The 104,079-nt window shown below is 48.6% G+C and overlaps 7 protein-coding genes and 1 pseudogene across 29 annotated transcripts; 3 read left to right on the top strand and 5 right to left on the bottom strand.

Moving 5' to 3' along the window:
• Positions 1–17,108: 17,108 nt before the first annotated feature.
• LOC147341609 (cytochrome c oxidase subunit 8B, mitochondrial) lies at positions 17,109–18,677 on the top strand. The gene is made up of 2 exons (XM_086383346.1): positions 17,109–17,279; positions 18,511–18,677. The coding sequence occupies exons 1-2, from the start codon at positions 17,169–17,171 to the stop codon at positions 18,610–18,612; spliced, it is 213 nt and encodes a 70-aa protein (XP_086239472.1). The 5' UTR covers positions 17,109–17,168; the 3' UTR covers positions 18,613–18,677.
• Positions 18,678–19,076: 399 nt separating this feature from the next.
• PSMD13 (proteasome 26S subunit, non-ATPase 13) lies at positions 19,077–30,251 on the bottom strand. The gene is made up of 13 exons (XM_086383323.1): positions 30,069–30,251; positions 28,747–28,825; positions 24,159–24,193; positions 24,022–24,077; positions 23,755–23,798; positions 23,485–23,571; positions 22,824–22,995; positions 21,761–21,840; positions 21,559–21,684; positions 21,123–21,185; positions 20,442–20,522; positions 20,134–20,250; positions 19,077–19,566 (listed from the first exon to the last, which is right to left on the bottom strand). Exons 1-13 carry the CDS (start codon positions 30,161–30,163, stop codon positions 19,471–19,473), a joined length of 1,131 nt encoding a protein of 376 aa, XP_086239449.1. The 5' UTR covers positions 30,164–30,251; the 3' UTR covers positions 19,077–19,470.
• On the top strand, positions 30,240–53,834 carry SIRT3 (sirtuin 3). 10 transcript variants are annotated; one of them, XM_086383329.1, is made up of 7 exons: positions 30,240–30,577; positions 37,861–38,049; positions 38,139–38,371; positions 40,879–40,979; positions 50,310–50,471; positions 51,632–51,841; positions 53,336–53,834. In XM_086383329.1, the coding sequence occupies exons 2-7, from the start codon at positions 38,003–38,005 to the stop codon at positions 53,357–53,359; spliced, it is 777 nt and encodes a 258-aa protein (XP_086239455.1). In that variant the 5' UTR covers positions 30,240–30,577; positions 37,861–38,002; the 3' UTR covers positions 53,360–53,834. The 10 variants fall into 10 exon arrangements, with proteins under 10 accessions (XP_086239455.1, XP_086239458.1, XP_086239451.1 ...); XM_086383325.1 differs by lacking the exon at positions 30,240–30,577 and adding an exon at positions 31,135–31,192; XM_086383328.1 differs by lacking the exon at positions 30,240–30,577 and adding an exon at positions 31,135–31,209.
• Positions 53,835–54,351: 517 nt separating this feature from the next.
• RIC8A (RIC8 guanine nucleotide exchange factor A) lies at positions 54,352–59,827 on the bottom strand. Of its 4 annotated transcripts, none has more exons than XR_015157432.1 (10): positions 59,658–59,827; positions 59,316–59,363; positions 58,640–59,230; positions 58,067–58,158; positions 57,447–57,597; positions 56,542–56,782; positions 56,312–56,456; positions 56,094–56,238; positions 55,608–55,727; positions 54,352–55,198 (listed from the first exon to the last, which is right to left on the bottom strand). XR_015157432.1 is itself a non-coding variant. In XM_086383322.1 (10 exons), the coding sequence occupies exons 3-10, from the start codon at positions 58,642–58,644 to the stop codon at positions 55,078–55,080; spliced, it is 897 nt and encodes a 298-aa protein (XP_086239448.1). In that variant the 5' UTR covers positions 58,645–59,230; positions 59,316–59,363; positions 59,658–59,827; the 3' UTR covers positions 54,352–55,077. The 4 variants fall into 4 exon arrangements, 2 of the variants coding, with proteins under 2 accessions (XP_086239448.1, XP_086239447.1); XM_086383322.1 differs by having other exon boundaries at positions 56,542–56,637; positions 58,067–58,180; XM_086383321.1 differs by having other exon boundaries at positions 56,542–56,637.
• Positions 59,828–60,005: 178 nt separating this feature from the next.
• On the top strand, positions 60,006–65,828 carry BET1L (Bet1 golgi vesicular membrane trafficking protein like). Of its 5 annotated transcripts, none has more exons than XM_086383340.1 (4): positions 60,006–60,202; positions 62,729–62,820; positions 63,060–63,116; positions 63,245–65,828. In XM_086383340.1, exons 1-4 carry the CDS (start codon positions 60,175–60,177, stop codon positions 63,410–63,412), a joined length of 345 nt encoding a protein of 114 aa, XP_086239466.1. In that variant the 5' UTR covers positions 60,006–60,174; the 3' UTR covers positions 63,413–65,828. The 5 variants fall into 5 exon arrangements, with proteins under 5 accessions (XP_086239466.1, XP_086239468.1, XP_086239467.1 ...); XM_086383342.1 differs by having other exon boundaries at positions 60,010–60,890; XM_086383341.1 differs by lacking the exon at positions 60,006–60,202 and adding an exon at positions 61,478–61,574.
• Positions 65,829–66,924: 1,096 nt separating this feature from the next.
• Positions 66,925–70,521, bottom strand: CIMAP1A (ciliary microtubule associated protein 1A). Of its 5 annotated transcripts, none has more exons than XR_015157433.1 (6): positions 69,806–70,516; positions 69,425–69,625; positions 68,853–68,954; positions 67,920–68,675; positions 67,630–67,770; positions 66,925–67,244 (listed from the first exon to the last, which is right to left on the bottom strand). XR_015157433.1 is itself a non-coding variant. In XM_086383336.1 (6 exons), exons 1-6 carry the CDS (start codon positions 69,912–69,914, stop codon positions 67,155–67,157), a joined length of 765 nt encoding a protein of 254 aa, XP_086239462.1. In that variant the 5' UTR covers positions 69,915–70,521; the 3' UTR covers positions 66,925–67,154. The 5 variants fall into 5 exon arrangements, 2 of the variants coding, with proteins under 2 accessions (XP_086239462.1, XP_086239460.1); XM_086383336.1 differs by having other exon boundaries at positions 68,554–68,675; positions 69,806–70,521; XM_086383334.1 differs by having other exon boundaries at positions 66,925–67,466; positions 68,554–68,675.
• An 836-nt stretch (positions 70,522–71,357) lies between these two features.
• Positions 71,358–73,546, bottom strand: SCGB1C1 (secretoglobin family 1C member 1). 3 transcript variants are annotated; one of them, XM_086383338.1, is made up of 3 exons: positions 73,401–73,546; positions 72,588–72,787; positions 71,358–71,522 (listed from the first exon to the last, which is right to left on the bottom strand). In XM_086383338.1, the coding sequence occupies exons 1-3, from the start codon at positions 73,453–73,455 to the stop codon at positions 71,490–71,492; spliced, it is 288 nt and encodes a 95-aa protein (XP_086239464.1). In that variant the 5' UTR covers positions 73,456–73,546; the 3' UTR covers positions 71,358–71,489. The 3 variants fall into 3 exon arrangements, with proteins under 3 accessions (XP_086239464.1, XP_086239465.1, XP_086239463.1); XM_086383339.1 differs by having other exon boundaries at positions 72,688–72,787; positions 73,401–73,509; XM_086383337.1 differs by lacking the exon at positions 71,358–71,522 and having other exon boundaries at positions 72,342–72,787.
• A 28,902-nt stretch (positions 73,547–102,448) lies between these two features.
• The window catches only part of LOC147341602 (small ribosomal subunit protein uS2 pseudogene), a 4,386-nt pseudogene continuing 2,755 nt past the window's right edge, over positions 102,449–104,079 (bottom strand).

The following is a 104,079-nucleotide window of genomic DNA, read 5'->3' as shown; positions in this document are numbered from 1 at the left end:
TCATCTGGTTCATCTGAACTTCTTGGGATTGTGAGCTTAAAGGGAGGAAATACAAGTAGAAATAGTTTAAAGCCCCTAGCTCCCATCACACACAGTACCTAACTCAAAGTGAACCAAACAGCTAAATTCAAGAGCTAAAACGGTAGAACATAGGAGAAAATCTTCATGGTCTTGAATTTGGCAATGAATTCTTTTATTTTTTTATTTTTTATTTTTATTTTTATTTTTTTGGCAATGAATTCTTAGATAATGACAGCAAAACCATGAGCAATAAAAAAATTTTTTTTTACTTCATCAAAATTAAAAACTTCTGTGCACCAAAGGATACTATCAAGAAAGTGAAAAGACACCCACAGAATGGGAGAAAGTATTTGCAAATCATATATCTGATAAGAGATTAATACTTAGGATATATAAAGAGTTCCTATTGCTCTTTAAGTTAAAAAACCCCAAAAAAGTCCAAATAAAAAATGGGCAAGGATTTGAATAAACATTTCTCCAAAGAAGGTGTACCAATGATCAATAATCACATGAAAAGATGCCCCAAATCATTAGTCATTGGAAAAATGCAATTGAAAACCACAATTAGATATCACTTCACATCTACTAGGATGACTTCTAGTTTTAAAAAAAAGAAAATGGAAAAAACCCCAAGTGTTGGCGAGGATGTGGACAAATTCGAATCCTTGTGCATTGCTGGTGGGACTTTAAAATAGCACAGCCACTGTGGGAAATGGTTTGGTTGTTTCTCCAAAGACTCAAAAGAATTGAAAATAAGGACTTGTATGGATACTTGTACACAAATGTTCTTAACGGCATTATTCACAATTGCCAAAAGATAGAAAGAAACCAAGTGTCCATTGATAGATGGATAGATAAAATGTGACGTGTAATACAGTGGAATCTTATTCAGCCACACAGTGGAATGGAATTCTGACCTAGGCTACGACAGGGTAAACCTTGAAAACATGCTCAGTGCAATAAGCCAGACACGGAGGGCAAATACTACACCATTCCACTTACATGAAGTAAACAGAACAGGTGCCTCCCTAGAAAATAGACTAGAGAAGTTACAGGGGCTGGTGGGGGGAGGGAAAGGGGATGGTGATGAACGGGTTTTGGAACAGTGGTGGCTGTAACACAATGTCGTGAATGTAATCAATGCCACTGAATCTTACACTTCACAGTGGTTAAAATGAAACATTTTGCATTAGGTATACTTTAACACAATAAACAGAAGGACCTGCCCCACAGCCCCTGAACATGTGGTGTGGAGCGACGGGAACAAAATCTCCTGCCTGGAAGGAGCGTGTGCCCTTGCTGGGGAGACAGAAAATAAACAGGATAAATCAGTAAACTACACACGAATTAAACAGTGCCAAGGACAGAGCGGAGCAGAGAGAGGAGACGGGAAGTGGGTGCACAGGTGGGCGTGGGGGACGTCACAGGGCCGTGCGGGGAGCACCCTGGCCCGGGGACAGCTGTGTTGAGGTCTGGCGGGCGCCAGCCTCTTCAGGACTCAGGCGGCTGTGCAGGGAGAGGAGGTCTGAGGCCTGCTGCCGGGGAGGGGCTGCTGCTGGGACTGGGGACCAGGAGGGCGGGCGGTGGGGGGGGGCACTTTCCGCACAGCTGACGGAGCCGCAGGGGGAGCACCGAGGCAAGGGGAGGGCGGAGGTGGGGAGGCCCCCTCAGCCCCCGGACCCCACCCACCAGGACTGCCAGTCGCGAATCCCAGTCTTCCAGCGTCCTTATCCCTAGTGTCCACTGGCTCACAGGCCACGGCAGCCACTGTGGTCACTACGAACGCCCTGGACCTCCCCTCTCCATGGTTCTCACTTGGATAAAGTCTAACTGACCCTGTCTGACCTGTGGCACTGAGGGCAGCTGGAGAAAGACTGGAGAGGTCACTGTACCCCTGCCAGCTGGGGTGGCCAGACACTCACTGCCTCTGCACCCACGGGCCTCACCCCCACCCCCACCGCGGGCTCCTGCCGTGCTCTGGGCCCACCCTGTCCCTGCCTCCTTTCCTGTCGGCCATCTGTATGTCTTCGTACACTTAAACAACTGTACTGGAGTGGAGTTGCTTTACAATGTTGTGTTACCTTCTGCCGTGTGTGCTCAGTACTCAGTCGTGTCTGATTCTCTGAGACCACACAGACTGTAGCCCGCCAGGCTCCTCTGTCCACGGGATTCTCCAGCAAGAATCCTAGAGCAGGTTGCCATTTTCTCCTCCAGGGGATCCTCCCAACCCAGGAATCGAACCTGTCTCTTGCATCTCCGACCTTGGCAGGCAGGTTCTTTATCACTGTGCCACCTGGGAAGTGCTGTACGGCTATGCATCATCTGTATCTCTTCTTTGGGAAAATGTTTCTTCAGAACCTCTGCCCATTTTTAATTGGATTATTTGTTTTTTCACTATTGAGTTGTATGCGTTCTTCATGTATTTTGGATATTAACCCCTTATCAGATATATGATTTACGCATATTTTCTTTCATTCAGTAGGTTGCCTTTTCATTTTGTTGATGGCTTTCTTTGCTGTGCAAAAGCCCCCACTTGTTTATTTTTGCTTTTGCTGCCTTTGCTTTTGGTGTCAAATCCAAAAAAATCATCACCAGATGTCAAGGAGCTTACCATGGTCTGTTTTTTCTTCTAGGAGTTTTATGGCTTCAAGTGTTCCGTTCATGTTTTAAATACATTCTGTGTTAATTTTTGCACACGGTGTAAGATGGTGGTTCACTTTCACTTTTTTGCATCTGTTCCGTTTTACCAACACCTTTCATTGGAGAGACTGTCATCTTTCTTCATTGTTATTCTTGGCTCTTTTATCATAAATTAATTGACCATTTATGTGTGGGCTTTCTATTCTTATTGGAAACAGGCTGGATTTGACACACAGGCCGCAGTTTGTCAGCACCTGAGACTGTGTGTTGTTTGGGCCCGGGCCTGAGTTCTGTCACGTGGAGTAACACGGGTGGATGCTTCCATGTGGCTGTGCATCTTGGTTCCTTTTCGTTGCCGAGTGGTAGCTCATGTGTGGATATTATAGGACACTTTTTAACTTAGTTTGTTCATTTAATAACCGTTATGCTTTGGACATCTTTTCATGCTGGTGAAAGTGAAGTCACTCAGTCGTGTCCGACTCTGCAATCCCATGGACTGTAGCCCACCAGGCTTCTCTTTCCATGGGATTTTCCAGGCAAGAGTACTGGAGTGGGGTGCCATTTCCTTCTCCAGGGGGTCTTCCTGACTCTGGGATTCAAGCCCAGGTTTCCCGCTTGCAGGCAGACGCTTTACCCTCTGAGCATATACCTCATTCTCTGTAGCTTCATCATACTTGCCTGCGGTGTGTGACCAGGGCCCTGATAATAAACACTGGATTAGTCCACTTCCCCTGCTCTAGAGTGCTGACGCGTGACGTGCAGATCAGGAGGCTGTGTATGTCTCTTCCACTCAGAATCGTGGCGCCAATCCTGATGGCAGGCCAGGGTGGGAGATGCTGTCTCGCCTCCTGTCAGGAGGGCAGGAGCACTGTCAGGAAGCATTTAACAGGAGGCTTCCTGTGTGCTGTTTTGGATCTGTCAGGAATTCTCTGCTCCTTGTTAATTCCTGAATATTCAGGAATTAAGAGGAGAGGCAAGCCTCTCCCAGGACTGAGGAATCCAGGCATTTCCTTCATTAGCGTTTCTATATGGTGATAAGTACCCTCTTCCTTCTTGTGAACCATACGGTAAAAGTGATTGTTTACAAATCTCTCTCTTTAATATGGATTGCCTATGTTTTGTAAGTCTGGAATTTTAATCTTTATCTTTGCTGAGAATAACTACTTTGTAAGATGGTATATATGCCCCCACCATGTTGATTAAAACACCTTTGCTGCATCAGAGCTCTGGTCCCCTGTCTCTCTCTCTCTCTCTCTCTCTCTCTCTTTTTTCAGGCTGACCCCCTGGAGCGCAGAGGCCCTCTGAGTTCACTTTCCTGCCCGGGCTTCTAAGACCCTCTTGAGAAGGCGCTCTGCGTCTTCACCCCATTGAGAGGGTGAGGCCTGAGGCCTCCTGAACAGAGCAAGTCCCGTGTTAGGGGCTTTATTGGCTTTCTGTGTAAACCAAGGAATATCACCCTCTTTCTCTCCTTTACTTTCTTATCATCGACTCTGGACCACCAAGTTCTGGTCCATTAAAGGATCTGAACAAGTGGTGCCCAGAACAGGGACTTGGTACACGTAGGCAGATTCTCAGACGGAGTGACCCCAGGGCCAATTGAGGCCGGTAAGTACTAAGACATGGGTAATACGGCTGGAAAGCCCCATCACTTTTCTACTTTACTTCATCACTTATTTAAAGTTCTGGGATCTAATGAAACGTATGCTGATTTTTTAGCTAGATTAAAAACTGCTATTTCCCGTACTGTAATTGGAGAAGAAGCCAAAAGGCAACTAGAGAAATTAGTTGTTTATGAAAATGCAAATCAGGAATGTCAAAAAGCTATAGCTCCAATTCGTGAGACAGGGACTATTATTGATTATTTGAAGGCTTGTCGCAATCTAGGATTAGAAACTCAAAAGATGCAAATGGTAGCTGAAATAATAGCTGCTGCCTTAAGAAAGGGAAATAAAGGATGCTTTACATGTGGAAATAAGAAGCATTTAAAAAGGGACGGCCCTAAGAAAGCTAAAAAAAGGAAAGAAAAGAAAAGAAAAAATATATAAAAATAAAAAACCTCCAAAAATCTGCCCTCGCTACCGTAAAGGAATGCATTGGGCCAAAGATTGTAAGTCTAAATCCGACATTGAAAGAAAACCTATTCCAGAAAACTCCAAGCAGGGACCCCCCAGGTCCCCTTCAGCAAAAACTTGAGACAAATTCCATCTTTTACCTGAAACCCTCAACGTCTGGCAGTGCTGCCATCGACATACCAGCTTTGTTTTTAGATACTATGAAGTTAATGAGCTCTATTTAAATTCAAATTCACGTGAACTGAAAAAGATTAAATATATATAATTATTTACATATGAATATCATTTAAATATAATTGTTTGCTAATCTAATTAAGACATGTCTTAAGTCATCAACATTATATAATATTTTTATTATGCCTAGGTTTAAGATAAACTAAATTTGTCAACAAAAAGGTAACTCTTTATACATATATATAAATATATAAATGAGATAAAACCTTTTAGATAAACTCTATTAAAAATAATTGTATTTTCAATAGAATAATCTATTATTATAATCTGTTATAATCTAAAATAATCTCTTAAGACTGGGATAACTTAAATTTCTAGAGTTGTACTAAACTAAATAATAAAAGTTTATTAAATAGCTAGGTCATTTCCAAATAAAATAAGATTTTAAAACATTCATTAGTAAACATTAACTTCCTCTTACAAAAAGTTTTTCTTACATAAAAACTAAAGAGATTTTAAACTATTAATAAATATGTAATGTATAATATATTCATATATAAATATAAACATATATTTATATATATAATAAATATATATTATAATATGATATAAAAATATATTCACCAATCTATAAAATGCTAATATACAAGACACTTCATAGTTGCTAAGGAAAAGTAAGATATATGATTTTAATAAAAAGATATAAGATATGACAAACTCAGATATACATTCCACATTTTTCCTAAGGGCCACTGCTCATTTAACAAACAATAAAATTATTAAAATAACCTGGAAATATGACAAGCCTATTTGGACAGAGCAGTGGCCCCTCACGAAAAAGAAATTATAGGCGGCTAAAGAACTTATAGATACACAACTAAAATTAAAGCGTATTGAGGAATCTTGTTCTCCTTAGAACTCTCCTATTTAAATCTAACAAATGGCGTCTCCTAACAGACCTTAGAAAAGTTAATGCATCTATGAAACCTATGGGTGCGTTACAACCAGAAATCCCATCACCTACCACTATTTCTCAAAATTGGCATATTATTATTATTGATTTACAAGATTGCTTTTTAAACATACCTTCACACCCTTTAGACCGAGAGAGGTTCGTGTTCTCCCTCCCTTATCCTGATCATATTGGGCCTCGTAAACGGTGCCAGTGGACTGTACTGCCACAAGGGACGATGAATCCTCCCACCAGGTGTCAGTACTACGTAGCCAAAGTCCTGGAGCCCGTGAGAAAGCAATTTCCTAATTTTCTTGTTATTAACTATATGGATGATATATTGTTTTCGGCTCCATCTATCTTAGAAACTCAACACATGTTTGATATAGCTCAAATATGCTTTAAAAACTCTGGATTAATCATTGCCCCTGAAAAAATTCAAACCTCTACACCTTACCATTACTTGGGGTTCGTTGTTAATAGGCAACGCATTACTCCCCAACTAACTCAGATCCGTACTGATAAATTATCAACCTTAAATGGTTTTCAAAAGCTCTTAGGTGATATTAATTGGATTAGACCTTCTTTAGGCATTGCTAATTATTAACTGAATAACCTATTTAATACTTTAAAAGGAGATCCTGATTTAAATAGCCCTCATTCACTTTCTCAAGAGGCATGAGAGGAAATCTGTTTTGTGCAAAATAAATTACAAAAACAATTTCTTACTCACATCAAACTAGATTTACCTCTAGAATTGTTTATACTCCCCTCTCCTATGTTTCTAGACACTTTAAACAATTTTTACAATCTCTTTCTATTAAACATATTACAGGCATTCCTTAGAGTCCACAGGCACAAGGCATAGTCGGACGAGCACATCACACACTGAAGTTACAAATAAAGAAATTAAAAAGGGGGGATACACAGGAACACTACTGTCTTCCTTATCTAAAGCAGACTTTACTAGATTCCAACATATTTTCTAAACCTGTAACTATTGTTAATACAGCTTTATTTGTTTTAAATTTTTTAACCTCTTCTTAAGATTCAACCCAAGGGGGCCCCCGGCATTCAAAATGGAGATGAAACAAGAACCCCAGGAGGAAGAAATTCCAATACGGGCCACGTCTGCTCCAAAGATCTCCAGAAAGCACCACCCTTGGGGGCATCACCCCGATGATCTCCCCACTTGGAGTCAAATAAAAACCCTACTAATCAAGCTGAAAATTTGGTCTCTCAACAGGGATTGCCTCCGAGTCCTGAATACATTCTCCTGGCAATGCTCAGTCTTTTGGCCTGTACCTCCCCCCTCACACCCCCGCTTGAGCTTGGACTAATACCCAACCCCCCTCTATTACAGGTGGTCGAATGGATGAGAGAGGACCAATCATTTCAACTAATGACTCTATACATATGCCTTCTCCCTAGTACATGAAAGGGCCCTCACACCCTGGGCAGGAAAGAAAACTAATAAACATTTCTTTAGGCCATGAAGTCCTTCCTTTGTGCATGGGCGCAGCAGAATTGTGCATAACCGTCAGCCCACAAACTTGGGCTTTCGTCCTGCCTCCAAAAGAAGACTTTCAGACATAGCTTGGATTATTTACTGCCCTTTCTTTGTCTGTAAACCATGTTTATACTACTGAGACTTTAGAGAAAGAGTTAGGGAAAGAACAAAGAACATTAAGCAAAGGGTTTACTTATAAAAACTTTACTTATACTCCCGTTCGTTGGGACAAATGTCAAACCAAATCAAGAAAATCAGTGTTTGTTGCTAATCACACAATTGTTGACTGGGGACCCCTTGGTATGCGGTTATCTGACTGCTCAGAGGATATTCACAACACTGTGTGTGATGTGGAAGGTCACTGACACCACGATGGAACATTGCTGTGACAAAGGACTTCTTGAGTGGCCTGACGGTGGATTAACCCCACCTCGCCCTAGGATCGTCCTTGATAAACAGAGTGGGCCCGAACAATGGGACATCTGGAAACTTGCTGTGAGCACCAGAGCACGGAAAAACTTGGGACTTGGACTGGACATTTCATAGGGACCAGTCGTGGTCATGGTAACTCTTCCTTTTGCTATGATCAGTCATATTTTATACAGGCCTGTGTCCCACTTCCTTTTGTTATAGCCATAGAAAATTTACAATTTAATAAGACTTTTACAGTCTGTAACTTGTATTAATTGCAAACTATACACTTGTCTTAACTCCTCTATGTCTTTAAGCTACTCAATTTTGTGTTACTCCTGCTCAATTCAATCATAGTGCCTACAACTGGGAACAAATTTCATTTACATTTACATCAAATTTCATTTACAAAATATACATGATAATGCCTCTCTGAATGTACAATTACTGCAAAAGAAAACCTTTAAAACTTTTTCTAAAAATCTGCCCTCTTCCCCTAATTTGGAAACTTTAGCTGAACAAATTATCTGGGCTAGACCCTCGAGGATGGTTTCAAAGTATTACTCACAGTATCAGGTCTGGAAATGTAACTCGTGATTGTCTTGATAATTATATTTGTTGTTTACTGTCACCTTTCTATAAAGTTGGTTAATACTGACCAAACTCATTTGGTCAAGACTTTTTTTACAAATATAATAAAATAGGGGAATTGTCAGGAAGCATTTAACAGGAGGCTTCCTGTGTGCTGTTTTGGATCTGTCAGGAATTCTCTGCTCCTTATTAATTCCTGAATATTCAGGAATTAAGAGGAGAGGCAAGCCTCTCCCAGGACTGAGGAATCCAGGCATTTCCTTCATTAGCGTTTCTATATGGTGATAAGTACCCTCTTCCTTCTTGTAAACCATATGGTAAAAGTGTTTACAAGTCTCTCTCTTTAATATGGATTGCCTATGTTTTGTAAGTCTGGAATTTTAATCTTTATCTTTGCTGAGAATAACTACTTTGTAAGACGGTATATATGCCCCCACCATGTTGATTAAAACACCTTTGCTGCATCAGAGCTCTGGTCCCGTCTTTCTCTCTTTCTCTCTCTCTCTCTCTCTCTTTTCAGGCTGATCCCCTGGAGCACAGAGGCCCTCTGAGTTCACTTTCCTGCCTGGGCTTCTAAGACCCTCTCCAGAAGGCGATCTGTGTCTTCACCCCATCGAGAGGGCGCCTGAGGCCTCCGTGAACAGAGCAAGTCCTGTGTCAGGGGCTTTATTGGCTTTCTGTGTAAACCAAGGAATATCAGCCTCTTTCTCTCCTTTACTTTCTTATCTTCAACTCCGGACCACCAAGTTCCGGTCCATTAAAGGACCTCAACAGAGCTTGACTAGCAGTCTCAGCTGTGCTGCTCAGCCCTGAATTCTGCGGAGCTGTCTCTCTAGTACCACGCACAGGGTTACACACATATACACATGCACACACAGACATGTATACGTTCGTATGTATACACTGTGTGTGGAAATTATGTATGCGTTTGTACAGAATTACATAAACGTATGTGTATAAACACACACACACGCCATGGGGAGCCACATTATGACTGGAGGACAGAGCTTACTTATTGGCAGTTTCTTTTGCCTTTATTCTTACAGAGTCCACTCATTTCCGGAGTTTACTTAGATCACAACTTTCCCCACTCTCTTCCTTAAGATTCTTTTAAAAATTGATTTATTTTTAATTGGAGAATAATTACTTTACAGTATTGGGCTGGTTTCTGCCATACATCAACATGAATCAGCCAAAGGTATACATATGTCCCCTTCCTTAGGACCTTCCTCCCACCTCCCATTCCTTTCCCTGAGATTCTTGCATACATCTGTGTTATGGTTAGAATCTTTTGTGACATACACTGTATTAGTCCCGGAGTACAGGACTGGATTAGTGTATTAGTCCTGGATTCCCTGACATCTCGAGTGATATTTTTAATTTGCAGACATTAATGTTCACTCTTTGTGCTGTAAAGTTCTGTGAATTTTGACTGATACATATTGTCACATTCACCTGTTACCCAGATCCTGGTTTCTGATGCCATTCACCAATAAAAAGATCAAGGTTCCTTGGTTTATTCTAGGACTGGGTCAGAATATATACAGGGTGAGTGTGGAGCATTTTATAGTGCAAGTAAGTAAGAAAATGTTCAAGACAAATTAAAAAAGATGAGAAAACTCCATAATGAAAACAGTTTGCCAAGGGGGCACAACAGTCAAAAGAAAGAACTCCCAACACCGAACCCAGAAACATTCAAGCAACAAAATGAAATACAATCAGATCAGATCAGATCAGATCAGTCGCTCAGTCGTGTCCGACTCTTTGCGACCCCATGAATCACAGCACGCCAGGCCTCCCTGTCCATCACCAACTCCCGGAGTTCACTCAGACTCATGTCCATTGAGTCAGTGATGCCATCCAGCCATCTCATCCTCTGTCGTCCCCTTCTCCTCTTGCCCCCAATCCCTCCCAGCATCAGAGTCTTTTCCAATGAGTCAACTCTTCGCATGAGGTGGCCAAAGTACTGGAGTTTCAGCTTTAGCATCATTCCTTCCAAAGAAATCCCAGGGCTGATCTCCTTTAGAATGGACTAGTTGGATCTCCTTGCAGTCCAAGGGACTCTCAAGAGTCTTCTCCAACACCACAGTTCAAAAGCATCAATTCTTCAGCGCTCAGCCTTCTTCACAGTCCAACTCTCACATCCATACATGACCACAGGAAAAACCATAGCCTTGACTAGATGAACCTTCGTGGGCAAAGTAATGTCTCTGCTTTTGAATATGCTATCTAGGTTGGTCATAACTTTCCTTCCAAGGAGTAAGCGTCTTTTAATTTCATGGCTGCAGTCACCATCTGCAGTGATTTTGGAGCCCAGAAAAATAAAGTCTGACACTGTTTCCACTGTTTCCCCATCTATTTCCCATGAAATGATGGGACCGGATGCCATGATCTTTGTTTTCTGAATGTTGAGCTTTAAGCCAACTTTTTCACTCTCAACTTTCACCTTCATCAAGAGGCTTTTTAGTTCCTCTTCACTTTCTGCCATAAGGGTGGTGCATATCTGAGGTTATTGATATTTCTCCCGGCAATCTTGATTCCAGTTTGTGTTTCTTCCAGTCCAGCGTTTCTCATGATGTACTGTGCATAGAAGTTAAATAAACAGGGTGACAATATACAGCCTTGACGAACTCCTTTTCCTATTTGGAACCAGTCTGTTGTTCCATGTCCAGTTCTAACTGTTGCTTCCTGACCTGCATATAAATTACTCAAGAGGCAGATCAGGTGATCTGGTGTTCCCATCTCTTTCAGAATTTTCCACAGTTGATTGTGATCCACACAGTCAAAGGCTTTGGCATAGTCAATAAAGCAGAAATAGATGTTTTTCTGGAACTCTCTTGCTTTTTCCATGATCCAGCGGATGTTGGCAATTGGATCTGTGGTTCCTTGGCCTTTTCTAAAACCAGATTGAACATCAGGAAGTTCACAGTTCACATATTGCTGAAGCCTGGCTTGGAGAATTTTAAGCATTACTTTACTAGTGTGTGAGATGAGTGCAATCGTGTGGTAGTTTGAGCATTCTTTGGCATTGCCTTTCTTTGGGATTGGAGTGAAAACTGACCTTTTCCAGTCTTGTGGCCACTGCTGAGTTTTCCAAATTTGCTGGCATATTGAGTGCAGCACTTTCACAGCATCATCTTTCAGGATTTGGAATAGCTCAACTGGAATTCTATCACCTCCACTAGCTTTGTTCGTAGTGATGCTTTCTAAGGCCCACTTGACTTCACATTCCAGGATGTCTGGCTCTAGGTCAGTGATCACACCATCGTGATTATCTGAGTCATGAAGATCTTTTTTGTACAGTTCTTCTGTGTATTCCTGCCATCTCTTCTTAATATCTTCCGCTTCTGTTAGGTCCGTACCATTTCTGTCCTTTATTGAGCCCATCTTTGCATGAAATGTTCCTTTGGTATCTGTGATTTTCTTGAAGAGATCTCTAGTCTTTCCCATTCTGTTGTTTTCCTCTATTTCTTTGCATTGATTGCTGAAGAAGGCTTTCTTATCTCTTGTTGCTATTCTTTGGAACTCTGCATTCAGATGTTTATATCTTTCCTTTTCTCCTTTGCTTTTCACTTCTTTTCACAGCTATTTGTAAGGCCTCCCCAGACAGCCATTTTGCTTTTTTGCATTTCTTTTCCACGGGGATGGTCTTGATCCCTGTCTCCTGTACAATGTCACGAACCTCATTCCATAGCTCATCAGGCACTCTATCTATCAGATCTAGGCCCTTAAATCTATTTCTCACTTCCACTGTATAATCATAAGGGATTTGATTTAGGTCATACCTGAATGGTCTAGTGGTTTTCCCTACTTTCTTCAATTTAAGTCTGAATTTGGCAATAAGGAGTTCATGGTCTGAGCCACAGTCAGCTCCTGGTCTTGTTTTTGCTGACTGTATAGAGCTTCTCCATCTTTGGCTGCAAAGAATATAATCAATCTGATTTCGGTGTTGACCATCTGGTGATGTACAATAGTATTGATTAAAACCCAAAGTATAAGACAAACATGCATGAGCCCACACTGATCTGGACTGTGCCCTCGATATGGTGTGACGAGAAGGGCGCTCTACCTCTGTCGTCATGCTCCCAAACCTCATAACCCCGATAATCCTGAAGAGCGGGAGACAAATGCTAACAGAGGGGCTCCCAAAGACATACCCAAACAGTTCTCAAAACCTGTCCATTTCATCAAAGTCAAGGAAAGTCAGACTGGTCACAGCCCAGAGGAGACTACAGAGATGAGAGGACTGTCATGTGGGCCCTGGATGGGGCCCTGGGACATCAGAGAGAAAGTGAGAAATATGAAGAAACTACGGAATTTATTTAATAATGGTGTATCAATACTGGGGGTTCCCAGGAGGCTCATGGGTGAAGAATCCACCTGCAGGCAGGACACCAGCTTTGATTCTTGGGTGGAAAGATCCCCTGGAGGGCGTGGCAACCCACTCCAGGATTCTTGCCTGGAGAATCCTGTGGACAGAGGAGCCTGGCGGGCTACAGTCCATGTGGTCGCAGAGAATCAGACACGACTGAGACAACTGAGTGCTTATCAATGTTGGTTCACTGACTGCAGCAAAACATGGCACGCAACTGTATCAGCTGAAATTCTCCAGAGAAACAGAACTAACAGGATATAGATACAGATGTAGATTTATTATAAGGAGTGGCTCACGTGACCAGAGAGGCTGAGAAGTCCCAAGACCTGTAGCTGGCGAGCTGGACTCAGGACGCCCGACAGTCAGCTCCGTCCTGAGAAACGCAGGCTTGAAACCCTGCAAGAGGTGAGAGCTAACGTTTCAGCTGAGTCTGAAGGCAAGAAGAGACCATGTCCCAGATGAAGCAGTCGGGCAGGAGGAGTCCTCTCACTCGCGGTAGGGCCAACTTTTTGTTCTATTCAGTCCTCTGATTGGGCGAGGCCCACCCACATTTTGGAGGGCAAACTGCTTTACCTAGTCCCCCACTGTGAATGTTAATCTCCCCCAGAAACACCTTTACAGATGCACCCAGAACAATGTTGGACCAAATGTTGCGCATCATGGCCCAGCCGAGCTGAAACATGAAACTAACCACCAAACCAACAGAACTGTGAAAATGCCCTGGTCCTGGGTACCAGCACTTGTCTGTGAGCACGTCCTGTGTGAAGAGGGTAGAAGCTGAGTTTCAGAGGAGGGGTGTGCAAAGTGGGGGCTGGGGGCAGAAATCGGGCAGCAGGCCTCTCACAGAATCTCTGCTGGTGACCCTCAGTTTCAGTACATTTTGCTAAACCTAAAAAATACTTAGTGGAGGTGCATATTTGTAGGTTAAGGGAGTGCGAGGTGAGTTTTGCAGCCTGGGTGAGATTTTTAACCTCTCTGAAAGTGGTCATTTAGTTTTCAGTGGTTATGAAGCATAAAGCTTTCATATGACATGAATATAGTTCTCAAACTTGACTGCGCATCAGAAAGCCTTGGGCCAGGGACGTCTTGTAACAGATGACTGGAACCATCCGGAGCTCCTGGTAGTTCTAACAACGTCCCAGGTGATGCTGTTGCTCTGGTCTACACAGCATACTTTGAGAAGCTATATTTTATGTGTTGAAAACAGATTTCCAATGCAATAAAAATAAGATGCAAATGTTTGCATCCGTGTGCATTCTGTCTGGGTCCTTGATGTCTAGAATGCTGCTACAGAGTAGGGCTGTGCCCCATGGTCTGTGCTTCTCTTCCTCAAGAGCTTCTGTGGTTCCGAATGTGGACACAGGGTGGTGCCACGTGTCCACAGAGTCTGCCCCAGAACTTCCGGGTGGCCTCTGGGAAGGATGGTGTGCACGGTGGCTGATCTCCCTGCCCTGGGGGGCAGTAGGGACAGGTCTAGGGCCTAGATCCAGCTCAGACCCGGATCCACAGACATGTGCTGAGGGTGAAGAAGGGGTACCTCTGTCCATACAGCCCTGCGAGGCTTTCCTGATGTTCCCCAGGACAGGCCAGAACGGGTCTGGCCGGCCCCAGCCTTTGGCTGTGCTCCCTCTGCGGCTCGGTTTGTCCAGCTGTTGCAGGGGGTCCTTGTCCCCACCCTGCCCACCTCAGGGCCCTTTACTTCCTTGTTCAAAGTGACCCCCACTTGGCCACCACTGCTTTCTCCACAGGGCACATTGTTTTCTTTCCAGAAAAGGCAGACTCCAGTGGAGCAAGGGAGTCGAGGACTTAGGGCTGCACTGTGTGTGGGGCGGGGGCAGCCTGACCTCGGGCGATGGAGAGAGAGGCTGTGCCGGGCTTCCCACCTCTGGCAGCCTCAGTGTGGGTGGGGGAGCAGGGATTGGCATAGAGTTTGGTTTGAATGACTGGTTCTGGGGGCTGAAATCCCGGTTCGGGTGCAGCCTGAAGCTGAGCCCCAGAAGCTGCGTGAACAGAGGGCGAGGTGGGCCGGCTTATGCTTGGAACGGTTGGGAAGGTCAAAAGGGCTGGGGAAGGTGGATAGGCAGGCTGGAGTGTCCATCCAGGCTTGAGCACAGGCTTGGAATCTCTTTCCCCTGGAGAGTGGCCTCCAGTTCCCCTGTCCTGCTCCTCAATTGGGCTCCACCCACTCGCGCTGGGCTGGCCAGGGTCTTTCTTGGGAGCCTGGGGCTCATGCCCCAGAGCACAACGGGCACTCTACTGCCCCCCACCCCCCACCTACACCTCGAGCTCCTCAAGCCGGGATGGGTGGAGAAGGAGGCCTCCCTCAGAGCCAGGCCTGCACGATGGGGGCAGGAGGTCTTATCTGTGAGAGAAGAAATGCCACGGGCAGGATGACTGAGCCTCTGATCCACAGCTTTATCTCCAACTGAACCCCAAAGCTATAATTAAAGGTTCAGGCGGAAGGGATTATTCTAGGGGAGGGGCAGTGCCCCCCACAGCCTGAGGCTGGAGATAATGTTCAGGACACACTTCCTCCTCTGGCCTCCCAGGACTTGGCTCCTTCCTGGGAAACCAAGTTACAGGACGGTCAGACTGGGGCCCGGGAAGGCGGGGCTGGGAGCCCAGAAGCGAGTCCCACATTTAGAACAGGTGTAGCCCCCAGGGAAGAACAGGTAGACTGATGTTCCTTGGGGAATGCAGTCACATCATCAGTCACCATCGGGGTGTAATCGTTCATGAGGACGGAGGCCAACGCTAAGTCTGGGGCTTAGGACCAACGTGGTGAGACGTCCTGCTGCTTGGCCCCTGGGCTCACACCCACACTGCCTGGTCTGGAGACAGATGAGGCCTTGATCACTGTCACCAACAACCTTTTAGTCATTCTGACGGTGGGTCGTGACCCCGCAGTTTCCTATCATCTCGGACTCTGCACTCCTCCAGCTTAACCCTCAGCGGCGCAGAACTGAGGCTCCGCCCAGCCTCCTAGCTGCCCACTCGTCCACCCATCCCTTCCTTCCCCACCCTCCATCCATTTAACATTGACCGAAAACCTTCTCTGGCCCCCAAAGTGGTGAACGCACTAGTCCCTGCCCTTGTGGGCCCGACAAGATACGTCCGAGGAGACGTCACTTGCTAAGGGCCTGCATGCCCTGAAGACACACGAGAGGCTGAGGGGAAGGTCCCTAGACTGAGGCACCGGCGTGGGTCAGGTTGTGGCACGTCCAGGACAAGACGGGAGGCCAGTGCTGGGTGCAAGGGGAGCAGGGAGGGCCAGGTGGCAGCGGCCAGACCACTCAGGCCTCTGGGCCCTGCTGGAGGGTTCTGGGCAGAGCTGTGCGGAGACCTGAGTACTCTGGAAGGCGCGTCCTGGCTGCTTTGGGGAGCACCTGTGGAGGCTGGGTGGGGAGGGCAGGCGTGGGTTCAGTGGGTTAGGCACTCAGAGCCCCAGGCCAGGACAGATGACACCTTTGGCCTCTGGCAGAAGGCAGTCTGAGGGCACAGGCTAACTGGGCCCCACAGATGGCTCTCTGCTCTCCAGAGGACACTGATGGGCCAGGCAGCGGTCTCCTCTGGCCACTTCCATTCTCTCAGGGAAATTAGCACAGGGTTTTCACTGCAGCGGGTGAGGGGTTGTTGCACAGAAGGAATGTGGAAGACTCTCAGCGTGAAAACAAACTCACTAAGCAGCGTTTGGTGTGGGAGGGGATGAATAGCTCATCGCCTGCAGAAGAGAAAGAGGCTTCAGCTCACACGCAGTGACCGGCAGCGCTACAGCGACCTCCCGGGGCCAGCAGGTGGTGCCGACCCAGGGCATTCAGCCCTGAGCACCTGTCCCCGCACGTGGGCCTGGAGGCAGATCCTCGAAGTGTCTCGTCTGCTCAACTTCCCCTCTGCTCCCCCGCAGCCCAGCCGCTGACGAACAGCGGCCTCTGGGCTAGACCCGGGCTGTGCCCAGGGTAGAGCGGGGCTGCCCAATATGTTCAGGTAGAGAAGGCCTGACCATTCAACCAGAATTCCAGCGTCAGAGAACTTCATAGTAGCTCCACAGCGCACTGCCTGCTGACTTCCCAGATATTTAGGGTTAACTCTTAAATTATGTCACTTTTCCCTCTTGCCTTCTCAAACCAACTTCTCTGGTCCTGCTCTTTTGTTGAGCTCCTTCCCCACAAAGAAGTGAACGTCCTTTCCAGAGGGGCTAAGGCCCCCTCGGGAGCCATAGCAGGGGCTGGGCCTGGAGTTGCTGGTCTGAGGCCCTTTCTCTCACAGTTCCAAGCAGGCTTCCCTCTGCCAAGCCCTGTGACAGGAGGGGACAGCTGCAGCTGCTTCCGTGAGCTATAAAAAGCTCCAGCAACCAAGTGAGCAGAGGGCACACCGCGTGCACACCCGGAACTTCACTAGACTAAGGAGCTCAGCCCTACAACTATGCTGAGGTTGGCCCCCACCGTCAGGCTGCTGCAAGCCCCGCTGAGGGGCTGGGCGATCCCTAAGGCACACATCACTGCCAAGCCAGCCAAAACACCCACTTCTCCGAAGGTAGGTCCCACCAAGGCAGTGGGGAGTGGGGGGTGAGGGGTGGGGACCCCTACCCCAGGCAGGGCGAGTGGGTGGTCCTGAGATGTTTTCAGGATGAGGTGGGTTTGGGGCAGGAGGCAGAGGGGAGAGGGGCTTCCTTCAGGCCTGCTTACAGAGGGGATCCTGGTGCTCAGTCTCAGGAGCACCAGGCTGGAAGTGTCCCAAGTTTCCAAATGGGGTCCCTGCAGCCATCACCCGCAGGCCAGGCTCCCAAAGCTGCAGTCAGTCGGTGGGCAGGGGCCCTCTGCTCTCAGGCCCCGCTTGTAAACAACACTGCTGCCGGCCGAGGTCGGGGGGTGCCCAGGGCACCTCGCTTTACCACCTATTAAAAGCAGAGTGGGCTGCTTTGAGGGTCTGTGAGAGCCCAGGTGAAAATGCAAACCTGCGACCCTGGGGCTCCAGGACAGTCAACAACCTATCTCTATTTTAAGCATAAATAAGCCAAGGTCACTGCCCAAGGTCATAGGACTAGATCTGAACCCAGCCTTCAGTCCCTATTCTGGGCCAACATTGCTTAAATCTCTGGGGGTGAAAAGTCAGTAAGGAAGGATTGGTCTCAAACCTGGCGTCGTGATTCACTCTGGGGAGGGGTGGGGCGACTAGTCTGGGCTGTCTCAGGAGGAAACAATGAAGGTGAAATATAGCTGGTGCTTTGGAACTGGGCTCCAAGGGTGCAGCCGCTGAGAACACAGGGTGCCAGGTGGCGTGGCCTCTACGTATGTGTATGCATGCGCGTGCGCACACACGTATAGGGAATCCCACCCAGGCTTCTGAACAGGACCACCACTCAGAGAAAGGGCCCTGGACTTGTTCCAGGCAACCTGACAGCACACCTGACGTGCACAAGTCCGCAGGTAACCAGGAGGGAGGGCGCACATCACGCTCGGTGGGAAGCAGTTCAAGGTCAAGGACATGCCAGGCTCTCAGGCAGAGGGTGGGGCTGTGATAGAAGGCCCCACCCAGAGAACAGAGGCCAGTAGGCTGTCCTCCGTTACCATGGCAGTGCTCACTGCTCACATCTTGCAGATAAGGCTATCTGGGGCAGATGGAGCGAACACTGCTGGGCCCAGGGTCCAGTGGGAGCCAAGGGGCAGGGCCGCGTGTCTAGCTCTTCACCCTGCTCTGGTTAAGCCCCAGGGGCAGAGGCAGTGGGCCTGGGCCAAGTGGGCTCATGTGTGTCTTCTCGACCCAGGAGCAGGCCATTGGGCTCTCTGTGACGTTCCTCAGCTTCCTGCTTCCTGCCGGCTGGGTCCTGTACCACCTGGATAACTACAAGAAGAGCTCAGCAGCATGAAGGCTCTGCGGGCCCCACACCTGGCACAGACAGGAAGATCAGATTAAAGCCCTCCTCTTTCCTCACGTCTCTGGTGATTCTCTGTATGTGCATCAGGCACCTCCCCCACTCCCCCTGGATGCCCAGGACTGGGCTGTCGGAAAGCTGGTTCCTATCAGCATCGGGGTACTCGGGCCACAGAAGCTGCTGGCTCAGTGGCAATGGGAAGACACATATTAGAAGGAAACAGACACCACGTCTCCCTGAGCAACAATACAGGCAGGACTTGCTTCCTTGGCTGCTGTGCCCACCACCCTCTGTTCTGGCTCTGCCCCATGGCCAGTGTGGTCAGGGATGCCTTCTTCTCAGAGTAGACAGTGAGAACCAAAGCCAAATTTCCACCAGGTTCAGTCTCCTGCTTTTTAACCACTTCAGGCATAGGCTTGACCTGGGAGCTAAGCCTAAGGAAACAGAACCATAAAAAGGACAGAGCAAGGCATTTATTACAGAAACGTCCTCAAGCCGCATTGGAGAAGCCATTCACACATGTGGGTGCAGTGGAGGCCAGTGCGGGAATGGGTGCCCTCCACCTGTGAGGGGTTTTCTTCCCCATTCCTGGAGGTACCCACACATTCCCGCTGCCTCACCTGAGCCCCAGTGACCCTTCTCCACTGAGGGCTACAGCAGCATCCACAAAGGAGGCTTTTGCCTATGGCTGGCTCCGTCGTCAATGACAGTCCTCCGTGGCAATTGGCCCAGGAAGAACAGTCCATACTCCAAACTGACTCCCACCCCCACCCCCGATTAAATGCAGGTCTTCCTGCTGCCTGGGCCACCCGCCACGCAACACCTCTCCACGGACGGGCTGAGGCCCGGGGCCTAGGTGAGGATGTCGTGGGCCTGGTGCTCCACCAGCATCTCCATGCTCTTCACGTCGGTGCACCAGAACTCCAGGCGGTCCTTCATCCCCTTGATCTGTGTGCAAGCCAGGACACACGCGTGTTAAGGCACTTGGGAATCATAGCAGCTGATGGGGCAGTCCTAAATGCCCATCTAATTCTTTAGGGCAGCATTATTAAAAAGGACATCAGAGCTGGGGGAGCTGGGTGTGTGAGATGGGATTGTCCCAGTCAATTTTTACCAGAAGGACATTAAGAAAAACTTGCATGAAAGAAAACAGGCGAGAATGGAGGAAATCCAGAGGATTAAATTTCCAGAAAATATAAATAAGACAGATTTTAGCTCAAATCACAGATCCAGAAGAATATTTAATCAGAGTACCAATTTTAAGATTAAAAGCCATCATCAGGCACAACTAGCACCGCTATCACAGTAAGCTTTGAACACAGGGTTCAGATCTCAAGCTGGCATTCAATTATTCTTTGAAAAGCCCTTAGTCCATAGAGCAGTAATTCATTCTCTGAAATCTCTCATCTAACCATGCTTTATTCCTAAATGGCTTCCATCCAAATGAAACTAAAGACAGCACAGACACAACCCCAAACACCCAGGAAGGTGAACTCTGTATTTCAAGCACATTACCTGCTGCAAATCCAGCACGCGGGGCTGCACCCAGGTCATGTGAACCCGCTTATCCACCTCGTCAATACTGCCTTTCACCAGCCCCACCGAGAGGGCCTTCATCACCAGCAACTCCACCTGCGCATAGAGGGGCTTGTGTAAGACACTCTGGCGCCAACACGCACATCCCCGTGGACCCCGCCAGCTGTGAAACACGAGGGGAGCCCGGCTCAGTGTCTCTGTGACCTGAGCCTAGGGGCGGCGAGCTCACACCGCAGTCCGGAGCCCAGGAAGCAGCTCTGCTGCAGCCCCGAGTCTAAGCCACAAACCTCGTTCACGGTGATTTTAGCGCTTCTGGCAATTTCTTCAAAAGTGAGTTGCCTATGATTGGCAGGTCGTGTAAAAGTCATCTGAAAAAAGTTTTTCGTACGTCAGAGAACTGATAAAGATATTTTTGTCAATACTTGCTCTGAAAACATAGACCTTATCAGTACTCCAGATACTAAAATTTTCTTAGTATTAGTCACATATCTTATCTTCACTCAGACTAAGCTTCCCATTCTTAGACAAGAAGGTGCAATAGGCTTTATGGTCACTTTCTGGAACAGTCATTGCTCATTTCCTGCACGAGTACTTGAGGCTGCCACGTGCCAGGGCTGGATGTGGAGCGGGCAACCCCGCGACGAGCCAGAAACACCAAGGGCCTGTGGTCCAGAAGCTTACGTTCCAGGGCAGGACAGAGGGCGGGCAGGCCAGCAAAGGCAGGCTGCAGTTCTCTCAGCACAGGCGGACGGGGAGTCCCACCCTGAGCAGGGGTCACCCAAGCTAAGGCTCAAACACAAACTAAAAAAGCAGGTGGTGGCAGAGGAAGAGCAGAGGTGGCTGGGGGCGGGGCAGGAGAACCACCACCACCACAGCTTAAGCTGCACCCCGAGGGCCTTCAGCGTCTGCAGGGCCCCACGGCTCCCGGCAGGGTCTTAGGTCACCATGTAGGCCCTGGGTCTGCTTACCTCCATGAGGCACAGTAACTGAATCTTCCTGAGAAGCTGGGCTTCGTTGGCTGCTAGATCAGGCTGTAAAGCAACGCAACATCGGTTACCTAGCCTGGGTTTGAAACTCTTTCTACAGTCGTCAACAGAGAAAAAGAAACTGGGCAGCCCCAATATTTCCCACTTTAGATCACTGAGGCTCATTATTAGCTTCAAGTGATTCGAACTTCACTTTTCTCAGGAAATTATTACAAGAGTGCTTAGCTGAAGACCCAGGATTTTCCAAGACAAAGAATTCACAAAGTAAGATTTGTGCCACTGTCACGAACACCAGGGGGCAGGACCACAAGGCGTATGCTGGTGTTTCGAGAGGACTCTCGGCACAAGCAAAGGCAGGAAGGGTGAGGGTTAGACAGCAAAGTGACCCCAGGCACACAGCCAATCCCAGGGGACTGACCTGCTGGCCCCAGGCGGTCTTCAGGGTCTGGAATCGCTCCACGTTGCCGCTGTTGAAGGCATAGAGGGTGTCAATCAGCCACTGCCGGTCCGTGTCCCTCAGCGACTCCAGCACGGGGTGCATGAGCTGCGAGGACAGACGTGGTCGGCGACAGAAGCTCAGCCTCCCCGGGCTCAGGAAGCTGTGCCCCTGCTCCACGTACCAGCTCGCCAAAGTTGAAAACTCCATCGCCAAGAAGTCCCGCCAGTCCCAGCGTGAAAGCTCTCTCCTGCTGCTCAGACACTACGGCGGCAACACAGCTCCAGTCACACTCCAGGCCTAAGACCCAGTTCTGTTTTGCGCAGAATTCTCCCATAAAAACAAACTGTTTTCTGTAATGGTTCTATTACAAAGCCCTAACATCAGTTATCTCGTTTTAAGTACTGGACTGACTCAGACTGTACCTGGAACCATATATACAGCTTTGGTAGGAAAGGCATTCGTTGCTTATTTTTACCTAACTGTATGTGAATCTACTTGTATTTTCATTATATCTTCTTCCTGGGGGGGTGTGCTCCTCACCCCCCTTGCCTGCTGTGGAAGCAGCACGGTTTCTTATCCAGCTTAGAGCCACCACGTTTAGCCTCTTTTGACTAGAATTAACCTACATTTTGTCCCCTTATTCTTTTGACCATATTAGTTGCTTTTTCCAATACAGTTTTCTTGAAATGTAGCAATTAAAACTGCACTAACAATTTTAGGAGCTGCTGAGCTCCTTAGCTTCAATGGTATACTGTGCAGCATCTAATGCATGTTAAAATAGGGTAGAAGTTCTCTTGTAAACACGTGTTTCTTGCACTATCCCCAAAGTCGCTGGTCAGTTTTCTTCCACCCCCAAACCCTTGGGAGACGTCTGCGATTTGCTGCCCCGGGTGCAGCACTTCTGCTTCATGACTAAAGTCCCAGGTTCAGGGCCATCACGGCGCCTTGCCGGGGTCAAGGCGTCCACATCACTCTGCCTCTCCCTGACGCAAACCACAGAAAGGAGCAGTTCCGGAGCAGGGACAGTGAAGGGGCTATGAGTGTCGGCCTCCCTGTCAACGAATTAAAGGCTGAAAACAAATGCGAAAACTAAGGCTCAAACAACGCTTCCGAGCACATGGGCTTTCTTCTAGAAGAAATGCACACATTTGGGTAATTTCTGAGATCAGGTGCCTCAGGCATGTCACAACTGCTAGGTCATGTGAGCAAGCTCCTCATGTGACACAGCCCTTTGGTCATGTTACCTGGCAGATCCTTGATGTCCACACAGCCCAGAAACCGCAGAGCGTCTTTGTAGTAGGACGCGTGGTTTCCAATCGTTTGATAGTATTTACTGGAGAGGTCGTAGAAACGACTGTGAACGGATGTCACCCCAGGGAGGTTGCTGAGCATTTCCTCAACATCTTCGATAGTTTCCTATACATAGGAAGCAAGAATGCTTTCTAACTTAAACGTTTATCAAGTGACGTATGACAAGGTGAAAAGCATAAGCCACAAAGACTGATAAATTTGGCTACATTAAAATGTAAAACTTCAGTTCATCCTGTGTGGTATCCTGCTGGACGTACGTGCTCACAAGGGAGAGAACTCTGTTTAAGGGTAACAGGCATCATATTAGCAACTTATTCTTAAGTGGCTTTGGAAAAAAAAAAAGAACCTACACGCACACACACACAGCACAGACGCACACACACACAGCACAGACGCACACACACACAGCACAGAATGGCGGGGCAAAGAGGAGCGATGTGAACAGCAACCTGAGGTGAGGGCAAAGGAGGGTCTTCTGTGCTATTTTGCAACTTTCCTGTAACTTAAAATTATTTAAAAATAAACGAAGAGGAGCATTAGGATTCCCCCCTTACAGTTTTAAACAACCATCAATCTGTACTGTGGCAACCTCACCTTTGTAACCTGCAGGTCACCGATGTTCAGCTTCAGAGCTCCAATCGCGGTTTTGCACAGGATCACCGCCTCGTCACTACTTTTCACCTAAAGACATCAGAAATGAGGGACCTCAGAAGTGTGGGCAGTGGAGTAACAAGGAAGGTGTCTGCACACTGACTTAACGTGCATGACTACGGACACACTGGTCTCCAGAGTGGTGAACAGTGGGCACAGACACAGGCTGTAATTCACATGTTTTAAAAGATCTGGCTCAGACGTCACGTTTACCTTCTCACGAGTCTTTTCCAGAAAACTAAGAGCCACGTTAGGATCTAGAAAAGAAAGACCAAAGTCAGAAGCATCGCCAACAGAGTGTCTTGTTGAACCTGTAAAGTATCCATCTTTACAGGTGGGATAACCTTTAGGCTTAGACCATAAAATACAAAACTCAGAATTTTATGTCTATTGAAATCCAAAAGCTCAATTAACTTATACTTTGAGATCATTTTAATTATCATTAGGATCTGCTCCTTTATGAAACAAAGTGAGACTCACCAGTCATCTGTCTAACTACATGTAGAATGATTTCTACCAGGGACAAAGGATTCACCCTGAAATAAAAACCCAGTCTTTGAACGTCAACAAATCAATGTCTTCATTTTCAAAAACAAAAACAAACAAAAGAATTTTACCTGTGTTCAAATTCACTGATGAAGTTTTCATAAAGCTGTGGAACCAAAACATGGAGAGTTAGGGTTAGGGTTAGGGTTAGGGTTAGGATGTCTTTCATTCTGCAAAATCAAGACTTCAGACACTAGCATGATACCCATCACACAGCAGGCACTGCCTAAGTATGTGCTGAGTAACAGAAGACCCAAATTGGGGCTTATTAAGCTCACATAAATGATCACCACTAGGGACTTCCCTGGTGGTCGAGGCATTAAGAATCCACCTTGCAACGCAGGGGTTATGGGTTCAACCTCTGGTTGGGGAACTAAGATCCCACATGCAGCAGAGCAATTAAGCCCATGTGTTGCAACAACTGAGCTTGTGCCACAACTAGAGAGCCTGTGTTCCTAAACAAAGACTCTTCAGGACTCTAGAAAGACTCTGAGCGCCACAACTAAGACCCGGCACAGCCAAACGGATGAATGATTTTAAAAACGGTCACCAGTGAACTACTGAGAAAAGCTAGAGTGTTTTTTTTTTTTCCCTAGCGTTTAGAATTAGAACCTTGTCCCATGAGACTCTCCCAAGGACCAACTCATCTATTTGTCCTCCAAAGTACTCTGAATAAAACAGACTATCCGTTTGAAAGGCTCACTAACTAAACAGAAGTCAGAAAGTTGCAGGCTAATTATGTCCCATTATCCAGTATCACAGTCACTCAGCAAACACTTGAGCACTTACTGAGACTGTTTACTAAGTACTACAGCACAGAATGTGTCAGACGAAAACCGAACTTCTGAGGAGCTTCTGGCCTAGTGGAGAAGCCAGACTTGGAAACAAATGGCAACACTGTGAGTTACAAAGCAAGGAAAAAAAGCCCACAGCTGGATTAGCCCATGAAAGAGATTGCCAAGGTTATTTCAGAAACTGATAGTTGAGCCTTAAGGAATGAAGAGCAGTAAGAGGTGGACAAATTTGATGTGGTAGACGGGGTAGTTGGGACACCATTCCAGACAGGAACAAACATATGCAAAAGCACCAAAGAAATAACTGCATTATGTTTTAGAAGTACTTCAGAAGGACACAGAGACTGGGCCTTGGTCTCTATCCTAAAGTCAAAGCTATACCAGTGGACACGTACAACCACATTTGTATTTTATACACATGGCTGGATGCAAAGAGGACGGGAAGGAAAAGGACTGAGGAAACAGAACAGCTTGAGGCCATGAGTAGTCATGACAGAAGAGACAGGAGCAAAGGCAGTGAGGATGACAGAGTGTCTGAGAAATCTGCAAGTGAACTGCAGACCTGCTCAGTGTGGGCAGGTCACACAGAGGGGAGCTGCTGACAACCTCTGAGCTCACAGCTGGGCAACAGGGTGGCAAAGGGAGTGCCTCGTGTGGGCAAAGCTGGGAGAGGGAACCTTCAGACAAGTCAACTTTGGCTAAGGAGCATTTAAAGTTCCCCTGGGTATGAAGACTGAAAAATGGAAATGTCTCTGTGAAACAAAATGTGGTTAATACATATACACAATGGGCTATCACTCAGCCTAAAAAATGAAAGTCCTGCCATCTATGACAACGCAAATGAACCTTGAGGGCATTATGTGAAGTGAAATAAGTCAGAGAAAGACAAGTACTATTTAACCTCACTTACACGTGGAACCTAAGAAGCTAACTCATACAGAAAGCAGAATGGTGGCTGCCAGAAGCAGGGGTGGAGGTGGAACAGGTCAGTGCGCAAACTCCTGTCTATAAGATACCTAAGTCCTGGGGAGTGCAGCGCACAGCACGGCGACGACAGCTAACCGCTCCGCACAGTACACCTGAAGGTTGCTAGGAGAGTGGATTTCACAAGTTCTCATCACAAGAAAAACAAATCAGGAACAATGTGAGGTGATATGCTAACTAGATTCACTGTGGTGGTCATTTTGCATACATATGTACATCAGATCATTACACTGGACACCTTAAACTAAAACAAAGTTCAGTTCAGTCGCTCAGTCGTGTGTGACTCTGTGACCCCATGAACTGCAGCGCGGCAGGCCTCCCTGTCCATACCAACTCCCGGAGTTCACCCAAACTCATGTCCATAGATGCCAATTATTTCTCAATAAAACTTAGGGGGAAAAACGAACCTGTAGCAGCCAGTTAGATATTCATATCAGGCACCTAGCAAAGAGTCAATGTAATAAAGTGGATTTTTCATTACAGACAACAATTTGAAAGATACCTTTATCATTAAGAGGGAGTGTTTCAACTTCTCTGATATGTTATGATTTATGAAATTACCTAAAAAAAAAAAAGCTCTCTAAGGCAAAAAGTTCACTAAGTCTAGAAAGTCAAAATTATTTCTGGGGACTGAAAATTCATGACTACTACTGATGAAATAAATTTATATTAAACACTAAAATATATAAACTTAAAACTGAATAAAGAATACAAACAATTCATATTTTTAAGCAGGACAAGAAAAACCACATGTGCGTTTCTTGCTCTGGGCCTCCTGCCCCCTCATCTGCACTGCGCATCTGCACTAGGGCGCCTGCTCCACCACAAACACCGATGCTTCCTTTCCTCCCACAATGTAACTTCTTAAGTGAAGGGCGTGTTTTTCCAGCTCTGTAGTGGTCAAGGGGACTTGCTGCTCTCTGTCTACGACCCTACCTGGCCGTGCATCCTTGATGGACTGTATGTAAAGTATCAGGACGTCATTCTGACGCACTGCCCTGTGTCTCACATGTGTATGACTGTGCTTTTGACCGGGGCTTGGTTTCTACCCTAACATGTTGCATAGTTCTCTGAGCATTCTGAGAGTCTGTCTCCCAGGTTATAACCCTCAATTTGGCTCAAATAAACCCCCCCTATTCCTTTTTGATGATTAATTTGCATTTTTATCAATACTATCTATCTGAGAATGACGAGGGCTGGGGCCCAATAATTTTATTTTGTCCAAGGAAATAGCAAACAAATCTACTGACCTAAATATGATGTCACATTCCCAAGAGGCTGAGCAAATATTTTGCTATGAGGTGAAAGTGATTTGAAGATAAGAAACCAAACAATAGAAATGAGCAAAAAAAAAAAAAAAAAAAAAAGAGCAGTTATGAGTTATCCACTACTAAGATATAGAACCTTAGGGAATAACTATTGAGACAGCTCTAATTTATCATTTTTTCACATAATCCAGAAGATAGCATGGCCAGCAAAATCTCCAGGCTTACAGAAGGTTACAAGTTCCTTTGAGTGGTAAAATGTCAAACCGATAGACATAAACCACAAGAAAACCTTAGAAGTCCAGATGGTGGAATGTCAAAGTGGTAAGCCTCACTATAAGTACCATTAAAGCAAATAACTGAAACAATCATTACAAACTAGCTTTCAGTTCCAATGCATTTATACACCTCTGATTCATTCAGAATCCAAGAGAAAGGCATCAAGGAGAAAGATATCAGGAAAGATTTCAAAGAGTAGTCCCAGATCAGTTCAGTCGCTCAAGTCAAGTCCAAGTCTCTGTGACCCCATGGACTGCAGTAGGTCAGGCTTTCCTGTCCATCACCAACTCCCAGAGTTTGCTCAAACTCATGTCCATCAAGTCAGTAGTCTGCTGCTGCTAAGTCACTTTAGTCGTGTCCGACTCTGTGCGACCCCATAGATGGCAGCCCACCAGGCTCCCCCATCCCTGGGGTTCTCCAGGCAAGAACACTGGAGTGGGTGCCATTTCCATCTCCAATGCATGAAGGTGAAGTCGCTCAGTCATGTCCGACTCTCAGCGACCCCATGGAACGCAGCCTACCAGGCTCCCCCATCCCTGGGGTTCTCCAGGCAAGAACACTGGAGTGGGTTGCCATTTCTTTTTCCAATGCATGAAAGTGAAAGTGAAGTCGCTCAGTCGTGTCTGACCCTCAGCGACCCCATGGACTGCAGCCTTCCAGGCTCCTCCCTCCATGGGATTTTCCAGGCAAGAGTACTGGAGTGGGGTGCCATTGCCTTCTCCGAGTCAGTAGTCTACCAGTATACAAATCTGGGCAAAGGGAGGGGTTTGTGGGGTGGAAAGCAGGGGATCTGGGAAAGGCTCCGGCAGAGTGTGTTTTTCTGTTGACAAAATTCTACAAGGCTCTATTAGAGGCAGCATGGTACTAAGCAGCATTCCATGGTACTGAGCCTCCCACTCCCAGTGAAGCACGTCTTCCACACTGTCCAGGACAGTGTTGGGGGAAACAAGCAGAGTCAGTGGGGGAGGGGAAGAGGAGCGATGGCAGTTGTAACATCTGTCGACAAGTACTGATGTCGACAAGGCTGGGATTCTAGAAGAAGCTAGAATGTCTATGTTTGAATCTTCCTTTGTCACTTATCAGCTGTGATCTATGACGAGTCACTTAAGCTCTTGGTGTCTGCCTCTACATAAGAAAAACAGAACAGCAGTAGTACTAATCTACTAATGTTGTTATGAGGAGTAGATGAATAAATGTGTAAAGCACTCAGAATGGTACCTGACATAAAGTGATTGCTGAGTAGACATATATATATATAATTGAGAAGTCCACCTTTTATTTTTAAAAAGTACCTGAGCATATTTAAATACTGTGACATGGCATGGCAAATCATTTACCTTAATGAGACCATCTCCTTGGGCAAAGCAGGGGTCCTGCACAAAATCAAGCACTTGAAGTGTCAGCTGATGCCACAACCTGAAAAACACAAGGCTCTTGAGACCTACAACCTAACGCCAGTCACAGACGCCGTCACCTTCGATGGTCCTATCAGATAACAACACTCGTCGTCTCTAATGTTTACCACAAGAAAGCTAGAGCACATGCTTTTTAAAGCTTAGTTCTTCCCCTGTCTCTGCCACTCAATGGTTACGTCACCGAGAGATCACTTTCTTTTCTCAGCTATAAATGGAGAACATCTTTCTAGATTACCTCAAAGGGTTACTGCAAGCCTTGACTGGAAACAAGAAGTTTGGAATCATATGTATGGAATTTGAAATTCTGGCTCTTCTACTTAGTAGCTGACTACCTCAGGGAAGGAGCTTAAACTGAGCTTCAGTTTCCTCATCTATGAATAGGATGAAGGAGCTAATACAGAAAATCTCTAAAACAATGACATAGCGCATTTGAAACCAGAGGCTAATTCTTAAGAATGCAAGTAAAATGCACTAAAAGAACAAAGGGCTACACAAGCAATTATTTGCCAAAAACCAAGATTTTTTCCCCCTCAAAATCTGCTAATAGCAGAAGGCTGCTATCATCAAAACACATAGTGAATATCCATGCAAAAGACACAATGCTAAAGGCTAAGGTTGTTAACAGGGGAGCATTACAAGAGCTGTGTTTTCCTGTGAAAAATCACTAACCCACGGCTAACATTTTATTCTGTATTTAAAAAGAGGTTGTTGTTTATCAACTGATATTGTTCTGAAATTCATCCTGTTTCTAAACAAACCCACACTCTAAGATCTTTCTAGGTGCACAAAGCCCAATATGAAACGCAAGGGAAGCAGGGGCCATGGCACGCGGAGAAGGGGTGCACGCCAGCAACCACTGGTCACTAGTGGCAGAATCAACAGGGCAAAAAAATGCACTGGTTTCTGGTTTGTCTTGTTTCTCCAGACTGCTGAGAAAAATAACAGTAGGTTATGACAAGGCTACATGTAAGATATCGGTATGTGTTCAGTCACAGGTTCAGAAGGCAGTGAACGCTAGATCCCAAAACCCAGTCTGGCTCTCCTCCTCAGTCCTGTGGGATGTCACCCTTTTCCCTCCTCGGTCCTGCCTTCCGGGTCCCTCAGCACACCTTCTCTGTCTAGCTTGTCCCCATTCAATCCACACGGGTCCGAGCGCCCTCAGTCCACCAAGATCAAGGCCCACCCCGTCCCCTCTGTCGCTCTCCTATCCCAGGAGGCCCACGGCCCTTCGGCTCGGCGCTCACTTCTTGGTGTAAAGCTCCTCCAAACGGTGCCACACGGCGGCCTGGCCGGGCCCGGAGCTCTGACTCTGTTGTAAGAAGCCGGGTACGTCCTTCATGACTGCAGGAACAACCGGGGAAAGGAGTACCGCGGAGATGCCAGGGCGAAGGGGAGGCCGCCGGAAGTGCTCACTCACTTCCGGCGCTGCGTCACGCGGGGCAAGCTGGGAGTTCTATGCTCAGCTTTAGGCGCCGGCTGGTTGTCATAGTAACCGAGCCTCTTGGCTTTGGAGCCAGTTCTCTCCGGGGTTTGTAACGAATTTCCCCTCGAGGCTGGCCGTGCTACTGAGGCATTGAAGAGTACGGGCGCCTAGGTCGAGCTGGCTTTGTGACCCAATGTTCTTGATTCAAGTGGGGTTAACAATGCCACCTTCCTAGAAGTGGCTTGCGAGGACTAAGTATAAATATGATGCCTGACCACAAAAAGCGCTCCCCAAAGTGTTAGTTCTCATCTCCATCTCAACAGAAAAAAGGTGAGAGCGAGGGTAGAGAATGCAGGTTCCAAGTTTGGTCTTGGGAACCACAGGCTGGAACGCAATAGAATAGGAAACCGCCCCCACCTGACGTCCACCTCCACCTGGGCTGCTGGGACGGGGAAGGAGAACGTGAGGCTAGGGTAAGGGCTCGCGAAGACCTGGCGAAGGTGCGCTTGGAGGGGCGGGACGAGCTGAGCGAGACGGCCAGGAAGGACGCGCAGGAAACACGCACAGGGGCGGGGAAAGAGCGGGAGGCTAAGGAAAGGGCGCGCTCGCGGGGGGCGGGGCGCGCTCGCGGGGGGCGGGGCGCGCTCGCGGGGGGCGGGGCGCGCTCGCGGGGGGCGGGGCGCGCTCGCGGGGGGCGGGGCGCGCTCGCGGGGGGCGGGGCGCGCTCGCGGGGGGCGGGGCGCGCTCGCGGGGGGCGGGGCGCGCTCGCGGGGGGCGGGGCGCGCTCGCGGGGGGCGGGGCGCGCTCGCGGGGGGCGGGGCGCGCTCGCGGGGGGCGGGGCGCGCTCGCGGGGGGCGGGGCGCGCACGAGACCCCTGGGCACCTGACATTGCGCACTGCGGAGAAGCATGGCGTTGTTTCCTCGTTCAGCTGTTCCAGCCCTCAGGTTCTGGGGCTTGCGAGGTGCGCGGGCGTGGACCCGCTGGCCTCGGTTCGTTCCGGGCGGGGGCGGCTGCGGTGCCGGGCGGGGCCCAGGGAGGAGACCGACCCCCTCAGGCGAGCAGGGATGTCAGGCCCCCCTGTGTGGTCAGCGGGACGATTGGAGAACCTGAAAATGGCGAGTCACGGCTCAGGCGGCTCTGAAGGGCGTTCTGGAGTCCCGGACGGCAACGGTTTCTCGTTTCTTCCCAGGGGTATTTTGGACGTGTGTAAACAACACTTAATGTTCATTCTTGACATCCGGACCCCGTTTTAGTTAGATTCTGTTCTGTACCTTTTTTTTTTTTCCCACTTAACGTGTTTTGGGGTTACTTCCATTCTAAACCTAAATGCTTTCTCAGTCTTTTATGCTAATCTGTAGAATTCCATTCTTTGGACGTTTCATACTTAATTTAACCAGTCTCGTGTTGAAAATGTTTCTAATCTTTAGTTACTACAAATAGTGCTGTGTTGAATAACCTTGTTCGTACTCCACCTTTTGGATAAATCTCTAGTAGTGGAACTCCTGTGTCTACATTTTATTGCCCCACATAAACGTCGTGCAATTAATACTCCCACCAGCATATGTTCATACCCTTCCTCAGGTTCATACACAGGAATTGCACATTTTGAATCCTTGTCTAGAAATCGGACGTACAAGTGGAAAAATCTTAAGACCATAGTTGTTGATCACAGTTGTTAGGAAACTAACTTCATGCCCAATAATGGACAAGTATTTCAGTAAATAGTGGTACATTCACTTAATGCCTTCTTACACAACTACCAAAAATACGGAAGAGTTTTAATAAAGAGATACCAAGGAGGAGTCTTTCTTTCATCCAAGAAACTTATCATCTACCAGACTGTTCCAGGTGCAGTGATGGAGCAGGGGTCAAATTGTTGCCTCCATGGAGCTTATTTCAGTTTCAGAATCTGCAGGCAGTTGTGTGGTTGGGGCATGGCTAAATAGTGACCTTATCAATCAGTAAATCCTTGCCACCACTTGCAGCCCAAACTGGAGGCATGAAGGTACCTGAGAAGAGCAGTTTGCTTGCATAGGCTGTCTACAATTTGAAATTTCTGCCCTTTGAGCTTGTATCTTAGGGGCTCCTGTTTGAAGGTGTCCTTTGTCTCCATTTCCCAAGCAGCATCTGTGCTTGCTCCTCAGCTTACCCCTACTCTCAGTAGATCTCATTCCATGGAGCATTTACTTTAAGTCATACACCTTCAGTATTTTCTAGACGTTTGGTTAAATTCAGTCCATGTGTTTTTCAGTGGCGGACATTTTACTTGTGTAAATGAGAAGTACACATTAAGTACCCTAAGTGATACCTTGCACTCAACTAGGCACTCAACAATGGGTTTTATTTCAATACCAGCGAGCAACTTTTGAGTTTTCCACAGACACCAACCGGATGTCAAATGTAACTGAACTCTGACTCCGTCAGCCTGGAGACAGCACCAGGTTCCGCAGGTTAGGGGCTCAGTCCCATAGGACGGACATCGCTTCAGCCACTGACCCAGGTCCACTTGTGCTTCTGACCCACTGACTACAGGTCGGAGCTTCCTGTGACCCCTCCTCTGATGTGATTAATTTGCTAGAGCCGCTCACAGAGTTCAAGAAACCAGTGTACTTAGTAGATTGCTAGTTTATTATAAAGGATATTAAAAAGTATGAATGAACAAGCCAATAAAGAGATACCCAGGCTGAGGTTTGGGAGAGTTCCAAATGCAGGAGCCTCTGTCCCTGTGGAGTTTGGGGCCTGGCACGTGGAAGCTTTCTGAACCTCTTGTTTTTGGGTTTTCATGGAGATTCCAACTCTCTAATTGTGGTTGGTTTCCCTGGCAACCATACCCCATCCTTAGGGGATTTCCAATAATCACCTCATTAACATAAACTCAGCCTAGTTGTAAGAGGCTTGTTATGAATAACAGGACACTTATTTCACTTCATAGCTCTGAAGGGATTTCAGGGCCTGAGGCCAAAAGACCAAATACTGTAACAAAAGGTGTTCCCATTGCTCTTAGGAAATTCTAAGGGTTCTGGGACTAAGACTGAAAATATATATTGTTAGATATAGTCAAAGCTATGGTTTTTCCAGTAGTCATATATGGATGTGAGAGTTGGACTATAACGAAAGCTGAGCGCCGAAGAATTGATGCTTTTGAACTGTTTGGAGAAGATTCTTGAGCATCCCTTGGACTGCAAAGCGATCCAAAGAGTCAATCCTGAAGGAAGTCAGTCCTGAATATTCATTGGAAGGACTGATGCTGAAGCTGAAACTCCAATACTTTGGCCACCTGATGTGAAGAACTGACTCACTGGAAAAGACTGAGGCTGGGAAATATTGAAGGCAGGAGTAGAAGGGGGTGACAGAGGATGAGATGGTTGGATGGGGTCACTGACTTGATGGACATGAGTTTGAGCAAGCCTTGGGAGTCGGTGATGGACCGGGAAGCCTGGCGTGCTGCAGTCCATGGGGTTGCAAAGAGACACAACTGAGCGGCTGAACTGAGCTGAATAGATATATATAATTCTAAATCACAGTATCACAACTTTCCTCTGATTCCTTTTGTATTCCCCATAATTTGCATTTGGAAGGAGCACAGAAATGTTTGGTTGAGGACCTTAGGTGAACAGATGTTCTTGACGCCATGTGAAGTGGACATTTAATAGCTGTGGTTGTAGCCAGAGCCATCTTTTCCCTTCCTAACTATGGTTTTCACTGGAAACCCCCCTTCGGAGATTTCATTGATGTACACTCAGGAGAGCTGCCTTGTCTGGTGCTTTTATGGAAGACTTGGGTGGAGGAGAACTTTCCTCAGAATCCATGGGCATCTCTGGAAGAGCATGGGGAGGAGTGGGAAAGCATTGTTTCTCTGCTGTATTTCCTGTACTTTCTGCTGGGAGATTTACAGCTGTGGGTTTTTTCAAAAGACTGTTGGAATAAGCTCTGGCTCCCTTGCTTTTGGCTTTGGCAACCAAGGCTCAGGGTGCTGAGTGACTTAATGAGGCAATAGTGACTAGGGCTCTGACTCTCCTTTTGGTGCCCTCAGCCCTGCCTTCCCTTGCCATTTCCTCTTTCTCATTACATACTTTTCTGAGGCCTGTTCTTTGGAAAACCAAGATGATGGTTTGCCAGGAGAGGCATCACAAGTGGACTGAGTGGCCAGTGAGCTCCTGAGTTGCACTGTCATTGACTTCAGAGTGGACTGTGCGAGGCAGCTGTGCAGTGTTACTTCAGGAGGGCAGGGGTGACAGGCCCTAAAGTGAAGAAGGGGAGCCAGAGTTGTCACTCTTCAGAGGAGGGCAAAGGTGACTTCTTACTGGGTTGGGCAGTGGCTTTATGAAGGAGTGGCCTTGGCTCTGGGAGATTCTAGACATGCTGAGGGGTAAAAAGGTCTTTTCAGGTAAAGGAGCTGGGTTTAGAGTGAGTACAAACCAGGAAAAGAGAGGTCTATGAGAGGGAGTAGCGGGCCTGAAACTGTCACTGGGGTGGGGTGTGTGGTGCTAAGATGCTCTGGCGCTGTGGGGTCCGAGGGCATCAGGGAGAACCTCAGCAGCAGGGTGTGAGCAGGTGAGTGTGCAGATTGTGCAGGAGCGAAAGGAAAACCAGAGACAACGGGCAAACAAAGTGAGCTAGGACCACACTCCTGGAAGATAAGCTCTGGATTGTCCTGGCCTGTATCTGAAGATACGCTTTTAGGGTGCTTATTTCTTACCTGTATCACAAATGATAAAATAAATACTCTCTTTCCTCTTTTTGTGTCTGTATTCACTTTAGATTTATCAATCATTTGGGGTGGGTTTTCGTTTCAGTTTGTTTAATCTCTTCCTGTCAGGGTGGAGGGGTCTATACTGAGGGCCGAAGTCCTAGCTGTGGGACATCAGGGCCTTCTGGAAGATGGGCGTGGTGGCTGCCAGCCTTGGGGTGAGAGGCAGATGCTCTGTGGAGTGGGGCTGGCCGTCTTGAACTCTGGACAGGTTGCCAACATGCTACCAGCAGGTGATGAAGTTGTGTAGCTCAGGTAGATGCCAAATGAGGCCCTGAGAGCAGATCAGGCAGTCTGGTGCCTTCAGGCCCGCACTGGGCTCTGCCTGTGCGCCCTGCGGCTGCAGACTTGCCTCAGGTGGACGTGTCCAGGTGCTGCGCCTGTTGTGCAGCTTGTGTTGTCTCTGTCGTCTTTCTGGTGCTTCCTGGTTGTGGAGCCTCTTAGTCCTGATGCCTCTCCGAAGCCTGTGGCATCTTTATTGTGTGTTTTGCTCTTTTTCTCTTGTGGAAGACTATCTCATACTCCAAACAGTTAGTATTGTGAGTGTCTCAGCTCCTGGCTTCTGCAGATGACCTGAGACTCCTGGAGTTTTGCAGGGTAACCCCCAGCTCCAGTCGGCTCTTGCCTTGCCTGGGTTGTTTCATATGTTTGGCTGCTATAAAAAATGAGCAGCCTTCTGAATGGCTGCGAACATAGAAGATGGAGGCTCTGCAGCTGTTTGAATCCCTCGGTGTCAGGATATGAGTGTTTCTTTTTGGAATGGTGTCTTGAACCTACTTAATTAACATTCTGTTAATATTTGGCAAAGATGGGTACAGTAAAGGACAGAAATGGTATGGACCTAACAGAAGCAGAAGATATTAAGAAGCGGTGGCAAGAATACACAGAAGAACTATACAAAAAAGAGCTTCATGACCCAGATAACCACGATGGTGTGATCACTCACCTAGAGCCAGACATCCTGGAAGGTGAAGTCAAGTGGGCCTTAGAAAGCATCACTACGAACAAAGCTAGTGGTAGGCGATGGAATTCCAATGGAACTATTTCAAATCCTAAAAGATGATGCTGTGAAAGTGCTTCACTCAAAATACCAGCAAATTTGGAAAACTCAGCAGTGGCCACAGGACTGGAAAAGGTCAGTTTTCATTCCAATCCCAAAGAAAAGCAACGCCAAAGAATGTTCAAACTACCGCAGAATTGCACTCATCTCACATGCTAGCAAAGGGATGCTCAAAATTCTCCAAGCCAGGCTTCAACAGTACATGAAATGTGAACTTCCATATGTTCAAGCTGGATTTAGAGAAGGCAGAGGAACCAGAGATCAAACTGGTTTGATCATCATCAAAAAAGCAAGAGAGTTCCAGGAAAACATTTACTTCTACTTTATTGACTATGCCAAAGCCTTTGACTGTGTGGATCACAGCAAACTTGTAGAAAATTCTTAAAGAAATGGAAATACCAGACCCACCTTACCTGCCTCCTGAGGAATCTGTATGCAGGTCAAGAAGCAACAGTTAGAACTGGACATGGAACAACAGACTGGTTCCAAATTGGGAAAGGAGTACGACAAGGCTGTATATTGTCACCCTGCTTATTTAACTTATGTGCAGAGTACATCATGTGAAATGCCAGGCTGGATGAAACTCTAGCTGGAATCAAGATTGCCAGGAGGAATATCAAGAACCTCAGATATGCAGATGATACCACCCTTATGACAGAAAGGGAAGAAGAAATAAACAGCCTCTTGATGAAAGTGAAAGAGGAGAGTGAAAAAGTTGGCTTAAAGCTCAATATTCAGAAAACGAAGATCATGGCGTCTGGTCCCATCACTTCATAGCAAATAGATGGGGAAACAATGGAAACAGTGAGAGACTTTATCTTTTTTGGGGCTCCAAAATCACTTCAGATTGTGACTGCAGCCATGAAATTAAAAGACATTTGTTCCTTGGAAGAAAAGCTATGACCAACCTAGACAGCATATTAAAAAGCAGAGATGTTACTTTGCCGACAAAGGTCTGTTTAGTCAAAGCTATGGTTTTTCCAGTAGTCATGTTTGGATGTGAGAGTTGAACTATAAAGAAAGCTAAGTGCCAAAGAATTGATGCTTTTGAACTGTGGTGTTGGAGAAGACTCTTGAGAGTCCCTTGGACTGCAAAGAGATCCAGCCAGTTCAATCCTAAAGGAAATCAGTCCTGAATATTCATTGGAAGGACTGATGCTGTAGATGAAACTCCAATACTATGGCCACCTGATGCGAAGAACTGACTCATTGGAAAAGACCCTGATGCTGGGAAAGATTGAAGGCGGGAGGGGAAGGGGATGACAGGGGATGAGATGGTTGAATGGCATCACCGACTCAATGGACATGAGTTTGAGCAAGCTCCAGGAGTTGGTGATGGACAGGGAAGCCTGGCGTGCTGAAGTCAGTGGGGTCACAAAAAATCGGATGTGGCTAAGTGACTGAACTGAATATTTGGCGTAAAGTCTGAGATGTTTAATTTGCTTTAAATGTCACTGAGTATTTGTCACATCCTTTCTATGTTAGGGTGTATGGCTCTGCAGAGAGCATCCCCAGATGTCTTGGCTCTAGCTTGAGCCTTCACTAGCTTTTGATAACAGGAATTGTGAAATGATACTTTTCTGAATTGCACAGTTCCCATTAACCTGAAATTTTTGCTCCCAAATAGATCTTGATTTCAGAGTTTCTGTTTTATCCCACGATAAGAAAGATGGTCGTTTGTGGGGTGGGAAGGAAGTGTAGTCATTCTTAGTGGTGGGGTTGGTGGAAGGCAGACATTGCTCATTCTTGCCGGCATCAGCTCGATTATCATCGGTTACCTGGCTGCTCTCCTTTTCTATCAGTATTCCAGGTGGAGGATGGTCCATATCTTGTTTTGCTGGTGCCTCAAGTGACACTGGAGGGGGAGGCCACAGTCAGAAGAAGTTTCTCCTGCAGGACATCGCTGAGCTGATTAAGACCAGAGCCTGCCAGAAGGTGGTGGTCATGGTGGGGGCCGGCATCAGCACACCCAGCGGCATCCCAGACTTCAGGTGCCTTGCACTCCCAGAGCTCGTCCCACAGCTCCCTCCACTCCCTGCTCTCTCTTGAATGGCTCAGAGCCTCTCGCTTCTCTCTGCAGGTCTCCAGGGGTTGGCTACTACAGCATCCTCCAGCAGTACAAGCTCCCCTACCCTGAGGCCATTTTTGAACTCTCCTTTTTCTTTCATGACCCCAAGCCATTTTTCACTTTCGCCAAGAAGCTGTACCCTGGGAACTATAGGCCCAATGCTACTCACTACTTCCTCCGATTGCTACACGAGAAGGGGCTGCTTCTGCGGCTCTACACCCAGAACATCGACGGGCTCGAGAGAGGTGAGCCTTGCTCCTGTTCCACACCTTTTCGCTCCCGCAGGGAAGGCTCAGGTGCCTGTTTCTAGGTAGGGCTGAGGCCTAGTTCTTATTCCCCATCCTTGTGGCTGATTTTGACCCAAGAAGTTTTGCCATCATCTCCAGCAAAAATGTCCTCTTTGTGTTTTAAGTATCACTGTTAGGACCTCATTGGTGGACCCACTTTCTAGGTCGTGAGTTTGGGATAGAGCTAAAGTTGACATTGGGAGCTTCTGGTTTTGTTGATCTGATGGTTTTCTTTTTTCAAGTTTTCATTATGGAATTTTTTAAGCACACAGTGAGATGTATGTGATGAATGCTCATGGCCTCGTTATCTCATCATGGCCAGGCCTGTTTAACCTGTGTCCTACCCCCATCTTCTCTCACCCCTGAGTATTTTGAAGCAAATACTCTTATCATAAATTTAATCTATAAATCCAGCAATGGGTATCTTTAGAAGGTAAAGACTTATAAAACACAACCGTGATATCATTATCACAGAAAGAAGTCACTAACAGTTCCTTAATGTCAAATTCAGTGTGGTGATTTCTTGACTGTACCTAGATGGTGGCCACGCGCAGTGACTCGTGGGTCATGCTGACCTCTGGCCGTGCGCCCTGGAGAAGCAGTTGCTGGGCCTTTTCTTTTCTGCAGTTGCTGACAGGCAGCTCTCAGCAAGCCAGTGGCAGCTCAGCCAGGCTACAGATGTGTTGTGAATTGAAAAAAGGAGCTGTCTCAACTCCAGAAAAATGTTTACTTGCTAGAAGGACTCTACAACTTGGAACCGCATAGGCAGTGGGGATGATCTCTTTCCTGGAAATGCAGCAGCGCAGGCTTGTGGGAAGTGGGAGTGTGCGGCTGTGACCTTCACATGTGTAGAGTGGGGACGGTGGGGACATGGCAGCAAGAACCAGGTCTTCATACCAGTGGCCTTCCAAAGCTCATGGTGGTAACAGAACTTGCACGATAAGTCACCTTTTGTTTGTTTTTCCACAGGTTTTTGGAAATGTATTTATATTAGCAGTATTTTCTTACTCTTGGTGTCTGTAGCATAGAAAATGTTTTTCTTGGTTGGGTGTAATTTGATCTAGACTTACATCAAATGTTTTTCTACTGCGTTTTCACAGGCTTTTTTTTGCTATTCATTAATTAAAAAAAAGTCCATACATTAACATGAATCAGCCATAGGTATATATGCGTCTGCTCCCTCTTGAGCCTCCCTCCCGCCTCCTGCCCCTGTAGGTTGCCACGGACGCCCGGCTGAGCTCCCCGAGTCATACAGGGAGCTATAAGAAGGAATGCGTTTGAGAGCGGGTTCTCACCGGCGGCCCGGTGTACAGTAGTGGCGTGTGTGTTTCCATGCCGCTCTCTCCATCTGTCCCATCCTCTCCTCCTCACCCTGTGTCCCTAAGTCTGTTCTTTATGTCTGCATCTCCACTGCTGCCCTGTAAATAGGTTCATCAGGACCATCGTTCTGGATTCCATATACATGCATTAATATACGATATTTGTTTTTCTGATTTACTTCACTGTATAATAGGCTCTAGGTCCATCCACCTCGTTAGCACTGACTCCAACACATCCCTTGTTATAGCTAGTACTCCACTGTCTGCATGTACCACAGCTGCTTTATCCACTCGTCTGTCGATGGGCATCTGGGTTGCTTCTGTGTCCTAGCTATTTGTAGATGGTGGTGCAGTGAACATTGAGGTACTTGTGTCTTTTCAGTTATAGTTTCTCAGAGTTTATGCCCAGTAGTGGGACTGTTGGGTCATACGGTAGTTTTATTCAGTTTTTTAGGAATCTCCATATTGTTTTCCATAGTGGCTGTATCAATGTACATTCCCACCAACTGTGTAAGAGGGTTCCCTTTCCCCTACATCCTCTCCAGCATTTATTGTTTGTAGATTTTTTTGATGATGGCCATTCTGACTGGTGTGAGGTGGTATCTCATTGTAGTTTTGGTTTGCAGTTTTTTAGTTATGAGTGATGCTGAGTATCTTTTCATGGGCTTCCCTGGTGGCTCAGATGGTGAAGAATCTGCCTGCCATGCAGGAGACTGGGTTTGATCCTTGAGTTGGGACAGTCCCCTGGAGAAGGGAATAGCAGCCCATTCCAGTATTCTTGCCTGGGAAATCCAATGGACAGAGGCTTCTGGTGGGCTATAGTCCATAGGGTTGCAAAAAGTACCAGACACAACTGAGCAACTCACACACACACACACACACACACACACACACTTACGAGCTATGTTGATAATTTTTTCCACGTGCTGTTAGACAGACTTTGTTTTAACTGTGATTTGGCTCCTTGTCAGAACCTCGTCACGGAGCTTATTCTGACCAGCGGGCTTTTGTCTGTGGGCTATAGAGCTAAGGCTTCCACGGAGGGCTGAGGCTTCTCCTGGGGGCCTGCCACGCCCAGAGGTGACACTGAGGGGCTTGCGTCCCCGCCCCAGAGGCAGCAGCACTTACCTTCAGTTTGAATTTCAGCATCTGGCATCCCTGACTCAAAGCTCGTTGAAGCTCATGGATCCCTTGCCTCTGCCACCTGCACCGTCTGCCGAAGACCCTACCCAGGGGAGGACTTCTGGGTAAGTTGTCACAGAGACTTCTTTTCCTCTGCACTTCTCACTGGGAGTAACCTTGAGAAGTGGTATTTTATAAGCATTGTGTTGGAAGGACAACAGAACAGTAATACTATGAAAATGATTTTCTTAAATTTTAAAATAAAAAATCAATATTTACTTGTCAAAATTAAGGCAGTACAGACAACAAGGATTTACTGTACAGCACAGGGAACTATATTCAGTATCTTTGATAACCTATAAGGGAAAAGAATAAAAAGAATATACACACATATGTGTGTATAGTTGAATCACTTTGCTATCAGCTGTACTTCAGTTATTTTTTAATGTGCAAGTCCTAACTCCCAGTATCTATAAATACAAACTTATTGGGCCATAGGATATTTGTAGATTAAAAAAAAATTAAGCAAATACAAAATATGTAGGGAAAAGTGAATCTGCCTTCTGACAGTTCCTGTAGCCCATTGGATATGTGTGTGTATATATAAACATTCATGCACATTTCTGTGTACCTACACCCACACACAATTAGTTTTTTCCATTAATGGGATAACTAATATTCACATTGCTTTGTCCCTGAGCAAAATTTCATAGATACCCTGTGTCAGTAACTACAGCTCCGCTTACTGTTTTTGGTTAACTATAGAGCGTTGCTATTGTTCATTTGCTATGTGGTGTCTGACTCTTTGTGATACCGTGGACTGCAGCACGCCAGGATTCCCTGTCCTTCACTATCTCCCAGAGTTGGCTCAAACTCATGTCCCTTGAGTCACTGATGCCATCCAACCATCTCATCCTCTGTTGCCCCTTCGCTTCCTGCCCTCAATCTTTCCTTGCCTCAGGGTCTTTTCCAATGAGTCAGTTCTTTGCATCAGGTGGCCAAAGTATTAGAGCTTCAGCTTAGCATCAGACCTTCCAATGAGTATTCAGGGTTGATCTCCTTTAGGATTGACTGGTTTGATCTCCTTGCTGTCCAAGGGACGCACAAGAGTCTTGTCTAGCACCACAGTTTGAAAGCATCAATTCCTCAGAGCTCAGCCTTTTCTATGGTCCAACTCTCACATCTGTACATGACTACTGGAAAAACCATAGCTTTGACTATATGGACTTTTGTTGGCAAAGTGATGTCTCTGCTTTCTAATACGCTGTTTAGGTTTTTCATAGCTTTTCTTCCAAGGACCAAGTGTCTTTTAATTTCATGGCTGCAGTCACCATCCACAGTGATTTTTGAGCTCAAGAAAAAAAAGTCTGTCACTGTTCCGTTTTTTTCCCCATCTATTTGCCGTGAAGTGATGGGACTAGATGCCATGATCTTAGTTTTCTGAATGTTGAGTTTTAAGCCAGCTTTTTCATAATACAGAGCCTTGATGTACTCCTTTCCCAATTTTGAACCAGTCCATTGTTTCATGTATGGTTCAAACTGTTGCTTCTTGACCTGCAAACAGGTTTCTCAGGAGGCAAGTAAGGTGGTCTGATATCCCCATCTCTTTAAGAATTTTCCACAGTTTGTTGTGATCCATACAGTCAAAGGCTTTAGTGTGGTCAGTTAAACAGAAGTAGATGTTTTTCTGGAATTACCTTGATTTCTCTGTGATACAACAGATATTAGCAATTTGATCTCTGGTTCCTTTGCCTTTTCTAAATCCAGCTTATACATCTGGAATTTCTCTGTTCACGTATTATTGCAGCCTAACTTGAAGGATTTTGAGCATTACTTCGCTGGCATGTGAAATGAGCGCAATTGTATGTTAATTTGAGCATTCTTTGGCAAAGCATTTCTTTGGGATTGGAATGAAAACTTAATCTTTTCCAGTCCTGTTGCCACTGCTGAGTTTTCTAGATCTTCTGGCATATTGAGTCTGGCTAATGTTTTGTCAATTTTGTTTATCTTCTCAAAGAACCGGCTTTTAGTTTTATTAATCTTTACTATTTTTTCTTTCATTTTTTTTCATTTATATGATTTATTTCCATACTAATTTTTTTTTGTTCTTCTTTTTTGAGTTGTTTTAGGTGTAATGTTAGGCTATCTATTCGATGTTTTTCTTGTTTTTTAGAGGTAGGATTGTATTGCTACAGACTTCTCTCTTAGAACTGCTTTTGCTGCATCCCGTAGGCTTTGAGTTGTTGTGTTTTCATTGTCATTTGTTTTCAGAAATTTTTTGATTTCCCTTTTGATTTCTTCAGTAACCTGTTGCTTATTTAGAGATGTGTTGTTTAATCTCCAAGTGTTTCTTACAGTTTTTTTCTTGTAATTGATATCTAGTCTCATGGCATTGTGGTCGGAGAAGATGCTTGATACGATTTCAATTTTCTTAAATTTACTGAGATTTGATTTGTGACCCAAGATATGGTCTGTCCTGGAGAATGTTCCATGTCCACATGAGAAGAAGGTGTATTCTTCTGCATTTGGATGGAGTGTCTTGAGGAGATCAATGAGATCCATCTCATCTAATGTATCCTTTAAGACTCATGGTTCCTTATTAGTTTTCTGTTTTGATGATGTGTCCACTGGTGTGAGCGGGGTGGTAAAGTCTCCTGCTTTCGGTTTCTGCCTTTACGTCTGTTGGTGTTTGTCTTACGTAGTGCGGTGCTCCTGTGTTGGGTGCAGAGGTATTTACAGTTGTTATGTCTTCCTCTTGGGTCGATCCCTTGATCATTATGCAGTGTCCTTCCTTATCTCTTGTAATACACTTTATTTTAAGGTCTGTTTTATCTAATATGAGGATTGCTCCTCCAGCTTTCTTTTGCTTCCCATTTGTGTGGAATATATTTTTCCATCCTCTCCCTTTCAGTCTCTGTGTGTCTTCAGGTCTGAAGTGGGTTTCTTGGAGACAGCATATGTATGGGTCTTGTTTTTGTACCCATTCAGCCAGTCTGTGTCTTTTGGTTGGAGCATTTAATCCATTTTCCTTTAAAGTAATTATTGATACGTATGTTCCTATTGCCATTTTCTTAATTGTTTGGGGTTGATTTTTATCTTTTTTCTTCTATTTCTTGACTATATAAATCCTTTTAACATTTGTTGTAAAGCTGGTTTGGTGGTACTGAATTCACTTAACTTTTGCTTGTGTGAAAAGCCTTTTATTTCTCCATCAATTTTGAATGAGATCCTCGCCGGGCACAGTGGTCTTGGTTGTTGATGTTTCCCTTTCGGTACTTTAAACATATCCTGCCATCCCTTCTGGCCTGCAGAGTTTCTGCTGAAAGATCAGCTATTAAACATATGGGGTTTCCCTTGTATGTTACTTGTTGCTTTTCCCTTGTTGCTTTTAATGTTCTTTCTTTGAGTTTAGTCTTTGTTAGTTTGATTAGTATGTGTCTTGGTGTGTTTCTCCTTTTGTTTATCCTGTATGGACTCTTTGTGCCTCTTGGACTTGATTGACAATTTTCTCATATCCTTTCTTTTTCTCTTCTTCTTCTGGGACCCCTATAATTTGAATGTTGGTGCATTTGAGATCGTCCCAGAGGTCTCTAAGACTATCCTCAGTTCTTTTCATTCTTTTTACTTTATTCTGCTCTTCAGAAGTTATTTCCACCATTTTATCTTCCGGCTCACTGATTCATTCTTCTGCTTCAGATATTCTGCTATTGGTTCCTTCCAGGGTATGTTTAATTTCAGTAATTGCGTTGTTTGTTCCTGTATGTTTATTCTTTAATTCTTCTAGGTCTTTGTTAATTGACTCTTGCATTTTCTCCATTTTGTTTTCAAGGTTTTTGATCATCTTTGCTATAATTATTCTGAATTCTTTTTCAGGTAGTTTGCCTATTCCCTCTTCATTTATTTGGACTTCTGTGTTTCTAATTTGTTCCTTCATCTGTGTAGTATTTCTCTGACTTTTCATTATTTTCTTTTAACTTATTGTGTTTAAAGTCTCTTTTTCCCAGGCTTCAGTGTTGAATTCTTTCTTCCTTTTGGTTTCTGCCCTCCTAAGGTTGGTCCAGGGGGTTGTGTAAGCTTCCCATAGGGTGAGATATGCGCTGAGTCTTTTCTTTTTGTTGTCTGTTTGTTTTTCCTCTGCTGGGCAAGGCTGAGTGAGGTGGAGTCCTGTCTGCTGATGGCTGGGTTTGTACTTTTGCTTTGTTTGTTGCTTAGATGCGGCGCCCCGCACAGGGCGCTCCTGGTGGTTGGGTGATGCCGGGTCTTATGTTCAGGTGGTTTCCTTTGTGTGAGTTCTCGCTATTTGAAACGCCCTAGGGTTAGTTCTCTGTTAGTCTAGCGTCTTGGAGTCAGTGTTCCACACCAAAGGCTCAGGGCTTGATCTTCAGTGCCGTCTCAGAGAGGGCCTGGATGGAGGAGGACCGGCAGGCCAAAGCCGGGGGCCTGTAACACACAGTCTGGGAGAGTTCCCACGTGGATGCTGGAGGACCTCACACAGCGGCCTGGGCTAAAGGCAGGCAAGCACCGTGTCTCCTGTCCTCTAGACAGTGGTTCATCCAAGTGTGATCGCCAGACCTGCAGCCTTGGGCTCCTGTGAGCACGTGTTGGTGTCCCTGTGCTGTACTTTAGATTCCACATACAAGTGATATCATATGGTATTCAGTTTTCTCTGTCTGACTTCGCTTAGTATTATGATCTCTAGCTCCATCCATGTTGCTGCAAATGGCATTATTTAATTCTTTTTAATGGCTGAGTAATATACCATCGTGTATATATATACCATATCTTTTTAATCTTAGAATGGCTTTTTTTTTTTTAAGTAGAGTAAGGTAGAGTGGAAAATCTTAAATAAAGGTGAAACTGAAATAATGACATGGCACAGAATCCTGTCTTTTTTTAATTGAGATGAATTCACATAACATAAAATTAACCATTTTAAAGTCTACACTTTATTGGTATTTAGTATTTTCACTGTATTGTGCAAACACCACCTCTGTCTACTTCTGGAGTATTTTCATCACCCCCCAGGAAAACCCTGTATCCAGTAATCAGTCAACCTTAATTCCCTCCCTGAACCCAAGCCCTTAGCAACCACAGATCTTTATGATTATTCTTATTATTTTATTGAAGTATAGTCAAACTAGTCAATCCTAAAGGAAATCAACCCTAAATATTCATTGGAAGGACGGATGCTGATGCTGCAACTCCAATATTTTGGCCATCTGATACATGAAGAGCCAACTCATTGGAAAAGACCCTGATGCTGGCAAAGACTGGGGGCAGGAGGAGAAGGGGGCAATGGGCTGAGATGGTTGGATGGCATCATAGACTCAATGAACAGGAGTTTGTGCAAACTCCAGGAGATGGTGAGGGTCAGGGAAGCCTGGCGTGCTGCAGTCCATGGGGTTGCAGAGAGTGGCCACGACTGAGTGACTGAACGACGAATAGCAGTAGCTGGTTGGCAGTGTTGTTAGTTTCAAGTGTACAGCACAGGGATTCAGTTTATACGTGTGGATCCCTTTCAGACTCTTTTCCCATGTAGGTTATCACAGATTATGAGTTCCCTGTGCTATATAGTAGGTCCTTGTTGGTTATCTGTTTTATGTTTTACATTTAGTAGTGTGTATATTTTAAACTCCTGATTAATTCTCCCTACCACAGTTCCTCATTGGTAACCATAAATTTGTTTTTGAAATCTGTGTCTTTTTTTGTTTTGTAAATAAGTTCATTTGTATCATATAAAAAATTGGATTCCATATACGAGGGACACTACCTGATACGTGTCTGCGTCTGACTCAGTATGATAATCTCTAGGTTCATCTATGGTGCTGCAGATATCATTATAATTCTTTTTTAATGGTTGAGTTATATTCCGTTTGTGTGTGTGTGCCACATCTTCTTTATCCATTCCTCTGTCATTGTGTCAGTGTTTCATTTAGGTTGGCGATCATAATTTTGCCTTTTCCAGAACGTCGTAGAGTTGGAATAACACAGTGTGCGGCCTTCTCGTTGACTTCTTTCACTTAGCGTTATGTATTTAAGGTTCCGCCATGTCTTTTCATGGCCTGATCGCTGTTTTTTTTTTGAGGCTGAGTTGAAAAAGTTGGCTTAAAGCTCAACATTCAGAAAACTAAGATCATGGCATCTGGTCCCATCACTTCATGGCAAATAGATGGGGAAACAGTGGAAACAGTATCAGACTTTATTTTGGGGAGGCTCCAAAATCACTGCAGATGGTGATTGCAGCCATGAAATTAAAAGATGCTTAGTCTTTGGAAGGAACGTTATGACCAACCTAGATAGCATATTTAAAAGCAGAGACATTACTTTGCCAACAGAGGTCCGTCTAGTCAAGGCTATAGTTTTTCCAGTAGTCACGTATGGATGTAAGAGTTGGACGGTGAAGGAAGCTGAGTGCCCAAGAATTGATGCTTTTGAACTGTGGTGTTGGAGAAGACTCTTGAGAGTCCCTTGGACTGCGAGGAGATCCAACCAGTCCATCCTAAAGGAGATCAGTCCTGGGTGTTCATTGGAAGGACTGATGCCGAAGCTGAAACTCCAATACTTTGACCACCTCGTGCAAAGAGTTGACTCATTGGAAAAGACTCTGATGCTGGGAAGGATTGGAGGCAGAAGGAGAAGGGGATGACAGAGGATGAGATGGCTGGATGGGCATCACTGACTTGATGGACATGGGTTGGGGATGGACTCCGGGAGTTGGTGATGGACAGGGAGGCCTGGCGTGCTGTGATTCATGGGGTCGCAAAGAGTCGGACACGACTGAGCGACTGAACTGAACTGAATATTCCATTGTCTGGATGTAACACAGTTTGTTTATCCATTGGCCTACTAAAGGACACCTTGGTTAATTCCAGGTTTGGTAATTATGAGTAAAGTTGTTACAAACATCCACATGCAGGTTTTCTGTGGATGTGTTTTCAGCTCTTTGGGTAAATACCAGGCACTGTGACTGCTGACCCTGTGCTAAGACTGTGTTTAGTCTGTGTCTTCCAAAGTGGCCGCCCCATTTTGCATTTCTAGCCACAGTGAATGTGAGTTCCTGTTGCTCTGCATCAACAACACTTGGTGTTGATTTTTGCCGTTCTTGTAGGTGGATAGTGGTATCTCATTGTTTTAATTTGCAGTTTCCTAGTGACACATAACAGAGAAGGCAATGGCACCCCACTCCAGTACTCTTGCCTGGAAAATCCCATGGATGGAGGAGCCTGGAAGGCTGCAGTCCATGGGGTCGCTGAGGGTCAGACACGACTGAGCGACTTCACTTTCACTTTCATGCATTGGAAAAAGAAATGGCAACCCACTCCAGTGTTCTTGCCTGGAGAACCCCAGGGATGGGGGAGCCTGGTAGGCTGCATTCCATGGGGTCGCTGAGAGTCGGACATGACTGAGCGACTTCACTTTCATGCATTGGAGATGGAAATGGCACCCACTCCAGTGTTCTTGCCTGGAGAACCCAAGGGACGGGGGAGCCTGGTGGGCTGCCGTCTATGGGGTCGCAGAGTCGTATGGGGTCGCAGAGTCGGACATGACTGAGTGACTTAGCAGCAGCAGTAGCAGCAGTGACATATAATGTGGAAGTTGTTTCTTATACTCATTTGCCATCTGTATCTTTTTTGGTGAGGTCTTGGGCCCATTTTTAAATTGAGTTGCCTATTTTCTTATTGCTGAGCTTTAAGAATTCTTTGCATTATCAGATTTGTCTTCTGCAAGTATTCTCTCCTAGTCTGTGACTTCTCTCATCCTCTTGACATTGTCTTTTACAGAGGAGAAGTTTTTCATTTTAATGAAGTCTGATTTACCATGTTTTCCTTTCCGTGATCATCTTTTTCCATATTGTATTGGCTAGTCTGAGTCTCCTGCTTTCTGTATAAACTTGGGAAGCACTTTCGCTCTTCTCTGACTATCTGAGAGCTCCTGTCTGGGGGGTTTCGCGCTTCACTTTGTCTCCATGTTGTTGTTCGGCCCTCAGTTGTGTCTGACTCTTTGTGACCCTTTGGGCTTCTGTAGAGCTTTCTGAATCTGTAGTTTGATATCTTCTTCATTTTTGCTTAAAAAAACCCAAGCCCTCAGTCATGGTAATTCCTCTGGACAGTGGCTGCCCCACGCATGTGGACCTTGTATTCCCTCTTTAGACCCTGGGTTAAAACCTCTGAGATGGGCTCACGCTCTGCCCAGAAGCCTTGGCCACTCTTTTCTGCGTCCTGTCTTGTTCCCCTGGGTGCTGCATTCTGAGTCTTCCTCCTGATCTACTTTCCAGTTGATTGATACACTGTTCTTCCATAGAGGATAAAGCCCCTCCACTGAGCTTTAATTTTCAGTACTGTACATTTTATTACTTCAAGTCCTATCTGGTTCCTTTCCAAATCCACTGCAATACTTTGTATAGCTTTTTATCTCCAACAAGTATTTCAAACCTGTCCTTTAAAAAATTTAAGCATAATACAGTTTTATCTGGATCTGCTAATATCTAAAGTCTTTGAACAGTCTGTTTCTTTTGTCTATTGTTTCTGCTGCTCCTTACTGGGTTCAGCCTGCAAAAACAAATTTGCATTAGCAGTAAAGGTTTACCTTATAAGGCAAGTGTCTTTTCCCTTAGTTTCCTCTTCTGATGTCTAGCCCAAGCATGAACAAGTGTAGCAGGATATGACGACTCACACTGCTCCACCGTGGCCTGCAAGTAGGAGGTCTGTGGATGGTGTTGAGAGTCGTGACTCCAGCCAGTGAGTTCAAGCTGACCTGAATGTCTTCAGGGCTAAGGTCACGTCAGGATCGCTTCAGCTGAAATCAGGGACAAATTTATACAGTCGTTTTCACTGACTAACACCTGTTGTAAGCCAGATACCTACAGAGTGCTGCTGAGGACTATCTAAGTAGTACAGTTGACTTTGAACATGGGTTTGAACTGTGTGGGTCCACTCATACGTGGATTTTTAAGAAAATAACCGTGAACTCTGGGACTATATGATCCACAGCTGATTGAATCACGATACAGAACCACAGATATGGAGGAACCATGTGTACAGAGGGCTTAACCTACATTTTGTGCAGATTTCAGTTGTGCAAAGGGTTGTTGCCCTGGCCCCTGCGTTGTTTGAGGGTCGGCTGGGTTTTCTCACCAGCTGAGTGTCTCTGACAAGCGCTCCTGCAGAGTGCAGAGCATAGTGTTCAGTGTGTCAGATGTCATGTAGTATCCAGGATCTGCTTTCAAATACTGCGACCTCAAAACAAAAAACTTACTGCCATCTCCCCAGACTCTGGGGGCTGTATGAGATAAAGCTGGCAGTGTTAATAGCTGAAGCCGGGTTCTCCATACACAGGGCCTCACTGTGCTACCGTCTCGCTGTTGGGACTGTCTGACGCGTCCTCAGTGAGAAGTTGGTTTTCCCTTTTCAAGTGTGCCGTGTGGCTCCCTTGGCCCACTCTCTCCGTGTCACCAGGCCGACGTGATGGTGGACAGGGTCCCCCGCTGCCCCGTCTGCTCTGGCGTCACGAAGCCTGACATCGTGTTCTTCGGGGAGCCGCTGCCTGCTAGGTTCCTGCTGCATCTGGCTGACTTCCCCATGGCAGACCTGCTGCTCATCCTTGGGACCTCCCTGGAGGTTTGTCAGCAGGCCTAATGGTGCACAGATGTGTGGGGAGGAGGCTAGCGAGACAAGGCAGAGGAAGTGAGGGCTGGTGGGACACTCTGGGGCCCTACCTTTGGAATATGAGTGGATTCATCATGTGAGGAAGCAGTGGTGTTCCAGGCCGAGAGAGCAGCAGTCTGCGTGGGAGGACGGGGGGAAGGAAGGTGTCCAGAGTGTGGGTGGGCACGACGCGTGAGGGCAAAGATGTCAGGCAGGAGCAGGCTTCCAAGGTCACATCTATCACAGAGACCGATTTTCTGTAGAAGCAGTGAAACCAGGGGTGTATCTGGTCATCCTTGAGATCAGAGAGATCTGGGAACAGGATGAATTGAGCACATGTCCAGGAGGCTGAGCATAGTCACACTTGGGGACTGTGCGAGATGGCAGGGGGAGGAGGGCTGGACTTCGAGCCTGGCGTCTCGAGGACTTTAAGAGGGAGGTGTCTGTCTCACCTGTGGGAGGTCAGGGCCTTTGCTGAGGAGTCTGGATTGGGGTTGCTGAATTCAGTTCTGCACATGCGTTTGAGGTGCTTGGGAGATGCATCTGGACTGGACGTTCAGGAAACTTCTAAAGGCTGTGATGAGACCCTGAAGGCACTGTGCCTGACTGGATTCAGGCACTACGGGGGCAGAGGGGCCAGAGAGACCTGTGCCCAGGCCTCCAACCAGCTAGAGACCCAGAGCTGTGTGTGTTTTCCCTGAGTTTGCCAGGCCCTGTTGTAGCGGGTGCCTCGGGAGCCCCTCAGTGGCGGTCCCTCTGAGGGTCGGGCACTTGCCCTCAGGGAGCAGGAACAGATAGATGGGCTGTCATGTCCCTGGTGAGCCGGGAGAAGACACTGCATGGACGGGGAGGGCAGGTGAGATGGTGTGGGTGAACTTCAGCAGGGAGACTGCAGGAGCCAGGAGAGCAAGGGGCGTGGATGAGAGGCAGGCTCCGGGGAGGGGGAGACGCAAGGCTGCTGAGACCAAGCAGCAGGAGCGCTAGCGCAGAAGTGAAGCGGTGCCGGGTTTTCTCCGTATCCACGGTCTCACCTTGGTCAGGCAGTACCTCTAGGGCCTCAGGGACTGTGGCACAAAGGTCCTGAGGGCCTGGGAAAGTGGGCACCCGCTCCTCATGTTTGGGCAATTTTTCAGGTGGAACCTTTTGCCAGCTTGTCCGATGCTGTGCGGAGCTCGGTGCCCCGACTGCTCATCAACCGGGACTTGGTGGGGTCCTTGGCTAGGAATCCTCGGGGCAGGGACGTGGCCCAGCTGGGGGATGTGGTCCATGGTGTGAAAAGGCTGGTGGAGCTTCTCGGCTGGACAGACGACATCCAGGACCTCATCCAGAGGGAAACTGGAAAGGTATGGCCTGCTGCACGGTCACAGGAGGGGTCTCTTCTGCTCCGGGGTCTGGTTGACCTCGAGCAGAGCCCTGTTTGGCTAACACTGTCGCAGTAACAGGAAATGTTGCTGTTAACTCCACACCAGGCACCTCCGGGCCGTCTGTGTGCTTATTACTGGGGTGCTCTGATTCTTATTCCCGCCATTTAGACATGCAGAAACTGCCACCTCGTGCCTGCTCTGAGGGCCGATGAGGGTCCAGGCCCACGGGGCTGTCGTTCTACAATCATCACACTTCAGCTCTTTGTACCCTAAGCTGAAGGAGCACCACACAGCTTCAGGCTAAGATGTGGTTCTCAAGTTCTCTGAACCAGTATGGGATGATGCTTTTAGGACAGTGTGAGAGCCATTGACTTATCTACTGGCAGTAGTAAGCCAGAGCCTTCATTGCTCTAGATATCAAACCTCCTACAAGTGAAGTTTCCCATGAGAATCAGTTGGCACGCATAGCCTTCACGTGAGGGGTTATTTTCTACAGGGGCAGCATTACACGTTGAAGCCCGTCTCTCAAGAGGATTGTTCACAATTACAGCCGGGTGTAGCACTGCCCCAGGTGGACCTCACCAGAGCGCTTACGGCTTCGTCTCGGGAAACCTCCCTGCCTTTGGCTGTGCCCTGCCTCAGGGCTTCAGCGCCACGGGTCGGCCCTTTCATCTCCACTGGCAAAAGCCCCCAGCCTCTGGCTATAATAGGCTATTTTCTTACCAGTTTGGACCAAAGTGAGCATATGAGGCTTTCTAAGGCTATGAGAACTTGCAGTATATGTTTTCATGGAGTTAGACATCATTGCCCCTCAATCCAGAGTCTGGCTCTTAAGGATTAGCTAAAGGGTGGTGTCACTTCTCAGTTCATTGGAGGAAATAAAGACCATCGTGTCTGTCACACTGCTGTATCACCTAGTAAAGTCCAGCTAACACGACGCTTTCACTTTGTCTCCAGAGGAACAGTAGCAGATGCCTCACTCACAGGGGAGTAGAGGCCTCGGTCATATCCACTTGGCAGCTTACACAGGAGCCTTTCCTTACCTAGGGACTGACTTCCTCCTTTCATATAGTCACAAGTCAAGTAGTCGCTATGGGCTTTTGGAATTAGTCCTAAAGGATTTGACCTGAGCCATTTTCTAGTTCCAGAGAAATTTGTGTACTGTTATGATTTTAGGGGTTTATTTTAAAAGAGTTGCTGCCCAAGAGTAAACACTAAGGGGTGAATGGAAGTGAAAGGTGGATCTCTTCCAAATAGTGAATGTTCTTGAGCACGTGTGCCTCAGTATGTCTGTACTGGTTACTTAAGCAAAGCCCTACTAGCCGCCCAGTTTTGCCCAGCCCTGCTTGGCATCATCTTAACTTGGCTGCATAGCATTTGCAGACAGAAAAGCTTCCGTTTCACGGAACTTTGATTCCAGGCCCTCGCACGTGCCCAGTGTTTTCAGTAACCGACGTCCTCTTTGTGTTCCAGTTTGATGGCTGGGACAGACTGTGAGGAACGCCTCTCACACCAGAGGTTACTTGGGAGTCACCGCACATTTCTGATGAAGATTTCTGCTTGAAGAAGAGCTCGGGCACGTTTACAAATTGTGGCTGAACCAGGACACGCAACCTGAGGCTGCCCCTGGAGTGTCTTCCCGGGTTGTAACCCCGTGCACTCAGGGCCACTCGCCACAGATTGACGGCGCTGCCTGGGCTGACGTTGCTGTTTAACTCTTCACGCTGCTGAAGCTCTCAATGTCAGAAGCTTTCTCCTGATGGCGAATCTCTTGAATCAGACTGCCTAGAACCCCAAGTTGGGATCCATGTGAAGGGCAGGATCAACATCTGTCCACTGGGGTGAGCAGCTGCAGCCGCCTTCTGGGAGTGGGTCTGGGTCCCAGGTAACGCGCTAATCTTCTGGCCTCTTTAGTAGGCTTATTTTTAGTCTGTCCTTCTTTTCCGGCATGAAATAAATTTTAATGTAGAAACTGGGCATCCCTTCATTTTTGTCACCTAAACGGGACAGGAATGTGGAAACTTCGAGGTGTGGGTGTTTCTCCTCTACTGCCTGAGGACTGAGAACATCTGTCCCTGAATTCATCCACAGGCCCTTCAGAGCACCCCACACACCCTTGTCCCTGATGCCTTTCACGTCAACCCCAGAAACTCACCTGTCTCAGACCATTCTAGCAGCCTTCCCGCCCAGCCAGGCCTTTTTGCATTAATGCTGCTTGAATTAACCTCTAAGACAGAAGGCATCGCTCACTTGTTAACAGCCACACTGCTGTCTGGGCAGAACCTACTGGGATCTTCCTGCTTTGGCACAGGCCCAGCTCCTGCCCCTCAGTGTTCCGTCCTTCTTGGAGTCTTATCTCCCCATTGGATCCCTGGGCTAGAGCCCCCTGGAGCAGATTTCACTGACAGACTGCTCAGGAGACCTGGTGGCCTAATACATGAGTGGTCATCCAGGAAAAGTGCTGGATTTTAAGAAAGACATAATTCTACTTCTACTTAACGTGCCTTTACTTGATATTCTGCACATAGATTCACACACACGCATGCGCGCGCACACACTCTTGCCTGGAACTATTTCAAAAAGATGTTTTCATGAAGCTCTGTGGTGCACAACAGAAATCTAGACTTATGGTTTCAGGAGAGACATTTTCCTTCATATATTTAATGATCTAAGCCAGCAGGAAGGATTGAGATTCTCAGAGCCACTGATACTTGGGCACTGAGCCAGGAACAAAAATACAAGAGGCTAACAGCTCTGCTCTCAGTGGGGACAAAAACAGCAGATCAGAAGTGTGTTTCTGGCATTAGCATATAAAGTTCCAGCAGGTTCTTTGCCCTGTGAAATGCGGCACCTGCTCAACACCAGCTCTGGGCCAGCATGCCGGCTGTGCTCATGCCTGTTCCCACGCTCAGTCCCACCCTCCCAAATGCATGTACACTTTTGCCTTCAGTTAAGCCCTGCCCTCAGGCACACACAAAAGAAACCACTTCATTTACAGAAACAAAGACCGGGTTCCCAGAGTTCCAGCAGGACAAGAGCCTCACAGTCCTACAGAGAAGAGAACGGACCAAAGGCAAATCACGAATCGAACTTCGGAAGTAAAGAGAAAGGGACCTCCAAGCTGGAGGGAGGGGCGTAGCTTCCCCACGTCCTGGCCCCAAGGACACCTCTGGAAGCAGCACCGGTTCTGAAGGGGAGCAGAAGCGCGGCCATTCTCAGTCAGGGTCCGAGTCAGGGTCCGAGGAGAGCTGCCCCTCCATGGTCTCACACATGGCGTCCTGCAGGGATGTGAGCTGACCCCGGGGACTCATCCCCATGGGCTGGATGACCCTGTGCCTGTGGGAAGAAGGCGTGGTGGGGATGGGAAAGGGGGCCTGGAGGTGGAGCAGAGGTCCCCCCACTGTGACCTGCTGCTTCCCCAAGCTGCTCCTGTGGCCTGGGGAAACCTGGAGGGGAGCTGTCTCGGTCAGGCCCAAATCCTCATGGCTACCTCAACTCTGAGACTTGGGCAGTCTCTTACTGTCTCTGGGCCTCAGTTTTCATCAGTTGAAAAATGGACATAATACTTACCTCAGCCCTAGCCTTTTTTTAGAGAACTTTCTCCAAGACAGAGGATTTCCAACATTAGTAACGCAGTCTTGCCAGAACCTAAACCCCACTCCAAGCCCACCTCCTCGGCTCGCACGACGGGGCACGGGGCGCCCTCCTCTGCCCCAGCCCCAGCCCTCCTTGCCATGCCACGCACCTGGAAAGCTTGTCGAACATGTTCACCAGCTTCATGGCCTCGTGCTCCTTCTGCTCCTCTGTCATGCCCTCCATGGGGTTGGGAGGCTTTTCCTCTACCCTTCCAGTCACTGGGTTTATGCTGCTTCCCGAGAGAGAGGTGTGGGGAACGCATTAGTGATTTCAGGGCGGGAGGGCTGCGTGGGGTGGGTGGAGTTCCCACCTTCCTGCCTGGGCCTGGAATGGTGCCAGGAAGGCAAGCCAACTGCAGAAGGACCTTCCTCCAGGAACAGCAGGTCACCAGCTCCTGCCACCTGGTCCCCCACATTGGTCAGACCCCTTCACCGTGTTCTCAATGGAACACCCTGGTGTTAGAATATGCCCTTAAAAACAGAGGCCTGATTCTGCAAGGGTTTACCCATCGGTCACCCTTATCCCATCTACCCTGCAGGTTCAAATGGGTGCGGGAACAGGGATGGGGGCGTTGAGTAAGAGTCTCAACATATACCTGGCCTTGGCTTCCTTGTACTCGTCCGTGTCTGTGTCCTCGTCCTCCGAGTACTGGCCCTCAGGCCGGCCCCCTGCCATGAGGCCCCTAGCAGCCAGGAGGCCAGCGGCATTTCCATAGCCCGTGTACTTGATGAACCGGGGCACTGAAGGGCAGGGCAGAAGTCAGTGTGAAAGTGTGACTGGGGAGGGGCAGGCGGGGGCAGGCCCCCAACTCACCGCTCTCAGAGCACAGGACAAACAGGAACTCGGCTGCCACCCTCTTCACGTCAGTGTCCAGGTGAGTCATGAGGCGAACTAGTTTGTTCCGCAACAGCTCCCCCACCTCAGGCCGGGTCCTCACGTCCCGCAGCGGGGGCAGCACCTGAGGAGGTAGCTGTCTCTGAGCCTGGGCCTGGAAGGACCAGGGTCTCCAACCAGGGCCCGGCCACAGCCCGTCTGCCCCATACCTGGGCCTTCAGGAACTTCCTGGCGGGGCGGTGCATGCGGGCACACTCCGTCAGCACGCTCAGCACGGGGGCCACGCTCTCCTTCAGCCTGTGTGTCTGCAGAGGGGCCTCGGTCACTGGACTGGGCCCCCCTTACTCAAGACCAGGGGGCCAGGCACCTGCCCCAGATGATCCTGGTGGGAGGCACTCGGGAAGTGGCCCAGCTGAGGGACCAGGAGCGAGCCGTGGGTGTCTGTATGAGCTTCAAAAAGAACAGGCACAGATCCTAACTCAGAAGGCATTCGTACGTCGGGGCAAATCATTTAACTACTTTCCCCACCTTTAAATGAGAGGGGGTGGAAACAGCGTGTTTAAAGTCGTTAACCACCAGCACACAGGACAGCCCCCAGAGCACTGAGTCTTGAGTCTGCCACACTCGAGCCCGCACGACGCCTGCAGACTCCCAGAGAGGCTGGTCAGAGCGCCGGCCAGCCAGCGTCCCGCGGTGCAGCTGCAGGGATCAGGGAGCCGCTGGCTCTTAAGGTCCCGTGGGTCCTCTGAGGGAAGCCAAGGCACAGCTGACGCTCATCTCGAGGGCTGCTCATGCACAGTGACATTCTGTGTCTAGGGTCGCAGAGAAGGACGGGGAGCGTGGTGGCGCTTCAAGGGGGAAGGGGTGGGGAGCTTCTCAGGACCCCTCAAGAGGATGCACAAAGAGATCTGAAAAATGAGTACTTTGCCAGATTCTGAAAAGTTGTTTCCACATGCTTCTCAGGAAGGAAGGGTTGGCTTGACCATGAAGTTGGAGGCACTGCCTGAATCACACTGGGGAGCTGATCTCCCCTCACCAGTGTGGACGGCAAAAACTCAGTGACCACAGCAGCCAGGAAAGCCTGGGCCAAAGCCACAGTAGTCTCCCTGCCCACCTGATGGAGACGCTTCTCCATGAAGCTGAGGAGGACACGAATCACATCCATGTTCACTCCTAGGAACTCCAAGGAACCTTCGTGTGGCTCCAGCGTGAGAAGAACATCCAGACACTTGACAGGCAAGTTCCCCAGGAGGTTCACTGCGTGGCTGGGGGCAGATGAAAGGGGCACTTGGTAAATACAACTCCCTGCTGCCAGCTGCCAGGGACATAAATGCCATGAACCAGTGTCTGGGGGCCCAAGCAGCAGAACCAGGCACCAGAGCAAGGGTACTACTTCCTGCAGATGCCCAGCCTACCACATACCTAGGTTGAGGCAACACAGCTCAAACTGAGAACCAGCCTAGGCACAGGCCATCAGGAACGAAAGTGAAGAAACATACTACCCTATCGATACCACAGTGCCCGCTGCCCCTACCCAAGGCCCCCTGGCACCTTCCTGCCTTGGACTCACACCTCTGATCCTAGACCGTTAAGTGCTGGAGCGCCCCAGAAACACACTTTTGTCTGGTCCCACCCAGAAGGATGAAGACTCTCTAAGGCTGGGAACCAGCACAGAGACCTGTGAGCAGACCACCGCCACTCCTCCCGCCACCCCGCATGGCAGGCACCCCTCACCCGTGGAGCTCCTCTGTGCGGTCTCCAGCAGCAGCAAGCATCACGCAGTGCCGCAGCAGGGTGCCCAGGTGCCGGTACAGGGCAGCGTCTTCCTGACCAGACAGACAGGAGTTCCTGTGAGAGAGAGCCCCACTGGCCCCCACTGCTGCCAACTAGAGTCTGCCTTCTGGATGCCCCTGAAGACCACATGCATTACCTCTGCATCTCTACTGTACACCCTGCTGCTTGTCCTCTCCCAGGAGACCTCAAGAGAACTCTCTTGGTTAAGAATATCAATGGATCCCCTTGGGACACAGCTGCTCTGTGCTTTAGCCCCACACTCAGTCTCACCGTGAAGAATCTCAGAGCCTCCCCCGGACACCACACAGCCGTCCAGCCAGGCTGCAAGAGCCAGTTATGCTCTCCAACTCCCTCAGAAAACTTCCGTGAGACCCGTCCAAGATAGGTGTGCCCTGCTTCTCTCGACTGGCTAAGCACACCTAATCCAGAAATTTGAAGGAACCCAGCAAAGAAGCATGTGCAAGAAATGTCCAAGTTGTTAAACTCCACCCACAGGTTGAGGTCAGCCCTCACCTCATCCACCTCCCTCTTGATGGAGTCGAAGGTGATGTTGAAGAGCACTTTGAGGATCTCCATGGCTCGCTCAGTCTCCTGGGGAGGCAGGAGCTCAGGGTGCCTCTCGCCCTCAGTCATTCCCAACGTCAGCTCCAGCGCCCTGGTCAGCAGGCGCACTCCCTGCAGCTCCTGAAACAGCTGCTGGCGCACGTCGGTGCGGAGTGCAGTTAGCAAGAAGAGAAGACGCAAGTCAAAGAACTGGACGTCGTGTGGGAAGCTGCTCTGGCGGCACAGTCCTACACGCTCTGCAAGCCTCACCACTAGCCCCGCCTCTGCCGCCAGCGCCTGTGCCACGGGGCTGCTTAGCACGAGGTTGCACAGGCACTTAAGGGACTCAAGTACAACATCCATGTTCAGCGGCTCAGGGACCGACCCCTGGGAGGCGGAGATGCCAGCATAGCAGGCAAGAGCCTGCAGGCTCCGGCGACTGGTGAAGGAGTCCAGGCAGCTGCGGTCCCTGGACAAGATGCGGATGCTCTGCAGCCAGATGACGCGGCGGGAGGGTGGCAGGCCCTGCTCCAGGACCGAGACAAGCAGCTTCGCCAGTCTCTGTGGGCAGGGAGAAGAGCCGTTCCACCAGGTCCTTCTACCTGGGCCACCCAATCATGCCCCTCTACCTCCGGTGAGCACCCACCTTCCTATCCTCCTGTTGCGCATCATCAAACGTGAAACTCTGGGAGTTCTGCAAAGAAACCCAGAGGCTCAGAAGGCACAGGCCTACCGCGGCAGAACCCGGGTTCCGCGGATGAGGGCCTGAGGCCAAAGGCACCTCTATGAACAAATGGCGCCCCAGCCCCACACATCAGCACCCTAGCAACTCCTCAGAGAGTCGGTGCTCCTCCCCATCGCTCTCCCTTCCACCCTCAGCCCCTTGCCGCGCTCACCACTCTTGCCGCCCCTCCTGCCGGCCACGCGCGCGGGCCCCACCCGGCCCCACCTCCTCTCTGCACGTCCCAAATCTACAACTCCCGCTCACCTCCCGGTTGTACGCGCGCAAAGCTTCCATAACTACGTCCTCCTCCCCCGTCTCCAAGGCATCTGCAACTGCCCGGGGCTCCATGGCACCGCCAGGACCCGATGCCAGGGAAGCCAGAGGCTCCCGGTTTCGCGATTCCGGGCCAGCGCCTGCCCGCCCCGCCCAGGCTCGGCGCGCGGGGGAGGTCTGGACGGGGCGTGCGCGGCGCCGCGGGGCGGGGCCTGGACTGCGCGCAGGGGAAGCCGGGACGGGGCGGGCACCGAGCTCTCTGGGCTGCGCGGCGCCTTAAAGGGGCGGGGCCTGGGCTGCGCGCGTGGGAGGCCGGGACGGGGCGTGCGCGGCGCCACAGGGTGTGGCCTGGGTGTGCGTGGGGGAAACCCGGAACCTGCGGGCGCCGTGCTCTATGGGGTGTGTGGCGCCTTAAAGGGGCGAGGCCTGGAACAGCTGGATAGAACTTGAGGGCTTTGCTGCCGAGTCAGCTTTGGCCTTAAGCTCCGGGTCGGTGATCGTCCGACCTATGGGCCGGAATCGCCCTGAACCGAGCGGTGAGCCTCACTCCTTGGGCTAGGATTCCTGACAGGAGAGGGCCTCAGCCGCGCACCTCTCCATCACATGCACACCAACACCCCTCTTGATGCACAGAACGAGTGAAATGTCCAGGGAAAAGTCGAGGGGGGAAGGACTTTACAACCTCCGGACCACTTGGTTTCTAAACAGATGTTTGAGTGCCTACTGCATGCGAGGAGCCGGGATGCGGGTGAATAGAACCCACAGGTCCCTGCCTTCTTGGCGCTTATGTGCCAGACGTGAAGACCAAAACGGGCAAACAGGACAACGTTAGGCAGCTATAGTGCTGTGACTGAATAAGAAAAGGGGCTTGATGGGCTGCAAGGAGATCTGAAGAAGTGCCAGTTTTTGCTGAGACCGGAGCCCAAGGAGTGAGCCAGGAAAGGCTCTGAAGGAAGGTTATGCAAGGCAGGAGTGGCCAGTGCAAGGGTGGGAATGGCCGTGGTGGGAGAGAGAAACATCATTGTTGGGGCTGAGAGAAAAGAGAGACTGGGGAGGGAGGTCAGGATGAAGACCGTCTGATTGTGTGCGGTGACTTCACTGCTGTGTGAGCCGGCACACCTGCTGGTCTGCTTGGACTGTTCCTTTTGAAAAGCGGAGATGATAAAAGTTCCCATTTCAGTGGATTGTCGAGTAAATGACACAGCAATTGCTCCATTACGATGGGTGGGTAACTTATAAATATAATCCATCCACCGGGCAAGAAGGCTTTGTTAAGCATCTACTTTGTCAGGCCCCTTGTCAGCACCGCGTGCAAGGCCAAAAAGCACTGGCTCCTACCTTACCCACTTCCCTCACGCTCCCACCCCTCTTCTTGGTTTCTTGTTTTCTTCGGAGGGCTTCACTCCTGCGACTTCTGCACCGCTCGCTCGTTCCAGGCACTTTCTAGGCACTGATCTCCAGTTTGTCCTGCCGGCAGTAACTGGAACCGGGCTTCCCACCGAGTTCGCTCCAGGCCTCAACCCCCGCTGGGTCGCGGCGAGGAGCCTCTTTGGCCAGGGAAAGGCCCGTGTGCTCTTCCCGGTTAGGACCCGGATACCGCCTTAGGCGGGAATGGCTGCTGGAGTGTCTGTCGGCACCATAGTTGCCTCTAAAAACACAAATCATCCGGAAGTCCCGAGAGTAAACGCCAGCCCCGTCCCCAAGTCAAACGACGGAAGAAACGTCAGATCCTTCTGGTTCCCACCGCCGAGTCCGTCGGCCAGATCTCGGCCGGAAGTGGGGGGCCTGAGGCGGAAGGGGTGGGGCCGGGAGCCCCTTCCGGCGGCTGCGCCACGTCCGAGGAGGCTGAAATCGAGCGGTGACAGACCCCGGGGTCGGAGCTGGACGCGATGGCGGACTGGGCTCGGGGTGAGCGCGGAACGGCGGAGGCGGATGGCTACAGGGCTCGCCGGGGCCGACTCCGCCGCCCTTAGGAACTGCCTTCGCCTTTCTCCGCGCCACTAGGTGGCGTTGTTGGGAAGACCCTGCGGGCGGGCGTAGTTTGGGAAGGGCGGCCAGGGTGCAGCCCGCCGCGCTGTGGATGAGTCGCTGGGTCCTTGTGGGCGCTCCTGCCCAACTGCTGCGTGAAAGTGCGGGGTCCGGATGCCCGCAGTCCCCACCCGTTCCGTCCCTGGGAGATGACTCTGCACAGGACCTCGGCCGGGTCTCCTGGTCGACGGGTCCCGGAGGCTAGGTCCCCTCGGAGTGAGAGCTGCGCGTGATAGGAGGGCCCAAGCATGCCTAGTACCCCACTTGCCCTCTGGGAGTCTCTCTTTTCACCTGCGAAGTGGGATGCTGATTCTTGTTTCGCTGGGCTGTTGTGACTTTTAAGGAATTAATGGTACAATCGGTTGGTAGGACTTTTACACCTCTTATTTTGGGGTTTGCAAATATCCATGGTTCCTAGACTGTGCCCGTTTTTGATGAGTCTCCTTGAAGCATCTGGCCCGAGGCAGATATGCATTCCGAACTTTGTGATAAATAGTTCTCACCAGCCTTATAGGATGGTAATTCTGAATCACCAGGCCCAGCGCCTGTCACGGGCCAGGTCTCAGCAGGTACCAGGCTCTGGGTGACACACAAGACCCTGTGTGGGATCAGTCTCAAGCCCTGTTAGTCTTTCCAAAGTCTTTACCGGAGCTCGTTGGGGCTTATTTTGAGAACAGGTTCTGTGTACCTTGCTAGTGACATCTGCGGCGGGATGGTACAGGTTCTGTCACAGAATGTCTGAGAGCACTGGTTGAACGGAGCCCTTGGGAGGTGCGCGCCCACCATCCCGGCCTGGCCACGTGCCCAGGGCCTGTGCTGGCACACACTGCTGTTTGTACAGTCTGTCTCACGTGTGAAGTGTTGGATCCTGGGCCAGTGTAGGACCTGCTCAACAGTCGCACAAAGGCCCGGTTCCCTTAGACACCTGACTGGGCCAGGTGGGGTTGGAGTCCGAGGCCACAAAGGCTGAGGTACGGGGTCACGGGGATGTTCACGGGCGGAGTCATGCTTTCAGCTTCTCTCTCTCCTCGCAGCTCAGAGCCCTGGTGCTGTGGAGGAGATTCTAGACCGAGAAAACAAGCGGATGGCTGACAGCTTGGCCTCCAAGGTCACCAGGCTCAAATCGGTCAGTGGTGGTCCTCTCCTTTTGCCTCCACCTGGCACCCTGGAGGGGGGATCGGAGGGCGGTAAAGACCTGGATGGGTTTCAGGTAGTTCCGTTCTCCTTGTCCCATCATGGCACACTTATCTGTGTGCGGCCCAGGTGGCATTTGGATCTCCTGATCCCTGCTGGTCTTGTTGGGGGTCAGGTGCTGGTCACTGTGTTTGTCCTGGGCTGACCCTGTCCCCTCTGTGTCCTGACCAGCTGGCTCTGGACATTGATAGGGATGCGGAGGACCAGAACCGGTACCTGGATGGCATGGTAAGGGCCTGCGGTTTGCAAGTGTCGCGGTCAGCTCAGCGCCCCACCACCTGCTTTGCAGCCCCCATCTGTGTGTGTTTGTTGCGGAGTCGCTGGCCTTTGTGACAGTGTTGGAATTTCTCCCCCAGGACTCAGATTTCACAAGTATGACGGGCCTACTCACGGGGAGTGTGAAGCGGTTTTCCACAATGGCACGATCTGGGCGAGACAACCGGAAGCTGCTTTGTGGTGTGGCTGTGGGCCTGATTGTGGCCTTCTTCATCCTCTCCTACCTCCTGTCGAGGGCAAGGACGTGAGCCAGTGGGAGCTGGCTTCTGTGGGTGCCTGGGGCAACCAGGATCTTCCTCTGTCTGGTGTTTTGGGCTCCAGAGAACTTGTTTGCAAAATACTCCTTTGAAATGATGATCATGGCTTAGGAATCTTCTTCCTGCGTGGTTGGGAGCCTCTAACCCAGTGAGCTCACGTTAACTGGTTCTGTGTGTGCAAGGGCCCTATCCCTATGGGGTAGCCAAGGCCCGGCTCCCTCGCCACCTTGGGCTCTAGAAGCCCCAGCAGTGTTGGGTCCAAGCAGAGCATCTGGGAATCCTGGACACGGCCACCTGTGAGCAGCAGTCCTTCCCTCGGCCCTCAAGGTTCTGAACGTCTCAAGGCTCCTCTACGCTGTCTTGGTCTGGATGAGGCTGTGTCTGATGTTTGAGTTGCCTGGAGCTGACACAGGAAGGGGGTGTGGCTGTGAAGCTCAAATCATTGTTGTCACCTCCAACTGAGTGTCCTCAGCCCGGATATTGCAGTTTCTCTGGCCAGGGCTGCTGGTCATCCATGAGCCAGAGAGATTCAAAGGTGCTGCTGAGTGGCCTCTTCCTGCCCTCCAATCCCACGACTGAAACCAGACCCTCAGGGATGGGCAGGGGGATGTGGATGGAGGAAGGAACTGCAGCCTTGGCTGAAGACTTGGGGTCCAGATCCTGGCAATTTCCCAGCTATGTATCCAGGAGCAGAAACTAATGTTTTCATGGGATTCAGGATCTACCCAGCATCAGAGATCTGTTGCCAGGAGACTAGATCTCTAGAGACAGGTCCATCTGACATTTAAGAGTCAGGCAAGGTGTGAGGCGGGGCTTTAATTGGTGTAGGCAGGAGGTTTCTGGATAATGCCTTTTCTTAGGCCCTATAGGTCACTTTTTGAGGGTTTGTGGGCAGTTTACACTAAGCTAACCCTAGCCCTGCAATGTCTGCCCACCCCGCCCTGGGCCCTCAGTGTCCACTTGGTCAGTCCCCTGCTCCTATGAACTGAACTAACAGGCCCAGCCAAACCAGTGGCTGCTTTGTACCTGACTGTGAGTCCCCAGTCTCCTTGTCTTCCCCTAAAAACCCTCGTAAGAAACAAGTCACTGGCTCTGTCTTTCCCGGTTCCCGTTCCCATCTCTTGGTTACGCTCCTTACTCGGAGGACTGGTGGCGCACTGTCCAGCTGCCCGCACGCTCGTGCCACGGGTGGTGTATCGGCTCCTCTCGCCACCTCGCGCTCTTCTCTGGCCAGGCGGACCTCGCCTTCTGGCCCTGCCACTCCTGCTGCTCCTCCTCCTCTCCTTTGCTCCGTGCCCAGCAGGCCTGGCCTCTCCTCAGACCCTTGCCACGGAGCCCTTTTCTCTCCACTGCACTTGGCTGGGCCCTTGGCCTTCTGTCACCATCCCTCCAGTGTGTGCTTCTCACATAGTAAGGTTGGCTCACTTGCCTCTGTGTCCCTGGGGCTTGGGTGTTTCTCTGTCCTCCTTGACATTCCTCCACAGGCCCCTGTGGTCATGCCTTGTTCCCCATTCTTCTGTGTGCCACGGCTTTGACTTCATCCTCTGCCCATCTCACAGTGAACCTAGTCATAGGGACTTGTCCACTGGTCACCAGGCTCAAAGCTGTACCCATATAGTGTCTCCATCTGATCACTGCAGGCACAGCAGATACCCACAGACCTGAACTCCGTGGCCCCTGCCTTTTCTCGGCCTGCTAGCCTTGTTTCCTGAGAAAGTGGCTCAGCCAGGACAGCCCTGCCCCGCTGCCCTGCTCCAAAGCAGACCAGGAATTTGGAGTTCGTGTTTCAGGGTGGTCTTTTCTGAGGAAAGTGAAAGTTGCTCAGTCGTGTCTGACTGTTGGTCACCCCATGGACTGTAGTTCATGGAATTATCCAAATAAGAATACTGGAGTGGGTAGCTTTTTCCTTCTCCAGGGAATCTTCCCATCCCAGGGAACGAACCCAGGTCTTCTGCACTGCAGGCGGATTCTTTACCAACTGAACTGTCAGTGAAGTCCCTTCTATGAGGAGGACTTGGCCGTCTCTGCTGTGTGTTTCCGCTCAGGCTGCCATCTGTGCCTCCCTGCTTCTCCATCTCTATGACTCTTGGTAGCCTTTCCAGCTATTTGGGGTCTGGGTATTTGTTTCTCTGTGTTAGATGCATTCCTGAAGCGGGCATGGAGCTCTGCTGTGCTGTGTCAGCAGGGTTTCCTGTGGGGCCTTCACCCTCCTCCTCCTCAGCCCTGTACACTGAGCACCTAATACTGTGGATAAGTGGGGGTTGCTGACACTGATTGCTGAGACCATAAAACAGAAGGACTTGAGGACCTTCGGTGTCAGGTGTGGACAAACAGCCAGGCTCTGTCCTTTAAGTCAAAGACAAGGCATTTAGCAATAAAAACTTGAAATAAACAGTATCAAAGTAAACATGGCCTTTGGTGTTTTCATTTCTGTGGGAGCTTCAGAAAGTTTTGTCTGGAAATCACCCTGGTCTACAAATTGGCCACAGGCACTGGTGGTCTTTACTCTGCTGCTCTTTTCTGGGCCCTGCTCTGCTCCTCACTCATCCCCCTGGGCAGGCAGATGTGGGCTTGAGAATTCCTGCTCCTGGACCTTTCTTTGCCCAGGTTTCTGTGACTCAGATGGAAAGATGATAGCATTGCTGCTTCAGGATTAAGGGAATGTATGTGAGTACTTAGAACGAGTAGCCTGCCATGGTCACAGCTCGGTGAGGTCAGCAGTTGTCATGTGCTTTGTGCAGCTGCAGGCACAGGTGCTGCAGGCACAGGTGCAGCAGGGCTGGGGTGCGCTGGCCTTGGACTCCAGGGTACCCCCCTGAAACACCCCTCTTCATCCCCGCTCGGACAGCCCTTCCCTGTCCACACCCTGTCCACACCTCCTGTGCTTCCTGTGTGCTGTGTAACAGACCACCTGCAGGTGTAGTCGCAGTGGGGTTATGTCTCATGGGGACTGCTTGTGTTTGAGACAGACGGTTCTCTCTGCTTTAGGATGTTAGTTACAGCCTTTTGGAGACAAGGCTGGCACTACCACCCCTGAAAGCTCAACACACATCTGCAGGTGGTTGCAGAATGGGAGCTGAGGGCCCACCTGGCTTCACTGCCTTGCTGTGTGCTGAGCTCACGCACAACGTGGTGGCTGATGGGAGGATGAGCAAAGAGAAGGGGGGTGTCCAGGCAGAAACCCTTTGTATGTTGAGTGGCCTGGCTTCAGAAGTCAAGTAACAGCATGATTATTCAGGATGGTCACAGGCTCTATTCTAGAATCCAGGGGAGGGGCACAGACTCCATATCTCAGGAGCGAAGAGTCAGTCTCACAGGGAGAAACCATCTGGAGGGACCGTCTGGAGGATACAACAGAACGTGGAGGGCAGGGATGGAGGCAGAATGAGCCCTTCTCTCAGCTCAGATCCCAGGCCCTGGAACTTAACATGGGATGGTGTGATCGCCTATGGGGGCCTCTTTCTGGAAAAGCTGGATCCTCCCCCAAGAGAGACCATTGCTAGTAGAATCCATGATTTTATTATATATCTGGGCACAGCAAGAAACAAGGTTAGCAAATGGGAACACGTAGAAAAAATAACTGATTGCAATTGTCCAAAGAAGCATGCTCTGCCCTCCAGGGCCAGGCCAGCTGCAGCCCAGCTGGAGGAGGAGGCGCCCACAGCCCTCAGCTTGGGGAATCCGTTGGTGGGGCGACGTGCAGAGGCTTCCGGCGGTGGGGGCGGGGCCGGGGCTAGTCCACGTCCACGACCAGGGGCGTCATGTAGTCAGAGTGTTTGATGCCAAAGGAGACGACAGGGGCGCAGGGCCTGGTCATCGTCACCTGGGAGAGGAGCGGCTGTGAGGAGCCGGCACCGCCGCCCCACCCCGCAGGCTCTGCCCTCACGGGCCGGGCTGTCGACGGTGGTTTTGCTGTAGCCCTGGAACCCTGGGCCAAGGTGGCCAGCAGGAAGTCCACTCTGCCAGGCTTGACTGCAGAGCCTGGGTGTGGTGAGCGCTCGGCAGTGCTCACCATCCTGTGTCTGGGGGTCTGGGAACACAAAGCCTGCCAGCGGGGGAGAAGGCTGCTGCTGGAACGCGCGTGTCCTGAGGGTACCCGGCCACCATGACCCTTGCAGGCTTGCAGGCCCTTCCCCGCACCACCCCTCTGGGCCACGTCACCCCCACCTGCTCCCACCCCACCCGTCTAGGCCGTGCTCTTGCCACACCTTCTCAGGGCTGTGGGCTCCTGGTCCTGGCTTTAGGGTCTTGTCCCCTGGAGGCTCCACCCGGGCAGCCATGGTATACTGTGGAGCCTTGAACTTAGTCACCTGGACATCAGTCTGGCGGTAGGCTGCGGGACCTGGGGTCTGCAAAGTGAAAGAGGCTCAGACAGGCTTGGCCTGCCAGAGCGTGGGGCCTCCAAGGGCAGGGGCTGGCACCAGACACTGGGTTTCAGGCCCCAGGTCACTGTGTGTCTGTGTCCGGGGCCTCTTCTGTCTCCAAACAATGGCCATACCGTGGGACAGCGCTCCAGTGCTGTGGGCCCTGCTCTGTGTGGACGTCACTCTCTTCAGCCTCACCATGGCAACGACACCCCAGTCTGCGCCAGCCCCAGACTTTCCTTTCCATGAGTGTGTGTGAAAGAGGCCTCTTCCCAATTGGGGACGCAAGGGCCATGGGCTTGGCTGGTGAGGTTGGCAGTGCTGTGATGCCAGCCTCGCCAGGCTCCCAGGCACACAAGCACCTCAGGGCTTGGCGCTGGTTATTTCTGGAGCCAAGCCCTCCTCCCCCAAACACGTCACAGCTCGTTTTCCTCCTCCTGCTCAGCTTCTCCCTGCGCGCTGCGCTGTCTCAGACTCTCCTCACCTTTCAGGCAGCGCCCACGTTGCTTTCGTCACTCCTCAACACTGTCAGCCTCCTGCCCGAGTCTTAACCTTTCACCCTGTCCCCCGTCTGCCCCTCCTCATCTCTGGAATGTAGCCCAGTGAGGGTGGGGCCAGATAGGTGGCAGGCTCCCAGAGGAGGAAGAGCTTCAGAGTTTCAGGAGGATGGGGGCCAGGATGGTAGGCCCTGGGGTCTAGGGGAAGGGACCAGATGGGCCATCTCTCTAGGGGGTAAGCAGTGCTGTGCCCCAGCCTGGTGACCCTTGCCTTGTGCAGGTCGTCGCTAAAGCTGCCCAGCTTGCTGCGGCCCTTGATGGAGAAGGAGGGCTGGGAGACCTTGCCGACGGTGTGGGGACCCATCACCATGGGTAGCATGTAGGCTGCAGGGCCTGCAGATGCACCAGCGTCGAGTCTCAGGCTGGACAGAACCCTGTGCCCGATTCTCCACTGGCTTCTTCCCTGGGCTTTCCACCTCCAGGAGACCAGCCATCAGGGTGGCCCCCCTCACCCACCCTACCCAGGGTCCCCAACCCAGTCAGCCATGGGCCACCGAGGCTGCTGCGGACCTGGGGTGCTGTCCACTCGGAAGGTCTTGGTTCGGGCAGAAATAGAGTGGCTGGGCGCCGAGTCGAACACATGCTTGGTAGATTTCTCTGGAAAGTAGTCGCCTGGGATGGGGTGGGGGAAAAATGTGGGTGCTGGAGGGTAAGGACGATCCTACAGATCAAAACAGGTGATCAAAACAGCCTGGCGCTGGTCAGCTCAAGGAGGACCCCCAACGTGGCAGGTGTGGGGCCTTGGGCCCCAGTGAGAGACAACCGTGGTTTTGCAAGGGGTGTCCGGTATGAAAACTCTGGTTGCAGGAGTTAGAGAGACAGGGGCCTGGAGAGCGAGTCTGATGTGGGCCTGGTGTGGTGACTCAATCAGACAAGGAAGGCCCTCAATCAGAGTTGGGCACCAGAGTTTCAGAGGCTGCACTGGGTCCCAGCTCCCCACCAGGCCCGACGTTGCCCTGTTGTGAGGAGAAGGTGGGTTGGGAAGGTGAGGACGGCTGCACCCCTCACGCACTCATGCCCCTAGGTTTGCAGAGGCCACCAGCAGGCTTGGGCAGGGTTGGGGCTGAGCCAGGGGCCCTCACCAGGGCCAGGGGTCAGTGTGGTCTTTGTGTGGTAGCGCCCCAGGATGGAGTAGGCGGGGCCAAGATCCTTGCCAGTCCTCAGTATCTTGGGGTTCACGCTGTAGCGGGGCCCTGGGGAGCAGTTCTCTGCCAGGAGCATGGGAGCCCCACGGAAGCTGTAGGCTGGTGCACGCAGCTTGGTGGGTGTGTGCTTCACAAAGCCTGTGGGGCAGGGATTCTGAGCGGCCTGGAACCAGACCGTGCGCTTCCCCCCAACCCCCCATCGACCCTAGAGGAGTTGATGGGCTGGGAGTGAGAGAGGAGCCCAGGCCCACCCCAGGCCCACCCCAGACCTGGCATCTGTTTCCCCTGCCCCGCCCTCCCAGAGTCCCAAGGGCTTACCCGTGGTGGGTGGAATCAGGTACTTGGGTCCAGGGCTGCTGTAGAGGGCCATGATGGGCCCCCGGGGACGATGGGGCCTCCAGGTGCCCACCCATACCTCCTCCGCCATGACTGGTTCTGTCCATGGATGGGAGGGTGACCGAGTGCTGGAAGGCCTGGGCCCTCCACCCCCATCACTGCCTTTGCCCGCCTGATGGGCAGAGCTGCAGGCACTGTGCCTCTGCAGTGGGGTCTCGACTTGGGGCCCAGACGGAGGGTCACTGGGAGCCTCCGCTTAGAGCAGTGGGTTGGCTCTGCTGCACCCCCCCCCAAGAGGAGGAGCATCAGAGCCTCACAGACAAGCCCATGAAGCTCTCTTAGCGCTCGTGGATCTGCCCACAGCAGCTCTGAGGGGGTCTGGGCAGGTTCCTCCTGCTCAGAGGACTCTGAGTGTGACTGGGTAAGGAGCAGTGGACAAAGATGGGGAACTTCTTGCATGAGACTTGCCCTGGAGTGGGGAGGGGGCCGCTCTGGAGGGGCCCTCACCTCTTTGGTCTGGGAGCAGCACTCAGAGCGACCTATGGACTGAGCCTTCTCAGAGGTGGTCCCGTCGCACCAGCCTTGGTGCCAGGGTGTTCCAGAAAAGGAGCATGGAGAGGAAGGCCTCCCCTCTCCCCCTGGGGGCGTCAAGAATTGGGGAAGTGTCCCTGCCTCTGAGCTCTAGAATGTGGCTCTGTGGGATGGTGGATTCTAGATCACTGTCTATGTGATGGAGACAATGGCCTCAGCCCGCGAGACCTCCACCCACACCATGGCTGGCTCAGGACCAAGACTTTTCTTTGCTCTTCTTTGCAGGGTTCAGGGTAGAGTGCAGAGGACCGGCACAGTGAGGCAAGGAGTAAGGTTGTTAGGGGCAGAGCTGAAGCTGCTCAATCCTGCCCCCAGTTGAGACTACTGACCTGGGGAAACTGAGGCACAAGAAGGCTGTTGAGGGTCCAGGGATCCAGGAGAGGGCAGGCCTGCCCTGGTTTGGGGGCAGGTGTTGGCATGGGGAGCTGCTGAGGGGCCTTCCTCTGACACTGCTCGCCCCGACCACGTGGACCCTGAGCGTCCTCACCAGCAGAATCCTCCTGGGGCTCCAGCTGGGACTTTGTCTCTTTCCTTGAGTAACTTCTCAACCCCGGACCCATGTCATGTATGCATTGTGCACATTTATTGTCTCAAAATGGTAACCTTCAGACGTAGAGCGCCCCCACCCAGCCTGTACCCTCAGCCCTGGCCACTGCCTCTCTCTGGGGCTCTCTGCCGCTCCTTGCTCTGAGCCCCTGCCCCTGTCCCTGCCCCTGCGTCTGCCTCTGCAGAGCTTCTTGTGTCTAATGCCTCCCTGCATCTACATGTCTGCCTACACGCTGGCTTGCTTTGTCTACTTCCTTACAAGGGAGTCTGCCTGGACTTTGGTTGGTGGGTCTGCCCTCTATGTGGGGTTACTTACACATGTGTGCTCCACTCACATGACCCTGTGTATGGGAGTCTGTAGTGTCCCTGAGGGTGGGGAGAGAGAGGAGCCAGAGCCTGAGCTACAGGAGGCTTTATTGATTGGACGACTTGAGGATAAATTCATGCATATGGAAGTGGTAGGGGTGCTGTCATCATGGCTGCTTGTGTAGCTGGTCCCATGGCTGCTTGGAGCCACATCTGGGGTCCACTAGGCATCGTCCTGACCGCCCAGCACTTGCACCTGCAAGGCAGATGCGTGTGGGCCAAGGGCCTGGTGGCTCCACGCCCAGTGATCAGTAACTGGAGAGCACAGCCCCATCAGGCAAACAGGCCCAGGCCTGCCTCTGCACACTGCAGCCAGTCCCCTCCCAGCCGCTGGGGAAGCAGGGTGTGTTCATGTGCTTGCATGTGTGTGCAGAGGTGAGCATGTGCGTATGCACGTATGTGCACGTAGGGGGAGGCTGAAGGCTGATGTGGGCGCTGAGGTCTGGGATGTCCTCCTCTGCTGGCGGAGGTGGGGAAGGTGTCTGTGGGATGGTGGGGCGTGGGGTTGCTATACTGGGTGCACGATGAGGGGCTATGGCATTTAGTCAAGGGCCTAAGGAATAGGGCTGTGGGTCCTGCCAGGGTTGCAGGCCTTTAGGGAATGGGTGCCCCCACCCCGGCCGCGATACCAGCAGCTTGGCCAGCTCCGCCTTGTGCACGGGCTGTAGGCCGTCTATGCATGGGTGCCCCCCACCCCGGCCACGATACCAGCAGCTTGACCAGCTCCGCCTTGTGCATGGGCTGTAGGCCGTCTATGCATGGGTGCCCCCCACCCCGGCCACGATACCAGCAGCTTGGCCAGCTCCGCCTTGTGCACGGGCTGTAGGCCGTCTATGCATGGGTGCCCCCCACCCCGGCCACGATACCAGCAGCTTGGCCAGCTCCGCCTTGTGCACGGGCTGTAGGCCGTCTATGCATGGGTGCCCCCCACCCCGGCCACGATACCAGCAGCTTGACCAGCTCCGCCTTGTGCACGGGCTGTAGGCCGTCTATGCATGGGTGCCCCCCACCCCGGCCACGATACCAGCAGCTTGGCCAGCTCCGCCTTGTGCATGGGCTGTAGGCCGTCTATGCATGGGTGCCCCCCACCCCGGCCACGATACCAGCAGCTTGACCAGCTCCGCCTTGTGCACGGGCTGTAGGCCGTCTATGCATGGGTGCCCCCCACCCCGGCCACGATACCAGCAGCTTGACCAGCTCCGCCTTGTGCACGGGCTGTAGGCCGTCTATGCATGGGTGCCCCCCACCCCGGCCACGATACCAGCAGCTTGGCCAGCTCCGCCTTGTGCACGGGCTGTAGGCCGTCTATGCAGGACTTGAGCTCTTCCATCGCCGCCTTGGCATCCGCACTGATGTTGTACCTGCTCAGGGGCCCCTCATAGAGCTCCTCCGTGGACCCCACCAGCAGCGTTTGCAGGAAGTCCATGAAAAGCTCTTCGGTGTCTTCCCCTGTGGCCAGCCCTGTATTGCGGGGGTGAGATGATGCCAGGACAGGACTCTTCCCACCTCCAGCCTCAGTGGTTCTCCAGACCCTCCCCATCAACACCCACCCCACCTGCCCCAGATTTTCCTCCACAACACCCCCCAATTCCACCTGCCCTCAGATCCCTCCCATTACCCTAACCTCAGCTGCCTCTTTTCACTCTGGGCTCCCTGGAATCACTGAGGAAGGAAAGCCAAGCCTCTGATGCGGTGGGAATTTCCCCTTCCTGTGAGGTTGGCTTACCTGGAGCTTGGATTGGGGTCAGGGTCAGCCTGAGTTGGGCTGAGTTGGTGACATTGGGCTTGGTGGTGACACAGGGGCTGAGACAGAGGTTGAAGCTGGGCTGGGGTTGGGGCCAGTTGGGATCAGTCTACGGTTGGGGTAGGGTTGCCTGGGGACTGGGGTCAGCAAGGGCACCAGGGTCATTGCCCATGTCCACGTTCTGTGATGGAAGTGGGTCGGGGTGCCTGAGAAGGAGGGCATCAATCACTGCAGGGCCAGCGCCTGGAGATCTAGTTTCCGAGGTTCCCACCTGCTCCTCTGGCCCCAGCCTCCCGAATGTGCTGGAAGCCCCTGTCAGTGCAGACTCACCGCAGGTGCAGAGCACGGTGAGAGCTGCTAGCAGGAGGGCGCTGCTTCTCTTCATGGCGCAGAGCGGCGGTGACTCATGAGCTGCCTTGCTGGCTTTATGCCTCACAGGCCAGTCTGGGGGGTGGGTCCAACCTGCTTGTCAAGGCCTGGCCAGTGAGAGCACAAGAAGGGCAGCTGGGGGTGTGTCCTCACCCCCTGCCCTTAGTGGGTGCCAAGCAGCAAGGGGCCCAGGGTGCTCTGTGAGGGCTGGTTGGCAAACCGTTTGGGGTGCCTGGACATACGTAGGGGGGCAAGGTGAGCCTGGTCAGTGAGGAAGGAAGGGACGCTGAGCGCCTCTAGCCTTGCTTGGCTTGTGGCTGAGAGTGGCAGGCTCTTGGGCTGGGCCCAGGCCCAGGCCTTTCTTTTGGAGTGGAAAACCCCCTCCACTCAATGTGCTTCGTGGACCAGTACTGAGCTCTGAGCCCTGAGATAGCCTGAAGATCTCCACTGGGGAGGGGGTGGGTGCAGAGGGGTGGGGCACTCCTGAGGGCTTCCTGGGTCTTACAGATTGAGTGCTGGGAGATGGGCCCAGGGCCACAGGAGGCCTGAAGTGGGCAGCAGCCTCCAGGGAACAGAGGGTGGGCCTGAGAGTGACCAAGCGGCGAGGAGCTGGACTGTCTCTGAGGCCTGGTGTGATGACCAATATCACTGCGGGGAGCAGGGAGGGGCTGCTCTGACTTAGCTTCCTTCGGTGGTCCTCCAGCCTAGGGAAGTCCAGGGTCTGGGGGAGACAGTCCAGTGCTGTAATGGAGACATGGGCTGGGCCGCCGGGGCCCCTGACCTGATCTCCCAGGAGCAGCGCTGCCATCCTGACCCTCCTGCCCGGGGCCCGGCCCCTCTTCTCCTGTCCCATGCTGCCACCTGGCGGCCCATGGCATCCGGCAGGACAGCCCACTCTCCCGCACGGTCTCTGCAAGGACCCACGGTTTCCGCCACCTGAACCCGGGGACCCTGCTCAGAATCGACTTGTGCCGTCACCAGGCCTCCAGGGCGGCTCCGTCCGGGTTGGCCACCTGCTCTGTTTCTCTTCCTGCCTCTCACGCGCCTCTAACTGGTCCTGAGTCTGTCACAGACCCCAGACCCTTGTCCTGCGTCCTCTGAGCACTTAGAGCTTCTCATCCATTTGGCCGTCTGTTTATCACAAGCAGTCTGTAATCCCCTTGCTAACGTGAAATGAAACCCATAGATGATATAACCTACTTGTACACATAGTTCCAAGAGTTGAGGAGAAGCAACCTGTAGTGAAGTCATCTGTAACAAAACAACGTGGCTGTATGGGTGAGACTGCAGTCAGCAAATGTGAGCCCCATCCTGTCCCCACGGCCCGAAGGATCTAGTCAGTGGGACAGCCCTTGCTCTGATTGCGCTCCGATGGACCCATCACCTTCTTTAACTTTGTGGTCCTCGGGCTGCTTGCCAGGTCACCTGGAGAGACGTTTAAAAGTGCTGTCCCTACGGCTTCGACACGGTGCAGACCCATGGAAGCAGGGTCCCTGGGGTGGGGCGTGGATCCCTGTCCTTCTGAATCCCTCCGGCCCCAGCAGAGAGGGGCCGGCATCATTCCCCTTCCTCCACTTCCTCCCAGTCTCCAGAGTGCTGTGTGTTGGTTTGATATGATTTCAAATGCACTTTTTATGATGTAAGTGAAGTTGTTTTAATATACTTCTTTATGACAAAGGCCAAAAGAGGTTGTTTTGGAAGTAAAGTTGATTTAAGAATGAAGCGAGCAGTGTCAGGATCATTCCCTAGCAACAGGCCATGGAATGTCGGCTCCTGGCTGGCTCCTGACTCTGGAGAACTTCTTAGAGAAGCCACACCTCAAGCAATAAATAATTTCAACTGAATTTGGACTTTATTCTTGTCATCTCCCCTTCTGCGGAACAGCAGTGTAATTAATTTATCATTTGTTTGGATTATGTTATTTCTTTATTGGTTTATTACAAGGAAACATTATCCTGCATGTTACTGGCTTATGCAATTGTTATAATTTTGTGTTAAATAAACTATGGGCAAAGACAATCTCAGTCTCCAAGCATAATTTGCTGTCCACTCCCAACAAAATAACTCCCCAGACTGGTGGAGGACGAGGTGCCCCCTGTACTACCTTAGGACTGCTGATTTTCTTTTTCAGCAAACCCAGCCCTCTGGGGTGACATGCTGTTCAGTGGTGCTCCTGAAGCCCTTCACAGGCACTGTCAGTTACAGATCCCCAGCAATCTCTCACAGTTGCAGAGGATGCGAGCATCTGGATTCTGTCTTGCTCCGCTTACTCCTCCAGGTACCATTCTTGGTGACTTTGCTACACACATAGCTAACCCATCTCACCGGACCCTCATCCCCCAGGCCTCACCTCCTGTGGTCTTGCCCTCCACACACTTCAGTCAGTCACTGTCAAGGTTATTCCCTGGTCTCTGTAATACCGATAAGATAACTGCACTCCCTTCTCAATTTCCATTTTAAGTGCCCCTGCCTCTGGCTATGTCCCATCCCTCAGCTTGCTGCGTCTGGTGCCCAGCAGTTACTTAGAAACTGCTCTGGTGAACCTTCACAGTCCACCTGGCCTGGATCTCTGGGCCATGGCTAGGAACCTTTCTTCAGTCACACCAAAACCCTTCCCCTCGCACCCTCTTCCCCAGCACTGGCTGGTGCCACCTCTTTCTCTCCTCCTGCCCACTCAGCAGGATGTGCTGACATCATGCTAAGACCTTGCCTTGTGAGAGAGGACCTGTCTTCACACACACCAAAGACAATCCTCCTCCATCACTTCTCCCCAAATAAAGGCTTTGTCATCTCTTTCTGCAGTATCATGTCTTTATCTCTACTGCATCATCCTCATCGACATTTACTCCTGCTATAACATGACTCATCTGTAAGCCAAATACAGCACAACAAAAGCTGCCCCGTAGCACCGGCACTGGGGGGCTTCCTCTTGGCTCCTCAGACCACTCTCCACTCAACTTAATCTCACTTGGAGCCCCAGGAGGCTCCCAGTCTTCTGTTTTCAGGTTGGGTTTGGCTAATGGGGAGCAAAAAGTAGACTCTGCATTCATCAACACTTTAGGCATGGATCTTCTTTTGATGGAAAATTACAGTCAAAATGTTCTTTAAAAAGACCCCACCGGATTCTATCAATCCATAATTTGCTCAGTTGGAATTTTCAGAGATGTGCAAATACAAGATCATATTTGTTAAGTTATGAAACTCATCTCCTCAAACTTTAAAGTCTCTGTTCTTCTAGTTTTTGAACATTTATTTGTGCCCTATGACTTTAGTGCCCTCATGAAAGTATGTGACATTCAGTTCTGGCATTGAAGATATCACATTGGTAAGTCAGACTGTCTGATTCATGTTGTTAATGAGCCAGAGGCTGAAAGTGGCTGTTTTTCTTGTAGAAATACTGAGAGTTCTTTCTGTAGTCAAATTCTCTTAGTAGGAATCCTCCCCTGGATAACCATCACATCTGAAAATAGTTTAGATCTCATATGGCTTAGAGCTAACAGTTTTGTTGGTAATAAGGCTAAAACTTAATATATGTTTTTTTACATCATCATAAGGGCAATGGCAACCCACTCCAGTACTCTTGCCTGGAAAATCCCGTGGACGGAGAGGCCTGGTAGGCTGCAGTCCATGGGGTCGCTGGGAGCTGGGTACGACTGAGCGACTTCACTTTCACTTTTCACTTTCATGCATTGGAGAAGGAAATGGCAGCCCACTCCAGTATTCTTGCCTGGAGAGTCCCAGGGACAGAGGAGCCTAGTGGGCTGCCGTCTATGGGGTCGCACAGAGTCGGACACGACTGAAGCGACTTAGCAGCAGCAGCAGCATTCAAACTACATATATCTTGGAACAATTGCCATCTTATCAATAACGGTATTCACCAAGTTATAATGAAAACTAATGAAACCAAGCAGGACCTTGTGGGGCCCTCTTGGCTACAAAAGCCTTTCCATGTCCCCTGTTTCTTTTCTGTAGGAAAAAGGCTTCAACCTCCTAGACCTTCTCTGAATTCCAAAGGACAGATGCAGTTACTGATTAGGGAAGGGAGGGAATACAGAAGTAAAAGAGGAGCAGTCAAGTAACAATAGAGCAGCAATAAAGCCAGGTCCTGATTCCTCCTTGAGAGATGGACTTAACATATCTTTGAGTTCTTCTGCAGGAGCTAAGGCCCCCACCCAGGTGGAGGATGGTAAATTCTTGCTGAATGCAAGATTCCTGGAGCACCACTGTGTTACCCCAGAAGAAAGTGACGTACTCTGCAGCTCTCACCCTTTAATTTGCCTTTAAAAATGCCTCCCCCCAAACCATCTGGGAGTTCCAGTTTTTTGAGCATGAGCCACCTGTTCTTCTGCTCTGCTCTTGCAATAACTTTTCTCTGCTCCAAACTCTGATGTTTCAACTTTTTTGTCCTCACTATGTGTTGGACATACAAACTTGGATCAACAGCAATTTTTCAAGTCAACTAGGAGTCTGTATCCATGGTGGGTGACCCCAGACAGGGAAGCCCCTTCCCTGAGTCCGCAGTAGCTACTGGAACTCATTTCGTTCCAGGGAACTTGAAGGGATTCTTCCTGACAGGCACTGGCCTTCCAGACATGAGACTGTTTGAGGCCAATAAATATCCTGAGCCACAGTCCATACTCAGAGTCGTTTGGGGGCGAGTCACTCCAGTTTGTGCCGGCTAGGAGTTCTACCTGCTCCATCTGAGTTCATTCCATGAGAAAGGAGCCACTCTGGGTTCCCTTTCAGGAGCTGGGCCTACCTGTTTGGCCACCTCCATCTGGGAGTGGGAGTGGAATATTCGGACGACACCTCATCTGATCTCTTATCTGAACCATGGTGTTTGTTGTCTGTAGCGTGTGTGTATCAGTGCCTGCTCTGGCTGGCTGTCATGTCCCTGGTAACGGAGCTCGAGGGTGATGACACCAAGATGTTCTTCCCACCACATTGGCTTTGCTCACAGCAGAGCACTGGTTGGGACTAAGGCTTGTTCATCTGACCCTGTCTCAGATGGGGCGTTGGTTGGTCATGTGACCCCGTCTCAGATGGGGCGTTGGTTGGTCATGTGACCCCGTCTCAGATGGGGCGTTGGTTGGCGTTCTTGCTTTCGGACTCAAGCTTGGTCTTTTGGATTCATCTCTGACTGATGGGGTGTTGGTTGGGAATCTCCCTTTCTGGGTGCTGGGAACTGTGACCTTTTTATCATTAATTATTGATTCAGTTTTGGTTGTGTTGGGTCTTCACTGCTCGGGCTTTTCTCTAGTTGTGGCAAGCAGGGGCTACTCTCTGGTTGCAGCATGCAGACCTCTCACTGCCGTGGCTTCTCTTGCCATGGAGCATGATCTCCACTGCAGCGCCCGGGCTCAGGAGTTGCTGCTCCCGGGCCTAGAGCACAGGCTCGATAGTTAACACAGGTTTAGCTGCTCTGCAGCACATGGGATCTTCCCATATCAGGGATCGAAGCTGTGTCTCCTGCGTTGGCAGGCAGATTCTTTACCACTGGGCCATCAGGGAAGCCATGGGAACTGCTGCCTTAAGAGACTGTTCTGCCCTGGTTTGATGTTTATTTGATATTTGACAACACTGGTAGTGAAAAATAGAGTGTGGGTGATCAGAGCTCTGCTCCATCCTGTAGTCCCCTAGGGTATACTTTACAAAGCTGGGAAGATCTTCAGCTATACTGCTATGAATAAAAGAAATGGTATTTTATTGCAACCCTACTCATTACTCCTTGGGATCTGGAAAACAATGGTTCTAAATTATAACACCGTCTTTCAACCAAAAGACACAGCAGGATGCTTGACTGCATTTCAGCTTGATTTTCCAAAGGGTACTGTATGAAGCAGATCTGCTAACGGTGTGGGGCCTGACTGGACTGTGCGCTTGCGTGGCCTGTGCTTCCCTGAGGCCCGCAGTGACTGAGTGGTAGCTGATGGGAGCCGGGTCTCCCCAGGACCTGCCAGGAGGTGGTGCTGTTGGAGGAAAAGGTGGGGAGAGGCTTTCTGTGCCTGCCTGACTGCTGGGAGTCTATCCTTAGAGGATCCAGGAGGGGAAGGAATTGATGCGGACAACTCTGGGGTCTCAGCCAGCTTGTGTCCGTGGTACCGGCAGGGCGTGTTGCTCTTTGACGTGCAGTGTCCGGTTTCCCGCTCCGTTTGTTGAGGGGCTGTGCTTTCCTCGATGTGTGTTCTTGGTTCCTGTCTTGTGAATTAACTGACCACACGCCCGTAGGTTTATTTCTGAGCTCTCTGGTCTGCATGTCTGTTTTTGTGCCTATTCAACACTGTTTTGGTGATCACAGTGTTGTGATGTAGCATGAAGTTAGGGAACGAGATGCCTCCAGCCTGTCCCGCCCCCGGCCCCGCCTCCTCAAAATCCCTTTGGCTATTCAGGGTCCTTTGTTGTTCTCCACAGATGTGAGGATGGTTTATTTTAATTCCATGAAAAATGCCATTGGAATTTTGGTAGGGTATGTATATACACTGGTAGAATGGACATTTTAGCAATATTAGTTCTTCAATTCCATGAACACAGGAGATTATTTATTTTTGTCTTCTTCAATTTGTTTATCAATGTCTTATAGATTTCAGTGTGCAGATTTTTCATGCCCTTGGTTAAATTTATTCCTAGGATTTTTGTTCTTTTTGATGTAATTGTAAATGGGATTGTTTTCTTAATTTCTCTTCTCAATGGTTTATTAGTGTTTGGAAAGGCAACTGATTTTTGTACTTTGTTTTTGTACTCTGTAAATTTAGTGAATTTTTTCTCTCAGTTTTTTTGTGAAGTGATGTGAAAAATTTTAATTATAAAATCCCACTGTTTCTACCATATCCCAGATCATCCACAGCACCCAAGATATGATGGCTTCTAATATAATCTTCGCAATGTTCCTTAATAAGCAGTGGACTCCTAACAGGGTCTTTAGCAACTTTGGTTGAATTGGACCTCAGTAAGGCCTGGCCTCTATAATGAGGCTTGATGTCTTCCCTGCTTCTCTGATGTGGTATTGCCATGATTGTTTTGAGAAATAATCCACTTTTCAGTAATTTCCAACATGCATGTGATACTTGACTCAAAATACTCCAGTGTGTTTTACCCCAAACAGGGACACTGTTCCCGGGAACCAGCACATAACCCTCAAACAAGGAAATTTTATGGTTCCACCTTATAATCCTATCCACAGGCCCACTTCAAACGTCACCAGCCATCCCAACTGTATGGAAATGCATTTTCCCATTCCGATCCCATTTTCTTTTCTGGAAACATTACTGAGATGATGAAGGAAAGGGCAGCCTGGAGTGCTGCAGTTCATGGGATCTCAAGACAGGACGAGCGACTGAACACAGCAAAGGCCCTTTGAACGCTAAGAGCACATAGGAGCTGGTTTCACATTTGTTGTTACAGGATGTGGTCACAAGATGGAAGCGTTTCTTCATGCCTGACTTGTTCCTTGGGCAAGCAGAGCCTCAGGGAAAATTCTGTGTGCGATAATTGTCAATTGGAGTGGAATGGGCTAGGAGAAACATCCAAGGCTTGTGTCTCTTCACTTTTTCCCTTTACCTTTGATTCCAGGGACACATCCTAGCTTCTGCAAAACCACACTGAGAAGGATGTGATCATCCATATAGTGGTCATAGTAAGATGACCAGTGGCCAGTGGCGAAAACCCCAGCCCAAGAGACACATGGAGCCCAGGGTCTTTTGAAAGCTCTTGCAGCCTAGAGGCTCCACTTCGTTTCTGTGCGGTGGACTTGGATTTCCTCAAGGAGGGCCTGCCTGTATCAGGGGTTCTGGGGGCTTACATTGCTTGTAGTTTCTTTTGGTGTATGGCATTAGGAACTCTTCCCATCTCACTCTCCTTTTCATTGTTTAAGGAACCTCCACAATGTCATCTATTGTGATTGTTACCAATTTACATCCTCAGCTGCAGTGGGGGAGAGTTCCCTTTTGCTCACACCCTCTTTACAACATACTGTCTGTGGAGTTTTAAACAATGGCTCTTCTGACATTTTGGTTTCCATTTCTCTAATATTTAAAAAATTCAATTATTTATAATTGAAGGATAATTGCTTTACACACTTCTGTTGTTTTATGTCAAACCTCAATATTAATCAGCCATAGGTACACATATATCCCCTCCCTCTTGAACCTCCCTCCTATCTCCCTCCTTATCCCACCCCTCTAGGTTGATACCAAGCCTCTGTTTGAGTTTCCTGAGACATACAGCAAATTCCCATTGGCCATCTATTTTACACATGGTAATGTAAGTTTCCATCCTACTCTCTCCATACTTACTTACTCTCACCCTCTCCTCCCCTCTCCCCATGTCCATAAGTCTGTTCTCTATCTGTTTCTCCATTGCTGCCCTGAAAATAAATTCTTTGGTACCATCTTTCTAGATTCTGTATATATGCATTAGTATATGATAATTTATCTTTATCTTTCTGACTTACTTTACTTTGTGTAATAGGCTCTAGGTTCGTTCACCTCATTAGAACTGACTAAAATGCGTTCCTTTTTATGGCTGAGTAATATTGCATTCTGTATATGTACCACAGCTTCTGTTCATCTGTCGTGGACATCTAGGTGCTTCCATGTTCTAGCTATTGTAAATAGTGCTGCAATGAACACTGGGGCTCAGTTCAGTGACTCAGTCATATCCGACCCTTTGCCATCCCATGGACTGCAGGCACACCAGGCTTCTCTGTCCATCACCAACTCCCAGAGCTTGCTCAAACTCATGTCCATAGAGTTGGTAATGCCATCCAACCAATTCATCCTCTGTCGTCCCCTTCTCCTCCTGCCATCAATCTTCCCCAGCATCAGGGTCTTTTCTAATGAGTCAGTTCTTCGCATCAGGTGGTTAGGGAAGAACCAAATCAATAAAACTAGAAATGAAAATGGAGCAATCACAACAAACAACACAGAAATACAAAGGATCATTAGACACTACTATCAGCAAATGTATACCAATAAACAACTTGGAAAAAATGGACAAATTCTTAGAAAAGCATAATGTTCCAAAACTGAACCAGGAAAAAATAGAAAAGCTTAACAGACCCAGCACAAGCATGGAAATCAAAAATGTAATAAAAAAAATCTTTCAGCAAACAAAAGCCCCGGACCAGATACCTTAATAGGTAAATTCTGTGAAAAATTTAGAAAAGAGCCAACACCTATCCTACTCAAACTCTTCAAGAAAATTGCAGAGAAAGGTAAACTCCCAAACTAATTCTATGAGGTTACTATCACCTTAGCCAAAACCAGATGAAGATGCCACAAGAAAGAAAACGACAGGCCAATATCAGTGATGAACATAGATGCAATTATCCTCAACAAAATTCTAGAAAACAGTATCCAACTACATATTAAAAAGATCATACATCATGACCAAGTGGGTTTTATTCCAAGGATGCAAGGATTCTTCAATATTCCCCAATCAATGTGATATACCATATTAACTTAATACACTAGATTAAATTGAAAGATAAAAACAATATGATTATCTCAGTAGATGCAAACAGGCATGAAAGGAACATACTTCAACATAAAAGCCATCTATAACAAACCCACAGCAAACATTATCCTCAATGGCAAAAAACTTAAAGCATTTCCTCTAAAGTCAGGAGTAAGACAAAGGTGCCCACTCTCAACACTACTATTCAACATAGTTTTGGAAGTCTTAGCCACAGGAATCAGAGTAGAAAAAGAAATAAAATGAATCCAGCTTGGAAAAGAAGAAGTAAAACTCTCCCTGTTTAGAGATGATGAGATCCTCTATGTAGAAAACCCACAAGAGACTTCCATAAAATTACTAGAGCTAATCAATGAATGTAGTAAAGTTGCCAGATATGAAGTTAACACACAGAAATCCTTTGTATTCCTATACACTGACAATGAGAAAGCAAAGAGAAATTAATGAAACAATCCCATTCACCATTGCAACAAGAAGAATGAAATACTTAGGAATAAATTTACCTGTAGAAACAAAAGACCTACAGAAAACTATAAAGCACTGATAAAACAAATAAAAATTGACACAAATAGATGGAGAAACATACCATGTTCATTGATTGGAATGATCAATATAGCGAAAATCGGTATAATACACAAAACAACCTATAGATTAAGTGCAATCACAATCAAGCTACCAATGGTATTTTTCACAGAACTAGAACAAATAATTTCACACTTTGTATGGAAACACACCAAAAAGCCTCCAATAGCCAAGTACTCTTTAGAAAGAAAAATGGAACTGGAGGAATCAACCTGCCTGACTTCAGACTATACCACAAAGCTACAGTCATCAAGACAGTATGGTAATTGCACAAAGACAGAAACATAGATCAATGGAACAAACTAAAAGCCCAGAGATAAACCCATGCACCTATGGACACCTTATCTTTGACAAGGAGGCAAAATATACAATGGAAAATAGCAATCTCTTTAACAAGTGGTGCTCAGAAAACTGGTCAGCCACCTGTAAAAGAATGGAACTAGGACACTTTCTAACCATACACAAACAGAAATTCAAAATGGATTAAAGATCTAAACATAAGACCAGAAATTATAAAACTCTTAGCAGAAAACATAGTCAGAACACCCTCTGACGTATGTCACAGCAAGATCCTCTATGACCCAGGTCTCAAATAATAGAAATACAAGAAAAAATAGAAATAGGACCTGATTAAACTCAAACGCTTTTGCACAATGAAGAAAACTATAAGCAAGGTGATAAGCGGCCTTCAGAATGGGAGAACATAAGAGCTTACAAAACAGCTGATGAAGAATTAATCTCCAAAACATACAAGCAGCTCAATAACTGAAAAATAAATGATCCCATCAAAAAAAAAAAATGGGCCAAAGAACTAAACAGACATTTCTTCAAAGAAGACATACAGATGGCTAACAAACACAAGAAAAAATGCTCAACATTGCTCATTATCAGAGAAATGCAAATTAAAGCCACAACGAGTACCACCTCTGCCAGTCAGAATGGCTGCCGTCAACAAGTCTGCAAAGAAGAAATGCTGGAGACGGTGTGAAGAAAAGTAAACCCTCTTAGACTGGGGGAAATGCAAACTAGTAAGCCACTATGGAGAACAGTGTGGAGATTCCTTAAAAATCTGGAAATAGAACTTTCATGCACCTGAGCAATCCCAGTGTTGGACACACACATGGAGGGAAACCAGAACCGAAACAGACATGTGTATCCCAGTGTTCACTGTAGCACTATTTCCTATAGCTAAGAAGTAGAAGCAGCCTAGCTGTCCATCCACCTACGAATGGATAAGAAAAGTGGTACATATACACAATGGAATATTACTCAGTTATAAAAAAGGAACACATTTGAGTCAGTTCTAATGATGTGGATGAAACTGAGTATATTATACAGAGTGAAGTAAGTCAGAAAGGAAAACACCAATACAGTATATTGACACATTTTTATGGAGTTTAGAAAGATGGTAACAGCCCTATATACAATATAGCAAAAGACACGGATGTAAAGAACAGACTTTTGCACTCTGTGGGAGAAGGCGAAAGTGGGATGGTTTGAAAGAATAGCACTGAAACCTGTACATTACCATCAGTGAAACTGATGACCAGTGTGAGTTCAATATATGAAGCAGGGCACTCAAAGCCAGTGCTCTAGGACAACCCAGAGGGATGGGAGATGGAGGGTGGTGGGAGGGGGTTTCAGGATGGGGGGGATACATGTACACCCATGACTGATTCATGTCACACTCTCTTTAGCCTGAAGCACAAGAGACATGGTCCTCAGCAAATCACACTTTTCTCCTGTGATTTATCTCTGGCTTTTTTTTCCCCTCCTTGGGACTTTTTTTTTTTGGGAGGGGAACAAGATTAATTGGTCGAGTGTTACCTAAAAGTTTATGTAAAGAAATATACATAGATATGCATAGCTCCCTTGGACTTGAGGTGTCCAATTCTAATTTCTCCTACAGGAACTCCGGATAAGGAAATGGCAATCCAATCCAATGTTTTTGCCTGGGGAATTTCACAGACAGAGGACCCTGGTGAGGTACAGTCCATGGGATCACAAAGAAGTCGGACATGGCTGAGCAACTAACACACACACACACAAAGAGATAAAACGTGACTTGATAATTAGTTCAGTTCAGTCTCTCAGTCATGTCTGAGTCTTTGTGACCCCATGGACTGCAGCACGCCAGGCTTCGTTGTCCGTCACCAACTCCCGGAGCTTATTCAAACTCATGTCCATCAAGTCGGTGATGCCACCCAACCATCTCATCCTCTGTTGCCTCTTCTACTCCCATGTTCAATCTTTCCCAGCATCGGGGTCTTTTCAAATGAATCAGTTCTTCGCATCAGGTGGCCAAAGTATTGGAGTTTCAGCTTCAGCATCAGTCCTTCCAATGACTTTTCAGGACTGATTTCTTTTAGGATGGACTGGTTGGATCTCCTTGCAGTCTAAGGGACTCTCAAGAGTCTTCTCCAACATCACAGTTCAAAAGCATCAATTCTTTGGTGCTCAGCTTTCTTGATAATACACATGTCTAAAACTATTAGATCAACCCATATTGCATAAAACAGTTATAATAATATCATATAATAACAGAATTTATTATATATCATATAATAATACTTCACATTTGAATAGCAATTTGCAAAGCACACAGTCCTTTACCTTATCTCACTTTATTTTACAGAATATTAAGAGTAAAAAATACTTATTTTTAATGGAAACCCCAGGGAACTGAAATTATTTTACCTGTTTAGAGGCAAAGATACTACAATTCAAATCTCATAGTGATGAGAGATAGTTAAATTCAGCACCACCTCTTCCAATCGTGTAGACTTGTGTTTTATATATGTTGAGGCCAACAGTTCACCTTAAAATCTAGACTTTAAGTATAATCATCTGATGGAATATGAGAAGCCAGTTATAAGGTTCACTCAAAGCAATGAAATTAAGATTGTTGTAGGTCTATAACCTCTACAGAGATACAGAGTCAACAATAACAGCAGCAACAAAAAAATCAAAGTAATTTACTTCAGTTCAGTTCAGTTCAGTCCAGTCACTCAGTCGTGTCCGACTCTTCACGACCCCATGAATCGAAGCACTTCAGGCCTCCCTGTCCATCACCAACTCCCAGAGTTCACCCAGACTGACGTCCATCGAGTCAGTGATATCATCCAGCCATCTCATCCTCTGTTGTCCCCTTCTCCTCCTGCCCCCAATCCCTCCCAGCATCAGAGTCTTTTCCAATGAGTCAACTCTTCGCATGAGGTGGCCAAAGTACTGGAGTTTCAGCTTTAGCATCATTCCTTCCAAAGAAATCCCAGGGCTGATCTCCCTCAGAATGGACTGGTTGGATCTCCTTGCAGTCCAAGGGACTCTCAAGAGTCTTCTCCAACACCACAGTTCAAAAGCATCAGTTCTTTGGTGCTCAGCCTTCTTCACAGTCCAACTCTTACATGCATACATGACCACTGGAAAAACCATAGCCTTGACTAGATGAACCTTTGTTGGCCAAGTAATGTCTCTGCTTTGGAATATGCTATCTAGGTTGGTCATAACTTTCCTTCCAAGGAGTAAGCGTCTTTTAATTTCATGGCTGCAGTTACCATCTGCAGTGATTTTGGAGCCCCCCAAAATAAAGTCTGACACTGTTTCCACTGTTTCCCCATCTATTTCCCATGAAGTGATGGGACCAGATGCCATGATCTTTGTTTTCTGAATGTTGAGCTTTAAGCCAACTTTTTCACTCTCCACTTTCACTTTCATCAGGCTTTGACTAATGGACAAACTAAAAATAACCTTTTTTGAAAATAAAAAAAAAGTCAATTCATTTTTCATTTGGGGTTTAGATTTACAGTGCTTCCGTGAACTGTCAAATTCATTTGAAATGAATTTAAGGTGTTCTTAGTTTAGAATAAGATTTGTGGGACTGAAAAAACATAAATATTGGCCAGAGAAATGAATTATCAACCAGTCAAACAAGAAAGAACTTCCATAGATAAAGTCCTTGTGCATGTAAATTTCCAGAAAAATAGAGGAAGAAAAAAAAAGGAAGGATACTCAACTTCAGATATTGGATTTAAATATTTAATATTTAAATAAAAATATTAAATAAAATATTAAAATATAAAATATTCAGTATTTTAAAGTAATTAAAATGCATTTAATATTTGAAAGAAATAAAGGTTAACATTAAAGCCATGGGACTATAAAGATTAAAATGGACAACTAGAACTTGTGAAGAAACGTTTCAATTAGGACTGAGTACAGGGTAAACAAGGGCTTCCCTGGTGGCTCAGAAGGCAAAGAATCTGCTTATAAAGCAAGAACCCAGGTTCAATCCCTGGGTTGGGAAGATCCCCTGGAGAAAGAAAGGGCAACCCACTCCAGTATCCTTGCCTGGAGAATTCCATAGACAGAAGAGCCTGGCAAGCTACAGTCCACAGGGTCACAAAGAGTCAGATATGACTGAGCAATTAACATTTAACACAAGGAAGACAAAATCCATGAATGAGAACAAACTTGTGACTAAGTATGCATAAATACAGACCACATGGAAGAACAGTAGAAATGTGGGTGGTTGAAAAGACGGAACTGACTTACTGAAAATAATGACAAATTATAAAGAGAGAGGAAGAGGTGGTAGCGAAAAGGGTTTTATTCTGCATTTTTAAAGCAGAAAAAACATTGGATGACTTCAGAGTTTATTAAGCTTAGTGTAAGTGTTAGAATAACAAGTGAAGACCAAACATAGAGTATAGTTTGCAAAAACATTAGAAGGTAGATTAATAGACAATCCATGTATAGGGTTGCTTCTATGCCAAACAATAAGCAGCACATATTTTACAGATCTTTCCCCCCAGATATTTACAGATGTTATGTCAATGGCCATTGGAACAACTGAGACGTGTGATGTTATTGTCTCACATTTGTACTTGGGAGAACTTGAAACAAAGAGCCATTAATGATTGCCACAGATTACAGGTATTAAATGGCAGAGCTGGAAATATTAATGTGATTTAAGTCTTATTCATTGTAGAATGTCAGAATATTGCCCAATTAATTCATGGAAGTGAATGAAAAAAAAAAAAAGCAAATCATGAACAGGTTCTCAACAAAGATATAGTCAAGAAACCAAGTAACATGTCAGTTCATTTCAGTTTAGTTGTTCAGTTGTGTCTGACTCTTTGCAACCCCATGGACTGTAGCATGCCAAGCTTCCCTGTCCATCACCAACTCCCAGAGTTTACTCAAACTCATGTCCATTGAGTTGATGATGCCATCCAACCATCTCATCCTCTGTCGTCCCCTTCTCCTCCCACCTTCAATCTTTCCCAGCATCAGGGTCTTTTCAAATGAGTCAGTTCTTTGCATCAGGTGGCTAAAGTATTGGAGTTTCAGCCTCAGGTCTTCCAATGAATATTCAGGACTGATTTCCTTTAGGATGGAGTGGTTGGATTTCCTTGCAGTCCAAGGGGCTCTCAAGAGTCTTTTCTAACACCACAGTTCAAAAGGGTCAATTCTTTGACAAGTAACTTGTCACATATCCTCAAATTCAATGGTGATTAGGGAAAAGCAGATTAAACTTATAAAATATTTGTTCAGTTCAGTTCAGTTCAGTCTCTCAGTCCTGTCTGACTCTGCAACCCCATGAATCACAGCATGCCAGACCTCCCTGTCCATCACCAACTCCCGGAGTTCACTCAAACTCACGTCCATCAAGTCAGTGATGCCATCCAGCCATCTCATCCTCTGTCGTCCCCTTCTCCTGCCCCCAATCCCTCCCAGCATCAGAGTCTTTTCCAATGAGCCAACTCTTCGCATGAGGTGGCCAAAGTACTGGAGTTTCAGCATTAGCATCATTCCTTCCAAAGAAATCCCAGGGCTGATCTCCCTCAGAATGGACTGGTTGGATCTCCTTGCAGTCCAAGGGACTCTCAAGAGTCTTCTCCAACACCACAGTTCAAAAGCATCAATTCTTTGGTGCTCAGCCTTCTTCACAGTCCAACTCTCACATCCATACATGATCACAGGAAAAACCATAGCCTCGACTAGACGAACCTTTGTTGGCAAAGTAATGTCTCTGCGTTTGAATATGCTATCTAGGTTGGTCATAACTTTCCTTCCAAGGAGTAAGCGTCTTTTAATTTCATGGCTTCAGTCACCATCTGCAGTGATCGATACCTGCAATTAAAATTTGAGAAAGTGTTAATATCTTTGCTTGTGGCTTTTTATATGAGTGAGTTCTCATTCCTATCTATCCATAGATTCCAAGAGCACAATTAATGTTCCCTGAGTTACAGAAGTCAGTTCTGCATCACTTAGTATTAGGGCAGGTTCAAACCCACTCCTGTGGTTTAATTATTGTAAAAGCAACCTTCTGTAAAGGTCTATAGAACACGTGAAGTTTTCATGGTTTGCTGACTCTGTGACTAAAATCTGGGGGAAAGTCTCCTAGGGAGTTGTTTTCCTGCTGGATGTTTGGTATTTCAAAGGGAGAAATTCAAGCCTGGACTTGTGTTTCCAAACAGCAGTTGCTCTAATTAATGAAGCATTTATCAAAGGTGATGTCCATTATCACGATTGTTGGAAACAGAGTCATTACTGAATGATCACACACTTTACTGATGTGGAGTGGAAGTGCCCCAGAGCCACACACCAGGGCTGGGAGAATCTGCCCCACGACAGGTGGTGGGAGGAGATCACATTCCCATCTTACCGAGTTTACCATCCACTGAATGATCATTCTCACACAGCAGCCCAAGATTCCACATGGAATGTTGAGAGAGTAACAGATCCAGGACCTACTAAGACCTGCACTAGTCTTACAGGTGCACAGAAAAAGGGTGCGCTCACTTACATGTGCCATCTTAAAAAAATAAATAAATAAAATAAAAAGCAAAGCACCAAGTTCCTCAATCCAGGGCACAGATTGGTGGTTGTAGAAGGTGGGCTGTGGGGGTGTGTGAAGTAGGTGAAGGTGGTCAAAAGGTACAAATTTCCAATTATAGGAAAGTAACGCATGGGATCATCATGTGTAGCATGGCAACTACAGCTAATAATACTATTTTAAAATTATTTTGTATATTTGAAAGTTGCTAAAAGAGTGGATCTAAAAAGTCCTCATCACACACACACAAAAGATGTAACAATGTGAGATGATGGACGTGCGATGGACTCATCATGGTGATGATTTCACAATACATACAGATATTGAGTCATTATGTTGCACATCCAAAATGAATATGAAGGGATATGTCAACTATGCATCAGTTAAAAAAAAAGAAAATGGTGGAAGGACGATATGCGCTCTCACAATTGCTGAGAAAGATGAAGCACTGAGCTTTGCCTCAGGGTCTGCAGGCTTCCCTCCTCTCAGTGTTGTAAAGGATACTTACGGCCTTGGATAGGCCTGGGGCTCCGCATTTCTCACAAACTCCCAGGAAACGTCAATTCCTACAGATCCCTGGCTGCATTTGAGTAGCAAGGTGTTAAAGCTCCTGAGGGTGGAGATTAGCTGGGCTGGTTTCTAAGGGATCCAGTTACACTTATGAGTACAGCACAGGGGCTTTTTTGGCCTCCATTCCTGACACTGTGAAATAGCTGCGGGGTGAGCCGAGGTGGTGTTTCCCTTGCAGAGAAGCAGAAAATGGCAACTTTCATCAGACTGGAAATGATGCTGTTTCATGTTCATATACCGATCTCCTCAGACAAATGGGGCCCACTAGCAAAGACCTTCAGAAATAAAGGCAAAAAAGGGAACCCTCTTACACTGTTGGTGGGAATGCAAACTAGTACAGCCACTATGGAGAACAGTGTGGAGATCCCTTAAAAAACTGGAAATAGAACTGTCTTATGACCCAGCAATCCCACTGCTGGGCATACACACCAAGGAAACCAGAATTGAAAGAGACACGTGTACCCCAATGTTCATCGCAGCACTGTTTATAATAGCCAGGACATGGAAGCAACCTAGATGCCCATCAGCAGATGAATGGATAAGAAAGCTGTGGTACATATACACAATGGAGTATTACTCAGCCATTAAAAAGAATACATTTGAATCAGGTCTAATGAGGTGCATGAAACTGGAGCCTATTATACAGAGTGAAGTAAGCCAGAAAGAAAAACACCAATACAGTATACTAATGCATATATATGGAATTTAGAAAGTTGGTAATGACAACCCTGTATGCGAGACAGCAAAAGAGACACAGATGTATAGAACAGTCTTTTGGACTCTGTGGGAGAGAGAGGGGGGGTATGATTTGGGAAAATGGCATTAAAACATGCATAATTTCATATAAGAAATGAATCGCCAGTCCAGGTTCGATGCAGGATACAGGAAGCTTGGGGCTGGTGCACTGGGATGACCCAGAGGGATGGTATGGGGAGGGAGGCGGGAGGGGGGTTCAGGATGGGGTAAGAAAAAAAAATACATAAAAAAAAGAAAAAAAAAAGAAATAAAGGCAAAAAGACCACTATAACTTTTAAAGTATTATTTTGGAGTGCTATCCACAATGACTAAACTAGATTAAAGGAAATGATTTTATGTCACAGCTCAAGTGATTCAATTGCCTAGGAGCTTTTTTTTTTTTTTTTTTAAGTTTTATCATGAACCCTTCTTGGAAGTGTCTACAATTACATGAGGGCTTGACGGAGTGTGTCACTGCTTGTTCAAAGCTCTGGTGGCAAACAAAATATACAATGACAGGAAGGACCCTTTACTACACTTGTTAAAATATGAAAGGGACCTCCTTGGGAAGCTATAAATTCTTAGTCACCACAAGGAGTAGAAAGTGAGCCTGCAGAAGACAGAGCTGGGCCACAGGAGATGAGCCGGCCGAGCTCCTGCCCCCTCAGCCCTTCTGATAAAGGCTCTGTCTGACCCCCAGACCCTCAGCCATGCCTCCCGGGGCTCACAGGCCCTGAGAAGCCTGGTGTGGGTCCCAGTGCTCTCCTCTGACCTGGGGGAGGAAGGGCTGTGTTGTAACTCCTTGTCTTTCTTCTGGTCCTGTGTGCTTTTTCTCGGTGAGCACGTGCCATATGGTGGGGCACTTATGTCTTGTCTGATGCCCCTCTAAGCCCAGGGCTTCCTGAGGACAGGAATCCAGGCCTCAGGAGAGAGCCTGGGCGTGGAGTGAGGGCCCTGGCCTGAGCTGCGCCACGAGCCCAAGGACACCATCTACGCGCTCCGCTGGTGTCGGCTTCCACGTGTGTAAGACGAGCGGCCCGGCTGCTTTTGGGTGTTTCTTGACTTTTCAACGGTCCTTGGGCCTCAGCAAAATTGGCAGAAATCAAAAATGTGTTATCTTAGGCATCCCTGCTGACTCAGTGGTAAAGAATCTGCCTGCCAATGCAAGAGACACAGGTTCAATCCAGAAAGATCCCACACGCCGTGGAGCAGCTAAGTCCGCACACCACGACCATTGCTCCTGTAGAGCCCGGAGCCGCAGCCCCTGACGCCCGGGCCTCCCAGAGCCTGTCTCTGCAACAAGAGCGCGGGGGGCTTTCTTGGAGTGAAAGCTGCTCCCCCACAGCACGGACAGTGCCTGAGATGAGGCCCAGATGGCCCTGCAAGCCTGACGGGGGAGCCACAGCCTTCAGTCACCGTGCAGGTGAGCAGTGAGCACCTCTGGGTCTCAGAGAGTCGTGGAGAGTCGTGGGGCCTGGATTCCTGTCCTCAGGAAGCCCTGGGCTTAGAGGGGCATCAGACAAGACATAAGTGCCCCACCATATGGCACGTGCTGACCCAGAAAAGGCACACAGGACCAGAAGAAAGACAAGGAGTTACAACACAGCCCGAGGGAGTCAGGAAAATCAGCAGAGCAGATGGTTTTCAAGCCAAGGCCTCGGAGGAATACAGTTCAGCAGCCAGGAATCCAGAGCCAGGGGCCAGTGGTAGGTGTAACAGAGAGCAGGTTCCCCCAGAAAGGCAGATGTGAAGGCAGAGTGTTCATCTCAACTCCTGCATGATGTCAAAGTTGGTGTGGACTGCGGGGTGGACGCAGGGGGTGAGGGCTGGCAGAGGCAGGGGGCAGGGGAGAGAGAGTGAAAGGCATTTAGAGCCTGGCCTGGGATGCCACTATCCTTCCTGGGAAGTGGGAGCCACTCAGGTGCTGTGAGTAGAGAACGGACATGTTCAGAACTGCAGTTAACGCAGATCAGTTATCACAGGGAGAAAGTGAACAGGAGGGCGGAGAGGCTGCAGTCAGAGGGTGGTCAGGAGCCCAGCAAGAGCCCTGGTGAGAGGAGCCCAGACTGAACTCAGAGAGAAAGCAAACAGGAGGGTGGAGAGGCTGCAGTCAGAGGGTGGTCAGGAGTCCAGCAAGAGCCCTGGTGAGAGGAGCCCAGACTGAACTCAGGGAGCTGGAGGGAGGAAGCCTGTCAGAGCAGGGGGAGGAGAAGGAGAGGGGATGGTAGGAACATGGAGAGCAGCTTCTGTGGAGGCTGAGGATCCTCGTTGTTTGGTGATGAAGGGAAGCTCAGAGAAGTCAGTCCCTGAAGGGGGAAACCTGAATCTTCATCCCTGTCCAGACGTTTGTTTGCCTACAGACGTTAGAAGGGTGAGAACCAAACAAAACTCAGGATAAGACGTGTTTCTTGTGTGAATTCTTTAAAAAAACCAATCCTCTATCAATCACAATTTGTAAGTTGGAATCTAATTCACACATCATAAAATTTACTCTGTAAAATGTGCAGCTCAGTGATTCATCATCTGTGTGCAAAGCTGTGCCGCTATCACCGCTATCTAAATCAGAGCACTTCATCTCCTCAGAGAAAGCCACTACCCACCAAAAAGGCACTTCCCCTTCCGCCTTCCCCCAGCTTTCAGCAATTGTCTGTGTGCTTTTTGACCCTAATGATTTGCCTATTCTGCATATTTAAAGTACATGGATTTGTACAACTGTGGCCACGTATGCTGGTTTCTTACACTTGGTGCTATGTCTTTGAGACTCATCTATGTTTAGCACATGATTCATTCCTGTTTGACTTGAGAATTTTCCTTTCTAGGCCATTATAACACACACACGAGTTCTTTTCTTTTTAATTGTGAAAAACTCATGGAATATAAAATTACCATTGTCGCTTAGTCCGCATCACTAGGAACCGTCTTTGTGCAAGGAGCCTCTTTGCCTCACAGACTCTGAGCCACCAGCGAGCACAGAGCAACCAGCCCAGCCATGACACCCCTTCTCGGGACCCTCTGTGCCACCCACCCGACCAGGACTCCACGCGGGCCTACCCATGGCAGCCTAGGAAGAGAGGTGGTGAAGGAGAGACCAGGAGGGAGGAGAGCAGAGGCGGGTGGAGGAGCCGCCCATGCTGAGCTCCTGTCTCAGTCGCATGCCCGCCAGACCAGCTCTGCTTAACTGCTGGGATCAGAAAAGGTCAGATGGCTGAGGGAGGTGTGACCACAAATGTCAGCAGCTTCAGCCAGACACCCGACAGTCTGCAGTGCAAACCTGCCAGGCCCAGCTCCACTCCCTGGGCCAGCTTCAGAGCCCCAGAGCCCCAGCCTCATGTGGGGGCTATCCCAGCCCCATCCTCCAGAGCTCCACATCCCAGCTCTGAGGAGAGTCTTCTGAGCTCTCAGGAGATCGTGTCCACTCAGGGTGTATGATAAGTGGCATTAGGCTGGGACCAGTTGGAAGTGGCCAGAGTGAAATCAAGTTTCTCTGTATCTCCTCTGCCCCTGAAGTGCCCACTCTCTCCTACTCGCTCATGCCTGTTTTGTCCAGACGTCCCCTGAACACAGCCAGGCTTCAGGGAGAGGTTTCAGGGCAGGGCAAGAGCTGCAGCATGTCATGGTGAGCAGGGCTGGCCACAAACTCACACCCGATTCTGGGATACCATCACTGTGGGTCAGAAACTGACCCTCTGAAGGCACAGGTGACCGCTTCTGGATCACATAGGGGCTCCAGAACTCAGGTTTGTCTTGTGACTTCTACAGCTGGCTCTAAAGGACAGACCATCAGCAAGGAGACATCTGGACCCCAGTAATCACAGCCAGGTTGGTTAAGTACAAAGGGGATGGGCTCTGCCTGCCTCTTCTGTTTCACACCCCACAACTCCCCTGACCTTCTCCTCCTCAGTATCCTACCCCCGTATTGGGCTTTCTTGGCCCAGACACTACAGAAGTGATCATTAAGTTACTCAGTATTTAGTGGAATAGCCATGAAGTGACTTCAAGTGTAAAAAGAAATAAAATTGAAAATAAAATCCACCCAGACTATTAATGTTTTGGATGAGGTTAGTGTCAGAGAAGATCCCTGGGCTCCTGGTAAAGGTCCCCCTGAAACTCTGGCTCTGGAAGGAGGGAGAAGAAGATGACCTTTGGTGAATGTGACCTAAGCCTGGTTTGTGTTTGACCAGCTCATTGATTTGATTATTGATCATCATCACAGTTTCTGAGCCCCGTTCTGCATCTGTTCAAGGTCCTCACAGGGTTCACAAACTGGAGAGCTCATCGCAGTGTGCTTAAAGACTTAAGGGGTCCTGGGTGAGGCAGAAAATGGTGCGGGCAGAGCATGGGATCAAGAAAGGCATCCTGGACCCGGTGAGGTCTGAGCTGGGTCTCCAAAGGTGAGTTTGGCAGGGCCTGGCTCTGAGCAGGACTCAAATACATGATGAATGACGAAATGAATGAAAATGGAAATCTTCCCCCCAAAAAGCAAGACTGTCAGCTCTTCTGTAACTGAGTCCAAGCTTGTCCTGCTCACCTCACGACAGGCCAATAAATTGAGAGATGAGTTCTTGGGGCAAGGAATAGTTACTTTATTCAGAAACCCGGGACTCTTGTCCTAGGACCCATCTTGCCTGAGTTAGAATTCAGGTTTCTTTTATATTAATTCTCAAAGGTGGTGGGGGAGGAAGGTCAACTATTTCCTCATTCTGATCAGGCTCCAGAGGGGATGTGTTAATGTCTGCCTCCCTGCTGTGATTCACAGGTGAGTCTGGTCAGGAACTTTCCTGCAAGCTAAACAAAGTTATTATTTTGGCTTGGTGCTCATTACCTGGGATGCAGGGCTCCCAGAGATGGGACTTTATGTACAAGCTTATAGGCAACATTCCTTTAGTGGTTAACTCGTAATAGGTAGGATACAAAGGGTCCTTCTCTATGACGCTTTCAGGCCAAAGCTTGGAACTGCAGGGCAGCTGGGACAGCAGGAGAGGCCCCGCGTGGTGCCCACTCCACCCCTCACAGCTGGCTTGCTGACTAAGCAGCCTGTGTCTTGACTCCTAGGGGGCACCTGTTTGCCCTCTTCTCTTGGACAGTGCTGGTTGTAAGGTACAGATTGGACTGAGGCAGAAAAGGAGAGACGACCTCAAAGGAAGTAGGTTACCTTTATTCAGGCAAGGAGGGGTGGCAGTCAGTCTAATGACCAGGCTGAGCCTGAGAGGGATCAGGGAGGCTTCATATTTAATGGGAGGTTTGTGGGAGGAATAAGGGAAATGTTAGTCTGGCGGGATGTTTTGGGTATTCTGTAGTTGAGATGGCATTTGCAGCTGGGCAGGGGGTGATAAATCCTCAGGACAAGGGGTGATAAGTCCCAGGTGGATGCAACCAGCCTGGAGCATCAGGGTGGGACCTAAAGTTTGGTTTTGTTTTCCCAAAGTTAGAAAATTCAGCAAGGGCCTTTGAGACTGCTGTTTTCTTTTCTAGGCCCAAAGACTCTTTCACTTGTCAGAAGCCACACTCACCTGTGCCCCTCTCTGATCAGGCCCAAGCAAACCGGCTGCCCTCACCTGAAAGGGTGTTAGTCTCTCAATCATGTCCCTGAGACCCCGTGGACTGTAGCACACCAGGCTCCTTTGTCCGTGGGATTTTCCAGGTAAGAATACTGGAGTGGGTTGTCATTTCCTTTTCCAGGGGATTTTCTCGATGCAGAGATCGAACCCAGGTCTCCTACATTACAGGTGTATTCTTTACCATCTGAGCCACCAGGGACATGCATAAGAAACTGCTACCTCCCAAAACTGGGGTCAGAAGGCTGGGCATATGGTTCAGGCTCTACAAGGCATTTCACATCCTCCTAGTATCTCCTCTTGTGTCCCTAAGAAGCTCTTACATCTCAGGACACCTCTAACCAATACCCTCTTTTGGTGGGAGCTAGTGCTCAGCAGTTAATATTTTCAGCCCAGAGAGACACAGCCTGTGCTTTAGACCATGGCAAACCCTCCCAGCTAGCCCAGTCCATCCAAATCTCTCCTGTTCCTCAGATCCCGTGGCCAACAGACAGTCCCTGAGTCTGTTCAGCAGACAAGCTCCCACAGTGTCCGGCGCTGAGGCTTCTCCTGCCCTCGTGTCCCCTCGGCCCTGCATGATGAGCCCTGCACTCCTGGGAATGGAGGGTTCCCTGTGCACTTCTGGGGCTGCTGCTGGGCCTTCTTCCTCCTTCAACCAGAGCAGGGAGCTGGCTCGTGCAGGCCTGTGAGTAGGGGGAGGAGGAGACGAGTGGTCAGTCCCTCTTTCTCCTGTAGGCTGGGCCCTGTGGGAAGAGGTGCTGGGGGCTGAGAGCGGGCTTGGCCTGCTCAGCGGTCAGGACTCGGGGCGCATTCGGGGGAGGCTGAACCTACTGGGGAACGGTGACAGTGTTGATGGTGACAAGCTGTTTCCATCTCTGTATGAGCTGGTCCAGTTCACCAAGTTCTCCCCAAACTAACACCAGTATATAAACACTCTTCCTCTGGCAACAGGGGGTGGGCTGAGTGTTTCCCAGGAAACTCCTCACTAACCTCTGGGAAAGATTCTGACAGAGTCTCTGATGATGCAACAAATGTCCGCTTTGGTTAGGAATCAACAAGGACTCCCTGTTTGGCACATGGATGTCAATGCTATGTAGCAGCCTCGATGGGAGGGGAGTTCGGGGGAGAAAGGACGCATGTGTGTGTTTGGGTGAACTGTTCCCCTTGGTGTCACTTGAAACTGTCACAACACTGTTTGTTAACGGGCTACACCCCAAATACAAAGTGAAAGTTAAAAAAGAGAACAACATGTGACTGAACACAAAGAGAAGACTCTGAACATTGGCTTCAAAAGCGCATTTTGGTAATACAGAAAACTACAGTATTTTAAAGTCCTAGTTTATGATTTAGAGTCTATGATATTTAGGTGACTAATCAATTGTTTAATACACACACTGATAAAATACAAGCTAAAGGCTAACCAGTTTTAATATCATAAATTTCACCCTACAGTCTAAAGCCAGGGCACATAAGTCTATTTATCAGTCTCCCTCCCTCCAACTCCCTCTCTCTATAGTTTTAAGATTTGTTTCACCAGTGAGCTCGCTCCAGCTCTCCTGCAACACACACCCTTCATTCTGTGGGAGAAGTGATAACACTCGTTTACACTAGTGTAAGTGAGGAGGTGACGCACGGTGACAGAAGGAAGGAGACTGGCGGGGGGCTCGGCCTGGCCTCGGCCTGAGGGCTTTGCCCGGACCCTCACTCCCTCTCTCACTGCTGACCATAACAGGGCCCGGGAGAAGACTGTGAGGAGCCCTGGCCAAGAACCTTCATGCACGTCTCGCCATTTACATCGTGAGCATGGAGTTTGCACAAAGATCTTCAAATTTCTGTTTTTTTCTGACTTCTTTAGTCTTCATTAGTCTTCTCACCAGGGGTGTCATTAACTAAATCAGCCTATATATTATTAATATTAACATATACAATTGATATATAAATATTGTATTAAAATATAATAGTACATAACATTTAATATTTATTTACATTATATATGCATATATTTATGTAGCATTATGTTATACTAAATTAAATTAATAAATATAAGTAAACTAGCATGACAATATGAGTATATATTACTACTCCTCAGAGGCAGATCTTTGCCTTTTATGCAGTCAACTCTGCCTGCTGACCATATTTTGTTTGCTAGAAAAAAATGAAGACTGAGGCCAGAGTGAAAAGTGAGGGGAAGGCACGCAGAGAAGACCCAACCTGAAATTACAGGGGAGGCACAATTAAATCACTCAAGTGCAACAAGAAGTGTGTTCCCGAGACCAGCCTGAAGTGCACAGTCTTAGTGAGGGGAGCGGATGCGACCCCGCACCCGGCCCATGGGCACCTTCTGGGGTGGGGTGAGCGGGAGGGAGCCTCCTCCTGGTGTCTCTCCGCCGGCTCCTCCTCGAGCCCGCTTGTCCTCCCCAGGCTCTGCTGAGACCTTCAGGCTTTGCCTCCAGGAGGCCCGTTTCCTGCCCTCCACTGTTCCCCGCCCACCATCTCTCTTTCCTGGATTCTCTCGGCTGCTACCGGCCAGGCTGGAGACACAGGCATCACAAGACCTTCCCTGCAGCCCGTGAGCTGTCCTCGCCCCGCCCTCCTCCTTTAGCACTGGGTTAAAGGGATGCCTGGTGTTCATTGCTGAGACTTTCCTTGCTCCCAGTTTCCTCCATTCCTGATGGTGGGATGCGCAGGGCAACTAAAGCCATTTCTGAATTTCCCTGAAAGTGGATGCTAGATGAACCTAGTTTGCTTATAGAAGAATCGTGTTGTTCTGAAGAAAGATTTATATAGTCCTACTTAAAACCACTGGAAAACCCCCAAACAGGAAATGGTGACACCTCAAAGTCATAGTGTTACATGACAAAAGCAAGTTGTAAAACAACACACACATCATTTGTCTGACTGAACTAAAAATGAACCTATATTATCTGTGTAAATAAATATATATTTGAAAATGTTTTTTAAAAAGCTGGAGGAATATATACAAATGAACCACAGATACTTTGATAAGGATGAAAGAGAAATTCTATTTTACTCTAAATTATCCAGTTTTTTATTTTTTATTTTTGGTGTGTGTATGTACTTTTAACTCAGGAGGAACTTGAACAAGAGTGTATATTGTTTGTATTTAAATAAACACTTTACATATGATTGTACAGAACCAGCTTATCATAAAAACCGAACCAATGTATTTCAGAGTCAAACAAATGACAAGCTGCATAGAGAGTGAATATCTGCTGAAGGGCTAGAGACAGAAAGAGCACACGAGCAGCACAAACAGTGAAACGCGGGCTGCACGCTGCTGTCCCCTCCGGTCACTGGGTCATTCCCTGAATGCTTGCTGGGTTTAAGGCAGCCTGGAAGTCAGTCACCTGTCCAAGGCAAGTCTGAATTTACGCCAGGACCATAGTAAAGACATGTTTTATTTAGTAGCTCTCAGAGGTAGAAAATGTTATTCTCTAAACTTATTTTGGCCCATTCTATAATGGATTGTTCCATTAAAAACAAAACACTCAAACCAACATTAAAAACCACCCTTTTGGTGTACCTGAAAGCTTTTGCCATTTTGGAGCTTTCTCTTTTTCTGTCATCTCTTAAACACATGTAAAATAAATACAGTCAAGTCCCCTCAGGAGGGGCTACTTAGGGAGCTCTGGGCCTCAGTCGTTACTAGGAATAAAAGTGGCAAAGACCGTTTTTACTCCATAACTCTCAAGGCATTTTGGTGTGGGATAATCGGGACCCGTGGAAAGCATATGAAAGCCTGACACTGTTTCTTCCATCTGCCACAGCTCAGTGATTTTCAATATCTTACCTTCTGTAACCAAAGATTGAGAATGCTCAGGAGAGAGCGTAAATATAACTACATAACTCGTTATAAATAGCATATAAGTAGAAGGTATAGTCAGATGTGAGTCTAACTTACCTTAATATCCTAGTTCCTGTGGCTCTCAGTCCATAGGCTCAGACTACATTCCTCGGGCACCTCTACAGATTGGACAGTAGGTGGCGCTTTCAGCCTGTTTGGAACAGTTCACGGGCTTTGGCTTGTTTACTTGCTTTTTAACTGTTTTACCACCATTGCACAGAAAACAGAGTAATTTGGTACATAAGTGTATGAAGTCCACATCAATGTCATGGGAGCAATTCCAGAAGAAAACAAAGCCATATAACTGGATCTGCAGGAAGCATTTACAAATATCCAAAAAAAACCTTTACCTCTCCGTAGATTCAAACTAAAAACAGAAAGTGAAAGTCACTCAGTCCTGTCCGACTCTTTGCGATCCCTTAGACTGTAGCCTTCCAGGCTCCTCTGCCCATGGAATTCTCCAGGCAAGAACACTGGAGTGAGTTGCCATTCTCTTCTCTAGGGAACCGTCCCAACCCAAATTATCCAGTAATAAAACGCTTTTAGCGTTTGTGTCACAGATGCTCTTTGCTACTTTGATTCCTGGTGACGACAGAATCTCAGGCCGACCTGGGACCCACCTTAAAGTAGTTTGTGTCCTGTAACCCTGGTCAGGCACATAGACTTTAGTTTGGTTTTCTTGTTTGGAAACAATTTGACCTAGCTGCTCACAAGCGAAAAGCAAACTGCTAGACGTTAAAATGTTCCAGTAGAGTACAGTCAGGTGCTCTTGATTCTAGGAACTTCAAAGGATGCTTTTAAGCCTTGTCAGCCAACAGCTTCTCTTGATTCTGAAAGCTGGGTTTACTAGGGACCGGCAGCAGTGGAAGTGTGATGAAATCTCTGCAGCGGTGTTGTGCTTCAAAGCACAGGGTCTGTACAGACCAGGAACAAAGATAAAATATTCTGAAGGGGTGAATCCAGGGCATTTACTCTTATCTGAACAAAAGTTTGTGCACAGACGCATTTTATGCATCACTTGGGCTTCCCTGGTGGCTCAGAGGTTAAAGTGTCTGCCTGCAATGCGGGAGACCTGGGTTCGATCCCTGGGTTGGGAAGATCCCCTGGAGAAGGAAATGGCAACCCACTCCAGTATTCTTGCCTGGAGAATCCCATGGACGGAGGAGCCTGGTGGGCTACAGTCCACGGCGTCACAAAGAGTTGGACACGACTGAGAGACTTCACTTTCACTTTCAGGGAGGCCACAGGCTCCCTGGGCTCTCCAAATCCCTCAGTTTAAGAGCTCCTGGCCAGGGAGTGAAAGAAAGCAAAGGCAACCCTTCCATCTTCCCCATTCCGACTTCTGGTCCCATCACGTTCTGACTTCTGGTCCCATGAGAGACACGGTGGACGCTCAGCGCGCTGTCCCAGCCGCACGGCTGCCAGAAGAGTTACAGGAGCAGACCTGCCCAATGGCGCCGCTGCTTGCTGCCTGCTGCCGGGCCTTGTGAGAAGGCCCCAAGGAGATCTAGGAAAAGCAAAGGGGAGTCCAACTCAGCAGAGCAGCCCCGAAGCACAGGCAGTTAAAGAAAGAGGAAGCAGGAGTCAGGTCAAGGAACGACCCCTTTCTGAAGGCTGCGCTGATAAGTGGTGTGGCTGAAGCATCGCGCTCCCTGCGCACACGGCTCTGCCTCTGCAGGCACTTCCAGTTTGCCTCATGGTGAGAGGCGGCTGCTTGTCAGAAGGCAGATCTTTTCTACCATCAATAAACTGTCTTTTCCCTGCTGTCAGCCCTGTAATCTGGCACTATATGCACCTTGCTCCATTGGCTGCTAACACTTCCGTAAAAGGAGATCTAACTGTCGAGAGTTCAAAATTCCAGGGGTCTGTGGAGTCCCGCCATCAATTCACCCCCCAGAGTTGTGTTTTAATCAGGTTCAGTTCAGTTCAGTCGCTCAATCGTGTCCAACTCTTTGCAACCCCATGAATCACAGCAGGCCAGGCCTCCCTGTCCATCACCAACTCCCGGAGTTCACTCAGACTCACATCCATCGAGTCAGTGATGCCATCCAGCCATCTCATCCTCTGTCGTCCCCTTCTCCTCCTGCCCCCAATCCCTCCCAGCATCAGAGTCTTTTCCAATGAGTCAACTCTTCGCATGAGGTGGCCAAAGGACTGGAGTTTCAGCTTTAGCATCATTCCTTCCAAAGAAATCCCAGGGCTGATCTCCTTCAAAATGGACTGGTTGGATCTCCTTGCAGTCCAAGGGACTCTCAAGAGTCTTCTCCAACACCACAGTTCAAAAGCATCAATTCTTCGGTGCTCAGCTTTCTTCACAGTCCAACTCTAACATCCATACATGACCACAGGAAAAACCATAGCCTTGACTAGATGGACCTTTGTTGGCCAAGTAATGTCTCTGCTTTGGAATATGCTATCTAGGTTTGTCATCACTTTCCTTCCAAGGAGTAAGCGTCTTTTAATTTCATGGCTGCAGTCACCATCTGCAGTGATTTTGGAGCCCCCCAAAATAAAGTCTGACAGTGTTTCCCCATCTGTTTCCCATGAAGTGATGGGACCAGATGCCGTGATCTTCATTTTCTGAGTGTTGAGCTTTTAGCCAACTTTTCCACTCTCCACTTTCACTTTCATCAAGAGGCTTTTTAGTTCCTCTTCACTTTCTGCCATAAGGGTGGTGTCATCTGCATATCTGAGGTTATTGATATTTCTCCCGGTGAGTCAAGTAAAAATGCTAATTATAGGCTTAGGATTGAAGATACTAAAGTGAGAACATGATTGAATTTAGAACTTTTGGAACTTCTGATTTTAAAAGTATTTGTGTATCTTTAAAGTCCAATAAGAAAATTTTACTCTTGCTTATCTTGTCTGAGGAATAAACATGGAAAGATACTTACTGAAAAAAAGCTACAAAATTTGAGGCTTTGAAGAAGGGAATTAAAAAAGAATGGGTCTCATGAAGAGTAAATCCGTTCAGATGGGAAAGCTGAGAGGAGAAAGAAATTGATTTAAGAAAAGATCTTACTA

This window comes from Bos grunniens, chromosome 29 (genome assembly GCF_055505025.1).
Source record: "Bos grunniens cultivar Pamir isolate PY7600 chromosome 29, Bosgru_T2T1.0, whole genome shotgun sequence".
NCBI classification, from domain to species: Eukaryota; Metazoa; Chordata; class Mammalia; order Artiodactyla; family Bovidae; genus Bos; species Bos grunniens.
The sequence above is the reverse complement of the archived record's forward strand: the minus strand, read 5'-3'. Positions and strand labels throughout refer to the sequence as shown.

Bases quoted from the DNA above. Each gene is read 5' to 3' on its own strand.
- RIC8A (XM_086383321.1), bottom strand. From the start codon at position 59,741: ATGGAGCCCCGGGCAGTTGCAGATGCCTTGGAGACGGGGGAGGAGGAC. The intron at 58,159-58,639 runs GTGAGGGCTGAC...CTGTCTGGTCAG, and splicing joins TCAAGAGGGAGGTGGATGAG to GAAGACGCTGCCCTGTACCG. The intron at 55,199-55,607 runs GTGCGTGGCATG...TTCTTCCCACAG, and splicing joins ATGTTCGACAAGCTTTCCAG to GCACAGGGTCATCCAGCCCA.
- BET1L (XM_086383340.1), top strand. From the start codon at position 60,175: ATGGGCCGGAATCGCCCTGAACCGAGCG. The intron at 62,821-63,059 runs GTCAGTGGTGGT...TGTCCTGACCAG, and splicing joins AGGTCACCAGGCTCAAATCG to CTGGCTCTGGACATTGATAG. The intron at 63,117-63,244 runs GTAAGGGCCTGC...TTTCTCCCCCAG, and splicing joins ACCGGTACCTGGATGGCATG to GACTCAGATTTCACAAGTAT.
- SCGB1C1 (XM_086383337.1), bottom strand. From the start codon at position 73,455: ATGAAGAGAAGCAGCGCCCTCCTGCTAGCAGCTCTCACCGTGCTCTGC. The intron at 72,788-73,400 runs GTGAGTCTGCAC...CCCGCAATACAG, and splicing joins CACCGTGCTCTGCACCTGCG to GGCTGGCCACAGGGGAAGAC.
- PSMD13 (XM_086383323.1), bottom strand. From the start codon at position 30,163: ATGAAGGACGTACCCGGCTTCTTACAACAGAGTCAGAGCTCCGGGCCC. The intron at 24,194-28,746 runs GTAAATGATTTG...TTGGTTCCACAG, and splicing joins AAGGAGATGGTCTCATTAAG to CTTTATGAAAACTTCATCAG. The intron at 22,996-23,484 runs GTGAGGTTGCCA...TCCTATGTATAG, and splicing joins GTGACCTGCAGGTTACAAAG to GAAACTATCGAAGATGTTGA.
- LOC147341609 (XM_086383346.1), top strand. From the start codon at position 17,169: ATGCTGAGGTTGGCCCCCACCGTCAGGCTGCTGCAAGCCCCGCTGAGG. The intron at 17,280-18,510 runs GTAGGTCCCACC...TTCTCGACCCAG, and splicing joins AAACACCCACTTCTCCGAAG to GAGCAGGCCATTGGGCTCTC.
- CIMAP1A (XM_086383334.1), bottom strand. From the start codon at position 69,914: ATGGCGGAGGAGGTATGGGTGGGCACCTGGAGGCCCCATCGTCCCCGG. The intron at 68,955-69,424 runs GTGAGGGCCCCT...ACCCCATCCCAG, and splicing joins CACACTGACCCCTGGCCCTG to GCGACTACTTTCCAGAGAAA. The intron at 67,467-67,629 runs GTGTGGCAAGAG...CCCCGCTGGCAG, and splicing joins GAGCCCACAGCCCTGAGAAG to GCTTTGTGTTCCCAGACCCC.
- SIRT3 (XM_086383324.1), top strand. From the start codon at position 31,155: ATGGCGTTGTTTCCTCGTTCAGCTGTTCCAGCCCTCAGGTTCTGGGGC. The intron at 40,980-50,309 runs GTAAGTTGTCAC...CCGTGTCACCAG, and splicing joins ACCCAGGGGAGGACTTCTGG to GCCGACGTGATGGTGGACAG. The intron at 50,472-51,631 runs GTTTGTCAGCAG...GCAATTTTTCAG, and splicing joins TCCTTGGGACCTCCCTGGAG to GTGGAACCTTTTGCCAGCTT.